Raw genomic sequence first — 106,619 nt, 5'->3', positions numbered from 1 at the left:
CCTCTGGTGGCTAGCCATGCTAATGTCCAGTCATGCTTCATGTGGCTAAGAAGGAAGATATGAAAATGGAAAGACTGTAGTGTATGTTACATTTGGAAATATAAGTCAGATCTTTTCTTTCATAAAAGTACGAAAGGAAAGAGAGGCGTCACCCCAAAGAGGATCCCGCCCAAAGCCAACATGGCCGTTCATGGTGGCAAAGGTCGGCGTGTGTGGCCTGCGGCTGCGTGTCCAGGATGAGAGCGGTCCGTGGAGATATTCCCGTCTCTTCTGCTGGCCTCAGCATTTCAAAGGAAAATTGAAAGGAGGAAATGGAGCACTCTCGCCAATGATGGCGCAGATGAAGGATCGCCGCTGCTGGGACTCTGACACCGAGCCAAGCCCAGGAGAACCACGCTCCCCGGGGAAATTTACCCAAGAGCCAGGGGGGGCGGGGCTGGGGGGAGGCATCGCAGACACTTGTAGTCATGTTCATTCTAGACATTCACCGTGTACCTCCCAAAGCTATCATGCTACATGCTAGCATGCCACACAAAGCTGTTCCCTTGCTAGACGCTGATGTCAATGCAGTGGGAACTAAAGTGGGAACTAACTTTCCTTTTCTTTGGCGCACGGTCGCTTGGGAGACGTAACCTAGTGCAACAAGACAACTCGTATTACATAAGTGAGGCTGGTATCCTTCCACCCAGCATGAGACACGCTCTACATTCTGCTAGCGTATCCTTCCGCCAGAGCGCTGGGACCAGTTCCAGTTCTCCCGTGGAAAAGGACCACTTTCATTCATTTATGGGAGTGGAACCTACGACCACCTGTTCTTACAGGACACGCTCTAATGTGGTGTAGTATGTACACAGGGTCGCTGTGTGTATGTGTGTGTGTTTGTGTGTGCGTGTGTGTTTGTGTGTGTGTGTGCAGGTAGGAGCGGGCCTCCCACACTGCTGGGAAGACTAGGAACAGCTTTCATTCCTGACTGGAATAACAAGGAGCTGAAAAGAATTCAATTAAATAGTCCCCTCTTTGAAACGCTACCGCCCACCTGCCTGCACACACACACACACACACACGCACACACACACACACACACACACACATACACACTCCTCCCACCAAAATGCTTGCCATTGCCCCCCCCCCCCCCCCACACACACACATGATCATTTGTGTGTGAGTTGCCCCTCCCCCTTCCACTCTTCCATCATCCGCTGCAGGTCATGTGATAACCCCACCAAGTGTCCTTACGCTGCTGAGGTCTGCCCCTCCCACCCGGTAGACCCGACACGCGGTGCCGATGTCGCGCATGGCGAGCGTGATGTGAGGATGAGGCGGTGTGTACGCGTAGATTGCTACTTCCTGCTTGATGGTGGAAGCCATGCTGGTCTTCTCCTCGAGTGTGCAGCTTGTGGCAGATGTTGGCGTCGTCTTCTCCAGCCGCCATGTTGTCTTTTAGTGCCAGTGATGGAATGGAGTCATGAGGTGGCCAGCATGTCCACGTCCATCCACGAGTGGAAGCTCTAAGAAGACCCTGAAGAAGTGGGGGCGTGTCCTCCTCGTCTTTCCATGGACACACCAGAGGTCTCCATCAGCACCCCTGACCTTGTCACGGCCAGTCACGCCCCCCCCCCCCAGAAGAATGAAGTCAGCAATTTGTTAGCATGAAGATGCTAAGTGTGTTTACTTCTTCTGCCATGAAAGATCTGGGAATAAGACGGAGAAATGAAAGGAGGGGCTGGCATTGTCGTGTGGAAAACCACAACCAAGAGAAGATGAGAAGGGGGGGGGGGGGGGTTGAGGCCATTTACCCTCCAGGAGGTCATCCTGAGCACACAGGCGGTCTTCCCAGCCTGATGGATTCAGCTCCATGTTGGCGTTCCGGTCGGGATAAGGAAGGAGGAAACATCTCCTGGAGACGGCTGATGGCATATTTGATGATGTTCTTCTCCCCTGGTAGATGAGCAGGCCCGCAGCAGAAGGTGGGAGGCGGTTAGCAGGATGCGTGGGTGCCCTCCTGGCTGGCCTCCATCCTCCGTCCTTTTCCTGGCGCTCTGGGGGCAGCAACCAGGGAGAAGGCGGGAGCTGGCGCTGAGACGCCCGGGGAGAGATTAGCGCTGACAGCACAACAAAGAAGAACCGTGCCAGCGGGCCTCCGAGCTCCTTCTGCAAATTCCCACGTAATGTACGCTTTACGGCGCCAAGGAGGATCAACATAATATCATCCGCCCACTTTACCGCATCACATCCAACAGTCGCATGCGGCCTCATTACCTGCCGTCCTGGCACGCCCCTAATCCCATCAGCTCACGTGGGACACGCCGCAGTCCACCTTCTCCAACCACCGCACCGCCTGCACCCTCATACCCCGTCCTACTGCTAAGGCTAGCATAAAGGTCAGCATGGGAGGTGGAAACTGGAGTGTCCAAGGAGGAGAATAACGCCAATCATCTAAACAGAAGTCTGATTCCACGTGAAGGACAGGTGTCTCCCCAGCTCCCCCCAAGAGGAAAGGAAGTAGAGGTGACCTTGAAAGGAAGGTTGAAGGAGCGCTTCATCACCATGCAAAGATGGCAGGATGTAGAATCCTTCATGCTCCGTAATGGCATGTTCACATGACCCCCCCCACCCCCACTCCAATGTATGTCTTAAATGGACATAGTACACAGTGGTGGTTATGTTTATATACTTATATACACTATATGTCTTAAATGGACATAGTACATAGTGGTGGTTATGTTTATATACTTATATATACTATATGTCTTAAATGGACATAGTACATAGTGGTGGTTATGTTTATATACTATATGTCTTAAATGGACAGTATGTAGTACATAGTACATAGTGGTGGTTATGTTTATATACTATATGTCTTAAATGGACAGTATGTAGTACATAGTGGTGGTTATGTTTATATACTATATGTCTTAAATGGACAGTATGTAGTACATAGTGGTGGTTATGTTTATATACTATATGTCTTAAATGGACAGTATGTAGTACATAGTGGTGGTTATGTTTTATATACTATATGTCTTAAATGGACAGTATGCAGTACATAGTGGTGGTTATGTTTATATACTATATGTCTTAAATGGACAGTATGTAGTACATAGTGGTGGTTATGTTTATATACTATATGTCTTAAATGGACATAGTACATAGTGGTGGTTATGTTTATATACATGTATATATACTATATGTCTTAAATGGACATAGTACATAGTGGTGGTTATGTTTGTATACTATATATGGACATAGTACATAGTGATGGTTATGTTTGTATACTATATATGGACATAGTACATAGTGGTGGTTATGTTTGTATACTATATATGGACATAGTACATAGTGGTGGTTATGTTTGTATACTATATATGGACATAGTACATAGTGGTGGTTGTGTTTGTATACTATATATGGACATAGTACATAGTGGTGGTTATGTTTGTATACTATATATGGACATAGTACATATTGGTGGTTATGTTTATATACTATATATGGACATAGTACATAGTGGTGGTTGTGTTTGTATACTATATATGGACATAGTACATAGTGGTGGTTATGTTTGTATACTATATATGGACAGAGTACGTAGTACATAGGACTGGTGGATGCTTATCCCTTCATGCCAAATGCACTGAAAGGAATCCTTTTGGTTGAAATATATATATTATCCATATTATGGAATGAAATCCGAGGTATCCATGCGTGTCGGCCTGTGATGATTAGGGAGTAGTGGAGCTCTGTCATGTGATCAGCGACAGCTCGCAGGATAATAAACGGAAAGCTAAGTGAAGCTTTCCTTTGCTCAGCACTTTCACCGCCGGGCGCTTCTTAATCAAAGTTGGCACCCTGGCAATTACCTAATTAGACATCAATTAATTGGCAACCTTCAGGTCGGCTGCCGCGTATGACCTGCAGAGTCAGGACTAGACCAGAGATTGATGGGAGGCCAGGCTGCAGAGCGTCTGAAAACCATGAAGAAATATACTAGAGTGCTTTTCATAATTAACAGCTAGCAAAATAATTGATTGAGACAAGGAAGCTTAATCACTGCACTCAATAAGCATCTAGCAGGCCACAGGAGACGCATTCATCAAAGGCAGAAGATACGCGCCTCGCTTCCTGTCATTATGCTGCTGCTTTGATCACGCTCCTATGCCGTACATATGTGCCCAGAGTGAACCCTCTTCCTGCCTGCTTGGAGGCCAGCTAACAATAAAAGCTAACTTTGGTGTTTGGCATTCTCTGACGTCCACAAGAAGCAAAACGTTTGGACGGACTCCACCCGTGGACGATGCTGCAGCGTGTGGAATAAAGCTGCTATTGTGGGAAGGCGCTTGATGGACTCCCTGCGGGGCCCCAGAGGTGCTCGGCCCCCCCACAGCGGCCAGCACAGACGAACACGATGTTGGACAAAGAGAGCAGAAGATGCTTGTGTGCAGGTTTTAATTCAGTCCCAACAACAGACATGGGTTTTTCTCCCCTCCGTGGGGGTCAACACTGAGGGGTGCGGGGGCGGGGTGACGGGAACACAATGTGAACACTGCTCCAGTTAGACCATCCATGTGCAAAACAAAACAAGACTACGAATACTTCCCACCTGAAGCACCAGGTGGCGTCACAGACACGGAAGACCACCACAGCTGAGTCCGGAGCAGCAGCCTTCAGGAGGATCCCGAAGGATCCCGAAGGATTCAGTGACCGGAAACAAAAACCCTCAAATCCACCAAATGGCAACACGGTTCACGTGAAGATGCAAAAACTCATCTCGGTCGCTTGGAAGCGCCCACGCCGCTCCTTTCCTTCCCGGGCTCGCCGGCGTCACGCCCACTTCAGCAAAAAAGCAAAAGGTCTGAGGCGGCCCGGCGTCTACCTGCCGAAGATGCTTTCATACTCCAGCAGGATGAGCTCCACTATCTGGTTCTGGTAGACCATGTGGACCGCTATGTTGCCCGTCTCCGTCTCCGGCCGCAGCAGCGTGGGTCCGAACACGATGGCCACGCTTTGGGTGGTCATGCGGTTCGCTTCTCCGTGTTCGATCACCCTGTGGGGACACATGCAAGGCACGTGCGTCACATGTACTGTACACGCGTCACATGTACGGTACACGCGTCACATGTACGGTACACGCGTCACATGTACTGTACACGCGTCACATGTACTGTACATGCGTCACATACTATAAGGCATGAATGTACATTCTTCCTTCATTGGAGATGACAGGAGAGCAAAAGGCTCCCTTTCACTCTTGGGCTGCGTCTTCCTCCTGGGGGGGAAAGATGAGCGAGGAAATGGGATTCCTCTTGGCTCACCTGCGCAGGTGTTTGAAGAGGACTTGCATGGTGTCCTGGTTGGCCTTTGGCAACTTCTTGATCAAGTCTTTGATGGAAGTCAATCGCTGCTTGTAGTCGCAGCATTCTGAGGCAGAGACACCATTGTCAGGCAAACAGCACCACCTTGTGGACGAATGCTGCACTTGGTTTAGTGGTGACCACTAAGGTGTGTTTCTTACAGTCCACACTCGTCCAATACATAGATATCATGCATGATGATCATCTGGCTGCTCATACAGTACTCTATATGGACTGTAGTGTTACTGGAAATGTACTGTAGTAGTAGTGTATGGCTACTATATATGTACTGTAGTGTTACTGGAAATGTACTTTAGTAGTAGTGAAGTGTTACTGTAAATGTACTGTAGTAGTAGTGTATGGCTACTATATATGTACTGTAGTGTTACTGTAAATGTACTTTAGTAGTAGTGTAGTGTTACTGTAAATGTACTGTAGTAGTAGTGTATGGCTACTATATATGTACTGTAGTGTTACTGTAAATGTACTGTAGTAGTAGTGTATGGCTACTATATATGTACTGTAGTGTTACTGTAAATGTACTTTAGTAGTAGTGAAGTGTTACTGTAAATGTACTGTAGTAGTAGTGTATGGCTATTGTATATGTAGTGTAGTAGTAGTGAAGTGTTACTGTAAATGTACTGTAGTAGTAGTGTATGGCTATTGTATATGTAGTGTAGTAGTAGTGAAGTGTTACTGTAAATGTACTGTAGTAGTAGTGTATGGCTACTATATATGTACTGTAGTGTTACTGTAAATGTACTTTAGTAGTAGTGAAGTGTTACTGTAAATGTACTGTAGTAGTAGCGTATGGCTGCCGTATGAAGGAAGCGTGTACGTAGGCGAGCGGTGTGGTGAAGCGACGTACTGATGGCATGAACAAAGTCGTTGAAGGATCCATAAGTGAAGAGCGGTTCAGGAAGTTCCCGGAAGAACATCTTGAGTGCTCCCGTGGTGACGTGGATGTCCTCCCACTTACTGTCCTCCAGCTGCACCTTCTCGTCTGGCGGACACACAAGAAGTATTTCTAGCTGATAGGGATAGTACTGCAGTATTTCCAAGAAGATTGATGTATTCCACATCATCCAACAGCAACTCTGTCAGCATGGAAGCGTCTGACAGACGCCCTCTGCTTGACGTGGTCGGAATTGCATCCTGATCAGACCCCATGCCAAAGACAATAGATTAGAATAGATTAGGTTAGCCCCTCCCCAACATGGATGCTAAGTGTGCATTCCTCACGCCCCATTTTCATGTTCAATTCCATAACATGCTGGGAGCCTGGCCCCACATGGCCCCCGGGCCGCACTGTGGAGAGCTAATGAAATATGTGCCGACTTATGACAGATGATGTTTTACCGTGATTGACAGCAAAGCGCAGCTTCTGAATCACCGCCAGGTTCCCGCTCACTCGGTACAAGCCGTCGATGCTCAGACCTGCACACAGCGTCAATGTACACGCTGGATCAGAACATATCATAAACACATACACATATCAGCATCAATGTACACACTGGATCAGAACATATCATAAACATATACCCCCTGTCATATGATCATACTGTGCTATCGCTAGGCAAGCTAATAGGCAGGTGATGTCCATCCTACCCGTGTTCTCCACGTGTTCGATACATGTTCTGACAAAGGTGGGCACGGACGTGTTCTCCCGTTGGCACAGGCTGCTCAGTCCGCATCCAAAAACCTGATCTGATCACAAAGCAGAGAGAACCTAATTAGCGAGGGCTGTTTGACGGACACGACGTCGGCGTGGTCTTCCTGCGGCCACCTTTGATGTAGCCTTTGTCTCGCACCGCCTGGTACGTGGGTCGACGGGTCAGAAACTTCTTCAGCTTCATGCGAGTTTTCTTCTGGTCTGACGTGTCCATACTCACGGAGGTCTTCATCACCACTGTAACAAAACAGCAGATGGAGAAGATGGGTGCATGGTTACCGATAACATCTCAGCCCTGATGTCAGCAGCCCGCACCTTGCATGAGACAATAATAGCAGTGGGACGGTGACTATAGGGGTGTTATTTCATGTCTGCAGGGCTCTAATGTTAAAAATCGTACTTAGATGTTCCGTTAGATGGGAATTGGGTAATGTTTGCCGCCATCAAGATGGATGAGGATAGTGCCCACCTCTGTTCTTCTTGGAGTCCCGCTGGTCTTTCTCCTTGTCCTGTTTCTCCGCTCCTGGAGATTCCGGCATGTCCTCCTCCATGGCCTCCTCCCACTCCCACGCCTGGACACACGTACGGTTAGACGCCGACTCAGAGCCACCAGTCCCAGGAAGTCCTCTCACGTGTGCGCTCATGGTCTCAGTCAGGGCCCGGTACCAGTCGCTGATGACGCTGTCAATCTCCGACTGGATCAGCAGCTCCGTCCCCTGGCGCGTCTTCAGCTGAGGAACAAGAGGCCGCAGGTGAGAGGAGCGTGATGCGCGTCTTGGTCCCGACGCCGTCGGTACCTCAATGACGTGCTTCTTGCTGGACTTGTCCTTGGGGGCCCAGTCCACTGATCCACCACGCAGGTCCACGGTGAACTCTGGCTTGGATTGGGTGCTGCCAAACTTCTGAAAGGCAACGATGCAGAATGAGTGGCAAGGTCGCTCGCAGGTCAAGTCGGAAGAGTGACTACATTAAGTAGTCATTAAGTACATTAAGTACATTAAGTACATTAAGTACATTAAGCCGCCACGGCAATAGGACTTGAGGAATGAGGAAAGGAGAAAGTATTGAACAGGAAGAAGGCGTATTCCGACATCCACACGTACCCAGCTGGTGCTGCCGCCTTGACCTTTGGCGAAGAGGAGGGACGACCCCTGCAAGACCGTCCACGAGGACGCCCAGTTCTTCCTGCGGGTCACACCAAAGTGTCATTTGGAATCAAACATCGTCAGAGAGGCAGAGACCGCCCAACATCCAAAACCCCCCACCCCCCCGCCCGTGCACCCCAGCTTCCTACCTGACTTTCTTGCCATTTTCTGTAATTTTGGTGACATTGAGGACCCCGCACTTCTCTGACGGCTGTGGAGGAACACAGCAGCCAATCACAAGCTGGCAGACACTGATGCTATGGCCAGGTCCCACCAGTAGGGGGCGACCTTTCTTTTCACATTCTGGACTGTCGTATTCATCTTAAAAAAACAACTTATGGAGTGAAACATGTCAAATGGAAACAAAGGTACCAATTAGTATATTATACTATTACATTCTTTTCAAAACTACACCTTCTTTTTCAGTTCAGTGGATTCATTTGAATACACTTTCAATTACAGTACCTCACCTGGATGTACAGGTGGTATATTACGTGGATGTACAGGCGGTATATTACGTGGATGTACAGGTGGTATATTATGTGGATGTACAGGCGGTATATTACGTGGATGTACAGGCGGTATATTACGTGGATATACAGGCGGTATATTACGTGGATGTACAGGCGGTATATTACGTGGATGTACAGGTGGTATATTATGTGGATGTACAGGTGGTATATTACTTGGATGGACAGGTGGTATATTACGTGGATGTACAGGCGGTATATTACGTGGATGTACAGGCGGTATATTACGTGGATGTACAGGCGGTATATTACGTGGATGTACAGGCGGTATATTACGTGGATGTACAGGCGGTATATTATGTGGATGTACAGGCGGTATATTACGTGGATGTACAGGCGGTATATTACGTGGATGTACAGGGGGTATATTACGTGGATGTACAGGCGGTATATTATCTGTCCCTGTCGTGTACGTGTGATGATGTATGAGGGACGTGATGCCATGCTTCCTCTTCACGTATGAAGTTATGGTGGTATGGTATGGATGCTACGTTACTGCTGACACGCAGGATTAACACGGCTGACGTCTAAATGTACGATGACGAAGGCCTACATATGATGGTCAACTTTGCCATGCGGATGCTAGGCTAGTGTTAGCACGCACACAGCTCCATGTTTAGCCTCTATGGTTATCGTCATGTGTGCTGACAGGTGGCATGGCATCACGTGTGGACGTCATCCGGAATGACGTCCGGCCAGGGGCCACATGTGCGTTGGCGACACGATGAATGTAGAGGATGTGGTCGGGTGGCGCGGCTAGCCAGAGATGGCGACACGCGGCAGGAGATGAGACTGAAAGAGGATGAGCGGAAAGACGACGGTGATGATGGTGGTGGGGTACTAACAGTTGAGGGGTGCTTAGGAGACGACGGGCAGGAGTCGGAGTCGGGACAGCTGTGCTTGGGGGCCGGAGCACATTCCTAGCGGGAAAAGCAGCACATGATGAGTTCCTACTGTTCCCAAGACGAGCAGAAGTGTGCGGTGGAAGCACAACATGGACTGGCGGAAGAAAATGGTGTGTTAGTCCTGGAAGACGAGGCGGAATAGCCACAGGTGTCCAGTAAGGGAAAAGTGAAAAGCTGGAACATTTCCTTTGACAACAGGGCATACGATCACCCTCTCTGGATAGGAAGTAAAAGTACACCTGTAAAAGTCTACGGCTGAATAGAAATGCTTTCTAAACATCTGCCACCAGGGGTCGCCAAACACCAGGCCGTTGGAGGGCCAAAGTTTAAGGCTCAATGACAAAAAAACATTTAAAAAATGCATTTGGAAATAACGTCAAACATCAAATTAGGAAATACGGGCCATACTTTTATTAAAAAAATCATCTCCAGCCAGAAATGTCATAGTTTTGGTATGTTCATGTCCTTTGTTGCCAGCAAGGACCATTCAACGCACCATTGTGTGCACGCTAACCCCCCCATGAAGAGCAGGGTGAAGCCTATAACGATGGTCATCAATAGCTGCGGTCGCAAACGTCCTACCTTGTCGTTGTGATCGAGGACGTACGTGCTGTGTCTCCACTTGGTGAGGACGATGGGGTCCGGCTGTTTCCTCTCCAAGCTGCGACTCTTGGGGGCCTCGCCGGAGTGGGGGGAGACGTTGTACTGCGTGGAAAGAGGAGTAGAGCTTCAAAGCTTTTCACTCGGCCGAGCTGAGCCTCCCCTTCAGCCCTACCTCTCCTTTGGCTGTCCACAGCAGCATCAGAGAGACGCCCCTCGCCCAGCCCTGCAGCGCCACACCCGTGAGGGGCCTCTAAACGTGTCTGCCTAGCCGCTAATCACTCAGGGAATGCCATGCGCTCCAAAGCCTCCAGATTAGTCATGTCATGAGCTGTTAATAGTGTCTCCTGTCGGCTTGCCAGGCCTTCACCCACTTACATAATCAGGGCTGAAGGGGAGGCCTTCTATTAAAGGTGAGCATCTCAGGTAAATGGCGTGGGAATCCTACCTTTGGTAATTCCCATTCAGACCTGGATCCGTCAGCGTTGTAGTAGTACGGCCGGCCTTGTTCATCCACGTGCTTTATCCACTGAAAACACATGAAATGAACATTCATGCCATTTCTAAGTCAGACTTTTTCATAGTTTGTCTGTCAGTCAGGTGTGCCTTGTCTATCAAAGCTTCTAGTATCTATGGCGTTAGAGTGGGCTGGTTCCTGGTTTTTGGCGACACCTGGTGGTCGCATTAATTCATTGCGTTGGGCTTGTTGTGACGCCATGCTTTGGTTTGGCGGTGAGATGTTTGGAAAAGGAAGGTATGATGTTCAACAGCTTATGTTGTTGATAATAACTGGATGGCACCACATCAAAATAAACAAATATATATGCTTTTTCCTTTTCATTGGATTCAATGACATTGGACGTAGGATTCAATGTTCATAAATGATAGTTGGGCATAGACAATGTGATTTGAACACTATTATAGCCCTGTAAACACGTACTAACATCCCTATAGTCACCTTGACTCAACTACCACAACACATTACTCAACTTGAAACAGCTGCCAGCAAGCAGGTTAGTGAGCTAGCGAGCTAACAAGTTAGCATGCTAACCAGTTAACATTGATTTGATTTCTTCTAAACATAAGAAGCCAAGAACTTAGCACCTCCACGCAGGATGGAGGAGATCTGATTTTCACTCTATGATGAGACATGCGTGGCTGACTTGGGTGACGTCACGTCAGCTAACGTTGCGATGGCTTCATGACTGCCACCTGGTGGCCATGTCGATATATGACTAATAATAATTATTATTTCCTTTCTGAGGAAAACCAGCGATGTAGTGAGGGAGCAATAATGGATGACCGTATTTGCATTCCATCAAATCCCCTTTTCGCTTTCTGGGGTGTTCCAGTGGTTGGGGGTTCAACGCCAGGAACAGACTGCACGTACTGTACCTTCTCTTGGGTGTATTCCGAGACGTAGAGCGTGTGTCCGTGCTCGTCCAGCTCCTCAGACCAGCCTCTAGGGGGCGAGCCGTACTGGCTGTCGGACTGACTGGAGTGGGTGCTGTGGGTGCTGTGGGTGCTGTGGGAGCTGTGGCAGTTTTCTTCTGACGAAAGCAGCTGTTGACACAAGAAGCGAAAGACGCACGTTAAGACTAATATTTCCTCTCCATGTTCAAGTGGAATGTTCAGCCAGTTGGTGAAGGCCAAGCTAGCAGACAAAAGACACCAAATGTCCAGGAACCTTTAGTACCTGGGACTAACGGATACCTGTGGGCCGCTGTGTTGTGGGAACCTAAAAGCCAACTACCAACCCACAGCACCTACCAGGTAGACCAACAGCCCCACAAAGCCATATGGGCCAGCACTCACCTCGCTCTCCGCTGTGCCTTGACTATCTCCTCGGAAGCTGCTGGTGCTGGCGGTGTCGCGGGTGCGTGGCGGCTTCCACGTGCGCTCCCCCGTGGCCCGGTTGTAGTAGAAATGCCTGCCGCTCAGGTCTTTGTGGGTCTCCCAGTCACCGTGGATGTGGAGAGGAGAGCCGGACGGCACGGGCGGCAGGCTGGACTGGGAGATCTTCAGCTCCTGGAGGTTCGTGTAGACCGGCGAGTCCGAGCTGCCCTGGCCTGTCGGCGATGTCGTCTGGGAACGGAAAGAAGCCGACAGAGGCTCAGATTTGATCTTTACTTCAATAAATAAATAAATCAATAAGTAAATGTCAGCCACTTTTAAACTTCAGTGACCATGATCAGACACGACACAAACATCAGAACGTCTGCAAAAATGCTCTCTTTATTCTTGGCAGGCCGCAGATAACCCCCCCCTCTCCGAACATCCATGACTGAGATGGAAAACCTTGTGACCTTTGAAGAACAGGGAAGCTGATTTAAGATGCACCATATGGTAAGACCTTGGTAAGTCCACCTTCCCTGGCAGGTCACTATCTGCTACTTCCTCCAGGTTCACGCTCATTTCACGCTTCCTGGAATTTCATACATGACATGTAAGCTGCTAAAACCAGCACACGTTTACTTACAGATGGATGTGACTTTCAAGAACAATCCAATAACCATGAAAGTCTCTTCTCTCATCCCAGTAGTATCCATGTACATCTTGTAAAACCATAAGAGCCGTGTTCCAATCACTCGTACACTGACTTGCACCAAATAAGCACATTTGCCAAGATTGCATCACTTGGTCTTTTCCCCGCAGGTCACCTTGTATCTGCAGATCCTCACAAACACCCCATCCTCATCCTCAGCAGCTCTGCCATAACCTCTGAACGAGCGCTGCATCGTGACGCCGGGCGGGCGAGGGGGGGCGGGAAACGGCAACTCTTGGGGCCGTCGCGTGCAAGATGGATGCAGCGACAGCGCCGGAAGCGAAGAGGAAGAGGCCCTTTCTATCTCTCCAGCAGCAGTGGCCCAACAGGAAGTGGTGGTGAAACATGAAGATCTTCTCTGTAAGATGAGGTAGGTCTGTACGTTGGCTAATGTCTTAATCGTCACATGTTGCCCTCACACGGGAGGTCCTGGTGGCCATTTAAGGGCGCAGGCTTGGTAGAGCTGGCTGACCGGTGGAGACAGCCAGCCAATGACAGCCAGCCAATGGCAGCGTCAAGAGATGCTTGAGGATGGGATGCGAGGCCCCTGCCAAGCCGATACATCAATCCACTTGGCTCCCTCTCTTCCTTTGTCCTACGTGCCCCCGTCCCCCCTTTCCCAATGCATGGTATGGTCATCCAATGTTGGTCATGTTCTTCGGTGTCCCTTTGCCCCCAGACGACACCCCACTGCCTCCTCTTTCTCCCACTGCTCCAGAAGCCATGGTGCTGCTGCTGACAGCCGTGTCAATATGACCCCATTAACCTACATTTCCACCTCAGCGATCATCAGCCACGTCTGCCCCCCCCCCCAGCACCACCATGAGGGTGAACATTCTGCTCACGTCAAACCAGGCTGCAGCGTGGGCGTCATATGCAGCTGAGGAAGACGTAGACGAGGCGTGAGAACAAGACGCACACAGTGAGTCGCCGTCTTCGCAGTCAGCCTCGCTAGACAAGGCCGGACCGTCGTGCACATTTGACCTTTGGCTCTTGACCCGACAGCAACAAAATGGCAGCTGAGTTAAAGCGTGTGCTGTCGTTGGCAACTTCCCTTGCCAACAGGCAGAGGCTGCTATACTTCTACTATAACACCGATGCATCATGGGTATTAGTTTTTTTTATTAGTTTTTAACTTGTTCACTTATAGCCACCATGCTATCGCTAGCTAAATGAAAAAAGGAAAACAGGTCACTTGTCACTCATTCCTTGCCTCAAATCTTCTTGGCACTTCCTGCCTGAGATGCATCATGGGTGCTCCACAAAGACTCCAGCTTCACGGACTCATGGGTGCTCCACAAAGACTCCAGCTTCACGGACTCATGGGTGCTCCACAAAGACTCCAGCTTCACGGGCTCCCGAGTGTCTGACAAAGATGCGTGTTTCACAGACTCCCGGGTGACTCCAGTAAATCAAATATTCATTACAGTGACTCATACGAAGCGGGGTCGGTAAAAGGAAGGGCCCGAGCACTCGTGTACACTGTAAGCTTGTGGTACTCGGATGCTCGCATCCTGGTACTATACTTTGGACCATCCAAGTAGTGCTTGCTGTAAAAACGATTTGTCTGGTTGGTGGCAGGCATTGCAAAGCCTTAGCAGCCTTAGCAGCGCCCCCCCACCCCTGACAGCTGACAGTTAAGCCTCCAGTTAATGACTAATCCTGACCTAATGCCTCCAGCGTGATTGGTTTGAGCCAATTACACAAGGCCGCCTGTCGACGTGCTGATTGGCCGGCTGGTTCCAAGCAGAGATGGAAGTAGTAGAAAAGTAGCCTTTTGGCAACAAGCAAGAGAATATGACAGCAGCAGGTATTTCTCCAGCTGGTCAGCTCATAGTTTCCCCGTGAGAGGACTTGAAGATGGCCCATGGTCTCCCAGCGTTGGGATCAATCAAGTTGCAACTAGAAAGCAAAGAAATCCCTAAAAGCCAGCAGGATGTGAGGGACAGCATCACTGCTACAGTCGGTACAGCTTCTGGATCAGTGGCATGGAAAAACAAACGCTATAGAAGACCCTTCTGCTAGCTTGATGTTGATGTTCTCCTCTGATGTCCGATTATGGGGGTTTCCAGTTTGCAATGCTAAGATTAGATTGAGCTCCATCTCTCCCCAATGGCCACCGTTCACACCCTCAATATGGAGGATGACGGTGCAAGATGATCCATGAACACATGGACTGGGAGTCACCTTGGAACCTTCAGCCTGGTGTCAGGCTAGAGAAGGAGTTTCCAGGCTGCGGGGGTGCAACAACAAATCATTTGGCAGCAGACGTTGACCTGCATCAATATTGCTTTTGAACGTGGCTTTGCCGCTCAGTCATGACCACAGGATGAACCCGGAGCCACTTCCTGTCAGGAACATTCATTATGTTGGTAGCCTCAGGTTATTTCAGGCTGTGTTGTTGCAACACAACACTTTCACTACTTTCAGCAAGTCCCAGCTGCAAGGGAAGGGACACAACATGGATAGGAATTCTAACAGCAAGGCTTTGCTTGGCTGGCATCGTTTGCTTTGTGCTCCCCTATCTTGCTGCCTAACAGTGAAGAGGAACATCTAGCAAGAGGAGTTCTCTGGCTGTGCTAATGGCTATCACTGCAAAGCACCAGTAGTAACGTCCCTGGGCACGGTCCCAAGACCAAACACCTGGTCTACTTTTTCCTCAGCCAAGCAGCCTAAGCTTGACTAGCATTGGCCGAGCTGGCCGTGGGTCAAGACAGAAATGCTGGCTACTCACGAGGTAGTTGGGGCTCCTCAGGTAGGAAAACATGGTCCAAAACAGCCGGCCCTGCCAGGACTGAGGACATCCAAACAGGTGAGAAAGGACAGGCGGCCTCGCGGCATTCAGACACCCGTCCCGGTGATTAAAGGATCTTAAGAGATCTATCCGGCGCTTAAACGGGAGCGCTCTGGCAGAGAGACACAAAGACTTCAGCGTCAGATGGAGGAGTGGTGCGAGTGGAAAAGGACCAGCGTGGATTGCTTGATGGGCTCGGCCATGCTCAAAGTTCCCAAAAAGCCCAAAGTCGGTCAGACTTTGTGACCCGCAGTCACCAGGCTAAGTGAAATGTGAGCTGGAAGACTTAGACTCAAACCAAAGCCAAAAGATCAGGTCGGTGACTGACAGCAGATAGCCGACTGCTTCCCCTCAGACGAGGTCTTACTGCTTGGCCGTTCCATCCCAAGTACGGCGTGAGTCCGAGATAAGACCTGGTCCAAGATAAGACCAAGACTCCATGGACCCCCCATGCAGATCTTGACTAGTCCAACGCTACACGTACAGTACATGTGACAATATGGTTGCTTGTCAATGCACTGCGGTTATTTCTTCATGGAGGACCAACACTACTTAACACATTACTATTTTCTAGTAACAGGTAATCTCATGAAGTACTATTTCAAACGTCACATTGATTTATTACGGACTGCTATGGAAACCTCTCTGATCCACGAGCCGGCTCGCTCATAGAGATGGGACCTTCCTGAATGAGTCGAGTGTTTTCAACGACTCTTTGAAGTGGCCAATAAGAACCAAGACCAGGAGTCGGCAACCTTTACTATCCGCTGAGGCGACCCCGTAAGGAAAAAGCCAAAAGAAAACAAACAAAGTAGTTGAGATGAGAAAAGATGAGCTGATGGAGTACTCTTGCCTAGTATTGGAGATAAACGTACGTGACAATGACTGTAAACTTACCCGATTTCCCGTGCCGCTGTTTTGAAACCATCTCTCATTTATTTTTTAGAAATGTGCTATAGCTCTAGGAAAGCATGACTTTGCCTCCATGTTTACCTGGAGACCTGAACAGCATCCCGTCTGCTCATCCAGCAAGGACCTCTTCAAGTCGCGGACCCAAGATTGCTGATGGCTGGCGTGATGCTAGCAGCACATGTTGACCCCCCCGAGTCAGGTTGACAACGGAGGGCTTCCATCCAACACGACCAATCAGGTGAAAGCCATGAAAGGTGTTTTGCCTCCACCGGTGTTCTTGTCATTTGATATTTGGAGTCATGCATATGCTAGCAGTCTCTCTTCTCATGTTGCCCATTTCTAATGTTTCATATTCATTCCTCCTCATGCGTGCAGGATGTGACCCACATGGCCGCCACCCTGCCACCCTGCCACCCTCCTCCCCCACGGCAGCACCCACAGGTCCTGGAGCTCAGTCGCTCAGACGCCGGTGAGTCTTTGGCATAGTTGGACATCCAGTATTCAACGTACACGGATACAACACGGATACATCCATTGGGAAGGCACAACACGGACACATCCATTGGGAAGGCACCCAAACGCATCGTAGTCAAACGTTTACGTCCCACTTTAAGCGTGTTGCGTTCAAAGACCCCACATCCTTCAAGTAGAAGTCACATCCTTTCAGTGGATTTGTGGGGCATGGTTCTGACCTTGGCCGCATGGTGCACAAGTGTTTAGCATGCAGGCGATGGGAAGACCTGGGTTGGATTCCCCACTGGGCATCTCTGAGTGGAGTTTGTATGTTCTCCCCATGCGTGGCTTTTCTCCGCTTTCCAGCAGCTGGGGGTGGAAAGCAACCATTGTGGTGGTCCATGCCAGAGAGAAGGCTTAGTGTCTACACCGTCCATCACGTGTTCACGGCATCAGCAGCCCACCCGCCCACCAGTTATCCAATTAGCGCTCGCTATGTCTGGAGCCAGGACTGAGAACGGAAACCACATTTTGGACATGTATTTCTGTGACAGCCAGAGCATATTTTTACGGACGTGTAAAGCAGGCGTGGTCTCCAGACTCATCCACTGTGTTGTCATTGTTTGGTGACAGCGGCCGGTGGAAGGTTCCGAGCCTGAAAACACAGGCTTTGATTGAATGGAACGCTCAGTATAGAGTGGGAAAATAAGTCACGGGTTCACCACCTTACAAAGATACAAACGGCCCATCATCCGTGTGGTGGCATCACAACAAATCTAGAAACATCACTTATACATTGAAGTACTTCATCCCCGAGCAGAACAAAAGTACCCCAAATCTCAACTCATTATGTGGATCCTCTCCACCATCACGGGCAAGACCAAAGAGCTGACATCAGGGCTGTAGACCTGCTTAAGAAAATCCATCACTGGTGGGTGGAGCTGCGTAATGATGTCAAGAGAGTTGGGAGCAAGGTTAGCAAGAAAGGCCCGAGCAACAGACGCCACCGTGACAGCGCCATGCAGCGGCAAGTGAGGCAAAGGCAGCGTGTTGGAGGACATCTGTGAAAACATCCAGCAGCGCTTGCGTACCCGAGCTCCAGCAGCGCTTGCGTACCCGAGCTCCAGCAGCGAGGTCTTGGTCGTCCCTAACGCCGGATGAACTGGCACGGCATAAGAAAAGGTGCCGGCAGCTACTGTCCTCACTATGGATGGGACCAAGCGTGGCGTCCAAGACATCCAGACACCACCCAGGCACCAGGATGTCGGAGCTTGGTGGCAAGGAGGGCAGGAGGAGGAGGATGGGGGCGCTTTGGGAAGATAAATCACTGCTCCCAATGAAAAGCAGAGCAGTGGGCTCTCCTTACCTTCTCAGCACGTTGCATCGCCAGGCGGGCCTGCAGAGATGCACAGTGGCTGACGGGAGAGGCAGGGACCGACCTACATCCACCAGAGGAGGGAGTGATGCTTCCCCAAATCAATGCTTGATGGACAGCATCATCACACATAGCAAGGCCAGGATCAAGATGTCAGGATCAGGAAGTCCACGTGAATATGCATATTCCGTCCTTTAGAAAGGGAGCGCTATGGTTTGGGAGCAGTCCATACACCGTGTGGAACTGGTTGCTGATAAATCAGTGTGTGTGCACGTGTGTGTGTGTGTGTGCACGTGTGTGTGTGCACGTGTGCGTGCACCGAGGCAAGAATGTCAAGTATGCAGTGAAAAACAAGGCCAGACCTCCTTTTCAGCTGCTCCACTGGCACCAGAGTTGACGGCCACGGACCCACACTGGACATTTTTAACCCGCCTTTCGTGTACATCGTTCACATCACTGACAATCAAAGACTGCTAATCTCTTCTACAACATGTCAGACATCTGGCCTGGGGGGTCTGTGAAACCACCACAACGACTAAGTCACTAAAGTTAGTCATGGTTACGGAAGGAAGGGTTAGGAAGGTTAGCTTCTGTAGAGTACGTGTGGATAGCTTCCATTCACCTTCAATCTTCTCCTTGAGAGAAGAACAATAAAGTTCCTCACTATTCATTATCCCATTCACTGCTTCACAATGGCTGCAGTCAATTGTTGTACTAGCAGCAGTAGTAATAGTAGTAGCAGTACCAGTACTCGTGGTAGTGGCTGAGCGAGTGCCCGGCCGAGCGCCCGGCCGAGCGCCCGGCCGAGCGCCCGGCCGAGCGCCCGGCCGAGCGCTGGCTCCACGATGGCCAGCACAGAGCGCCATCACATCTTCCACTTGATGACACGCCATTGAGAGAGCAAGTCGACCGTTTGGTCCCTGGCACGTTACCACGGGGGAACAGTGTGCCCATTCATGATGTCACCACGCTTTGCCAGCACACCATTCAAGTCCCACATCCACCTCGTCTTCTGTGGAAACAAGATCCCGATGCTCAGGAGCTCCACGTGAAGCCACTAAATGGCAAGGAAGGACAAATGGGAAGCACACCTGGAGAGCACGGCCACGTCCAGGACATTTATTTAGCTAACAATTCACCTTGCTAGACTGAGCATCTTAATACTTGCAGCCAGCAAAGGGAAAGACTAAATATCTTTAGTAAGATGATTCCAGCCCTCTAGACATGGGATACACGCCTACTGGCGCCCTATTCCTTAATGGCGGCCCTGGAAATCAGAAACGTAAGACCTATTAGTCATAAGACGTCACATTGCGCCATGCAGCTACTTGTTGTTGACTTCCTGTGTTGTATAGCACAGCTAGTCAAAAAGAAAAACATGTGAGTGCTCTTCTCGCGATTAGACCATCTTTGACGTTGTTTGTCTCACTGTGCAGCACAAGCTAGCGACCAGAAAAGAAGTTTGAAAAGCTCATAAACAAGCTGTGTTTGTTCAAAAACGTTTGGCCTTAGTGAGTATCGATGTGTGAAAAACACTTTAATAGCCATCCAAAATCATCCTGGATTATTATTTTCAATGTGTTTGTAAACTTGATGGTGTTAGCTATCCCGTGTTGTAGCTAGCTTATTAGTATATTTAATGTGTAGCATATTTCATGTACATTTCTAGACAGTAATTGTACTTTCTGTATGTTGCAGTTACCACAGCCATGGATGCACGACAAGGAAGACGCACTGAAGCAAGAAAAGTCAGCCTCGTGAGTTGACTTCCTCAGGCGTTGGAGAGGCCAGTGTTCTCGTCTAAGTGTAACGCTACTGACACCTGGTGAGCACCGTACAGTACTACACCACAACATACTTCAATGAGTCTTCTGAATGTCTTGTAAGATCATTGTTACATTTATTTGACTTCATTTGGCCATTTATACATATGCTTCACTTAGAAAAGTGACATAGCTTCAATACGCATATTTTTCACCCAGAATTCAACCATGAATTATTGCTCCAACTTAATCACAGTGGACCGCCACAAGTAAATGGCAGTATGGGTAACCCTGCACTGACCAATTTCTAATCAGGAGGACCATGTGGTGATGAATAACGAGCTGCTCAGCAAATCAAGCGCTCCCAACATCAACATTAGCCAGTGGTAAGTTCCCCTGAGCGCCCTTGGAAACAAGCATCCGCCTTCCCAGGACGACATTTCACGTTCCGGGTGTACCAAATGCTCAGCAAGGAGGGGAACACTAAAAACATCATCAGCCTCCTGAAACGCAAAAAGTGTCAAATGTTTGCCAAATACCTCCGTGGCGGCACGCCGGCTGCTCAGGGCGTGTGCCCCAGTACAGTGCACCTTGCTGGGCCACCCCCCCCCCCCCATATGGCCATACTACTTCTATGCTCCTCCCGGCAGTAGTGACAAAGTAGTGGCCAACCAACAAATCCTCATTTGTTCCAGTCCTCCTTACCCCCCCCCCCCCCCCCCCCAAAGTGTGCACATACTCCATGTGCATTTCAAACAGTAGACATGATGCTATATTGCTAGCATATCCGCCTTGGGAAGCACAAAGTTAAAAAGGGATGGTGCGGTGTGGTCACATGGCATGGCATTCCCAGTGTTTGACGGGGTGGGGTGACGGGGGCTCCTCCATGTGACCTACTTTCCATTCAAGGCCGGCTGTCTTTGTTGGCGGCACGATGGAGGAGGATCCTGTGCAACAAAGACCCCGCGCTTCAAACAAGCTGACCCCGCCTCCGATACGCCACCCCAAAATTGGGGGGGTTGCCTGCCTCGTTTCCACAAAGACACAGCACATGAAAGCCCCCCCCCCCCCCCCGTCTACCAAGTCAAAGAAAGCAGTACCTCACCTGCATGTGTTCTGTTGAGCTGCTGCTGAGCTCATCCCCCGACTCGCCGTCATTGTGCAGCTTGCCGAGCCCATTTCCTGTCTGCTGGCACTGTGGGGGGGTCTTGTTCCGGTCTGGACTCTGGTTGCGGTCGCCCCCGTCTTTGAGCGGAGGCGAGTCGGCTCGCGTGCGTGGCAAAGTGGAGTTGCTGGCGTGGTGATGGTTGTTGTTGTTGTTGTGAAGCAGCACCAGCTCGGCCACCACCTTGCAGTGATGGGGGCTCCCCAAGTTCTGGTTGGCGTCCTTGACCGGAGCCGGCGGCGTGATGCTGTCTGAAGGCGACGGCGTGGAGGAGGGCGAGGAGCGGCCAAAGCTGGACATCTCCGGCTGAGGCCGGTTGATGTTCTCATTAGATGCCCTGCGGATATCCAGGACGGTGGGCTTGGCCCTCAGGGTGGGCTTCTGGGGGGGCATCAGGGCACGGCGCACCTCCCTGACGTACTGGGCTGGCACGTAGAAGGCCTTGGTGCCCTCCTCCTTCCTCACCTGCCACCAGTCCTCGTTGGTCTTCTTCACCAACATGTAGGACTCCCCCTGCCGGATGCTCACCATTTTGTCCTTGGCCTTGTACTCGTAGTCGTACTCCACCTGGACGTAGACCTGACCCGGGGCCGTGGGGGGTCCATCTCTGTCAGCCATGGCTGCCAGGCAAGCGTCCTTCACTCCGACGTGCGCCGCTCAACCGTCCAGGCCCAGGGGGCTCTTCATGTCCGACCGGGGTGGGCTGGGGGGGGTAAGGCGGAAAAACATCAACAGCTGTGGTATCATAAACGTCAACAAACATCATAACACAGGAACCTGCAGAAACATCAATACGCTGATCCTTCAGCAACGTGGATATGCTGCCTTCATGGACCTAAACAAACGTGAGCAGCAAACGGGTGTCCAAACGTTCCCATCAAGGTTTTCCATCGTGCGTACAGAAATATCCAAAAATGTAGACGTGCTAACGAGTAGTGTATCCATACTAGGGTGGCAGGTATGCTGGAGCCAATATATATGATTAGATATGATATTATATTATTCCATTCCAAAAACATGCTAGGTTAATTGGCCACTCCAAATTGTCCATAGGTATGAATGTGAGTGTGAATGGTTGTTTGTCTATATGTGCCCTGGGATTGGCTGGCCACCAGTCCAGGGTGGGACAGCTGGGATAGGCTCCAGCACCCCCCAACCCTCATGAGGATAAGCGGTATAGAAATAGATGGATGGATGATACAGCATCTTGCATATCTGTTTATCATTTATTTTTGAAATCATGAAATATTTTTCCTCATCTTGTAAAAAACTTTTCCTTTCAATATTGTGACTTTATTCTTCTGTTTCTACTTTACTCTTGTAAAATGATTTTCTTCTTGAATTGTATTTTTATGTGCCGTGGGCCGCCCTGGGCCACACTTTGGACACCCCTGCTTTACAAATCCGAATGAACTTTTTCCACTTTTGTCTTTTTTTATGTTGTAGAACAAAGGAGAAAAGGAGCGCTTGATTTGCTCATGCCAACCCACCTTCTGCGTACCTACGGCACCCCCCAATGAGGGCGGGCGGCTGGTAAGCGATACGGCGGCCTGATAAAGGATCCCCCTGGGTGCAGCACAACCTGACCCCACACAGGCGTTCCCATGACGACAGACACTCTTTGGAGCTGGCATTCCTACATCCTGCATCCCAAATACCGGCCTCATCATTGGGCATGGTGACTCGGGAATGAAAAGTATTTGAGATGATACCCGTGTAAGTCCACTCCGGGACCCCCCCTGCTGAAGGGCAGCCCCCGGGTTCAGATGCTGCTTCCGCCTGCCCAAAATAGCAGCCAGCAAGGATCCTGCAAGAGCAGGAGCTTTTAGCGAGGCGGGAGAAGCTGCTCGCTCTTAGAGGCCCAACCTCCTGCAGCGGCTCAGGCTGACAGCCTGGCACCCAGAATAGATCTACGCTGGGGGAGAAACCTCATTCAGCACCAGGAAGAACATGCGGTGTTACGTCATAAGCAGGCCTTCTTTCAAGGAACGCTGCTGAACAATGACCCGCACAGCGTAACCTCTCCTGGACATCAACACGTCTAGACGCAGGTCACTTCCATGGGCCAGGGGACGCAACTGGAGGCTTTTACCTGAAGGCTCCATCCCAGTCTCCAGTCTCCAGTCTCCAGTCTCCAGCCTCCAGTCTCCAGCCTCCAGCCACGATCACTGAAAAAGTCCTGCATGACGAGTGGTCTTTGTGCTGCTCTATGCGTCTCCACAGTAAAACCCCAACAGGCCAAAGGCCCCCGTAGATTCAAACGTGGAGCAGCGTCCAATTCCCAGTGCAGGGGTGTCACCCAGGCCTGCGTACTGACAATGCAAGGATGCAACCATCGTATGTGTAGAATTCTTTAAAGGGCTAAGGACCGCTTATGTACATGCCTTATGTACATGCCTTATGTACATGCCTCATGCACATGCCTCATGCACATGCCTCATGCACATGCCTCATGTACATGCCTCATGTACATGCCTCATGTACATGCCTCATGTACATGCCTCATGTACATGCCTCATGTACATGCCTCATGTACATGTCAGAACAAAGCTTGGTTTGATTATGAGGGATTAGCAGGGGGGCCAAGGTCTGACCGGATTAAAAGGCTTGAGCGCCAGGGACGATAATTACTAATTGATTGATCATACAAGAAATATAATAAACTATTCTTAAACGACAGAGCCTGCTAGCGGTCTTCATCAGAGTGACGTGACGGCTAAGAAAGACGACGACTTTGGTCTGTTAACAAGACGCCATGAAGGGACAAATGTTGGACCACATGAACTACACAGTCTTTTTTGCACATATTTTGGATGGTCATTTTGTTTTTGTATGCAGGTCCACCCTGGCGGGGGGGGGGCGTGCTGACCAGATGAAGAGGATGTTCTTCAGAAGCAGCAAGAACATGGCCGACTGCAGTGCAGCGTGCAGCCCAGCAACAGGTGAGACCAAGCAAAAGCACCAATCTACGGCAAGTCATAAAGCACGTGTGCCAAGCCACGGTGTGCAAGCCACGGTGTGCCGAGCCACGGTGTACCCCGCCCCTCACTCCCAGTCAGCTGGGGTAGCCCCCTGCCTCAGTCATAGAAAATGCCGTGCATTGTAAGAAAATGATGCCGCATCTATCCCAACACCTGTACCTTTCTTGGTGTGCAGCAAAATAGCCCCAGGCCGGGACCCCCGGTCCCCAGCCCCCAGCCTTTGTCCCTGTCCTTCCTCCCCTGCATGAGCAGCATCCACTGCACTCCTGCATCACTACATCACTCTGCAGGTCTGCGCTGCACCACCATGCTCCCGTTTCCTCCAAAGGAAGTATCCAAGGTTCATACACGGGGGCTAAGGGACGAGGGAATGTCCGAGGGGGGGCATGGGGCGGGGCGGCAATGCCGCACAAAGGCATTTAATTCATGCCTTTTGGTAACAAAAGCCACCCAGAGGACATTCCTGGATAGTCGGAGGCGGCGAGCGATGGCAGCCGAATAAGGAGCACCCCGAGCGGGCTCCAGCAGCCAAGCACGCCGCGGGAAAATCTCCCAAAACACCGGACGTGTTCCGCCAACGCCGCGCTTTCTACCGTGAGGCGTCCGGCATTGGGAGCCTCAGCACGACCACTATGTGGCCATTCCTAACCGGGTATGACGCCCGGACAAAGCACGGCAGGTCGGCTGATCCACAAAGACGCGTTAAGACACACGGACAGCCTTGAATGCAACACAGTAGGCCGCCATGGCGGCACAAAGCTCGAAAAGACAAACACCAACCTTTCAAACTCTTTATGCACCTGAGAGATGTTTCGCCTCCCGACTCAGTATCGGCAGTCTGCAGCTTCCATCGGCATTGTCCTTATGATCCGGAGTGGGCGGGGCGATTCAAACATCGATACGTCGATACCGACGTGATGAGATTTGCTATTTTTACCAGTTCGATCCCATCGGTCGCGGGCTGTCCTGGAGCCTATCCCAGCTGACTTGGGCACCCGCCTGAACGAGTTGTTGTCCATGTTTGGTGTTCCTATGAATATTATAGATTGTTGTATTTGTATCATTGTTGACAAATCCCCATTTGTTTATAAAATAGTTTTTTCTTTGCCTAATATAATTGAGTTGTGTTTTACCGTGATTCTTACCATCAACCAATTTCTAGCAAAATCACTAAACGATTTCAAGTAAAATTGAAGTATTGGTGTCAGTGCTGATATCGGTAATACGGACTCTGTACTTCGATACCATGATTAGCAGTATCGCCCAAACCTAATTAAGAATGCATCGTTAGTGGTTTCATGACTTCCGCTTTGCATGTTGGCCGGAACCCGGAAGTGGTGATGCATCTCACTGGCTAGCTTGACTCCTTGTTGAAATTAAGCCGAATATAAAGTGTTTCCACTGAACATACACAGCCAGTATACTTTTATTCATGGCCTCTTCTACTGCTGCTGATGTTATCTCCTTGTATTATGGTGTTGTTTATATTTTGTTTTTTTACCGTCTTGCCGATTCAGCTTCTTCCAAATGTTGTCAACCTGCCCTCTAGTGGAGGAGTATGTAATTGGATTTGTTGAGCCATAGTCATTTAGTCATTGGGGGCTTTTTATACAGTATATACATTATGTATATTTCTACATAGTATGCTTGAATTGAAACAATACAAAGTCATATGTGGAAGACATTGAATGTGTTGTGGTTTTTTGCAGGATTCCTGAGGGCTTCATGACTCCATGACGATGGTGGAGGAGAGGCACGGCTCACCACAGGAGGTAGGCTTCCTGTGCTTTGTTCCATCACACGAGAGAGAGAGGTGCAGAGAGCCCCATTAGAAATGAACGTTTTATTAGGAATAATTGATGAAGACTACAAAAGAACAGCAGACTATCGTCTTCACACGGTGGTGGGCCACGAGGACACGAGACATTTTGTACAATATAAAACAGCAAGGACGCCGCCTTCACCGTCTTCCTCAGCGTCAGTGTTTGCTCTTCTTGGACTTTTTGTGGGATCTGTGCGGGGATCTGGACTTGGAGCGAGACTTCTTTGCCGACTTCTTGGGCGTCCTGGAGCATGACCGCCTGGACCGTTTGGGTGTGCGAGGTGATGACGGAGACCTGGGAGGTTGGAAGAAGGTGAGGTTAGCCTCGCCAAGCAAAGCGACGCGACGTTGCCGTCTTCCAGTCAGTACCTCTTTGAGGACTTTTTGCTGGCGGAGCGAGGAGAGTCTTTGTGGGACGAACGTGTCGACGTGTCTTTAGAGTACGAGCGCTCAGACCTCTCCGAGCGAGGAGACGACGAGCGTCCTCGTCGGCTGCTGCGTGTCGGGCTGGGGGAGCCGCTGTGACGGCGCTTCCTGTCAAGCGCAGGAGACACATATCTGTCACACAAGACACAAAAGCACGTGAAAGACTGCTGGCGGAAGAAGACCACAACGTCCACATTGACCCACTTGTCTTTTCTGGTTGGCGTGTCTTCCTTCTCCTTCTTCAAGTCTTTTAGGCGAGCCTCGACTTTCTCCTTGTCCTTCTTCTCCCGCTCTTTCTCCCGCTCCAGCTTCTCCTTCTCCTTCTCCTGCGGGATGCCGGCAGCACGTTGAGGAACACAACTTGGGATGAAGGATGCGAATGTGAAGGCCCCGCCTACCTTCTGCAGTAGTTTGTCTCTGTAATGTTCCACTTGCTCCTGAATGCTCTGGCCGGTCTTCTTGGGCCTCTTCCCTGACTCCAGCTCATCCTGGAACTTCATCACCTTAACCTGCATGTTCATGGACAGGCCTGTCTTGTCTTGTCTCAAGTTACCCATCCACCTTCTGCTGCTCACCTCGATCTCCCGTAGCTTGGTCCGCTTCTCTTCGTTCATCTTCAAGTCCATGTCGTCCCTGACCGAATAACCGGGCGTGTCCACCGAGCGGGGGCTCCTCTCGTCGTCGCTGTTGTCCACGTACCTTCAAAGGGCAAGCACACGTTACTTAGCAAGGTGTCCCTGATGCATCACGTCTGTCCAAATGACAACGCTACTTTTTCCTTTCTTCAGGCTGCTCAAAGGCTTCCCACTTGGAGGTGGTCACAGCTGAGGAGCAAACAAGGAGGTGTTTATTGAAGTCAGCCCGGTTTGAAGGACCAGAGATGACAAGATGTCTGACCTTGAGATGCCAGCTCGGACTCATCCACAGCTTCCCACTTGGAGGGCGCCACCTTAAACGTGGCCTCCTTGGACTGGTCGACTTTGGACGACAACACATTCAATCACCGTTCACTTCTTCAGCCTCATCATCTTGTCTGCTTCACTCACAGGGAATGCCATCGATGTCCTCCTCCGTCGGCTTGATGGGAACGCCATCCAGGTCGTCCAAGGGCGCCCCGTCGATTGGGGCGCCGTCAATGGCACCCCCGTCGATGGGGACCCCGTCCACATCTTCCAGTGGAGACCCGTCCACGTAGTCACCTATGGGCGCTCCGTCGATGTCCTCTGTTGGCTCCGCCTACGACGCCACAAACATGGCTGTGTTGGGTGCTTCCCGCACGTTGCACACGCACCATGGCTTACCTCGACCGGCGCCGGAACAGACTCCTTGTCGGCGGCCAAGTTGACGAGACCCAGGAAGATGTTCTGTAGCTTGATGAGGAAAGGGTCGGGATACACGGCCCACTCCTCCCACGCTCGGAAGCACGCCATCACGCGTTGCTGAGGTGAGGAGACCACACAGTTGAATGCCGCCGCCCGCTTGGCCGGGCCACTTTAGTGGTGCTCACCTTAAAGTTCTCGCTCTGAAGGTGACCTTGGATGGTTTTGTAGGTGGCGTTGAGGTCGGAGAAGATCTGACAGAGCTTGTTCTCGAAGCTGCGGACAGGCGAGGACAGAAAGGCTGAGCCGAGTGGCGTGACAACGAGCAGACAGAAGACAGGACGGAACTGACTATTTCCTGTAGTAGGACGCGTTGGCCACTTTGGCAGAGGAGTTGTAGAGCACGTCGGACACCAGATACAGGCGAGCGATCTGAAAGCAGAAGAGCCACACGACCTCAGCAAAGCTATCAGCACGTGGTGGTTCCACGCCATCCGGCTGCTTGCCTTCTTGGGCAGAGGAGTCTTGAGGATGGACAGAGATTCTGCCACACATTCCACGATCTCTTCAGCAGCTTCAGCGTGACTGAGACAAAACAACATGGCCTCCGCCACGTCGCCCCTCCTGGGGCTCAAAGCACGCAGCATCTCCTCCAGCTTGTCCCGCTCGCTGCAGGCAAGCACAGCAGCAGAATCAGACACGAGGGTCTCCAGCAACTCCGTACAACTCCACTCTTACTCTTCTTTCAAGCAGCCTTTCTTGAGGGACTCGTCGTCTTCCTCCTCATCATCATCACCGTCGTCATACGGCCCATGCAGATACGGATTGAGAGGAGGCGGGCGCCACAGGGATCCATTCTTGAACATTCGAAAGTCGTCTGTTCGCCATTTGACTGGCGCTTCACCCTGCAAAAGTCACCTTGGCCAGTTAACACCGAGTAGATGACACAGACCACCCCAACGTACCCTGGACGGCATCTGGGTGGAACTACCATCATTCATAATCCTTATGGGAGACAGCAACGCGTCTTTCTTTGAAATGTGACTTGTAAAGATAGACAAACAGGTAAAAAGAGGCGGGTGATGGATGGGACCACCTACTGGGCCTGGAAGGGTGCCTGCTAACAAGGAGCTTTATATCTTTAGAAGATACAGACCAGAGAAAGAAGTCCCACATAAGGATGGTGGATGATAGGCTAAAATGTTTCCTTTGACTGTGTCCCAGCACTCACCTGCAGGATGGAGTAGAGCTTCCAGCGGTAGTAAACATGTGCTGGACTCTGGTTCTCAAACAGAAACCTTTAAGAAGACCAAAAGACCACGAAGCATCAGCCATGGGCCAGTAAAGCTTGGTGAGGCGTGGAGACGTAGCCCACCTGTACATGGGGTTGTTGATCTCTCGGTTCATGATCATGGCTTCAAACATTGGGCCTTCACGCACCACAAACTCGATCATTCGGTGGATGAGAGAGAGCAAATTCCTACAAGAAAGACACAGTTAAAGCAAACACTTCAGATCTAGCATGCTCAAGTTGACTTGATCACCAATGCTTTCAACTGTTGCGTCTCCAGACAAAAGGACTTCCCCTGGGACAGGAAGTCCACTACATCGAGGATTTTCCCAATTCATCAACAAAGGACATCTTGCCAATTTCCAAGACTAATGGAGGACGCCTCTAAAGCACAGAATGCCACCCCATACAGGGTTTGAAATGTGGAATAAAATCGGACAGCCCTGCTCCGAGGGATCGGCGAATAAAGGATGGACTGTCATCAGAAAGGCAACAGTTAAAAGGGTCACGTGACAAAGCAGCAATGCATGACTCCCCCCGCCCCCGCCCCCAAAGTGTAAGCACTATGGCATGATGTCTGTGTGTGACTATGCTGGTTCTGGTGTGGTGCCATGTTGTGGGTGTGTATTGGAGCTGATCGTACCAATGGCGGGGTACAAGCCCGTATACTTCCCCAATCCATCCCATGACGCCTTTTTGGGGTCCCTCGCTGCCGCAGACAGTTCAACGTGTGCTGCTCACCAAGGCCAGTGTCAAAGGTCGTGGCTAGGCTAATAGTGGCTCGTTTGGTGGGGGCCAGATTGAGTGTGACGCAGGCCAAGCGGGAGGACGGTAGGCGTGAGCAATGGTCTGACGGCGACGCGAGACGTTGAAAGTCAGCGCTAAGCTAACGTGAGGCTACTCTTGTGGCAGTGAGGTGGAATGATGGTCGACAAGTGTGACGTTACTTATGTGATGGAGTCTTCTATCGTACAAGGCGGCCATGATGCTGCGGCCTCGACCATTGCTCACGCACACCGGCCAGCCCGCTGCGGCATGCAGTCATCAGCTGATCAATAAGCTTCATTGTTATTGATATTATTCATCTGATGGGATGCTTTTGTGTTTCTACACCAATTTAGGGAAAAGAGGAAAAAAGCATGTACCTTTCTGTTGGGATAACCACTTTGACTATGGCTTGCGACAGAGTCTGTATATGAAGTCACATCAGATAATAGACATAGAGCGTGAGTATTGTTACAAAGGCAACAGGTGAAATATCAAATATGCAATTGAAAAGTGCAAAAAGACATGACAGCTCTGAGCCCTGACCTATTCAACTGTGACATTCAGTGCAAGGCTACTCTTTACAAAATACAGCTATCACTAACGCTAGGTCATGATAAAGGCTAACATTGAACACAACACAAGGCGGCAATACCTTCTCGAAGTCCTCCTTGTTTTTGGGGAGGGGGAGCAGGGGGGCATTGGGATTCTTTAGCCTCTCGCGGGGCTGTGCGTTGAAGGGGAGGCCTGAGGGAGGCGGTGGGAGGGTGTGCTCCATCATGGAAGGAGGGATGTAGATGGGGTGTGGTGGAATAGGAACACCTTTGCCCCATCCTAGCTTCATCTCAAAGTTCATGATCATCTTTCCTGCAACACAACAACTGTTCAACATATCTGTAGGAGGCTAAGATTTCCACTTGAGGAGGAGGAACATTTGTGTGGGGAAAATAAATGTAAAGGTACAAAACGGAATTTCAAAAAATTTTAATTGGAAAAAAAAAATCAAAGTGATCTCGTAGAGCCTCATCTCTGCTGCAGTTTATGATTTCCAAGCTGACAAGCCTACCATTCAGATTTTTCAGGGCTCTCTCCGCATCCCTCCTGTTCATGAAGGCCACAAAGCCACAGTTCCTCTCCCGTGCCCTCTCCTCGTCTGTCCGGGGCCACATGATCTTCACGCTGGCCAGCGGTCCATAGCGTCCAAACTCTTGACACAGCATCTCCTCGTTCATCTGCAGGATCGGTGAGTACATAGGTCATTTGGCATTGCTAATGCGTTTCCCATACATTCATTTGTGGAGCTAGCTAGTGTTTGAAACATGTGGACCCCATCTCACTGTGTGGCTTGGCACTGCTACTCCGTACAGTAGATGGTATCATGACCACACAGTCAAGGAAGTCAAGGAAGGCACTCTTCAATTCGCCAAACACCGGGTAGTGTGTCATGGCCGATGATACAAATTAGACTACGACGCCATGTGGCTCCACCCCCAATGCGAGTATGTGGAAGTTACCTGCGGATTAATGTTTCCTAGGTACAAGTTAGTGGTGGACGGGTCGCCGACATCATGCGAGCCGGGTGCACAGTCATCCAGAACTGCAGACACAAGACAAGAAGACATTTCCAACTGCCGTCGGAGGAGAAAGACATGTTCTTTGCCAGAAAACACAGCCATTCGTCATTTTGACAGTTAGAGCCACTGGATTTAAAGTCTAAATTACCACTGGACGGACGGTTTCTTCGTGAAGAACCATCCGCTAAAAGAAGCAGAGAGGCAGTGTAAATTTTGTTTCAGGGTTTGGTGGTCTGGAGGTGAATATTGGCGCACTGGTGTGGGTGCGTGCGGCAGGCCGGTTCAGACCACCTTAGTGTAGTGTGTGTCGAGCAGCCGGTTTTGGACACTTACACGAACGTCTTCCCTCTGCGCCACCAAGGGGTTCAAAACGACTAACTCTCCCCTTCAGCTTGTGCCTCTCATCCCTCTCCTCCTGGATCCTGGCATCACGGTCACAGGTCAGACACAAAGACACACCAACACAACACTCCGTGTAACGGCAGCGTACTGTTTCAGCTCCTCTTTGAACAGCTCCAAGTTGCTCTTCTTCTTTTCCTTTTCCGTCCCTTTCTTCACAGGCTGCAATGTGAACAAAACACTGAAAACAACGAGCACCGCACACACGTGTTTGCTTTTGTCGCCACCAGCGTACTCACATGTCGCTTGTCCACCGCTAGGAACTGAGGGGGACTTTGCAAGGGCAAAATGCTTTTGCTTTGGGCCTCAAAGCGGGACTTGGGCTTGTACAGCTTTCCTCTCTTCTCATCTGCTGCCGCTTCCTCTGAGGTCCACACAAACGCACGTATTGTGGAAATGAACGTCTCTTCTATTCATCCTATCCCATGCAAATGGTGAGCCTATTAACGCTGTCTGTACCTTTTGTGGCATTTGCAATTCCACCACGGACAAAAGCTTTGATTTTTCCCTCCCCGCCACCTTCAAAAGCAGCAAGAAACTCCTCGTAGATTTCTGCTGCTGCACGCTCGTCTTCCTGAGCACAGAAATGATACAAACATTAACTCTTCCCAGGTGCAAGGCATATTTTTATTTGGCATCTGCTGACCTTCTTCTTGATCTCATCTTGCTCTTTCTTGCTGAGGGTCCTCTTTGTCACTGACATTTTTCCTATGCTGAACGACTTCAATTTGCTCTCCAGTAGCGCCTGTGGAGGAAATAATATCCTCTTAGAGGCCAAGTTTCATTGTCATTTTTGTTAGGGGGGACGTGTTGACAGCTAGCATGAACTTTACTTGTTATTGTCATAGTACTACCGCATACAACAGGTTAGGGTCACATTTATATCATGCTTAACGTAGAGCTGACAAAGCCCGCCCCCTCCCTATCCATTTTATAGCAACACCTTGGTAAAATGACTAAAGGGCCTACCAACCAGCCCATGCATGCCGCCGTCCCACCGACACTGTTAGGCCGAAATGCTACGTGTTCCTCATAACCTTATTATGCAGGTATGATATTCCCAATATACCAGTGACTGTAATGCTTGATCACCAGTGGCGAAACTGGTCTTTCTGGGGCAGAATTGAATATGACTTTAGGAGGAGAGTACTTAGCTGTGCTAAGCTAAAGTAGCAGACAAGCGAAGGTTGGCTAGTTAGCTTGTTAGCATAGTGGCGTACACACTGTAATCTGCATATACTTATCATTTTCACCGCTGTTTGGGCACATTAATACACACACGATTAGCATCACATAAATAAGATGGATCTAATGGAAGCAGAAAGAGTAGATTCACCTTAGCGCTAGCTTTATGAGAGCCTCCAGGCGTTCGGTCCGCCATTTTTTGTGGAACTCAAACACACTCGATTACCGATAAATAGATGAGAGGGGGGAAGAATGCAAGGCAATATGGCTACATAATCAATCACAGAATCCACGATAGTCACTGTTCTTCATGTTTTAATCCTCAAACACAAATGACAACATTATTCAACAACACACTCTCGTATGTTCTTATTCGCAGTTTGGGAAGGTTTGAAAAAACTGGTGACAGTAGCGAACAATTTCCACAATGAGTACAAATCTAATTTCTGTCGGATAACCCCCACACACGCTGTACATTAAATGTAAATGTTTAAATGCTTGTTACATGAAATGTATTTAATAACGTCGCAGTTAATAAGAAAACAGCTGAGTGGTTATAAATATTGTAGCATATTCCCTCCACCAGGTAGCGCCCACGATAAATTACAGTTGGTCTGTTTTCTAAAGTTACACTTAGCATTTTGGCTACAGAGGTGCGTCCACACCGGAAGTACAGCCAAGTACCCGGATGTTATACTCAACACGTAATTGACAAAAAAATAAAAATTAAAAAAGCGCCATTTTGGCTACCTAGTAAAGGGACGAATGGTTGCAGGTTCTTTTTTCAGTTCTACTTTGTGTGTTTATGCCTTCTTGTTATTGACTAGTTAGGTTGTCCAAGGAGGGCCGAGACACCGCTGGTGTTCTCTCCAACCAGTCCGTCCAGCAGGTGATTTAATGAATGAGTTCCTTCCCTCACCCTCAGCTATCATGAACATCACCTGCTTTAGTGACCGGCTGGGAAGAGAACCTGCAGCGTCTCGGCCCTCCATGGGATGCGAAGACAGTTTAAAAAGGAGACAGAAGTGCATAAATATTAAGAGTGTCATTTCCGGTAAGTAATGACAAGATTTGGGACAGCAGCAAGCTGTCTACCAAGGAACCAAGTACACAGTGTACACCGTTTATATTGACATGATTGGCAGCACAGTGTGTGTGTGTGTGTGTCCATCAGTTGGATGCAGCATTCATCATCTAATCTGAAGAAGAGGAGCTCTTCAACCCAGTGGGTCATTGCTCTTGCAGAAACATGACCAATTCCGATAACACACAATGTTCCCCTCGACCAAGCAGCCCGACTATAAATATAGCAGTCAGGGAAGAGCTGTCAGGTTGTGTCAATCATCTACTGGTCACCAGCCGTGATTGATTGCTAATGAAGGTGGGTCACATTGCAGTAAGTCCTCATGGAGCATCTCTATCTTTCTGCAGGAATCCTCTCAACCCAAAGCTCCTCCCAAGCGTTCCTGGCACCCTGACGTCATCATTGCTGCTCAATCAGGTGAGTCTGAGGGGCGTGGTCATGTATATTAAGAACATATTTTTGTAAAATAACCCCTCTATGGCAATAATATCGTCCTCGTTTTCGTCTGACACTTTGGAATGAATGAAGGAGAGCTGAGGTTCCACAAGACGAGCTTGCTGTTCTTTTCTGTGAACACTAGATGGCGCTGTCAGGCTATCAAGGAGCCTTTTAGGTGCACACAAAAGAAAACAAGTCTCAGTGGTTGTCAGGATCCTCATGGTGGAGTGTTTGTTTCCTTCCCTGACGTTGTGGAGATGTTTCACCACATTTCCACTCGGATAGCTCCAGGCGTGACGTGTATCCATTATCCATGACCTCCGCTTCCATGTCATCCTTGTGCTGTCGGCTGTAATGTGGGAAAACTATGATCTGGGAGTGGCAGCCTGATGGAAGCTGTCGTTAAAGACGGCGCCTCTTCTTGCCTCCATTCTCCAACTCCCTAGAAAGCCTTCCTCCCCCTCCTCCTCTGAGTGGCGGTGGGCGGGGGACGAGGCAGATTTGGACAGGCTGGGTCACGTTGGCATTCTTTGACGTGCAGACACCGGACCCAACCAACCCCGTCGCTTGTTAGCAGGAGTGATTTAAAGTCCTCCTCCCGGGCGGCTGCCTCCATCTCCTCGTCCTTCATGTCGTTACCGTCCCTTCATCACCCTTCAAGATCCAAATCCTGGCCTTCTGTGTCGTCACCATGGCGACAGAGTAACGCTAATAGGCTGAGAGCGTCCCTTCGGGGCTCTGGATGGAGCATTAGGCCCAAGGTGTCATACAGCAGTGCATTGTGGGAGAGCGTTCAGTGGCGTTCATTGTCTGCTGCTGCAAGTCTTTGTTTGGAGGGATTCTGGGAACGCATACAATCGGCCCACTCACGCACACAGGCCCTTTGTCTCCAGACGCCAGGCGTCCTATCTGCTCTTTCGGCAGGAACTGAGAAGCCTGCTTAGATGAGAGCCCAAATGTCTTGGAAGACAATCTGACGAGTCCAGCTGGTGTCCATTCCACGCCCTGAGAATCTAATGTGGGCCGTGTTGGAGTTCAACTGCAGGGTATGCTGAGGGCCAGTAAAACAAGGTGCAAGCAAATGGCCCCCGGGTCGCCCTTTGGACAGCCCTGGCCTACAAGCCTTCATCTTGGGCTGACCAGATCGATGGTGCCCGGCAGCAGTGGGTGATGTCACCTTGTGCTCGTGGCCAATAGGACAGCTTGCAGGCCTTTTCAAGGAAGTACTACAATAGCTTTCACAGGAGTACTTCAAACAGGCGTGGAAATCCTGCTGTTGCAGATTGTTGCTGTGAGCATGAATACGAGCTCTGATATGACGGGGGTGGGCCTCAGGTTGGGCATACAAATGAGAAACAGGAGGAGGGAAAAAACAACAGGAAGGAGGGAAATGTAAAACATGTGACGTGCCAAGACTGTCCAAGCATCCGCAGCCCAGAAGGAAAGCTGCCGAGAAGAATATTCCTGGACCCCCGTCTCTCTCCTAATCAGTCTCCTAATCAGTGCACTGGCTCGTTTGGGCCGAGTAGGCTTCCGTGAGACCCCCGTGGTCCAACGCATGGAACAACTCTTCACGTTAGCGCGTTGCTGTGGTAACTCATGAACACTTATCAACTGTAGCACCGGGGCGCCATGGCAACATAGCCTGCCACCTTCTATGTCCGACTGCCTCTCTGTGCTGCGTGGCATGCGTCGTCTATGTCTGGCTCCGTCTCTTCACATCTCCTGTCCATCCATCTGTACATCCATCCGTCTCTACATCTACCTATCCACCATCTGTACATCCATCCATCCATCTGTACATCCATCTACTTATCCACCATCTCTACATCCATCTGTACATCTACCTATCCACCATCTCTACATCCATCTGTACATCTACCTATCCACCATCTCTACATCCATCTGTACATCTACCTATCCACCATCTCTACATCCATCCATCCATCCATCCATCTGTACATCTACCTATCTACCATCTCTACATCCATCTGTACATCTACCTATCCACCATCTCTACATCCATCTGTACATCTACCTATCTACCATCTGTACATCCATCCATCCATCTGTACATCTACCTATCTACCATCTGTACATCCATCCATCCATCTGTACATCTACCTATCTACCATCTGTACAGCCATCTGCCAAGCTATCATCTATATCTATACATCCATCTATTTATTGTCCATCCATCAACCTGTCCACCTCTCTACCCACCCATCCATCCATCCATCCATCCATCCATCCATCCATGCATCCACGGCATGATGTTTTTAGGAATGCCATAGAGGTCCAGACGGGCTTAGATGGTCAGACATAGGGTATGCCATCCATATGTTTTTGTCCAGCACACAGTGCAGTGTTTGTTCTGGAGAGTCCACGTCCCCGTCACTTGACCGGCCTGTCAGCCTGCCGGTCACCCTGGCCCCCCACACAAAGGCGACCCTTATTAGCCAGCCACGTGGGGTCCTGGCACTGGAATGTTAACAAGCTCCCGGGCGCTGACGTGTCTCCTCCAAAAGCGTCAACCGGGCCCTCGCCGACGTCTTGACATGTTGTCACACCGAGGAGGCCGTTTCCACCACGTGGCTTTCACCTGCTGCCCCCCTCCCCAGTCTTACCCCCTTACAGTGTCCATGAGCAAAGCAGTACATCCCTGTGTGAATTAGAACCATCAAACCGTCACAACGTTGAGCTCATTCAGGACATGGACCCTATCGGCACGTCCCCAAAATGTCTCCATTTTCTAAAACGATGTTCCCATCCAAATAGAATGGACCTGCCACTCATCCTCACTAGGTCATGGGGTATGCTCAGCCCACCATTTTACAAATTCACACTTTCTACTCAAGCAGGCTTTAGTAGGAGCTCTACTAGACGTGCCTACAAGGTGTGACTGCTTATTCCGGTTGGGAGACCAGATCCTCCCTCCTTAGTGACAGCTTGATGGATCTCCCCTCCTCTGCTCCTGCAGGCCACGTGAGAAGTTGGCTCATTGGTCAGGACTTTGCTATCTTCAGGATGAAGTCCTGTCCTGTTCATGGAAGAGAGACACCTCGTCATTGTTGTTGCAGTGGCCTCCACTCGCTCCCTACCTCTTACCCAATCCCACAGCCCTCTTTCATCCTGGGAGGCCTCTTTTCACTCAATTACTTCCATGTGGACCCCCCCCCACCCCACCCCACCCCAACACTGTATTTATAGCTACAGACGTAGCATGACGCCACTCTGGGGCTTCCCAGGAAGTCGTGGACTTAAGGTTAGACAGCCTGGTGATTATGTATGCTATCATTTAGATATTACCCAATACCAGTGCCACATCACGGCTCTCCCTGGTAGTTGGCCAGGGAGAAACATGAATAACCCATAAATGAAAAGAAAGTGCCATGTTTCCCCCCAACAGGCAGGAAGAGGGTTCACTCTGTGCATTGCTTCCAGCACCTTTGGCACATTTGTTCCATAGAACAACAGCATGAATGGACTGAGCCCTTTTGTCAGTCATACGGTCTTTGGCATACACACTTGTACTTTTCTAGTAAAGTTAAAATCCCATTTGGTCGTGTTCCCCAGACTCAGCCTACTAGTTGGTACCAGCTGGTACTAGCTGGTACTAGCTGGTACTAGCTGGTCCTACATGCGGGGGTCGTGTCATCATAGAGCATAGAGAGTTTGTGGAACGACATGCTTGTCTTGTAATGCTGACCTTGATGACCTCCACTATGCCATCATTCTGACCCCCCCCCCCCCCCCCATTTTGATTTTGCTTCTCTAACCAAGCCGCCTGCATCCGGCCATTACTAACAAACAGTAAAGTGCTGCTGCAGCATTCGTGCTCAGAGGTTTTTCCTAACATGAGATCCTGGAGTGTTTCTGGGGGGGGGGGGGTGGGTACACTGTAAACGGCCATCGTTGGCACTTGCATCAAGGATGGTAACATATTGACTCTCGCTGTGAAATCACAATGCTGGCGGCAAGTGTATTTCCAGCGTTAGATGTTGGGTGACGGTGCATCTAAAGAGCAGTCCAAGCGTGTTGGATCGCATCCCGTGTGTGCAGTGGGTGGAAGAGCACGCTGGTGGCCTTTTGCTAACCGAGCCCCTGTCAGGGTGTCTCATGATCCGGGGCTCTGCCGTGGTTCATCTCGTGCCCCCTTTGGAGCGCTCACATCGGGATGTATCGCGTCTCCATGGAGGCGCTCTGTCGTCACCCCGGCGGTCTCTCCACCAACGGGAGTCCAAATGAGCGGCGCCGGTGCCGGCACGCTCCATTAAGCGTAGCTGAAGAGTGCTGACAAGGACGTCAGTGGAGCGAGCGCCGTGCAGGTGCAGGGCGGCCTGCTAGCTAGAAAGAGGCTAGCTGGAGCTGTACAGTCTGGATTGGCCTTGCTCATGGGCACATTGTGACGGCACTGTGTACGTCGAAGCTGAAAGTGGAAGAAGGTGTCTCACCTAAAAACATTCCCAGATCTTCTATTCCTCAACATGTTAGCTTTGCTCAGCTTGTCCTTCTTCCACACGTCCATAAACATGGCGTGCAGGCGCCATGGCCAGTTATGCAAATGAGATGACATTGTCAAATAAAATCCATGTGTTATCCCCGAGACGTAGGATTAGATGTTGCCCTCATAGCAGAAGACAAGCTAAGCTGTGGATGTTTGCTGACCTAGCTTAGCATACTCCACTGGATTGTTTAGCATCTTTCATGTGGAAACTGTATGACGGGCTGTCCATCACTTAGTCTCCCTCCCAGTTGTGTCCTCTTCTACATGGTCTGACCACCCCAGCATCATCTCCCCAGAGCCCAGGTGGACATCCAGTTCTTGGCCGCATGCTTGTTTCCACAGCTGGAAGCGCTTCAGTGGGCGGTGACCGGGTGGGTTGCTGTGACGCAATGTTTCAATAAGTCATGTGGACATCTGGACCGCTTTCAACATCACATTTCTCTCCTCGAGATCACCCCCCCACCCGCCCCACCTTGTGACTCATAAGCTGGAGAAAAAACCCCAACTCCATAGGTAGGTCTGATATTGGCGTTCCAGCCTTTGAAGCTGAATGATGATGATGATGGTTCCCATTCTTCATTTGGCTTTCAGGAGTTCTTTTGGGATGAAAAGTCTGAACTCCTCCTCAATATCAGCTTTTATTTGCTCAACCTCACTGAGCCTCCGTGGTGTAGCGGTTAGCGTTCCGGGTTCCAATCTCCACTTGGTAAGCATCATGGGTGTTCGTCAGGAAGGGCATCCGGAATATCAAGCGCTCCAGCCAAAATCAGTATGCCGATCAAAAGATCTGCTGCGGCGACTCCGAAATCGCTGGCGCACTGATATCACATGACCTGCTGAGCAGCGTGGTGGTCTTCCTCCTCCCAGTAAGCCCGTCTCTCCCTTCCTTGCAACGCCCCTTCCAGTGAGCGTTTCTCATATCAACCCCCCCTCTACATAGCGGGGGGGGGGGGTCCTTTATCTAACATGTTGGATCTTCCACACACGGCATTCCCATTGGCTGGGAGGACCCCCTACATCATACTGTCTGTCACCCTCAGGTCCTTCGTGATACACAAGGCCACACTGTGTGTGTGCGTGTGTGTGTGTGTGTGTGTGTGTGTGTGTGTGTGTGCGCGTGCGTGTGTGTGTGCGTGTGCACGTGTGCACAATGCAGAGAAGCGTGTTCCTTCCCCCCCAGTCCCAACCCCAGCATCAATCAGAGCAAATGCACCTGGTGTTTGATATATGGGGGTGTCGGTCGTCATCGGCTGTCCTCCATTAGCCGTCCTGCTGTCCACTTGTCCAGCGTGTCTTCTCACAGTGGGAGCATCTATTATTCAGCAGTGGCAGCGTGTGGTCAGCCTGGAAGTGTGGACTTTATCTACATCATCTACATCCACGTCTGCAGTGCAGCATCATGTCGTTGGCCAAGGTCGTTTAGAGTTCATCAATCACCTTGTCTGCACGATGGATGGCCACTCCTTTCTTTATCAATAAACTTGGATGTTCTGGTCACTGTGAAATATATTTATTGATTTCGTATTTCTAACGCTTACTCCATGTAGGAAATGGACGCCATACCATACTTTCCTTCTGTTATTGTCTACTTACCTCGCTCTTTCTCTCTTTGGGGGGGGGGGGGTATCTATTATTTTGGGATCAAGTCTGAGACTGCTGAAGATGGGAGGAAAGAATATTTGGTGTGAAGCTCTACGCTGCAGCATCTTGACCCACTTTTCCTCTTACGTCATTCCAAGGTTGGAAAAAGGGGAATAACGATGGGGATATGATACGCAGCTTTTGTACTGCATTCAAGATATATTTGGGAACAATTGTTGTTCCGCTGAGTCGTGAGGACGTGGATGTTTGCTGTGGGCCGGCACCACGTCCACGACGCCGCGTGATTTTGTGTATCCGTGACTACTGCCATCCACGATATACTGCCATCCACGACTACTGCCATCCACGACTACTGCCATCCATGACTACTGCCATCCACGATATACTGCCATCCACGACTACTGCCATCCACGATATACTGCCGTCCACGATCTACTGCCATCCACGATCTACTGCCATCCACGACTACTGCCATCCACGATATACTGCCATCCACGACTACTGCCATCCACGACTACTGCCATCCACGATATACTGCCATCCATGACTACTGCCATCCACGATATACTGCCATCCATGACTACTGCCATCCACGACTGCCGCCATCCACGACTGCCGCCATCCACGACTACTGCCATCCACGACTACTGCCATCCACGACTACTGCCATCCACGACTACTGCCATCCACGATATACTGCCATCCACGACTACTGCCATCCACGACTACTGCCATCCACGACTACTGCCATCTATGACCTACTGCCATCTATGACCTACTGCCATCCATGACCTACTGCCATCCATGACCTACTGCCATCCATGACCTACTGCCATCCATGACCTACTGCCATCCATGACCTACTGCCATCCACGATATACTGCCATCCATGACTGCTGCCATCCATGACTACTGCCATCCACGACTGCTGCCATCCACGACTACTGCCATCCACGACTACTGCCATCCATGACCTACTGCCATCCATGACCTACTGCCATCCACGACCTACTGCCATCCATGACCTACTGCCATCCACGACTACTGCCATCCACGACTACTGCCATCCACGACTACTGCCATCCATGACCTACTGCCATCCATGACCTACTGCCATCCATGACCTACTGCCATCCACGACTACTGCCATCCACGACTACTGCCATCCACGATCTACTGCCATCCATGACCTACTGCCATCCACGATCTACTGCCATCCACGATCTACTGCCATCCACGACCTACTGCCATCCATGACTACTGCCATCCATGACTACTGCCATCCACGATCTACTGCCATCCACGACCTACTGCCATCCATGACTACTGCCATCCACGATATACTGCCATCCACGATATACTGCCATCCACGACTACTGCCATCCACGACTACTGCCGTCCATGACCTACTGCCGTCCATGACCTACTGCCATCCACGATCTACTGCCGTCCATGACTACTGCCATCCACGATATACTGCCGTCCACGACTACTGCCATCCATGACTACTGCCATCCACGATATACTGCCATCCACGACTACTGCCATCCACGACTACTGCCATCCATGACTACTGCCGTCCATGACCTACTGCCATCCACGATCTACTGCCATCCACGACTGCTGCCATCCACGATATACTGCCATCCATGACTACTGCCATCCACGACTACTGCCATCCACGACTACTGCCATCCATGTCTGTGTGACAAACACCTTGGCTTTGCGTTGTCGGCATTAGAGGCTTTTGAAGTGAACACTTGGTGGTTTGTGATGTGACTCGGTGACAAAGTCATCCATTCCCATAAAGTCACTTCCTGAGCTCAGCTTTGAGCGGGGCCCCCCTGGAGAGATCCAAGCCCTGCACAGCGAGCGTCCTCTGACTTTGAACATGGACCAGCTGCATCCTCTCCACGGCCTTCCAGCTCAACCATCCCCACCTTCTTTTCCACAAGCTTGAAATGGCTCTTAGAGCACGTGTGCTTGTCTATGAATAGAAGGGGGTGGGGGGGCGTGGGGTGGGCGGTGGGTGGCCTCGCTCTGCATGAGCAGCAGTCAGAAGGTCTGAGGACGTCATGCCTCGTCTGAGTATTTACGACGGCCGTCCTCCCTCATGTCAGGCCAAGGCCAGCTTCCTCACGTCAGTGGGCCGTGCATGATGGAGAGCCATATCGGGATGTGCCACCGCCCCACGTGGAACCCACCAAGCGTTCCTGCTTGCATCCGTGAGAGGCGAGCTGTCCGCTGTGGGATCTTTGTGCGTTTGTGTGGCACGCCGTTGTCATTTAGCAGGCTACAACAGCTGGAGCGTCTCCGGTGGCCGGCTGCTTTGTTCCCACAGATGGGCGGCTGGGAAAGGGCCTCTGATGTCACTGGCTCTCCTTCATGGCCCACTGACCCCGCACCCCCGGCCCCCACGTTTGAAGCCAACACATCCGTAGGATGCTGACTCATACAGTGGACACACGTCCTCATATAGCATGTACGCTGCTAGCTCCACCTCCCTACCACCAGCTCCACTTGCTCCTCCCCCTCCAGACCCTCCTGCTGGCTTGACGTTGTTGGATCAACATTTGCAATAAAGGTGTCAATATTACTGCTTTGGGTTTTGACCTTCTGGAGAGAATTAGTAAGTCAAATAAAAGTAAGTCAAATAAAAGATGGCCGTCGTTGGAGCTTGACAATGATATGCTGACGAAGGCTGCATCTACTTTACGATGAAATGGCTTCTTTGTTCAGTCTGTCGCTCGCGTGAAAAGCGTGCAATGATGTGTTGCATTGTGGGAGAAGCGCACGTGTCTTATTAATAATGCAGCCTGGCTGGCCCGCGATGGATTGGACTTGGAAGCCATCCTTGCTGTTGTTCTTCCTCTCTCCTCTTTGGCCCCCCCCCCATCCCCCCCCCGCCCCCCCTCCTTGTGCTCCCTCATTTTTCATGGCGTGGCGCTTTGGCCAAGTCGGGTGGTGCAGCCGCACCCGGCCCTGATTAGGTCTCATCAGGCTTCAGGAAGAAGATTGTGATTGGTCCGACTCGGCGTCCACCTGGGCCTCATTTGCATTCTGCTTTTGGGTACTCGGGTTGGAACATTGATGGCGTTGATGACAGCCGCCTCACGTTAGACGGATGCTAGCGCTGATGGATGGCGGCAGCCACGGCAAACGATATGCGGAACTTGATCTCCCCAATGATCTTACTCTTGGTGGCCTCAGACACCAAACGCCATCCCTCAGCTCAGCTATCCTAGTCGTGTGTGTGTGTGTGTGTGTGTGTGTGTGTGTGTGTGTGTAAACGAGTGGCGGCCCTCGTGCACACAGGTCAGTAGGTCTTGGCTGGCAGTAGGTGGATGGTGTGCAGAGAGAGCGGCCATATTGTCAGGTCAGCCAAGGTGAAGACTATCAGGTGGAGATTGGAGGTGTCGTGCTGCAGAGTCCAATAACGACACCCAGAGGCGGAGCCTTAATGGCGGTGGCGTCACTTGGTAGCGTGAAGGGGCGGATGCTAGTATAGCATAGGATAGTGTATGCTAGTATAGCATAGGATAGTGTATGCTAGTATATGCTAGTATAGCATAGGATAGTGTATGCTAGTATATGCTAGTATAGCATAGGATAGTGTATGCTAGTATATGCTAGTATAGCATAGGATAGTGTATGCTAGTATATGCTGGTATATGCTAGTATAGCATAGGATAGTGTATGCTAGTATAGCATAGGATAGTGTATGCTAGTATAGCATAGGATAGTGTATGCTAGTATATGCTAGTATAGCATAGGATAGTATATGCTAGTATAGCATAGGATAGTGTATGCTAGTATATGCTAGTATAGCATAGGATAGTGTATGCTAGTATATGCTAGTATAGCATAGGATAGTGTATGCTAGTATAGCATAGGATAGTGTATGCTAGTATAGCATAGGATAGTGTATGCTAGTATAGCATAGGATAGTGTATGCTAGTGTATGCTAGTATAGCATAGGATAGTGTATGCTAGTGTATGCTAGTATAGCATAGGATAGTGTATGCTAGTATAGCATAGGATAGTATGCTAGTATAGCATAGGATAGTATATGCTAGTATAGCATAGGATAGTATATGCTAGTATAGCATAGGATAGTATATGCTAGTATATGCTAGTATAGCATAGGATTGTGTATGCTAGTATATGCTAGTATAGCATAGGATAGTATATGCTAGTATAGCATAGGATAGTGTATGCTAGTATAGCATAGGATAGCATAGGATAGTGTATGCTAGTATAGCATAGGATAGTGTATGCTAGTATAGCATAGGATAGTGTATGCTAGTATATGCTAGTATAGCATAGGATAGTGTATGCTAGTATATGCTAGTATAGCATAGGATAGTGTATGCTAGTATAGCATAGGATAGTGTATGCTAGTATAGGATAGTGTATGCTAGTATAGGATAGTGTATGCTAGTATATGCTAGTATAGCATAGGATAGTGTATGCTAGCATAGGATAGTGTATGCTAGTATAGCATAGGATAGTGTATGCTAGCATATGCTAGTATAGCATAGGATAGTGTATGCTAGTATAGCATAGGATAGTGTATGCTAGTATATGCTAGTATAGCATAGGATAGTGTATGCTAGTATAGCATAGGATAGTGTATGCTAGTATATGCTAGCATAGGATAGTATATGCTAGTATATGCTAGTATAGCATAGGATAGTGTATGCTAGTATAGCATAGGATAGTGTATGCTAGTATATGCTAGCATAGGATAGTGTATGCTAGTATATGCTAGCATAGGATAGTGTATGCTAGTATATGCTAGCATAGGATAGTGTATGCTAGTATATGCTAGCATAGGATAGTGTATGCTAGTATATGCTAGCATAGGATAGTGTATGCTAGTATATGCTAGCATAGGATAGTGTATGCTAGTATATGCTAGCATAGGATAGTGTATGCTAGTATATGCTAGCATAGGATAGTGTATGCTAGTATATGCTAGTATAGCATAGGATAGTGTATGCTAGTATATGCTAGTATAGCATAGGATAGTGTATGCTAGTATATGCTAGTATAGCATAGGATAGTGTATGCTAGTATAGCATAGGATAGTGTATGCTAGTATATGCTAGTATAGCATAGGATAGTGTATGCTAGTATAGCATAGGATAGTGTATGCTAGTATATGCTAGTATAGCATAGGATAGTGTATGCTAGTATAGCATAGGATAGTGTATGCTAGTATGTGCTAGTATAGCATAGGATAGTGTATGCTAGTATGTGATAGTATAGCATAGGATAGTGTATGCTAGTATATGCTAGTATAGCATAGGATAGTGTATGCTAGTATGTGATAGTATAGCATAGGATAGTGTATGCTAGTATAGCATAGGATAGTGTATGCTAGTATATGCTAGTATAGCATAGGATAGTGTATGCTAGTATAGCATAGGATAGTGTATGCTAGTATAGCATAGGATAGTGTATGCTAGTATAGCATAGGATAGTGTATGCTAGTATATGCTAGTATAGCATAGGATAGTGTATGCATAGCAGCTGCAGCGTGTACTGTAAATACCACACTACAAAAGTAACATGGCGGCACCAACCAAAGTGGACAGAAGCGTGTTGCTTGGTGAAAGTCTATTTTGTACAGAGGTGGTGGTGGGGGCTGGGGGTGGGGGGGGGCTGATATACATTCATCCCCTCCAGCGAGGTGCCAAGAAGCTGCTCTCATAATCCTCCCTGCCTAAATAATTCATCACTTGCCCTCAAAATTTCATCAGCACCTCCACAACGGAGAACAATCTCCTCCTCCTCCAGCGCGTGGAAGCGAAGGGTGATGAAGATGATGACGAGGATGCCCCCGTTTACTGCGGCGTGTGAGCATCCATTGAGATGTGATGGCGGCAGCCCGCTGCCTGCAGGCTGTCATTTCACACCTCCTGTGATTTGTGACACACGGGGGGGGGTACCACCACACATCCCTGAAGATACTGCAGTACCACGCTACTAGTACTCAGGAGTGGATGTAGTACACCTGACAGGCGGTCCTCAGGCCGTGAAGCTAAGCTGCTGTTGGCGTGGCGAACATTTGTAGATGTTGGGCTGTCCCCCCCCTGACAGGGTCCCTCAGCGGCCGTTTGATGTGGTCTACCCGGGGCCATCATGAAGAAGAAATCCAAGCATGGACAAGGATTAGTTCTGGCCCGGATTGACCAACCCTGTCTGGGGGGAGCGTCTTGGCGTTCCATGGCTGCTCTGCTGTCCCACCGAGATGCCCGACGCCAGCCACGTGGTCTCCCATCATGAAGGCCTCAAGTCAGGATGAGGTGTGAAGTCTGGAGTTATTTCTGGTTCTTCTATCTCTGTGTTGGCGTCACGCAGCTGAAATGGCGACACACGGGTTGATGTCCTAACGTGGGTCGGTCTTGGAAGCTCTGCAGACACCATGCTAACTTATGCTAACTTCTCTTCCAGTGCTGCCAATTTTACTTCATAGCAGCTGAAGTGGTAAAATGTAGAACCAAATGACCTAGATCCTGCAGTGGGGGGCTTGTCTTGATATGGCGGCTTGTTGTGTGAGGCTGCAGGAAGACTAATGGAGGCTTGGAGTGGTGCTGCGTTGTTAGCGCTTCTACACACACACACACACACACACACACAAAGCATAGCTCATGCATGACATCCACCAGCACGGACTCGCGTCACGTGCACCTTACTCCACTAATGACTGCAAAGTTGCAGGAGGTGTCACCTCACCTTGGCGAGGCTTTGGTTGACGTTGGCTTCAGGAATGTCGGTAAAAAGAGGAATGGTGCCGCTCACTGCTGGCAGTCTTCCTGACGTGGTGCAGCTTTCTTCTGGTCAGTGCCAAATGTTCTTCCGACACCAGCACCGCCATGCTGGGGAAATTGGCCTCGTTACCAAAACGTTGTGAAACCATCATGTCCGCCGTTCTGTGTAAATAGCCTGCTTCTTGTCTCCTGCTTTTCTTTGCAATGCTCGTCCAACGCTTGACTATTAAGGCAGGTGAGATGTGGAACTATGGTCACCTGGCTTCACTGATGACCTTTGACACTGCATGGACCCTGGTGACTGACCTAGCGGAGCTCGTGGCCAGGAGGGACACGGCATGGCTGAGATCAAATGGAACAAAGGTCCAGTCTGATCTAGAATTCTTGTTCATCTTAAAAATGTCATCAAGTCCACCATGTCTTATTGAGTAAACAGGATGGATGATTGGCGGGTGCTGCCATGCTGCTGGTACCCCCCCCCCCTTACTTAACTCACGACTGGCTCCCCAGCGTGGGGGGGGGGGTAATCACGGCTGTCAGAGCATGGAGCTTGATTGCCACGCTAATCAGAGCGTCTGGCGGCTGACATTTTCTTGGCGTGATATGCGGAGGATGAGGCTGGTTTTGACGCATCAGAGGTCAGATGGTCTGATTGCCAAGCAGATCTGCGGCAGATCCACGTGGCAGGTTGGCGTACGTCATCGGCGCCAGCTGATCTTCCAGGTGATTGGATCCGGTCCACAGCTTGGGCTGGATGCCGCTGCAGATCCGGGTGGCACCCAGCCCTGATTGCGTTTTTACTCCAAAAGCCCAAATTCCCGAGAGAGGCGTTCGCTATTCCGCCGCTCTCCTCCTGCTGGGCCTCCTCCGCAATGCCGCACTGCATCGCTAATGCAGGTGAGGCCTCTTCTCGTTAACAATCTCTGCTGTTTGTGGCGCATTGATTGATTAGCAGGCTGTCAGCGGCAGCCGTTTGATTTAGCCTGAAAGCATCCGCCCATTTGGGCCAGGCCTGGGAGGCCACGCCCACATCGTCAACCATGCCAGCGTTCTCTGCTTTTTCTCTTCTGCTTCTTCTTTATAATATTCCATAGAATCTTCTTTTCTCACTGACATGGAAACAGGAGTTGAGAACATTCAGGGATATCCTATGTCATCCATGGAAGTCAGCCCCCCATAAAGCGTGCCCCCTGCGTGTTCTGGCTCCTGATGAAGCAGCCTGTGTTAGTCGGTGCTGCGTCAGTGCTGGGGGGGATAGGCCGCTTTTTGGGGGGGGGGGGCTTGCAGTGTCATCTTGTCTTTGTGGAGAGACAGAAAGACGAGATTACATTTTTACATTTTGGGCCACTGAGAGCATCAAAAGCATCCTTTTTGTCTCCAATGCTGCTAGACTGATCATGTGATCATCTCCAAAGCCCACAGCTCACCACGTGACCACGTGACCACATGACCACATGACCACATGAAGACGTCTGGCTGCCTCCCGTTGGACGACCATCTTCTTGTTTTAAGATCTGGCCAATGTTCTCAACTCCTGTGTCGGGCCAGAGTCCCGGGTGAGGGTCTGCAAGCTGTGGCACTACCTGATCTCCACTGGAAAGGCAAGCGGTTCTACACACGTACAATACATACATATATGCATATATTTATGCATACATAGTATATGCATACATACATATATATATACATCCAGTCTATTTTTCAAGCGAGCCCACTTGGACCATCCATCCATTTTCTATACTGCTTGTCCTGTCTAGGGTGATGGGGGTAGGCTGGAGCCTATCCCAGCTGACTTGGGCGAGGGGCAGGGTACACCCTGGACTGGCCCATTGGGACCATCCCTCCAGCGACTTCACGACAGGTACGATGATGTGATGTGTTCTTTTACATGTTTGTATTTGTTCATGTACTATATTGTATGTAGTATGTACTATATTGTATGTAGTATGTACTATATAGTACTATGATGTTTATGTCCACACTAGGCGCATTGAAGAACTTTTTACCTCGCTCGGCCTTGGTGAATAAAGGCTATAGGCTACGCATGCTAGCCAAGTCTTGATAAGAAAAGATAAGACAGCCGTATATGAAGTATTGATATGAAGTTATTGATCCTTTCTGGTCGTCCATCGAAGACGCGTGAAGCGCTGTCAGGAACATTTGTCAGAGGAGGAAGTGCAGAACCGACAGCTTTTCCGGTGCGGATGATGTGGTGACGAGCATGACGCCCACAGCTGACTCGTTGCCCCCGCTATCCCTTTCAGGCGGGGGCTGCCACGTCTGGGCGGGGGCTGCCACGTCTGGCCTGGGGCGATTTGCTGCCTGCCGCTTCTTTCTTCCCGGGAAAAAGCTAACATTTCCAGCTTCCTAAAAATACCACAAGTGTTGCTGGAAAGAACCCGGAAAGACCCAAAGCCTCCTCCAGCTTTGCAGCTTTTTTTGGGGGGGGGGGCTCCTCTAGTCACAGACTTCCATCAAAGACAGCAGAAGTTGTTGGCACATATCTGTGGGGGCCACATGTATATAACGTGTATATGTACATACATGTGGATATATAGTTGAAATGTGTCATGTCAACCGGTACTTTTGGTTCCCGCCTGGTCTTCTAGCGGGCGTGTCCAAACCTTCTCCAGCTGGGGTTGCACACGGAAACGTCAAGAAATTTAGGTTGCCATTTAGGTTGTTTAGTCAAAAGTGGATATGTATTTAGGACACTGATTATTATTATTATGATGATTATTATTATTATGATTATTACCATCTCCTACATATTTTGCTCTTTCTTTCCATTACTGCTGTTGTCTTTTGGTTGAGTTCATTTCTAGCGTGTGGCGCGGGCCACAAATGGCCCCCAGGCCAAAGCGCGGCGGCTGCTGATAAACCGCCGGTTGATATGCTTTATAGAAAATAGATTTAAAATCAACTGACCTTCTTGGGGGGAGTTGGGGGGTCTGGGCGCCGCCCCCCCCCCCCCCATACAATATTGGAATATTTGTAACTTGTTAGCATAGCGATAGAAGACTGATCCATTCGATGTGTTTTTTTTCATGTGCGGCCCCCATGGGGACAAGCTGGGACACCCCGCCCCGAAGATGCGATTGGTCAATAATCATCAATCAATCATAACCCATAAACGCTGGTTGTAATAACAAAGCTGTAATGAACATCACACCCCTGCAGAGTCAGAGCAAGTGGACTGGACTCAGTGGACTCAGTGGACTCAGGTGTTCTCCTGCAAAGATCAGCCCGGTGCTAAATGTCACTTAGCGCTCTCTCGGGTCCAAATCAATACCCAGCCGAAGCGTAGTAAACTCATCGCTTGTTTACTCCATGTTTCCGTCACGTGAGCGAGGGGACACACGCTTACATCAACAATGAGGAGGACGTTGTCCACGCCGGATAAAAAACCATCGACTGATTGTCTCTGACTTCATCTTTAGTTAGCATTAGCACTTTCCTTGCGTCCACTGGTTTCACGTTCACAGACAACATGGACACTGAAAAAGATCTTTTAGTTGCGACATTCAAAGGGAAGGAGCGAGACGAACGGCGCAGTAGAAAAAGGTGAAGGTGATACATTCCATGTGGCGTGAGGCGCTCCTCCGACGCTAAAGCTTGCAAGATGGAGTCTTTGGTCTTCACAGTTTGGAGTGCGTCAGCAGCGACTTGCTCAGGTCCTTGGCCTCCCCGGCCGTGCGGACCCGCTCGTAGCCCAGCACGGACATGGAATGATGGCAGTAGTCCTCCACCTGCTTGATCTGCTGGATGCTGAGCACCGTCCTCCACGCGCTGGCGGCCTGGGTGGCGTTCCGGGACGAGACGATGAAGGGCTTGGAGGAGGAGCTGGAGCCGCTGGTCATGTTGAGGGCAAACGACTCGATGTCGTGGTTGGCGGTCAGGTTGGCGAAGCGGTAGACGTTGCGCAGGGTCTTGACCGGGTTGTCCACCAGGTCCTCGTAGCGCACCGCCATGTACTTCCCCTTCAGCCACCCGGGCGGGTTCAAGGCCGTCCTCAGAGTCCTGGAGGTGCGGTCGCAGATGACCTCCATGGCGCCGATGGAGTGGTAGTCCGAGCCGTCCTTCTTGTTGGCTTTGTGCCCGGGGTCCACAAAAGGGATCCGGCGGAGTTTGGGGTCTCTGCTGCGGACCACCTGCAGGTTCTCCCGGATGAGGCCGTGGCGGGACTTGATCCTGGAGTTGGCCACCGCCCGTGGATCTCGCACCAGATGAATCACCTTCAGATCCAAGGACGGGTCCTCCATGAGGGGCGCCAGCACGTTGACGTCCAGAATGCGCACCCCTTTAATGACCACCGTGTGGTACTTGAGGCACTCGTCCTCCAGCAGTCGGAGGCTTTGGGGCGGACACTTTTTGCACACCTTATCGTCCACCATGCCCACCACCTCCTTCCTGTAGGCCGAGCACAGCGGGAAGGAGCACACCACTTTGTTGAGGGTGGCCCCAAACAGCCCCAGCGAGGTGAAATTCTTGCCCCCGGGGCTGTTGTAGAGCTGAAAGACGGACAGGTCGCAGCGGTACAAGGAGCTCAGCATGTCCCTGGCCGCCCCCTGCAGGGACACGGCGTCCCCCGGGTACAGCTTCTGCCAGATGTGCCACATGGGCTCGTAGAGGAAGAACACCTCCGGGTTTTGGTTGAAAAGCTCCCCGAAGAAGGACGAGCCCGACCTCCAGGTGGTCAGGACGTAGATGAGCTGCCTCTTCTTGGCCAGCGAGGGTCTGTAGAGGAAGCGGAGGTCCGACCTGCCCTGGTAGCTGGCGCTCCTCATCTGGTGGCCGCACGGCTGAGGCTCCTTGGTCCACTTGTAGTTGGCCAGGTTGAGCATGGTGAGCACCAGCAGCAGGAAGTAGGCCATGAAGAGCACCATCCTCTTCCTGCGCAGCACCTTCATCACGATGCCGGGCTGCGCTATGATCTTGGTATGGTTCCTGTAGGTCTTGAGCTTCCTCCCGAAGCCGGCATCCTTCTCCCAGGGTGCCGTCAGCTTGAGAGGTGGATGGTACTGCTTGCCTCTCATCTGTGCGCTTACATGGACGGGGGCAATATGTGGGATGACGGGGATGATTGGATTATGTAATTGTTGCCGCTTCAAATTCCAGCCCGGGCTGTGCCGTGGGGCGTCTTCATGGCAACGACGGAGGAGAGCGGAGAGCGGTGCAGGGGAGCCACGGGGATGGAGGCTACATCGTTGTCACAGACGCCCATGTTTGTCCTGCCGGAGCGCCCCCGCCGCGGGACGCAGCCCCCCCCAAAAATGCGCCGTGCTCGTGCATCCCAGACAGTCAAATAGTCCGCCGGTGTGGCGCGGAGGCTCGGAGCTCGCAGCTCGGCTCGCAGCTCGGCTCGCCCGGGGAAGAATCGCATCTGCGGTAAGCGGCGTTTGCTTTGTTGACGCCTCTTTTCTTCGTCTTCCTCTCCTGGCCGCTCTCTCTAAAACACTAGACACATTCAACGCCAAGCTAAGCGCTGGGGCCGCCCACCGAGCCGCGCTATTGGTCCGCTCGGTGACGTCACACCGCAACCAGCCGGGCTATTGGCCGAGCTCGCTGTCTGTTTCCTGCCCGGCTCGTGACTGCCGAATACGCTGTAGTGGTTGATGGTTCTTTATGTCTAGGATAGCTTGTCTTCCTTTGAAGCTACTTCGGGCTTTTGGACAATCAAACGTTTCCCTAATGTACCGGAAAGACTCATAGATTGAAGAGTGGTCCCGGAATAGAGCAGACGTCTTTGCTGGTGCTTCTTCTGTGTCTTACGTCGTGGACTTTTATGGCAAAAGTCAATAATCGATAAGTCCAGATCGATACATTGGACTCCCGAGGTACAATTGCACCCGTCTAATGAAATCCCAGTTCTGCCTTTATCAGGAGAACCGCTGGTGCACCAGTCATTCATATATGGTAAATATTGAAGAATATTACCAGGAGAAATAGCAGTCATCTCTTATTAATCGATTGATGATAATCAACATGGCTCCCCCTGCTGGCGTGAAGGGGAGCAGGAGGCCGTGCAGATGGAAAGCCATGTCGGTTGAGTGGAATAAAGGTCTTCGGGTCTAAATGTCTTGTCCACGGCCACGCTGTCGTTGTTTAGTGGTGTCGTCTTCTGTGGCAAACATTTGATTCCGTCCTTTAGTGGGAGAAGACATGCAGGATGTCGGGTGTTTACTTGGTGTTCACTTGGTGTTTACTTGGTGTTTACTGCCCTCTGCTGGTCGCTGGAGGAAGTGCTCCATGGCATGGACAAGCACTGTCCACGCAGGTACGGTCAACCACCGAGCATTGCATGTCGACACGAGTGGACACAAACACCCCATCTGGCCCCCACTGGACACTTTATTAGGAACACCTGCACCCTGCTGTACCTAATGTTGTGGCTGGTTGCCCGCGCTCGACCTCCCCTTTTTATGTGCTAAAAAGCTGCAGTGGAGACCAGCAGTTACGTAATGACGAGCTCGAGAAGCAGACATGCGCAGTGGGATCCTCGCCATCATCAGCATCAGGACCGCACAGATCTCCACTGACGGTCGAGTCGTGGTCTTCCTCGAGCGGATCAGCAGCTTTCGCAGCAGGTTTCGTGTTCCCCGGGTGAGCGAGCACACCAAATAGATGATCTTTGTCTGACATTGCGACGGCGCCGCCACACGACAAAAGGCTGCCGTGCGCGGCGGGCTTTCTCCGGTGATGCTGGGATGCACCTCAGTGTTTGGCCCTGCTCGCTCTCCGTCGTCATGGCCGCGCTCTACCAGGGCACCGACGCCTCCTCCCCGGATAAATTCCTGGCCCTGAAGGACGTGAGGGAGGTGAAGGAGGAGACCACCCTGGACGAGAAGCTCTTCCTGCTGGCCTGCGAGAAAGGTGGGTTCTGGTTCCGTGCTGGACTTCACACATCCTTACCACTTCCCCAGTCCATCAAGAGTCGTCTTTCAGGAACCATGCGTGGATGAGTTTGGTGTGGAAGAACATGTCCGCCCTTTGAGGGGACATGTTGGCCTCAGGGGTCCGCCCCCGCTTCTTAGAGGCTGCTTCACAGATTCCTCCATCACCTTCTCTCTTCTTGATGCCATCCGTGGTGCCATCAAGTGCACCGGTTCCTCCTGCAGCAGAACATCCCTGTTCTTCAGCGCTGGGGTGCTCCTCTCACATTGACGTGTTGACTCTTCTCCTTGAGGATCTCTGTCATGTGGCCTTTGGATGCACTCTCCATCCTCACAAGATCTTTGCTTCATTTCACGTGAAAATAGGTTCTTCTCTGGGACGCGGAGCCCCTCCCCTTCCTGAGCGAGCGGCACCTTCACGATGCCGCCAAGGATGAAGCAGTCGTGTGGAGCTCCACCTTCTTCTCCTGATGTCTTGGACTCGCGTTTGCAGTGTGGCCTTCAACGACAACTAGATAGCCAATCAGAAGGTTCCAAAGCCTTGTCGTCACCATGTGGTCTTTCCCAAGGCGGTCCTTGTTAGGAATGGAATATTATAAATATTCCATAAATATTCCTACCGTCATCTTGGTCACCATGGCAACATTTAGCTCATAGAAATCAAATGTCGTAAAACAGGAGACGTTTAGTCTGCTTCACCTCAAAGTGGGGGGGGCAAAGTACGGCTGGCAGTCTGCTTGAAACATCTTCATCTCAGCAAGACAAGCTGGGAGCTTCATGCTTGGATGAGCTTGGTGTGGAAGTCCTTCCTGCAGCTGTGATAATCTGCTGTCCCGATACTTTTGTCACGTTCCTGTGGCCGAGGTATGAGGAGGAGGAGGAGGAGCAGGAGGAGGCTTGCTGAAGAAGTAGGCCACGGTGACCATATAAAGTCCTGTGAGGGAGACGTTCCTGTAAACGTTCCCCCCGTGTTGTCAGGCGACTACTACATGGTGAAGAAGCTGCTGGACGAGAACCGACACGGCGAGCTCAACGTCAACAGCGTGGACGTGCTGGGCCGAGACGCCATCACCATCGCCATCGAGAACGAGAACCTGGACATCCTGCAGCTCCTGCTGGAGCACGGCTGCCAGGTGAGGAAGATGCCTTCAGGCCGACTGCTTGCTTGACTTTGCGTTTGCGTGCAGGCCACCGACGCCTTGCTGGTGGCCATCGACTCGGAGGTGGTGGGGGCCGTGGACATCCTCCTCAACCACAGACCCAAGCGCTCGTCCAAGCCCTCCATGGCCGTAGGTCTCCGCTCACGTGCTCACGTCTTCCATGAAAGCGTGTCCTCATCCTCGGTCTCCTCCTCGCAGAAGCTCATGCAGCGCATCCAGAACCCGGAGTACTCCACCACCATGGACGTGGCCCCCGTCATCCTGGCGGCGCACAGGAACAACTACGAGATCCTCACCATGCTCCTCAAGCAGGACATCTCCCTCCCCAGGCCGCACGCCGTCGGCTGCGAGTGCACGCTCTGCAACGCCAAGAACAAGAAGGACAGCCTGCGACATTCCCGGTAGGACGGCGACATCATCTATTACATCATCTATTACATCATCTATTACATCATCTATACATCATCTATACATCATCTATTACATCATCTAGACATCATCTATGACATCATCTATACATCATCTATACATCATCTATACATCATCTATTACATCATCTATTACATCATCTATTCATCATCTATACATCTATTACATCATCTATTACATCATCTATACATCATCTATACATCATCTATTACATCATCTATTACATCATCTATACATCTATTACATCATCTATTACATCATCTATACATCATCTATTACATCATCTATACATCATCTATTACATCATCTATACATCTATTACATCATCTATTACATCATCTATACATCATCTATTACATCATCTATACATCTATTACATCATCTATTACATCATCTATACATCATCTATACATCATCTATTACATCATCTATTACATCATCTATTACATCATCTATACATCTATTACATCATCTATTACATCATCTATACATCATCTATACATCATCTATTACATCATCTATACATCATCTATACATCATCTATTACATCATCTATACATCATCTATTACATCATCTATTACATCATCTATTACATCATCTATACATCATCTATTACATCATCTATTACATCATCTATTACATCATCTATACATCTATTACATCATCTATTACATCATCTATACATCATCTATACATCATCTATTACATCATCTATACATCATCTATACATCATCTATTACATCATCTTACATCATCTATTACATCATCTATTACATCATCTATTACATCATCTATACATCATCTATACATCATCTATACATCATCTATACATCATCTATTACATCATCTATTACATCATCTATACATCATCTATCACATCATCTATCACATCATCTATCACATCATCTATACATCATCTATACATCATCTATACATCATCTATACATCTATTACATCATCTATTACATCATCTATTACATTATGTATGATATTGTCTAAATATGTACTCTATAAAGTATGAGTACTGCCAAATAGTATCGGTACTAGACACTACCATGTGTCCTGGTCATCCCAGGTATGCTCCCAGCGTCCATGGATGACTTGCAGAGCGACGGGCGTCCCATCCGGCCTCACGTCTTCTTCTTCTGCGTTCAGGTTCCGCCTGGACATCTACCGCTGCCTGGCCAGCCCGTCGCTCATCATGCTGACGGAGGAGGACCCCATCCTCAGGGCCTTCGAGCTGAGCACAGACCTGAAGGAGCTGAGCCTGGTGGAGGTGGAGTTCAGGTGCCGCCGCGCGTTTCCCCGCCCCCGTTGTCCGAGCTGGGCCGGCGTCCTAAACGGCGTTGTGGCGTGTGCAGGAACGACTACGAGGAGCTGGCAAAGCAGTGCAAGATGTTCGCCAAGGACCTGCTGGCCCAGGCTCGTAACTCCCGAGAGCTGGAGGTCATCCTCAACCACACGTCCAGCGAGGACCTGGTGGACAAGCGGGGGCTCCTGGAGGAGCGCATGAACCTCAGCCGCCTCAAGCTGGCCATCAAGTACAACCAGAAGGAGGTGAGTGGTGCCCCGAAGGTCCTGCATGATGCAGCAGCAAGGTGGAATGAATCCCCAGCGCTGCCAAAGCTGCCTTGCATGAGGGCGAGTCCAGAGATGCTGAGGAGCATCAAAGAGCGTTCCTCGTTGCCTTTCAGTTCGTGGCCCAGTCCAACTGCCAGCAGTTCCTCAACACGGTGTGGTTCGGCGAGACGGCCAGCTACCGGCGCAAGCACACGTGCCTGAAGATCTCCACCGTGCTGAGCGTGGCGGCGCTGTGGCCGCTGCTGTCGGCGTGCTACCTGCTGGTGCCGCGCTCACGCGTGGGCCAGATCATCCACACGCCCTTCGTCAAGTTCATCATCCACAGCGCCTCCTACTTCACCTTCCTGCTGCTGCTCAACCTCTACTCGCTGGTCTACAACGAGGGCAAGAAGAACACCATGGGCCCCGCGCTGGAGATGATCGATTACCTGCTCATCCTCTGGATCGTAGGTGGGTGGAACGTGGCCCTCGGGGTACTCCCTTTACGTATACTCGACGTACGGTAAATACGCCATTTGGTAGTACGGTCTAGTACGTCCTGGTACATCCTGTCATGGTCACCATGTCTGAAGATCTGCACCAGGACGCAAGATCATCAACTTTGGTCCTCTTTGGGGGGTTGACCTTTAGAGGTCGTTTAGTTGCCATGATCGTTGTAGAGAATCATCAATAACACTCGTGTATTATTTCTATATATAACTATAACTATAACTATAATAGTAGCATACAAATACAATAACTATGATCAATAATACTAGTAGAGAATCATAAATAACACTCGTGTATTATTTCTATATATAACTATAACTATAACTATAATAGTAGCATACAAATACAATAACTATGATCAATAATACTAGTAGAGAATCATAAATAACACTCGTGTATTATTTCTATAAACTATAATAGTAGCATACAAATACAATAACTATGATCAATAATACTACTAGAGAATAATAAATATTATAATTCTATAAACTATAATAGTAGCATACAAATACAATAACTATGATCAATAATACTAGTAGAGAATAATAAATATTATAATTCTATAAACTATAATAGTAGCATACAAATACAACAACTATGATCAATAATACTAGTAGAGAATAATAAATATTATAATTCTATAAACTATAATAGTAGCATACAAATACAATAACTATGATCAATAATACTAGTAGAGAATAATAAATATTATAATTCTATAAAGGATAATAGTAGCATACAAATACAATACTCATGTATACTTTGGTATACTTATGTATACTTTAGGAAACCTATGTTGACTTATAGTACTTTATAGTACTTCAGTATTCCAGCCTGTGAGCGTTGGATACGTTGGTGTGTACTGCAGGAATGGTTTGGTCGGACGTGAAGCGTCTGTGGTACGAAGGTCTGGAGGACTTCCTGGACGAGTCCAGGAACCAGCTGAGCTTCGTGATGAATTCCCTTTACCTGGCGACCTTTGCCCTCAAGATCGTGGCCCACAGCAAGGTATCGGCACCTGGCCGGCATCCCGACCTGGGATGAAGATGAAGATGAAGGTGAAGGTGAGCACTGGCCTTTCTTCACGTACCCTCAATGTGGTCTTTGCAGTTCAAGAACGTGGAGGACACGGAGAGGAAGAACTGGGACGCCTTCCATCCCATCCTGGTGGCCGAGGGCCTGTTTGCCTTCGCCAACGTGCTGAGCTATCTGCGTCTGTTCTTCATGTACACCACCAGCTCCATCCTGGGCCCGCTGCAGGTAGGACACCAGGCCACGGCGCGTGGGAGGAGGACAAAGCTGGAGAAGAACAGCTCCACCGAGCGTTACGCAATCCTCATCAACACCTTTCATATGACACCTTTTAGGAAGCCCACGCCGACGTCTCTTCTTCTCATCTTCTCTTTACTCTTTACTGCTTTACTTCATCCATCTGGTGCCTCGGTTAACATCCGCCCCGGTTAGCCTGCTTTTTGGTTAACATCCTAAGTTCACACAAGGCATTGTGGGCCGCGGGCGCCATTTTAGGACCACAGCCGTTGTTTCCGTCAGAGTCGTCGAGCGCCACAGCGTCTAACAAACATGAGAAAGGTCACGGACCGTGAACCTGATGGGAGGGGCTATGGGAGGGGCTCCGTCATGGCCGCTTCTCTGCTTCCCGCCTAACAGTTGGCATCCATCTTGAAATCCCGGCTTGTCCTTCACGCCGAAAATAGCATCTCCTTTTTCATGTTTTCCCTCAGGGAGGCAGAGGCAGCGGGGGGGGGGCGTGGGGGGGCTAAGAAGATGGGGGCCATTTTGGCAGACGGCCCTCTGCGTACTGTAAATATAAAACATCATCGCTTATCAAGGAGATCCAGCCGTGTTCCCCACAGGACTGTGATCTATGTGTGGTGGCCTTCATGCCAAGATATGTATAGATATAGATATAGATATAGTAGATATAGATATATATCATATTTATGCATGCCAATAGCGGTCAAGGAGGAGTGGACGGAGGTCCTTGCTGCTGAGATGGAACGCAGGGGGGTTGCTTGGCCCCATGGCAGGCCATGTAAGTGGCAGGAAGTACGTGGCAGGAAGTAGACAAAGCGAGGCTAAAAGGAAGAAAATGACAGGAAACCAAAGCCAGGTTGACTGGACGGCGTAGCTTCGGCTGCTAGCTTAGCGTGTTTAGCATAGCGACCGGGTTGTTGACTGTGATGAACTCGTCGGCAGATCTCCATGGGTCAGATGCTGCAGGAGTTTGGGAAGTTCTTGGGCCTCTTCCTGCTGGTCCTCTTCTCCTTCACCATCGGACTGACCCAGCTCTACGGAAAGGACCGGAAAGACCCGGAAAAGAACCCGCCCAGCGACTGCCAGGGCATCTTCTGCCAGCAGCAGAGCAACGACGCCTTCCACAGGTACGTCTGAGGACCGCCGTGATCTTCACCCACGTCTTCACCCACGTCCTTCTCCACAGCTTCATGGGCACCTGCTACGCCCTCTTCTGGTACATCTTCTCGCTGGCCCACGTGGCGCTCTTCGTCACGCGCATCAGCTACACGGAAGAGCTGCGCTCCTTCGTGGGCGCCATGATCATCGGGACCTACAACATCGTGGTGGTGATCGTTCTCACCAAGCTGCTGGTGGCCATGCTGCACAAAAGCTTCAGACAGATCGCCGTAAGTGGACCTTCTCACCTTCTCACCTCCTCAACGTTCTTGAGTCCCGCTCCTCTTTGGCGGCAGAATCACGAGGACAAGGAGTGGAAGTTCGCCCGAGCCAAGCTGTGGCTGAGCTACTTCGACGACAAGTGCACGCTCCCGCCGCCCTTCAACATCCTGCCCTCCCCCAAGACCGTGTGCTACCTGCTGACCAGCATGAGCAAGTGGATCTGCTCGCACACGTCCAAGGGCCGGGTCAAGAGGCAGAACAGCCTGAAGGTGAGCGCTTCCCCTGCATGCGTGCCACAGATAGATGGCGGTCCTTTGTGGCCTTCTGTCCCCGCAGGAGTGGAAGAACCTCAAGCAGAAGCGGGACGAGAACTACCAGAAGATCATGTGCTGCCTGGTCCACCGCTACCTGACGTCCACGCGCCAGAAGATGCAGAGCACCGACCAGGCCACCGTGGAGAACCTCAACGACCTGCGACAGGACCTCTCCAAGTTCCGCAACGAGATGAGGGACCTGCTGGGCTTCCGCACCTCCAAATATGCCATGTTCTACCCGAGGAGCTAAACCCGCCCCCCTGGTCCCCCCCCCCGCCCGCGTCTGCATTTATTCTCATGTTGGTGCCCCCCCCTTCCGCCCCCCCCCCCAGCTTTTCTAAAGATATTCTTTTCAACACTAATATCGTCAATAAATACTTCTGCAAACATTTCAGCATTCTGACCCGTTTATTATTTTATTAAATACTCTCAAATAATACCAAATAATACCTCATACTCCTGGTAAATACTCCATTAAATACTCTCTTAGCCACACGGCCAAATAATACCTCATACTCCTGGTAAATACTCTATGAAATACTCTCTTAGCCACACGGCCAAGTAATACCTCATACTCCTGGTAAATACTCTATGAAATACTCTCTTAGCCACACGGCCAAGTAATACCTCATATTGGTGGTAAATACTCTATGAAATACTCTCTTAGCCACATGGCCAAATAATACCTCATACTCCTGGTAAATACTCTATGAAATACTCTCTTAGCCACATGGCCAAGTAATACCTCATATTGGTGGTAAATACTCTATGAAATACTCTCTTAGCCACACGGCCAAGTAATACCTCATATTGGTGGTAAATACTGTGTGTATGACGTGTGATCTTCTGGTTTGGAGCCTGCAGGGAAGAGAGGGAGGAGAGGGAGGAGAGGGAGGCCAGCACCAGTTGAGCCCCAAAGTGACGTGACGTCAGATGAAGATGGAAGGCCAGAAGATGCCAAGATGGAGCGTTACTTACTAATGAGGCAGGTGGGCAGATGTTCCTAATCTAAAGACCGTGGTCATCTCAGCAGCGTTTGTTCTTCAGGACGCCGAGCACCTTCTGGTTCTTGCTCTTGAAGGCCAGCACCAGGTGCTGGGGGCCCACCGTCCCACGGCCCTCCTGGTCCACGTGGCCCATGAAGACGTAGTTCAAGCCTGGTGAGGTCACACACAGAGAGCCTGAATACGGCGGACACGTTCAGGTTGGTCGAGGTCGCCCATCATTCACGTCTTCAAACATCTGCTGCTCTTCTTCTTCTACCGCCGCTTCCGCGCTTTGAGTCGGCCCATCTTTGTGGGAACCATCCGGCACCCCCAAAGGAGCCAAACTCAGAGGGCGGGACAAGCAGGCAACACGTCGGCGCTTTGGCAAAGTGGGAGCGCAGCAGCTTGAGAAAAAGCAAGAAAAGCCGCCGGCCCCGCTTTGATCGGCCGTGGGCGCTCACCTCGTCTGACGAAGGGACACTTCCTACACAGGATCAGGATCTTGGTGCTCATGGTCTTTCCCGCCTGCTGGATGGCCAGGCTGCCCTCCTTGTACACGTTCAAGATGGACACCGTGGCCCACGCGCTGCCTCCTCTCGCCGCCGCCGAGATCACCGTGCCCGTGATCGCTGTTGGACGCACACGCCACGCTCAGTGCACGCAAACATGGACCGTGTCACGTGTCACGTGTCACGCCGTGTGTCTCACGTGGACGACACTCTTCCTCAACGTCCCTTTCCTCTTCCCACTGCCGCTCGCTCCGCCCACACGTGCACAAGTCCCGCCCCCGAGTGCTGACAAACTCAGGCGTTTATCAGCACCTTAGTGTGTGACACTTGAGTCTTCATCGTGTCCCGCTAGTCACTAAAACTAGGTTGAGTGTGGGAATCCTGTGGGAATCCCGTGGGAATCCTGTGGGAATCCCACGGAGCGTTGCAAAGCCCGGCTGGAGGCCCACGCTCGGTCCACTGCCGGAATTCCATCCTGCCTATTTTTGGCCAGGAGGCGGACCTGAGCCGCCCTTGGCTTTCTGCTCCACGCCAGCGAAACGCCAACGCCAGTCATGTGGTCGGCGGCTCAGGGAGGCAAACATCAGAGCGTGAATCGGCGTCATTGATGGGGGAGGGGCACAGCGGCGTGACTGTACTTCCAACTTCCTGTCCAACAGGCGTCACATCGCAGCCTCAGCCAGCAGACCATCCTTTCATCGGGCAGGAAGAGATGATCTTTGCTGGGATGCCACCATGACCTCTGACCCCCACACCCTTCCGTGGCGCTCCTTCACGAATTCATGCCAGCAAATTATACTTCTTCTTGGCCTAAATGAAGTATTAATGAGCTACCTCAAAGTACTACAATACAAATACAGAATACAGTACAGAAGCAGCACTGTCATTGTGAATGTAGTACTGGATCCTACATTGGCCACTAGGTGTCGCTAGGGTACTGGACGGGGGCTAGACCCTAGACCCAGCACTCATGGACGTCTTACATGGCGTATGTACTCTGATTCTGTGTACTACATTGGCTGATACCAGTGTAATACCATGTCCAGCCTCAAGGACGTCTTACATGGCGTATGTACTCTGATTGTGTGTACTGCATTGGCTGATACCAGTGTACTACCATGTCCAGCCTCATGGACGTCTTACATGGTGTATGTACTCTGATTCTGTGTACTGCATTGGCTGATACCAGTGTAATACCATGTCCAGCCTCAAGGACGTCCACTGACGTGTCAGTCTTTCGTCTTACATGTCTTATTTTCTCCGGTTGTAAATGTGAAGGTGACTATAGGGGTGTTACGTCATGTGTTGAGGGCTCTAGCAATGTTAACCGGGTTGTTAACGAGGAGAATCTTAACTGGGGCAGTGATACTTGGACACTACACACGACACAAACACTGTAGTTGATAGAACTCGAGTCAGTAAGATGAATTAGAAAGTCCTTACCAAAGTTGCTGGAGCAGAAGTTGCTCTCCAACGTTCCTCGTCTTTTGCATTTCTGACGACACAAAGCCATGGAGTACTTGAGAGCTGCACACACACACACACACACACACACACACACACAGCGTCAGCGTGGAGGCCCACCAGGGGGTCCGGATGCAGGACGGAAGCTGCTACCTACGTATGGGCCTGCTGGTGGGGGGCGGCGTGGTGGTGGGCGGCGGCGTGGTGGCGACGGAGAACTTCTTGGGTCGGAACTTGTAGTGGCCGATGAAGCCGTCCGCCGTCAGGCTGAGGTCAGACAGGAAGTGGATGAGCAGCTGGTTGCCCTCAGACAAGACGGGCCTAGACGGGACCAGGCGGGGTGAAACGGGGCGCGTGACGGACATCAGAGGATGGGGTGGCCAAGCTGTGGCGACCGTCACCTACGCTGGGGGGCTGTCGCCGCAGTATTTCCCGATCTTCTTGGCATCGTTGATTTCGGGCCCGTTAAAAATGGAGACGTGGTCGTAGCGGCAGTAGTTGTCTCTCTCCACGTCGAACTTCTCAAACTTCACTTCGATGATCTGCAGCGGAGGGCACAAAGTTCACCACCGCGCTTTTATTTTGACATGTCGGCTCCTCGGAAAGACCTACCTGGTTCTTCGGTGCCACGATGTGCCACGAGCACGTGACACCAGCCGGGTAGTCCCTGTCAGGCCAGTTGGGGGTTTTGAAGGTCCCAGAAGGTCTGTCCAGCCTGCCCCCGCAGTACTGCTCCCCTGTGGAGCAACGAGTGGCCTTCAGCTTGGTCACCAGGAGCATGGCTGCCATCATGCCCGCTCCTCCTCACGTACACGCCGGCGTGTGGGGCCCGCCGAGGGCCACATACAGGAAAACTAAGACACATGTCCTACATGGAAGATACCAAAAGCAACGCAGTGGAGGTGAATCTATGCCGCTGGAAGCTAGCCAGGGATGCTATCCTTGCCGTCCCGTGTTTATGGAGGTTCATGTCCACAAAGTAGGTTTCCTTATTTGTAAAATGGGATCTTTTAGTGGCTTTATGACCTTCTAAATGTGGTTTTACCATTGGTGGACGCCTGTGGCCTAAAATAGAAATCCAGCAGTAGAAGCATAGCAACGGTGGCCACTAGGTGTCAGTGTTTGGCCACAGGCAAGCTGAGTGGAAAGGGAGGGGCCAGCTGATTGACGCAGACGTTCCGCTACGAGGAACCCGCTATTAAAATTCCTCTCGGAGAAGTTGCGCCCCCGCAGAGAGGAAAAGCCTGTCTGGCCGTGTGTCCTCTTGTGGGGGGGGGGGGGGGGGGGGGGGGGGGGGTCTACAGAAATGCCAAGGAAATGTCCCATGCTAGCGAGAGGAGATGCTGCTGCTGTCCAAACAAAGCAGCCTGAAGGCCAAATCCTGGTCCTCTTGGCCTCCTGGGGCGGCTCAGCTGGTCTAGCTTGGCCGTGAGTGGACAACTTTGGCACCAGACTCCCGTCTAAGGCTTCCTGGGGAACGCCTTTACTGTGATCCACGTCTTATTGACTCTGATTTCATCCACTCAGGTTTTCATCTAAAGCTGCCAGGAAGTACGCTGCCCAGAAAAACCTACAAGGAACTGCTCACGTGCGAGTCCGTAAATTTCCTCTGATTACATCTACTATATCAGGTAATACTAATGGAAAGTTGACTATAGGGGTGTTATTTCATGTCCCGAGGGCTCTAATATTGTGTATCTAGAAGACCATAAACAGGTTTGCTATGCTCTATGAAAATATGAATTTGTGATTTATGGATTATTGGCTGTGACGTTGGACGTGGACTGCAGCGGCGTGGAGGAGTCGGTCCACAGACACGATCGTAAGCCACGCCTACCTCTCTCGTGCGGCTGCGCGGCAGAGAAGACGGACAGGAAGCCGCTCCCGGCCGTGTTGGCGTCCGACACCATCTGCAGCGTCATCTTGTTGCCCGTGGAGACCAGCGCCCCCGGCTTGGAGGTGCCACAGAAGCGGCCCAGCCGTTGGCCGTTGGCGTGGCCGCTGTACACGTCCACGTAGTCGTAGCGACACAGGCTGTCGTTCTCCAGGTCCAGGAAGCGGAAGGACAGCACCACCACCTTTCCCTCCGGGACCTGCAGGGGGCGTGGCGCCCACAGTACCGCTGTTACAACACAGTTGTCCTAACGTCTGCCACGGGGCCACATGTTGACAATTGAAAGGTTCGGGTGGTCCACCATGACACTGAAGGCTGAAAAGAGAGTTCTCTTCCAAAACACCAGGGGGCGGCGTCTTCCTGAGATTGAGCTGCTCCAACTCGTGTTGGCTAGCTATTTAGCTTCCTGGACGGTGTCACCACTGAAGCCACATCCAGACGGTTGCCAGCCGTACAATACATTAGAAACGGTTATGAATTCGATTGTCCTGACTGGAAAACAATATTTGAATGGCAGCCTAATTATTACATAAGCATCATATTTCTTTCCTGGCTTTCATGATTGCTATGAGAGATGCACTGGCTACTAAGTAACGTGTAGGAATCATGAAAAGGAACTTACTGTGATCCTCCACACGCATTTGGTGTTGGGGGGGTAAACTCCCGGGTATCCTTGGCTCCCGATGATCCCCGACTCTCCGGTGAGGTTCCCCCCGCACGTAAAAGACGGTCTAGGAGAGGACAAAGTGTGAAACGTGGCCAAGAAGCCGGGACCAAAGCCTGCTGTACCTGGGCTGGGGCTGCCCACAGACCCCAGTGAGGAGGAAGGCGAGCTGCAGGCCGCATGCACACCAAGCCGTGCACACTCTCCTCATTGTCGGCCGGACTGCTTTGCTAGCGTCTGCAGGCGGGGGGAGCAGTCTGCAGGCCATGAATGCAGCGTTTGTTCTTGGAGGAGGGACGCGGCAGCCTGGGAGGGCACAGCCGTGTGCTTGAAAACTGCTCTTGTCATCCTTAATGACTGTGATTAAGGAAAATTGCTATTCCCGATTTAAAAAAATCCACACTTGCCTTGAGCACATTCTTTCCGCATTGTGATAAGAGTGCCTATTTTGTTTACCTGAGGGTGTTGGTCCCACACCTCTAAAGTCTGATGTTGGGTACATTTGGAAGTGTTTGTACAGTGATGGCGTCCAGACGAGGCTAGCGGCTAGCCATTAGCTACTGCTGCCACCAATCACCAGACATCCTTCTCATGTATACATTTATATTTACACTCTTGGCGTGGGGTCCACTGGGCTGTACTGGTTACATACAAAGCTTCAAATATTCTCTCTTGTCTTTTAAAAACAGTTTTCTTCATAGTGTCGGTGACATTACTTTGTGCTGCTTTCAAGTCCTACAGTAAAAAAACAACAGTTACACACGAGTGGACATCATCACATTTATAGAAGCACATTGATTGTTTACTATAAAATATAAATTCACTTATAATTTTCGATCATTCTCCTGAATGATCATGTCCGGTTCATGTCCACATTCTATTCGGGGCAAAAATGGTCAAAATGAACCTTTAATCTTGAATGTACAACAAGGCGCTCGCTTTGTTTCTCTCTGAAAAGCTCTGGCACCCTCTCGTGGTGGCAGTGTGACATTACAACAACACGCTCTTCACCGTAAGCGATAATTACAGTCATTGCGTTTGTAATTATTGTTTAAGAAGGATAATGAGTAGCATTATCTTTAGGACATTCACACACAAGTCAAACGGACTACAAGGACGAGTTCGAAGATGAACTAAATTGGCTTTATAATATGAAGTTATTGTATAACTATATAAGTGTCAAACTTGCAAACTCGTGCCATCGAGGGGCGAGACCCCCCAGCTTTTCCTTCCAGTGGGGGGGGTCAACAACACCTCTTTCAGTTTGAGGGAAGTGAAAGAGGAATGAAAGCAGCTTCTGGAGAAACGAAGGTCCGAATAATATGCTCCGGGCAGCATCTGTGACGTCACAGTGACATCTAAAGATAACGTTTGGCTGCATGAGCAGTCAAAGCGGACAGAAGGCTCCAACTCCCCGGGACCAACGAGCAGAGGTGGGCATAATTTCAGTATTATTCCGGTCAGCTGAACTCATCTGAATCTGTATTATGTTCATGATCTGTATAATATGTTATAATATAGTTTATGATCTGTATAATCAACATCCGATGTAGAGATAGCGGCCCGCTGCTAGCTTTGTGTTATACTGGCTGTGTAGAATGACGGAAACGCCATTTAGTTTGTCGGTTATGTATTTCTCCTGCTTCCTCGGATTGTCAGTCAACCGATTTTGCAAGCGGTGCCTTGAACATCTCCTTCCCACGAGCTTCTATCGGGGAATAGCGAGACGTCCGAGGCGTCATGAAGGCACCCCAATCGCATTCACCTGCTTCCTGTTCCTTCTACGTTGGCGCGTCAGTCTCACAGGTGTCCCCGATTGTTGTGGGCCGGACGGAACGCTCTAGAAAGAACAATAGGACAACAAGCGGGGCTTTTTGTTCAAGCTCGTTTTGTGCACATTCACGTCGGTCGGAGCTCGGCAGGTGAACCGCGGCTTCGGGATCATTCTTGGCCTCGTCCTACGAAGACCATTCTCTCCGTCTCAGGGACGGCCAGGCTCGGTCCGGGACAAGACAGCTCCGGCAAGTAACCGCCATTAAAGTGAGTAAGCTTTAAAGCTTAAGGACGTCACAGGAGGGGATTACTGTGTTGCTAACTGGCTAGCTAGGGACGAACCGGCGGAAACACCTCCACTTCCTGTCCAGAGATTTACAAAATCAAAGTCCTGTTAGTTTACTTATCATAGCAGATGTCGTGACTTTGTTGGCAAGCAGGTCCAAGTAGTTGCCGTGTACTGGGAGTTTGGGAACACATTAGGGTGTCTTTAGTGGAAAGGGATTGAAGTGGCTCCCTATCTGACCCCCACCTGTCTTCAAACAGCTGACCCGTGTGGGTGCCCACCTTCTGCCTTCTGCCAGCACCACCAGCATGGCATCCAGCCACCCGCACCAGTCCAACGTCCTGCTGGAGGAGCTCACCTGCCCCGTGTGCTTGGACGTCTACCACGACCCCCACCTGCTTCCGTGCGGCCACAACTTTTGCAAGACGTGCCTGGATCGGCTGCGGCATGAAGCGGACCGCGGCCGCTTCCGCTGCCCGGAGTGCCGCATCAGCCACCGCTGCAGCATCAGCTTCCAGAGGAACTTCAAGCTCGCCAACATCGCTGACGACTTCCGCTCTCGCCGCAGAGCGAGCTCCGCCGCTGCCGACTCAGCAGATCGGATTGCAAAAGCTTCTTTCCCGTGCGACTACTGCCTGCCGCCCAGCGCCGCCGCCTCCGATGACGCCTCTGGCTCTGCGGGCGACACGCCGCAGGGGGCCGGCGCCTCCGTCATGGCGGTGAGGATGTGCCTCAAGTGTGAGGTGTGCATGTGCCAGGAGCACGTCAAGCCTCACCTGGAGCTGCCGGCGTTTCGAGAGCATCCTCTGACGGAACCCACCAGCGACCTGTGGAAGAGGAAGTGCCGGGACCACGATGAGCTGTTCAAGTGCGTGCTGGGATAGCCCCGCCCCCCTGCACGGCGCCCGCATCCTCTCATGACTTTGTTTGCCTCCAGGTACTACTGCCTGGACGACAAGGTGTGCGTGTGCAACGCCTGCACCGTGGAAGGACGACACCTGGGCCACACCATGAAGACCCTGAAGAACACCATGAAAGACCTGAAGGTGCACCACTGCTCTTGTCATGCCCGTGCTCATGTATGGGGGGGGGGGGGGCCTTTTGTCTCGCTGCATTGTTGCCTTGGGACAAAGCCGCCAGGCTGGAACCAAGGCTGCGGCGGTTAGCTCTTTCTGTAGGCACACTTCCTGTTTCTTCCTGTGCTTCAGCTGGTACGCCCACATGGGCCTGCCAGTGTTTGCCATACATCCAGTGGATTTGGATCTACCCGTTGGGCCCCGCCCATAAACACATGATGACGGGACCGTCTGTGAGCGTCTGTAGCATCACCGAATGACCAACAGGCTGACATCAGACGTGTGTCATGCCACGGTGTAGCTAGCACACACTCGGCTAGCGAGCAGTGCACTGGCTTGTGCTCAGCGCCCCGCCTCTCCCCACTGGCACAAAGAGAGGAAATTACCTCGTTCTCCTCGTTCATTCACGGGAGAGACTGGTTGGCCTCCTCCTCCTGGTCAGACGTTCCCCAAACACCTCCCGCTGGAGGCGTCCTGACCATATACTCCAGCCGCCACCTCCTCTGGTTCCTCCCAGTGCGGAGGAGCCGCCCTTTTACTCCCGACTTTCTCCTGATGACAGCGCTGCTCGCCTTCTGTCTGAGGGAGAGCCCAGCCCCCCTACAGAGAACCCGCCGTCCGCCATCTTGTCCTTCCCGTCTTCCACTTTGCACAATACTATGTTTGGTTGTTGGCGTCGTTTGGCTATGATGACGTGTCACATGACAAGATCCCTCAGGTTGGATGAGCATCTCATCCCTCTTGTTGTTGTCCTTGTTGCAACCGTGCACGTGCACGTGCCTGCCAGCAGATGGTGCTAGACAAGAAGATGCGCCGGGTCGGGAAGGAGGACAGCCTGGCCAAGCAGAAGCTCCGGGAGCAGAAGCAGAAGGAGAATCAGAACAAGGTGAGGTGGTCTGTGTCACATGACGTCGCCGTCGCCGTGACGACGGAGCATCTGCTCTTTCGCCAGAAGTTAATCGAGGACTCCGAGGAGTGCCTGGCCAGGCTGCGTCAGGAGCTGGAGGGCAAAGTGGACGGCTTTGTGGGCCGGCTGCTGGAGTGCTCGCGCGGCCGATGCGAGACCAGCGGCCCCGCCATCCGCAAGAACATCTCCCGCATTTGCCAGGACATGGAGCGCCTCCGTGAGGTGCGCTGCGGCATCGCCGGCCTCCAGCAGGAGAACGACCCCCTCTGCTTCCTCGAGGTGAGCCTCCTTCGAATGTTTGCTCCGCTTTGCCTCGGTTTGGAATAACTGGCGTGTGCCCCCCCCCCCCCCTTCTCCCACCAGGCCTGCAAGACCACAGGAAGACGGTGAGCTCCTCCTGGTCCGCCTCCATGAGCAAGAACGTCCTTGCTGAGGCATGTGTTCCTCCCTCTAGATGCTCCAGGCTGCTGAGGAAGGACATGTTCTACCCGGAATACGTGGACATGGAGCTGGAGCTCCTGGGCGTCATGATGGAGGAGGAAATGCGCAAGTTTCTTGACGAGGAAATTCCGTGTTACATCGTGGCCGCCATCAACTCCATCTGTAAGCGTCTTCCATCTGAGGTAAAGAAAGCCAAGCAGCCTGGATGACCTGCTCACCCCCCCCCACCCCCCCCCCCCCCCACCAGGTCGACTCACCAACGTGGAAGAGGCGGACCGGCGCAGCCACACCCAGGAAGCCACCAGGGACACTGATGACGAGGACGACGAGGAGGACGACTATGATGATGTCCTCGATGACAGCAGCGAGGGCGAGATGAGGAGCGAGGAGGAAGAGGAGGATGAAGTGCGTGACCCGAGCGAGCTGGCTGAAGATCTTTACATCCCTGAGGAGGTGGAGGAGGAGGAGGAGGAGGACGACGGGGAGGAGGGGGACCAGGAGGAGGAGGACCTGGAGGAGGAGGCAGACCAGGAAGAGGAGGAGGAGGACCAGGAAGAAGAAGAGGAGGAGGAGGAGGAGGAGGACTATGAAGATGATGAGGATGTGGAGGAAAGAAGGGGTTAACTGTAGGAGGGGCTGGTGATGTGCACCAGGAGCTACACGCCCACACACGAAGCTGAATGTAGAATGTTTGCTTCTCCCAAGTTCCTCGTGCCACGACAAGAAAGTATGGGAAGCGTGGAATGAAACTTAGTATTCCTGTTTCCTGTAGCGTGAAGAAATGGACGGACCTTCTAAGCGCAGCGTTTCCCAGACGCTCGGCGTTGCCACATTTGGCCTATGCAAATGAGACGATGACGTGACGGCGTGGGACAGACCTTCTCCACTCCCTTAAAGCGTCCGTGCAGGGAGCCCATGAATATGGAACGGGGCGGCGGCTAGCGCTGTGATGCTAACACCAGCTTTTGTGTTCTGGATTCCCTCCAACGTGTCCAACGGTTCTATGCACACTTGGATGTTGTTTCAAAGCCACGTTGGGGCAATGTGAGAGTTTGCACTTTAATACTCAGATGCTATGCTAATATGCTAATATTATTTGAATGTAAAAGAATACATTTTGGTATGTGATTGCTAATAAAAGATGAAATGTACAGCATGGCGGTCTGGTCATTGGACGTGGTTAGTACTTCCTCTTTAAAATAAAATCCTCATTTCAACGTCAACTGTTGGTGAGATCAGTGACCTTTGACCTCAGGACAGCTTGTTGACCTGCATCTTTTGTGCTGCTTTCAGGACTCTTGGTTTCTTTGGCTTTTTCATGATTGTGGAGTCGACACAGCAGGTCGTTTTTTTGTTTATCCGTATAGTGATTCCCTTTATTTTATTTAATTTTATTCTATTTATTTTATGAATTGAAGTCCAGAACGGTAACCACTACTTGGCCGGAAAGAGTGTGGTGATGCATGATCGCCACCAGATGGCAGTAAATGCACACTAAAACGCTAGCCTTCCCGTTGCTGTACATCCTGTTTACCCACGCCACTGTCAGTATGGACATATTGATAGATATATATACTTTATTTACCTCGAAAGAGAGGTTCACAGTGGGTGGAAGGGGTTTTAGTCATTTGGCTAGTGTGAATTCTACGTGGCATTGGCGTTGGTTGTGTTGAGAATAACGTGGATATTATGGGGGTTCAATTAGGTAAATATGTGTTTCTCCATTACGCAAATGTATACTACATGCTATCTGTTAGTTTCAAAATATAATGTCTAATTATGCTGCCTTCAAAGCCAGCGTTTAGGACACATAACTCGATTTATTTACTCACTCTATTGACATAAAAAACTCGTCTCGAAAAAAACCTTCCATTAGTATTTTTATTTTTCCATGCAAATAGAGCAGGCAAGTGTAGGCGGAACAGCCATTTTTGGGCAAAGTTTGCACTCGGAGGCGGAGCCTTGGGGGCGGAGAATGGAACGTTGAGAGGGTCGCCTGGTAACGCGAACGTAAACCGACGGTGTGTGTCGTAAAGGGTCTGCGTTGGAACAGCGAGTAAAGAGCTCCATTGTGCTTGAAGACCAGAGCGGACAAGAAGAGCCGAACAAGAACACCTCCTGAACCCGAAAGACACCGATGATACGCCGGCACACATGGACGCCAATGCGACACGCTAGTGCGGCTGTATTTTGCGGGGCGGACGGCGTGCTCCCGGCGGAAGGAGCCGGAACAGGAAGAGTTAAGACTCGACATCAGAACTGTTTATTTGTGCGGCTAGCAGGCTAGCTGGCTACATGCTCCGGAGCTGCTGTCGTGTCTTTGCTTGATGGAAACCTCCATCTGTGCGTCCTCCAGCAAGCTGCTCTTTTCTCGCCGTTCGTGGTCCTGACCGTCCAGACGCAACTTTGAAGGTATTTGTCCACTTCCGAGAAGAAGCCGAGAGGGCTGGAGAAGTCACACCAGGTTTGTTGCCTTTGCTTGAACTTCCCAAGCGAGCTTCTCGACTCCTTAATGTTCCCGTTGAAGCCCGCAAGTGTCACATTTCTTACTGTGTTCTTTTTTTGAAACGGGAGCAGATAAGAATGTCTTTTCTTATCAGATGCCCTCATTGGCAACCGAAGCTGCAGCTTTTCACTTCTCATTGCTCAATGTGGTAGATATGGTAGATGTGGTAGATGTACACATTGCAATACTACACTACTGCAGCTACTACTGGCTGGATGCTATTTGGGATTGGCTCAATGCAAATATACTGACTGCACTAACCTTTTAGTATTTGCTTTTCCTCCACCCAACCCACAGCAGGCTTCCATTGCTAACTGGATTCACATTGATTTGCCTTGCATTTGCATGATTTCTAACCAATAGTACACATAATAATACACATAATAATACACATTTGCAGTGATGGCAGATGCATGTTTGCATGCAATGGGAGATGCAGACAAAGCGTGTTGGTCCCCAAACAGTGGGCTTGGCTAAAGAGGTGCCAAATGGGTACATTTCAATCGGTGCCCCAGCAGGGTTCTTTAAGAATGCCAAACATAGAAGTTCAATGCTTGTGTATAATAGAATAGTCATTGGTATACTTCAGTAATGTTAATGCAGTAGTAAGTACGGACATTCACTGATATGAAATAAAACGGCCAACAAATATTCCAGCCAAAGCGGGGAGCGGCGTGTACGCCACATAGTCGATGTTGGCTAGCTACATGAACGTATTCCTGGAGAAACATGGACTAGCGTCACGACATGCTTGTGTTGTCATGCTCATGTTGGTGATGTGGCCGTGTAAGATATGCCGTTATTCGTCCCTCAGTGGGGAAATTTGTGTATGTGGACAATGAGGAAGAGTGTGATGGTGCGTTCAGGGGGCTGGCTTTGGTGTTGTGGTTGGCTTCCTTACCTAAAAGCAGAACCTTTTGGCTGAAAATGGGCCGTTCCTTGGATTTGCTGTCCCGCTTAGGTTTGAATTCCCATTGAACGTCAGGTTTACCAGATGAATTCCACTCTGTCGCCAGGGGAATGGCAACAAAACAAAGACGACTGTCATTTACAAACCTTGGCGGCGGACTAAAGGATTCCATGCGGTTTGTTTTAAACACCCGTCTCATTTTCCATAAATGAGCTTTGAACGTCTGTTTTAAGTCTCCAACAGGTGAGGCCGCGATGCCACAGAGAGCCTCCAAAACGTTTATCCCTCTCCGTTTGAAATAGATCTCAGAATTAGTAATGTTCCTGGGGAGGGGGGGGGGGTGTTAATTGGTGCTGATGTTTGAAAAGACCCGTTCCTCCAGGAACGTTAAGCTTTAGTCATCCATGCATTGCTTCCTCCACTGAGGTTTTTTCTGATCAAACATTATTGACCCCCCCCAGTCGATAACCTTGGCAACTGGAGCCACGGATCGCCGTGGCGGCGAGGTTGGGAAAGCGAGAGCCTGGTCTGATCTTCTGTTTGTTCCTGTTCGTGGCAGATGAGATGAAGTTGTACTCGGCGTTCACGCTCTCCGCTCACGTCCTGTCCGTGTGTTTTGATTGTCATGTACGGTACTACTTTGGCATAGGAGGGGCCCGACTAACCGGTACTTTTCACATTTTGACATCGCCGATGATTTAGGCATTGACCTGCCAATGGTCAATGGGATGACCGTGGCTGAAGTCCAGTGTTGTGCTAGCGTTAGCCATTTAGCATGGAACTACCACAATTAGCACTCAAAGTCATCACATCTTACCTTGATGCATTCCCACATAGTATCAGCATTCGGGAGCTAGTATGAAGTGAAAGACAAAGGGGGGAAATATATCCAAATACAGCCCTCGGCATGGTAGAACGGTGGGTGCTGCGTTCAATGACCACATCATGAATAAACAAATCTTATTTTGAGATGACACAAATAAACAAAACATGTTTGTCAGCGTGAGAGGTCTCACTCGCTCACATTTTGTATCCGCTGAACGTTTGTGGGTGAGTTTAAGAGTTAATAATAATAATAATAAGTAGTAATACAAAAATATGCTTGATGACAATATTGTTTTAAATAATGGATATAATAAAATTTGATGTAATTATCGTTGTAGGTGCACGTGGAATCGTTTACCACAAAGGGATTTCCTCTACTTATTATAGATAACGTATTTGTGTATTTGTGACATTAAATGGTAATAATAGCAATCAAACATTTTAATCTTTTTTTTTTTACATGATATTGATATTTTGTTTTGAATGAAATCAAATCCTCCCATTTCTTGGCGACACCCCCAGTACACTGGAAGCATCAGTAAACGATGACCGTTATTGCTGGATGTGCTCCAAATGTTTAAAAGTATCCACACGCAGGTTTTATGAAATAAAGTTTGGGTGGTCAGCAGCAGGTGAGCAGGTAGTGCTGGCTCTGTAAATAAGTACACCGGTAAATAAACGGTGATCATAAATCACGAGAAAGCAGATTTGTGGTTGATGAATGTTGACGAATAAGACGTGATTTCCTTCCTGGGTCCTCGCAGCCTGCACCTTCAACACTCCCGACGCTCTGGAAACGCTGCTATTGTTCCCACTTGGGGGCTTTAAAGTTCAACATGGCCTGCCGATCCCTCTTATATCTTAATCTGAATCTGGTTTGACTGGAGGAACAAACGGCGCAGATTATCCCTGGAGGAAATTCCCTTCCTTATCTGGCTTAGCCCGTGAAAGCCACGGCTCAATAAGAGCTGAAATGTGGGAATATGACGATGTCACAGCCTTTGTCATTCTCTTTTAAGGCCCAGCTCCTCGTCTGTGCCGCTAATGAGGCGTTTTGCGCTTCTTAACATCTGCCCCATCTCCAAAGTTGCATTTTGCATGCGGGACTCATTCCCTATGCATGAGGAGTCGGCCACCCTTTGATTTGCCCGCTTTCCTGTCCTCTCCTTGGTGCTCGCCGCCGTACTTTTGTGGAGTGAGCCTGTTGGAAAAGTTTCTTCCCCCGCTTTGGCTGCGTAGGACGAGCGGTAATTTGGTGCTTATTCCAAACAGTATTGTGGAGCCCGGAGAGCCGAGGCGTCGGTGGGGAGCGACGGCGGTCTCATTTAACACCTTTTCATTGAGCGAAGGAGAACAAGGCCTGAACGCTCACTGCTGCCGAACACACAGCCCTGGCTGGAAGAGAAGGTTTGAAGTCGTCTTTGTCGTCTTCCCCTGTCGGGAAGCTACAGCGCCACGGTGGCACACGGGAAAAGAGCGGGAAATGAGCAAGCAGCGTTCCGGACTGGTCATTACCAGGGAGTAACTGGTAATCCACATTATGGATCTCCGTTTGCAGCCTTGTTTGGTTTCCCTGCATCATGCCGGTTTCATGTAAAACCAAGTAAGACGGCTGGGTTGTACGTCTCTTAGGAAGTATTTCCACCTCTGGTGGTCTCGTTAGCAGAAGCAAAGCGAGCGTGTGCATGCTATCCTCCAGCGAGGTCATTAGCACGGTCATTGGCGTAATCCAGGTAACGCTCCGTAGGTAATTGAAGTCTAACACTTGTTCTCAGGAGGGAGCGCTACATGTTAGCTTGTTAGCCGCCCGCCCGCTCGTGTCATCGCTCCGCCGTGTCCGCTTGGTACTCGGTTTGCCCTTGGAGGCCGCCGTCTTCCCGCTCGGTTGAGGTTACGTTTCGACCCCCCCCACGAGCCCTTTGCTGATCCCAGTTTAAGCTGCTATCTACTCCGCCGATCGGGCCGCCACATCGGTGCCCTAACCGCCCGTGTCAGAAGCTAAATGGCTTTTGATTGCATATCTTCCAGCGTGGGGATATTCAAGCTATCCGCTCCCCCGCTCCCCCGCTCCCCCGCTCCCGCGCTCCCGCGGTGCTACGTATCGACATTTTACTGTTGGCTGACTTGTTGTTCTTATTTTCTCTCCGCCAATTCATCTTCCTTTCCCAGTTGAATAAGATTATCTTGGAGAAATAGATTTTTTGGACCCTATCAAATGATTGTGTTGGCTTTTTAGCACAGTCTGAGCGTCCGCTGCTCCTGAGAGGTTATACGCTTTATTGTTCATTTATCACACCGGAGACATTTTGTGGAAGTCAGCGTGATGCACAACTACTTCTTTTTTATTTTTTAGCTTGCTCAGTGTTTTCAGGCTAAAGAGCGTGAAGGATTTCCTTGTACTTTTCCATCTCTGACATACCTCCAAAGTGGAACACAATGTGGAGGAAGCCGTTATGAAACGTACAGGAAATGTTTGTGCACAATGATGTGACGCGTAGGCCGTTGGACTGTGGAGGTTCGACACGGTATCTGATGATGATATCACGCGGCTGTGACGTTAGCATAGCATAGCTTCATCATAGAGTCTTCATCCCAAACCTTTCGCAGTCCTTCAGACATGTGACCTGAAGCCATGTACTTCCTTCTCCTGCTCACTTAAGACCTCAGCCAGTGTCCGGAAGCCTGCAATGGAAGTACCCGGGAGGCCCCATCACCTTTTTATCAAGCACAGCCAGCCGGGCGCCGTGCACCGGGCGCCGTGCACGTGCCGCCGGCCTCCCATCACATCAGCCTTTGGTCTGCTGGTGCCAGTCGGGGCCTTAAACTGTATTTGTTATGGTCTTGGATGGTCGTCTTATATTTGACCCTGTTTGTTCATAGAAGGAACACAACGTTGATATGGTTTGATGTCGTCGTATGGTGATACATCCCAAAGATATGCTAAGATGTGCTAATGTCCATATCACCCTACACGTTTACCACCAACTGACTCTTTGGCGCACCAGTCCAGGCACACTCTTTTTACTTTGACACTTGGCGCACCCCTGGGGGGGGGGGTTTCCTCCCCGCTTTGGGAACCCAGGTTTGACATTAGTCCAATGCTGATTGCTGATTCTTTGCGATGTAGTCAATGGCGTACGTTCAGGCTGTCCATCATATTGATATATTTAGGATCCATTATAAGGGTTTTACGGCGCGACTAGAAAGGCAGCGGGAATAAATCTTGTTTCCTCTGTTGAAAAACATGCAGTGCAGCAGTCTGTACTTCCTCTTAATTGGATTCGCTCTATTTTTAGTGATCTTGGCCGAGGTAGGCTCAGGCGGAGGTGGCGACACTTTCTGCTTATCTGACGCCCCACAGCTCTAAAAGTCGCCGCCGCCGCCATCGCTCACTTTGCCGCCTCTGCTGCCATTCCACATTTGTGCCGCTCAGCTCCAAGGCCAAACACGAGGAATCCATCAGCACACGCAGACGCACGCCGCTCTAATCTCCCCGCTCGTTAGCCGCGCCCTCCCGAGTCAGCTGTCCTAATAGGCATGTCCTAATGAGCGCTAATTGAAGAGGGCTCATTGGCGAGGCCGGCTTCATTGTCTTTCTTCAAGCATCTTAATGCTCTTTGCTAGGAAGCTGATTGGGAGTCTAACGGGATTTGTTCTCGGACGGACTGTCCCTAATCCCAGATTGTTGTCTTTGTTCCACACGCTCGGTTCTTGACACGCCTGCTTATGTCTGACGGAGATCCTCATCATTCTTTCTTTTCCTTCGTGTCAGCTCCAAAAAGCCAAAGCAGGGCCACTGTGATGAAAGATGCAACTTTCCTCTTTGCAAAACAAAAGCTGGATTGTTGTGTTGGTAAAGGAAGCCAGGGACGTGTCACTACCCCCGCGTAGGAGGCAGTGCAGCCCTTTTTTACTGTTGGTACGAGGGCAAATGTTTTCCTCTTCATTTGATGGCTGCTACTTTATCCCCCCACCAACGCCTTGCTTTTAGTTATTTTCTATTGGTAGTATACATAATGGCTTCCTGGAGAGACCGGCTTTATTGCACTGGCTGTGAACTGTCTCATTTCTCTGCAGAAATGAGAGAAACTCTTGGATGAGCCAATTTGTTGGACAATATCTGCCAAGAAGGTTGTTTCCCTCCAGGTATGATGCCTTCAATAGCCGGCTGTTCCGGTCCCGGTCGGGAGCAGATTAGCCCAGAAGTCGTTGACTTCATTATGGAGCCACCCGTGATGGTGCCTGCTGCTCGTCGAGGAGAGCAACATCTGCTTTCATGTCGCAGGCTACAATTGTCCCAAGAAGTCCTGAGATTGGTCACTTTTTGACAACGGAGTCGCGATGCAGATCATCCTTTTTCCAACTGATACTGATAACTGTCTGATTCTCAAGACCGACGTGTTACCCGTAATGTTTATGTACTTTTAAAATTTAGATTTAAGTGTAGTTTATGCACACCTGGAGGTAAGAAGGACGGGAAGAAAGCTTTTTTTTTGGTTATGGCACCATCTTCACCATCTGTTACCAGGTTTATCGGTATGACATCACTCGCATCAGTTCAATAAGTATGGTCCACTCGTGGTAGGATGCCATTTACTGTGCAGAGTCGGGAGGACAAGCCACATTCTCAGACAGTCCCGTTATAATGTGGATTTATGATATATAAATATATACGTATATATATATATATATATATAGGTTTATGAGTGTCTGTTGGCAGGCCACGCTGCCAAACACGGCTGTGTCGTGATGTCTTGACGGGCCCTGACCAGCGTCTCCGTTTTCCGTTTGCTCTTCTCTTCCAGGCTTGCGAGCTGACGGTGGGCCACCAACAGGAAGCTGGGTTGAACATGACTCACCAGCCACTGCCACCAAGTCGTACCCAGCTCGTGGCTGTGGAGGCCCGGCCGACGCCCCTCGAGGGAGAGGCATTGAGGTCAACTCGCTGACGATCATCTCAATACCTCTCCTCCGCCGGATCTTCGCAGACCATCCCCCCTCCCCCGTCCTCTCCGCACCATGCTGCGCTTCCTTCCGCTCAAGCTGGGCCGCCTGTACCGCTGTCTCAAGCTGCTGTTTGTGCTGGGATTGTTTGTCATCTTGCTGATGAACACCCACAACCTGTTTGCCTCATTCCAGAAGAACGAACTCACCGACCGACGCTTCATCAACCTCAACAAGTGTCCCGCCTGCTTCGGCACCAGCTGGTGCCGCAAGTTCATGAACGGTCAGGTGTCCTTTGAAACCTGGGGGCGCCTTCGCTTCCTCGACATCTTCAACGTCAAGAATGTTTACTTCGCTCAGTACGGGGAGCCCCGGGAGGGCACCCGGCGCATCGTACTGAAACGGCTGGGCTCCAACCAGGAGCTGGCCGAGATCGACCAGAAGATCTGCAAGAGGGCCACGGGCAGGCCCCGCTGCGATCTGATCCAGGCCATGTACAAGACCGAATTCGCAAGGATCAACGGCGATGTTCGCCTCCTCACTCCAGAGGTGGTGGAGGGCTGGTCAGACCTGGTGCACTGCCCCTCTCAGAGGCTGCTGGACCGCGTGGTCCGACGCTACGCCGAGACCAAAGACTCTGGCAGTTTCCTGCTCAAGAACCTCAAGGACACGGAGAGAATGCAGCTGCTCATGACCTTGGCATTCAACCCGGAACCGCTCGTCCTGCAGGTATGGTTGGTTATTGTTGGGTCAAAGAAAGACATGTTCTGTGAAAGTGTCATGCTTCCTGGATGACCTTTGGACCAGGTCACCAGCACAAAGCCAGGCTGGCCTCTAGTCAATACAGGGTAGGGACGTGCCTTACCATTGGCTGGCGACCAGTCCAGGGTGTACCCCGCCTCTCCCCAAAGACCAGTGGGATAGGTTCCAGCATACACGCCACCCTAGTGAGTATTAACGACATAGTAAATGGACGGATGATTGTCCTCCTGCTTCCACATGTAGATGCAGGAACTGTTGCTTCCTCCCGAACTCTTGGCACTGCTAGCAGAGCACCTCCATTCCTCTGCTCAGAAGTTGGTTGGAGGGCTGTGGCCTCCCCAAAGATGAGAGCTTTTTGCTGGCGGCAGTACTGCATATTTAACACTATATGTAGGGCACATTTAAATTATGCAAGAACGCATCTGTAAATGGTCCAAGTTGTTTTTAATTTTAATACATGTCTCTGTCCGGTGGGCCGCCATCCGTGGGAGACGGCGCTTGGAGGGATATCGCCCCTGCCAAGAGTTGTCTAGATCTTTCATTGCTACCTTTATAATTAGAAGGTTATGTGGCTTATTGGCGGTGTTTTGACCCAGACTTGAAATATTCTGCCTTAAACCCGAAGCAGGGCATGTGGGGATGCTCCAATCGATCTGCCACCGATCAGTATCGGACGGTTTCGGTAAAGAAGCATGTGATTGCAGCCTGTAGCGATCCCTGCGTGCACGTGTGGCGTCCTTGTCGTTGTAGCACGTTGTAGCACGTTGTAGCACGTTGTAGCACGTTGTAGCACGTTGTAGCACGTTGTAGCACGTTGTAGCACGTTGTAGCACGTTGTAGCACGTTGTAGCACGTTGTAGCACGTTGTAGCACGTTGTAGCACGTTGTAGCACGTTGTAGCACGTTGTAGCACGTTGTAGCACGTTGTAGCACGTTGTAGCACGTTGTAGCACGTTGTAGCTTTCATTTAATATGCATTTGAAGACCAGGCTCAACTCAGTGGCGCCCCCTTCCCCAGAAGTGATCGGGGTTGTCTTGCGCAACGCTCCCTGTTACGATCCGGATCTCTCCGCTATCGTCCTGATCTTCAGAGAGGTCACCTGACACAACCCCCCCGCTTCCGCCTCCCTCAGTGATTTACAAGCGTCCAATCAATTTCAATTTCAATCTGCCATTGACCGCGTCTCGTGAGGGGACAAAACAACAATGGTCGCGGCCCGTGTAGACATTCAATAAGTCAGGGTGACCTACAACCCTCGCCCCCTTTTCCTCATCCAGGCAGACGCCTCCAGGCCTTCAGCGGGACAAAAAGCGAGATCAGCTTTTATGTCCAGGAGATGTATGACGCCTGATTAGCCTTGTGTGAGCACTCCTGCTTCCTCTCTCTAGCGCTTCTTCTCCTCTCCGCCATGTTTGTGTCAGCGTATTAATGCATGGTCCGCCAACTCGGGCCGGATAATTCCATCAGCATGGCCTGTTGCCATCACACCCCCGGTCAAAGGCTGTGACTCAGACCCACAAACAGAATGCGGGACGTCACACGCATGCCTCTGCCCTTCATCACGCCTTGCGACCTCTCCTTGTGCGTCGCTCATCTCGCCCGCGAGAAGAAGCAAGCGCTTTGGGGTCACGTGCCCTCGCAGGGCCGAGGTAGCAGATGGTTGGCATCGATAACATGCGGCCAATCTGCCAGGAGATTGACAAAGTCTGATGGTGTGTCAGCTTCACTGGTCAAAAAATGAGAAGATTTGCTGAAAGCCGGGGCCAGCCTATGCACGGGGCGTGCAGCAGTGGAGCATAAAGAATTAATGGGCCCTATAGAGATTGAACACGCTGTAGTACAACACCTTGATGTCTGTTTTTTGCCAGAGGTTACAGTCACCGCGTGGAGACGGATTTTGCAGAAGATAAAAGAGAATTTAATGAAATCTTCTTCCTACGGCTTCAATTTGCCTCGATGCAATCTTCAGTAAGTTTTGGAGGCCTTCATCCCTGGATAGGATTCTCAGATTGACTATCTTTAGTGTAAGTGATTTCCTGCTGTCATTGTTTAGCACTGCCTCTCTTTCCTCTGGCTTTATTCACTTGAATAATGCGCCTAACATTTCTACTGTCTGCTCAGTGAGCCAAGCGCCGTCTCTCCCTCGCTATCTCTCACAAGGGCTTCTGTTTTTGGTCTTTTGAAGCCACCGGCAGTAAATCGGCCCTGTTTCGCTGTGAGAAAGCAGACCTCCTTTGTCAGTGGGAAACAATCTGCTGTGCTGTGTTGGCTCAGGCCAACAATGCCCTGTTGTTGTGTGTTGTGCTGCGGCACATGAGGCATGCACAAACGCAGCCCCCACCCCCCTGTTTTGGCCAGGGGGAGTAAATATTTTTGGAAATGACCGCAGATACAAATCCACATACAAAGGGCCACGTGCTTTGCTTTGCTCTCAGTGCTGCGCCGTACTTCTAGAAATGGGACAGCAAGAGTATGCTTGTGTCGAGGAAGCTGAGATCACGTTCTACCATCTACTAGGACCGTCAACGGCTTCCGAAAGGCTGGGCCGAAGATGTTAGCTCAAGCTAAATAGATCATAACAAATAGCAACAACGAAAGAGAGAGAGGCTGACAAAGTGTAGGACGGAATTATGGGTTGTTTCACTGTGATGCTTGTCGGGACGACGACGGCAATCAATGACTTTCCTGGTAGGCTACTGTTTAACTAGCCCTCTTACACTCACCGCTCGGCACTGTTTAACTAGCCCTCTTACACTCACTGCTCGGCACTGTTTAACTAGCCCTCTTACACTCACCGCTCGGCACTGTTTAACTAGCCATCTTACACTCACCGCTCGGCACTGTTTAACTAGCCCTCTTACACTCACCGCTCGGCACTGTTTAACTAGCCCTCTTACACTCACCGCTCGGCACTGTTTAACTAGCCCTCTTACACTCACCGCTCGGCACTGTTTAACTAGCCCTCTTACACTCACCACTCGGCACTGTTTAACTAGCCCTCTTACACTCACTGCTCGGCACTGTTTAACTAGCCCTCTTACACTCACTGCTCGGCACTGTTTAACTAGCCCTCTTACACTCACCGCTCGGCACTGTTTAACTAGCCCTCTTACATATGTTCTTACATATGTTCCACTGTATCATCGGAAATCTTTGCTCATTGTACTCCTCCCCGGCCTGTTGAGGCGCCCCCCCCCCCAACATGGGGGTTCACTGAGCATTCCACCGCATTAGTGAAATGCTAAAAATGACTTGCGCCCTGATGAGCGCCTCTGGAGTGGAGACGCGGGTCTGGGTGAAATGCAGAAATGTGCTACGCCCCAGTGCTCATTGTAATTATCCAAGCAGAGTGTAGCAAACATGCAGGTAGCAGCCTGACCGCCTCGTGCAAATGACGGTCCAAATGACTTGCCGGGAGCGCCTCATATCGGTTGATGCTAATTCGGCTCAATTCGCAGGGTTGCGTGATGGCGGGCCAAATTTTGGCATCATTTGGTGTTAAATTGCACCCGAGAGCTGTTCTTGTTTTTGGAGGAAGCGCTTCGCCTCATACCGTGCTGAATTGAAGATGGATCGTAGAGGTCAAATAGGTGTTGAAAGGACGCGGTGCGTATCTCTGCCACGTTGCTTGGGTGGCAATACAAAGAGAGAACAAACATCCAGCCCAGCTCCTTTTTAGATGGAACATGCCCGGGGATGTATGGATTGAGAAGCGCAGATCTGTCTTCTCTCATCCACCCTCCGCCATAAAACCTCTTCCTATTTGCAGTTAATTTGCCATTCTTGGCGCTTCTCCTCTGGCTAAATGACTCACTGATTCATCAGGTGACGCCCACCTTGATGGCGTACAGTACGTCTGGCCCAATCAGAAATGACTTTCATTTCTGCGGATCTTCTGTTCCGAAGCATTAAACCCTGCGAGTTGGCCGCTACCATGTGACTGCGCTCGCACCCTTTTGGTCCTTGGCTCTGCTTTGCTTAGTGAGGCTGAGAATAGGAAGTGACAGGCTGTGGGCTTCACTCAGCCAGCGGCACTCTCATCGCCTCCAGACTCAAATATGGGCCCTTTTCCCTCCCTTTGTGTTGCCACCTTCCCGAGAACCACCTCTTCACTTAACACTCCGTCCTCGGCTGACACGGACGCTAGGCAGTACGCTACGCAGCTCTCGCATAGCGCCATCTGCTTGTCCCGCACATCGTCTGACGAGGATGCTGCCTTGGAGAAGTACGATTAGATGGATGACCTTCTCTCCTGTCTGCTAAGATTTTGGAGAGCAGGATCTTCATTGAAATGTCAAAGTGAGCACTGAAAGCTAACTCAAACAAACACTGTTTTCTTGGTTTTTGCCCTTTTGGTTTGTTGTTGAGTTAATGAGGTTCTGCATAATCAATCCCGATCCTCACCTTCGGGAACTAAAGCCTAAGCAAACATCACAAGGTGACCCCTGTAGGTGGATTTAGTTGTTTGCAAGAAAGGGGCATTAAGTGACCAGGAAGTATCCATCTACCTTTGCTTTGGTAGTCCACACTTGACAAGAACTGTTGACAGATTGAAAGGAAAGTGCACTTTTTTTGTAAACAATTTGCCCGTCATCCATGATTTTATGTGAGACATCATCTTTTCTGTGCGTTCCAAAGATATAAAAACAGGTAAAAAGAGGCAGGTAATGAATGCACTAAATGGGACCCACCTACACAGGCGGCCATTAAAACCACCCCCAAAAAGCTCCAACAAGGTTTTCTATCCACGCTGTGAGCATGTAGTACCAGGTACATTCATGCTAACATGTCATACATGGAGTATTGTAGTATAACGTCCTTCCTGGGTGCATTGATATCACATAGCGACTTAGAAAGGAAGGCTACACCTAGCGTCCCAAACATAAACACAGCTCCAATATGTAGCGTTACTTTGGCTAGTGGCGTGAGGCGTTGGGAGCCAGTGTGTTCTCAAGCTAGTCGCTAGCCGGCTATGCTAGCCAGGTGTGCCAGGTGTCACTGCGCCAGTAACGTAGTTCTCGGCTGTTTGCTCTTTAGAACACACGAAAAGAGAGAGCCTCACACAAGGATTGTCGATGATGGGCGATATTCCCATGTTGAATGTTGATGTAAATGACGAATACGATCAAAGCCTGATGGACTTTTCCAAGATAATTTCTTCCTTTTGACACGACGACAGACACGGCATGCAGTCCTGGTGTCAGTGTTGAATCCCTTCAGGCCATTTCAGCGGCTGAGGACCACCAGTAAATAGTCTTTAGTGATTTAATACCTTATTTTGTTTCTGGCTCTGGGAGATCGTGACACTTCTTAGCGCTTAAGAGAGAGGTTGTTTACGCCGCTTAACCCTGCTTCCAGTGGGCCAATCCTCCTTTCTTTATTCTTCTCGGCCTTTGTGCACACACTGATCCTGTTAGGAAAGGGAGTGATCTGGGCCCAACTCCCCTCTTTTGGATGCCCTCGCTGGATGGCGTCCCTGCTTGGAGGAGGAGGAGGAGGAGGGAAGGTTTGGGCCTTGTGCTCTTGTCTCTCATTGGAACGAGCCGGTCTGCTTGTGTTACCATAATCCTTTCCCTTTCTCCCACTCTTTACAAACACGCGCATGACAGCTGTGTTTGGTTAGGTGTAAATGCCTGCGGTGGAGCCCCCTCCGATGCATCCTCTGCCCACCCAGCAGCTCCCCTTCCCCCCCAGCCCAACCCAAGCCCGTTAACCCAAGCCGTGTACGTCCACCAGCCTTGTTCCGAGGACGCAGTACTTCCATGCTGCAGCGTCCAACCCAATTTGGAGGTCCCCCCGGGCCCTTGAACACCACCACAAGCAATATAGATTAGTAGAAGCGTCTCTTTGACAGCCCGTTGCTGAATGTAGAGCAAGAACATGCCTTGTAGGACATCTTCCTGCTCTTGGTTGTTTGCCTCAGAAAGAATGAAGTCAGAGAAAGTATGCAAGATCATAGTGCAGTATTTTTAAATAAGTCTGTTAAGTAGACCCCGGACCCTCTTTGGAAACGTTTGCCTGATTGAAGCCTTGCGTCCAATGGCAGATGGCCGTCTCTGCAGCAAGGTTAGAGCACAGGGGCCGTCACCGCAGCCCCTGCCGCTCATTGGGCCACGGGGGTCATTGCAGCGCGTCCAACCCTGCAGGCCCAGCTTCACCCTCAGTGGGCGGGGCGCCACTACCACCCAGACTCGACCAACACAAGCCGCCTTGGACTTTATGCATTCCTGGGCTCCCAGTAAAGGGGATTTACGAGGTCTGTGCTGACAGTGGCTCGGGTTCAGGTCAGCACACAGTTATCAGTTCTTCCCCACTTCACGTTCACGTAGAATCTAGCTAAGCCACCACGTCTTTCACAGAAACAGAAGTAATACACCTAATGGCCGATGGAATTCAACCATGATAACATCTCCACGCCAATTTGACTCTTTATGTGACGGCAAGGGCAAATACCAGCGTTCAAACGCTGACTGACTGAAAAGCCCCATCTAAATAGGAGGAGCCACAAACTAGCATCCATCCAGCCATCCTCTCTGGGGTCAACAAAGTATGCTAGAGCCTATCCCAGCCGACATTGGGAGAACGGCAGGTACACAAAGTAATATGGAAAAGATGTTTGAACGCTGACATTAAGCCTCAGATAATTGATATGCTTTGATAATAATTATAGTATAATTTGATAATAATTTAGTCAATCATTTATGAATTATTTTTGGAACAAAAAGCCCAGTCAACGTGCAGCCTTCATTGGGCCTGATGAGGAAGACTGCGGATGAGGTGAATCTCCATCTAATGTACCTTCCAAACTGTGGTATGACGCGTGGAACATATGATGTAACAGTGCTTGATAGTCAAATGTACTTGTTTGCTATTTGGTGGTTTTTATGTAACCCCCCCCCCCCCCCCCCCCCCCCATGTGAATGCTGCAGGCTCCACACAGGGTGACTTTGCTGTCTGTGAGCAGCGTCCATGGTAATGAAGCCGGCTGAGGCCATTGGAAAGCAAGACACACGCTCCTCCACTCTTTGTCTTTCTACTCTTTGATTCTCTGCTCAGCCTGGTGTGCTGACTAGGAATTTGCAGCCGGCAAAGCGGCCAACAGAATGCAGGTTTTCAGGATGGAACGCTAATGCTGCTTCCCTACCGAGGCCTGAGTGCTCGCTGTGGGCGGTCCCACTGGATTTGAGACTTAAGTTGCCCCCGTAAAGCCAGAAGGGTCTCGGTGCACACCCTCCATGCACGCAAGGTCAATAGGAGACGTGCGCCCCCCTCCTCCTGACTTCAGCAAGGCAGTCCGGAATCACACTCCTGCTCCAAGACCAGGCTCTTTGGGACACGGAATGAGTGACGGCTGCAAGTTTGTTGTTGTGTCTGACTGAACGCGTCACCACACTTCCTCAACCGTGCCATTTGATCTACGTGACTCCCCCCCCCCCCCCCCCCCCCGAGTCCTGCCCCGACGTGCGTGTCATAAAAAGCTCGTGGTCTGTGGGGGACAGAAAATGTGGAGAATTTAAACCACACCCTCAAGCGCTCCTGTGGCTAGCTACTAATTTCCTCTAAGTAGTTACTGTTGTGAGATGAAGCCTTTTTGGAAGCTTTCATGTATAAATGCGGCTCTGTGCCTCAGCATTTGCTCGCTTGTGTTTGTTTACGTGTGCGTTTGATGGGCCAGTGTTCTTGCAGGCTAGCCAAGGCGATATCTTGGGAGCCGCTGATGTTTACTCGGCCCCTGAATAGAGGTTGTTATCAGTCCCGGTCACGTTGCATTTTCTCATTCATATGCCGGGATACAGTTTCACATAGACACACAAGCACACGCGCCCACAAAGAGCCTCTCACCAAGGCCCGTGCACACGCCCGTGCCCTCCCCCAAGTTGTCCGGTAGAAGGGCGCGTCTTTGTCAGCAGATGTCGGGACGCAGGTGTGTGTTCCTGTGCCGCTCGCTCCATTCGTTTCATCCTAGTCTCCGGAGGCGGACCATTTGTCTGTGGCCCCGTTTCATTTCAGCCCCCCACCCTCCCCACCAACCCTCCAGGAGGACGCCGGCGTGTCTGTTGTATTAAAGGGAGGAGAGCGGAAAGCACACACATCCCGCTCAATGCTGCTCTTGTGCTTGGGCTCCACCTTTTACATGAGATTAGTTGAGATGGACCTGCAAGTCACGGCGAGGTCGCCTACAATGACAACGCTCTACTGTGTGTACCCCCCCCCATAGTATAGTATATACAGGACGGCCGTCACGAGATCTTGCCAAAAAGGTGCCAAGATTTCCTGGTGGGCAAAAAATCTATAATCACAATCAGTGGAAGGAAGTGGATCATCAATATCATATATAAGTCTGTTTTCCTCACCTCTGGCCTCCAAACAGGCAGAGAGAGGGTTCACTCTGGGCATTGCTTCAGCACCTTGGTGTGTTTGTTCCAATGTGAACAATGTGGAGTGAAGAGTGTAACGTAGTACAAATTATAGTCGTAGATTTGAATAAATTGTCATAAGTTTAGTAGTTTTTCATTGTGCTTTTCGTTTACGCAGTACACAGTGTTCTTATGGAAGTGTACTGACGGTAGTATTCAGTAGGTAGCAGCCAATAGAGTCCACAGACTTCCGCATTAGTGTTCACAGTCAACAGTTTGAGAGACCCGAAGCAGTTAAATGGAAGGACACCAACGGGAATGTCGTTTGTCACGACTGTTAGCGTCGGCTTTCCACGGCAGGCGTTAATGCTGGGGTTTCAATTTGAGAATGAACATTTCCAGAAACGTGTCCAGTCTTTTCCCGGCTCGAGGAGCCCGTCATCCCCTGGCAAGGACGGCGTCTGGCCTTTGAAAAGCCATTCAAGTTGCCGGAACGTGTCATTTGCAGTATTTCAGTCTCAGCGTTTTTTAGACAGCATTCTCATCTCGGGGAGACAAATGGTCAAATTTACCACCTGTGCGGTCCACACGCTCTGAAAGAGAACTTCCCACTTGTGGCCAGAGATAGCATAGTAAATGTAATATCAGACCGGGCTTTCCAATTCATTTTGTCACCCCCCCTCATCGCCTCATTGCGGACGTTAATGGCTTCTGCAGTGTAACCGTTTAAAGAGCGCTGAGGGAGAATGATTGGTGGGACACGCGGCGTATTTATCAAGCTCAGCAATAGGAAGGTTGAATCTCAGCTGCCCGCTTTCATGTGCTATTGCTTCTCAGGCGTAAATATAGGCCGCTCATTGAAAATGGCACCCAGATTTGAGTTGTGATGTGCGGTAATTGACGACGCGCACCGAGAGCCGTCAGCGCGTTGAATGAGCCGCATCTATGTTAAGAACTGCAGATGCGGGGCCCGACAGACATGAAGGCCTTCTCATAACAGCCGCTGACAGAAAGTCTGAAAGTAGCCTCGGGGTATTCATCCTCCCGCCCCCCCACCACTCCCCCTGCCCCCTCCCCCCGGCTGCCGGCGCTCTACTTTTGCACCCGTTCAGGCTGCAACCTGACAACAAAAGAGAGAAATGTGTTTAAGCGGGCTGGTCTGTGGCGCTTCACTCCTTTGGCTGCTGAGCCGGGAAGCCAAGGCCGGCTTTCACTTCCTCCATCTTCTCCCTCATTTCCACGCCATGCTGCAGGGGCCGGCGGGAGGACGCTGTTACAAAGCCGCTTTAGCCGTTACATTGGACCGGCTAAGTTTTGTCAACAAGGCCGAGAGCTGCTTACATTTCCAGCAACATGAAGCCATCCGAGCTCTTCAATTTGGGTCAAAGGGAAGCGGGCCTAATAGGGATGTACCAGCAAATGATCCAGCTTCATCTTAATCTTTGCATATCCACTTTGTACATTTAGAAAGCCATTTTACATATTTAGCCTCATCGCTCTCCTGTAGCATCTCCAAATTGTCTCTTCTCCAGCCATGACTCCTTTCTCCCGTTTCCCCTCACTGTCAATTTGACTGCAGGAGAAAGTGTGAAGGGAGACTATTCATCCAAAAGTAAGGCTGGAATTTGGACCGAGTCCTTGCCAAGATAGAGGGAGGCTGTCCCGGCTAAGTGACAGGCAGCTTGGAGTCCTTTGTGCCTGCCTGTCGTTCGATTGATTGGGATACCTCAGGGTAGTGATTCACCCAAGGCTACACAGCCTGCAACTTATCCCTGCCCCCCCCCGTGTGGTCCGAGATCTATTTTGGTGGTGCTAACCGGAACGGCATCGTGGCCTGTGGTGTACGTTTACACCACTCAAACCAAGCTGAAGTACTTCTATACCATGTATTTCTGTGTGGAATGGTACTTCTTTTAGGCTTGTACTTCTTCCTTCCTCGGGGACGTGTTTGACTTGTTGCATTGTCGTCTTTGGCACAGACTCAAAGCGTGCGTTTTTCCTTCGTTCGCTTTGCAAATGATCGTTATCAAGAAAGTCGGCCTTTGAGTTGCAGCCTTGAACGTTTGTGCCTCCTGGGGCTTCTGTGAAGCGTTGAACAGCACACGTTAGGTTAACAGTTAGCAGTGGCTAGGTGCCGACACGGTGCACCGCGCTAATTACTTCTCCAGGAAGCACGCTCTCGCCTCCATTCAACCGACGCAACGCTTTTTCTTTGCCGTATATAAACCCGGGCTGGGTCCGATTCTTTCTACGGTCTGTGTCTAGCTAGCCCTGAGAGTGAATGCGTCCTTTTCAATCATTTGTATTTCATGAAGAATGGAGGGAAGGTTAGTCTTGCATGTGGAAACGCCTCCTTGCACACACAAGCCAGCAAAGCGATGAGCGTGCCACACCGGTCAGGAGTTGTTCACACCTCGCTTGCCGCGACGCGTCTTGTTCCCTGACATTTTACCCTCGGGATTGGGTTTCAAGACTCGGAAAACTCGAGTTCTCTTGCACTTCCTGGTTTGTGTGCTTGGCGGCTGCCAGCCAGGTTCTGACTCCTTGTGTGGGATTGGTTGCACAGGAAGTCGAGGCCGGTCGTACATTCCACACCCAGACCACGTACCAGTCGTTGGCAGAAACGGGACTTATTGTTGCAGTTGCTTGCGAAACCGAGATGAATCTTCTGAAGACACGTGTGAATGTTAACTGTAAAAGCGGGGTTGTGCTTCTGCGTCAAGGTAAAAGTGACATAACACTTAAGTTGCTTTCAGCTCCCATCACACTCTCTCTTCAATTCTCTTTAATCGCCATTGTTCACCGGCGACGGATCAAGCTAACGGGCTAACTCACTGGAGAACACCGCCCCTAGCGTTGCAGTGGAATATTGCTGGAATAAAACTACCTCAAGTGTAGCAGGTTTAATACGATGCGGTGGTGGCGACCAGAAGCATGATCCAGGATCAACTCCTGTGTAAATACACTGGAAGCTGGCTTGATATTTGTTCTCAAATGTCAGATGAAATTGGAAATGATGTCAATCCAATACACACAAGAATATTAACAAAAAAGACTTTTATTGAGAATACACGCAGAAAACATCCATCCTTTTTCTATGCCACTTAGGCTGCAGCCTGTCCCAGCTAACTTTGGGCGAGGGGCGAGGGGCGAGGGGCGGGGTATGGCAAACTCATTCACATTCATACCTATGGACAATTTCGAGGTACGGAGAACACCCAAGCATGCAGGGGGGTTCTATGTGCAGCATTTCTACTAAATCCTCGACCAAAAGTGTTGTGATGGTCCAGGAAGTCATTAGCTGTGCTAACCAGCGCTGACGGCGTGCGAGGGGATTAGGAGCCAAATGCTCCCAGTGCTGCGTTGACAAATGCTCATTTTTACGGCTGCATTTGATGCAACTGCACATGATGCACGCTTGCCAGTTCTTTTTCCAGTCTTCTGGCTAAATTGGAGTGAAATTGTGGGGGGCACCACACCCTGCCGGCGGTTCTTCCTTGTAATTATTTATCACCCTGCTCACCCTGTAATCGGCCATGATGTCTTGTTCGCCTGCCCGAGCTGCATTAACGTCGCCAGCCGACATCACGCAGCGTTCGGAACACAACAGGCTTTCCTGAACGTTCCGCCTACCGCAAATCACCTCCTATATGCTCCACGGAACGTCAGGCGGGTCATATCAGCTGGTTGCTTTAGGGCAGGGGTCGGGAACCTAAACGGTTAAGAGCCATGAAAGCCACATATTGTAAAAGTTATTTTCATGTTTTTTTAATATGGAATGCCACTAAATGTGTCTTTTTAAGCAAGACTGACAATTTTAGAATATTATAATCTGTTTTCTATGCTGCTTATCCTCACTAGGGTGGCTGGAGCCTATCCCAGCATAGACCCTGGGCTGCTCGCCAGCCAATGGCAGCGCATATATGGAAGATATCTACTAATAAATACAACACTAGTTACCCTAAAGGCAAGCCCTGGTGCTGCATGATTTGCTGCACGAGTTAGCTAATGTTAATGTCAGAGGCCACACGATCTGAGCCTTGGGTTCCCTGCCCGTCTTCTTCTGGCTTCTTCTGGCCTTCATGCGTCGTAGCTGAGGCTGGCTTGGTTTCATGCGTTCCTTTGGCAAATTTTCAACTCTTGTGCTTACCCCAACGTAGCAAATGTTACCCAAGGCTGTGCAGCCACTTTGGGTTTAACGTCTTAGATGTTCCTACCTTCTCTGCCAAAGAGAGAAGCGTTTATTTGCACGTGAAACGATGAGAAAGTCCTATGTTAACCTGCTTGGCACGTGTGCTAGTCCCTGCTTCCAGGTCTCCTCGCACAGCCCAGGTCTTTTTCATGTGTGCTTTAACTCCGCTTTGTTTCCTGCTCCGATTTGTCCTTCCCAGAGCTTTCCGTCAGACGAAGGCTGGCCGTTCGCCAAGTACCTGGGAGCGTGTGGGCGCGTGGTGGCTGTCAACTACGTGGGCGAGGAGCTGTGGAGCTACTACAACGCGCCCTGGGAGAAGAGAGTAGACCTGGCGCGGCAGCTGATGGACATCGCCGAGCAGCTGACCAACAACGACTTTGAGTTCGCGCTCTACTTGCTGGACGTCAGCTTCGACAACTTTGCGGTCGGCCCGCGCGACGGAAAGGTCATCGTCGTGGACGCCGAGAACGTTCTGGTGGCAGACAAGCGACTGATCAAGCAGAGTGAGTGGCAGCTCCCCTCATTACCTGAGCACCTTATGGCTGTCTGGTCCTCCAGTTGCCATGGCGACGCTTCCTTCCAGCACACGTGCTACACGGCTTTGGCTACGTGTACAATTAACTAGTCACACTGGGACACCCTGCTGGGGGGCCACGCAGGAGTCCAGCTCGCAATGCGGCCGTGCTTCCTGTCTTCACCCAAATTCACCGGTAGGGCCGGGCACAGCTATTGGCCGTTTGTGGCCACACCCAAATTTAGCTCATGGCCTGCCAACGACGCATCCTGCTACTTTAAACAAACACCCCCCATCTGTCATTGCAGCTGAACCAATTACCCGTCCCTGGTTTTTAGCGGTTCATCGGTTCCAGACCAGACTGCCATGGATGCATTTCTGCTATTTAGGATTCAGCCTTCAGAAATGGAATATGTACATGATATTCATATGAACATTATTTTAATGCTCTAGACATGAAATAACACCCCCATAGTCACCTTTACGCTCCTATCGTTTACGCCACATGGAGCCGCTCTTATGCGTCCACGAACTACCAAGCTAGGCAATTAGCCTTCCAAACCTAAGACGCCCAAAGCTTACCACTTCCACACAGAATGGGAGGAGAGCTGTTTCCACTCTATGACGTGGACATGGCTGACTTCATGCAGTGTTCAGGTCATGTGACACTGCGTCTCCTTTCTGCTCCTTGCGTCATGAGGCGTTCAGGCACACTTGGAATTATTTTTAGTCACGTACCCTGGGTGACAATCGGTGTACCCCTCTGGGTACACGTGCCACACTTTGGAAGCACCCCCCCCCGCCGTCATTGATGCCCCCTAGAAAGCCAGGGCTTGGAGGCTCTAAGAATATCCTCATGGCTCCTCCCCTTCAAAGGCGAGATGGTCCCGATAACGAGCCCCCCCCCCCCCAATTGTTGAAATAAAGCTCATAACGAGGACGGCACCATACATCACACGCACGTGTGACAGCTCCCTACCCCTCAGTGCTCCTTCACGGGGGGGGGGGGGGACCACCCAGTCCCTTTTTTTGATTTGTGCCTTTCTACAGAAATCCTATTAAAGTGATGGACCGTTGTGTCGCAAGATGCTGAGCCCCCCCGGCCCCCCCCTGACAGATATGAAGTGTTGTCTGCCTTGTGGCTGTGTGATTGTGTTATTTATTCTTTTAGAGATAAACGTGATGCAGTTATCCTGACCCCCCCCCCCCCCCCCCCGTGTGTTTGTGTTAGCCTGTGTAGCAGCTAGCTGTCACAGTGCGTCTTCACTGGCCCTGACAGTCTATGACACGCTGCTCCTACGCCTGGCGGACGCCACCAGAGCTTGGCGATGCTTCCCCGGGCCGCCGCGCCCACCGTGCTTACGGCCTTTAGGCTAAGCGTGCAAGAAGAAGGAGCGAGCGACTGCAGCGGTCGTGAGCATGGCGAGGTCACGGGCGCGTGTCGGGCAGCCATAGGACGTAGACGCTAGCCTCCCTGAGCTGGAAATCCAATCCCGACAATTAGAGCTCCAGACTGGAAGCGACTCAAGTTGGGATGAAGGATCGCTTTAAAGTCGGCCCATTGATTGCAAATCAAACACGCCTTATTAGCATTCCTTAATGCTAATACAATAATCATGCTAATACACTTAAACACTTATAAATATGACACGGGTCATGTCATGGACATGGGTTGGCTTCAAATATGTCAAATATGTCAGCATGTGGCCCTCGCTGGAAAAACGCTGGTCCCCCATGTGATAAAAGGATGTCATTGGTAAATGTAGATATCTACTGGCTCCTCCCCTTTATGGCTGCACCGGCGCCATTGTGGTGGCGAGTTTGGGCGCTCATCCCGAGCTAGGAGTCCATTTCCGTCCCTGGGGGGTACAATCCAGCCTAATGTACGCCAGCGACTCGGAGGCAGCCTTTCTTCTCATTCAAGGACCAAAATCTGCACTTTCCTGCTCGCCTGTGGAAGTGGTGACGAGACATTATCATAACCCAAAAGCGGCCATGACGGGACAAGGTGACCCATTTTGCACGTTCCTCATCTTCTCCAATCCATTTCCACTGAAAATGACGAGTACGTTTATTCACACTCGGCTTTGCAATGTCGGCCCAGCAAAGGAACGTGATGAGGTCCCACCGGCACATTATTATTATTATTATTATTATTATTATTATTGTTATTGTTATTATTGTTATTATTATTATTATTATTATTATTATTATTATTATTATTATTATTATTATTATTATTATTATTATTATTATTATTATTAAAATGTAGAGGAAGAACGGAACATCACAGCAGACATGTAAGGAACATGTGTCCAAATAAGAAGAGGAAGAGGAGTAGAAGCTTTGGAGGTTATGGTAATCCAAATATTGTCACTTCACAGCCAAGATGGTCTTTGTAGTTGGAATATTCGGAGACGGCGAGCACATTGAAACATCAAAACGAGGTCGGTGGGAAGAGAATAAAGTAGAACATATCCAAACATGACTTCTTTCATAGAAACAAAAACAGCAGGAAGAATGCTTAAAAAAGTAGAACTACAAATATCAGCCATCTTGACTAAATGAAAGTGGCAAGGTTGCATCCTCTCATGTTTCACCGTGTGGCCCCCGCTGGAAAACCTTGGGACTTCCTTCCATACTTCCTGTATGGAAATGGAGCCAAGGTTTGGTGAAAGTGTTCAGTGATGGGGAAGTAGTGAGGGCGCACGTCTGCCTGCTGTAAGTGTTTGCACGGCCAGCAAGATGTCTGTCAATCAAGTCAGGTGCAGAAAGAGGAAGGACTGTGGCCGCACGTGCACGTGCACGAGTATGAGAGGATGCTGACGGCCCCCACGGCCCCCACGGCTCAGCAGATCTATCTTCATCAAGCCGGCTGATTGATGCTGATGCGTCCCTCCTCCTCCACGCCCGCGCTTTGCTAGCTGGGCAGCGCTTGATGCTTGATTGAGTTGCTGGGACGCGGGGGAGGTGGAAGAGGAGGGAGCGGGGGGGGGGGGTGCATTCACTGGAAACCCCTGAGTTTGTCTTTGCATCATCTGGGCACCCCCAACCCTTCTGTTCATGTTGTTGCCCCCCCCCCCCCCTCAGCACCGCCCCTTCAGAGAAAAGCACCAGGAAATAAGCTGGAGAAGGAAGACTATTTGCTTGATAAATCTGGGGGGGTCAGAGGGGGGGGGCTCATTTGTGGCAAATGAAAAGCAAAGATGGCTTGTTTGGCCGCCGGGATGAAATAGTGTTTGTTCCTTGTGGAATCTCCGGCACCCCGTCCTTCCCCGGATTCTTTTGTCTTCTTCCTGGTTGAAAGAGGATCTGAGTGGAGGACGGCATCGAACACAAAGAGCCAAAATGTCAGGCCGATGGCAGTCTCCTTAGACGACAGCTAGCATGGCGTCCGGGACGTTCTGGCTTCTTTTAGAACGACCGTTGATAGCTTCAATATAGAAGTGGACATTATTCCTGATTTGGGAAATAAAGCTCCATAATTAGGATCCTTCTTGATTGAAAATCCATCCGGTTTGGTGGTGGTGATGTACTGTGTACTATGTACTATGTACTGTGTACTATGTACTGTGTACTAATATGTAGTCATGGATTGTGTCATGTTTACATTTGTGTAGAGCCAATGGAGACACACTCATATACTCATATAGTACATAACTGGATGTTACCCAGCATGCCTTGTGGTGTAGCTTGTCTAGCATATACAGCAGCCTGTCCCTCTATGGCCGCATACCCAAAAATCTAAAGGTGCAAAGCAGGAACCACTTGTACATGATTATGTATTTTATGTATATATGGGCAGTACTGGTCAAAGTAGTAATTGCAGTATTTTGTAAGTATTTCAGCCTTCAACTTGTCCCGACTTCGGGTACCCCTGGTACAAGCGTTGTTTTTGCTGGTGGAGGTGTTTTCCTCGTCCACACTGAAGCATTGAGTGTGTATTGGTGTTGGTCGCCATAGCAACGTGTAACGCTCTACCGTGTCCCCCTGCAGACAAGCCGGAGAACTACGACGTTTGGTACGAGAGCCGCTTTGAGGAGTGCGACCGGGAGGCCTGCCTGTCCTTCTCCAAGGACTCGCTGTGCTCCCGGGTCACCGTGGACCACAACTACTACGCCGTGTGCCAGAACCTCCTGTCCCGCTACGCCACGTGGCGGGGCACCACCGGGGGCCTCCTCCACGACCCCCCCGCCCACATAGCCAAAGACGGACAGCTGGAGGCCCTGCTGGACGAGTGCACCAAACCCAAGAAGCGCTACGGCCGCTTCCAGGCCGCCAAGGAACTGCGCGAGTTCCTCACGCGGCTGTCGGCCGACTCCTCCCCCGCCAGGTAATGGACGGGGTCGGCGTTGGCCCGAAGGAACTGCCGGGGTCCTCGTGCACGATGTCATTCGCGCTCCTCTGCACAGGAGCGGGAGGAACCTGCTAAGACCTTGCTGCTGCCCGACCAGTCAGCTGCGAAGATTCTGTCGCGAAACGGGACAGGCAGCGGCCATCTTTACAGGAAGGGGGCGGGCTCTGATGGATACTGACCCCTCACACGTCACCGTGGTTTCATGAAGGCATTGAGTTTAGCGCCCCTCTTTTTGGCTTTTGTTTTTCCTCTTCAGTTCAGGGTGCTTTGCGTGGAGGAGTTTTCACCTTTTATTTCCCATGTAGCACGGCGGCAGGGAAGGCAGGGGTGGCGCTCGTGCTCCTGGGGGACGGGGGCAGCTAACTGGGGTGCACGATATAAGGGAGTCCTCACATGACACCCGTAAATCCCATAGCATTACAAATACCTCCCATAATCCATCATTTCACATGGGTGAGGTGAGGTTACCTGTACTGTGCAGGTGAGCAAATGAAGCGCTCCTTTTCTCTCCTGCCCGTCACGTGAATGGCCAGTCATGAGGGGGAAACCCATGGAGCACACAAAAACCTTATCAGCCTCCTGAGACCTCAGTGGCAGCACACCGGCCGCTCGGAGCGTGTGCCCCAATACGGCGCACCTTGCTGGGCCACGGCAGGTGGCTCCTCCCCCTGTCCTCTGCCTCTCCTGGTAGCGACGTGCTAGTAGCCATGTTTGTTTGGTTAGGACTCATCAGCCGATCCTCATTTCTTCCTGTCCTCCGTAGCGCCAGGTGTGCATGAACGCCACTTCTGTCTACGTTTGAAAAGAGTCGATAGAAAACGCTCATCATGGGCATCAGATACGGGCACCCCCCCCCCATCAATCAGTGTTGTTGTGGCAATCACCATCTTCCTCCTTCCTCCTGGTGAGTGAACAGGAAGCAGGGAGAAGAAGGGCGGGCCCGCCGCGATGACGCAGACGTAGCAAACGGGCTGAGGGGAACGTCAAGACGCTGCTGGATGTCATGACTTGACTATCGCCGGATCGATCCCCCCCACCATGAGAGAACATTTTTGGCGTGGCCCCGTCCCGTGTAGCACGCTCGGCGCCTCCCGTGAGCCGGCGAGGCTTTGGAAAAGCAATAGTTTGAAAAGGAGGAGGAGCTTGAACTCCGTTCCCCGTTTTGTCGTCATCCGTTCCTCTTGGACCCCTCGAGGCGTTCCACGTGCGTGACCAACTGTCCACTTTTGTACTGTCCTTTCCTTTGGAGTGTCCTATCAGCGTTGTCTGATTCTTCCTGTGCCTTTCATTCGAAAGTTGGATTTGCAACTTTTTAGTGGGTTTAATGATTCCAATAAAAGAAGATCTATATCTATATATATATCTATATATAGACAAATCTACACTTGTGTGTCTCATGACTTGACTCATGACTCTTCTTGTGGAGGAGGGCCCCCCCGATGCTGAGATGCTAGCTAGTGAGCTAACCAGTTAGCTTCAAATGTATTTCTTCTAAACCTACACAGCCTGAAACTAACCACTTCCACACAGAATGTGAGGACAACTTATTTTCACTGACTTGAGGACTTCATGCGGTGTTAGGCTAATGTCAGGTAAGCTAATGTCTCATTACTACCATCTGGTGAGCACAATACTACATAGTATGACTTGTACTTACATGCAGTATGTTAGTAGTAATAACAGACCCCATACTGCCACCACACAGCGACCATGTACTCTTTCATCCGTAGCTGAAAACCACGATACGGCGAGGGAGCGATACTCCAACCGCGGCACGGCCAGGAACACAGGTATTTCTTTCCTTCATAGCAACATGGCTACTCTAAGCGAGAACATTGGCGTTCCTTTTTACGCTCCACGTAAGAACATCGGCCTCCGTGGTCCTCCTTCCCGCGCCTCCTGTTATCCTCGCCATCCTGGTGGTGCAGGAGGAGGAGGCCTGCGTCTTTAAGTCACACTGTTTGTTTTCCAGCCGAGGTCCAAATGATACTGATCTGCAGCCTGGCTTCTCCCGGCATGGAAGTCATCCAGCAGGAAATGACTTGGCTTAAATGTGACTCCTTCCTTCCTTTCTTCCTTCCTTGCTTCCTTCCCTCCTTCCTTCCTTCCTTCCTTCCTTCCTTCCTTCCCTCCTTCCTGTAATCGCTGCTCGTGGACACGCCCTCTGGTTTGTGGCGAGCTGATGGCGTCACTGCGTGGTGAACGCCATGTAACCCCCACCCCCCCACCCCGCTTCTGGAAGGCTCCTGGCATGCAGACCCCCCCCCCCCCCCTCCCCCCAGCTTTAAATAAACACTAGGCCATTTCTAGACGCGGCCACGGGGGATTTGAAACATTAAGACTCCGGAGAGGAGAAAGCTCGGAAAAAACCCAAACGTCACGAGACCAAAAGTTTGCTGAGCTGTGGAACGCAAATAGCTGCTCAAACCTCCTCCTTTGGTCTCCAAGCTGCAGGCTGCGGACCTGGGATGGAACAGCTACGCTACGTACGCTTCATGCCCTCGCACCGCATGTTGGCTCTCCCTGGCACGCTGGCTTTAGCACCTCCTTTGGTTCTCCTCATTGCTGTTACACTACACTAGCACCTCCTTTGGTTCTCCTCATTAGAGTTACACTACACTAGCACCTCCTTTGGTTCTTCTCATTGCTGTTACACTACACTAGCACCTCCTTTGGTTCTCCTCATTGCTGTTACACTACACTAGCACCTCCTTTGGTTCTCCTCATTGCTGTTACACTACACTAGCACCTCCTTTGGTTCTTCTCATTCGTGTTACACTATTGGTATCTACTAGCACCTCCTTTGGTTCTTCTCATTGCTGTTACACTACACTAGCACCTCCTTTGGTTCTCCTCATTGCTGTTACACTACACTAGCACCTCCTTTGGTTCTCCTCATTGCTGTTACACTACACTAACACCTCCTTTTGGTTCTCCTCATTGCTGTTACACTACACTAACACCTCCTTTTGGTTCTTCTCATTACTGTTACACTACACTAGCACCTCCTTTGGTTCTCCTCATTACTGTTACACTATTGGTATCTACTAGCACCTCCTTTGGGTCTCCTCATTCGTGTTACACTATTGGTATCTACTAGCACCTCCTTTGGGTCTCCTCATTCGTGTTACCAATAGTGTATCTACTAGCACCTCCTTTGGGTCTCCTCATTCGTGTTACACTATTGGTATCTACTAGCACCTCCTTTGGTTCTCCTCATTCGTGTTACACTATTGGTATCTACTAGCACCTCCTTTGGGTCTCCTCATTCGTGTTACACTATTGGTATCTACTAGCACCTCCTTTGGTTCTCCTCATTGCTGTTACACTATTGGTATCTACTAGCACCTCCTTTGGGTCTCCTCATTCGTGTTACACTATTGGTATCTACTAGCACCTCCTGATTGTCATGTGCTTCCAGCATCCATGAGGTGGAGGGACTCGAACATGGAACCCATGGAGCTTTGCTGCGAGAGCGGACTTGGGCGCGTGAGGCGTTGCTATGGAAACGCCATCACGGATCCGCGCGTGACGACAGGCGTGCAGCAGGATGGGGAGCGCTGATGTCTCACTCGGGGGAGAGGGGGGGCGGGGCTTGGGGCGCCACGGCGGGATGAAAAATGGGCGACAAGAAGAAGCAAAGTTTCTTGGTGAGCTGTAAAGTCTATTTCATGCTCTGGCAGGCCTCGGGCCCACGGAGCCATTTTTAGTCCTGCACTGACCTACATTTGTTTTTTTAACACTCCAGGGGACGTTACGTTTGGACACTGTCGCTGCGTGTGCGTGTGCGTGTGCGTGTGCCCCCCAGGCTGTTGTTTTTGGGTGCTTTTCCGGGCTTGGCGGAGGCCCCGGAGACCCGATCCAGGAACAGGCAGCCTTCCGCTAAGTCGTGACGAATGCAGACAGGGGCGCTGCTAGCCGCCTTCCGGGCAGGCAGCGTGATGATGATGATGATGATGTCACGCGTGTCCGAGCCCCCTTCCGGTAAGCCATGGAACACGCTACGCTACAAGTTCCAACTTTGAAGCTCCAACGGGCCTGACGGGCGCTGAGGAGTAAAGTGGAGTTCGACATTTAAGAGTTAGAGTCCCAAATAAGCTTCCGGAGCTTTTATTTTGTGTGCTGTGCTTCCTGCCGGGTGTGGCATGCAGCGGCTTGACCCGAGTGGATCCGTGAGCGGCTGTTAGCGATTGCAATTAGTCAGCTTCACGAAGGTCGGTTAGCTTGTTCTCCTCAACTCCTGTTGGTTGGTTTGTCCTCCTTAGCTTTTTATCCTCTCTCCCCAAAACACTTATTGACTTATTTACTGGCTGGGGGGGTGGGGGGGGGGGGGGGGGGGGGGGGTCAAGCTTGGACCGTCCTCCATCATATGATTCCATCATATCTTTTTCCAGGCTTTGACTTACTGCCTCAACCAGTGCAGGGTGTGGCCCAAAGTCAGCTGGGATAGGCTCCAGCACCCCGCCATGATCATCATCACTCGCAGACTCGCAGCCTCTTCATGAAGATCATTGATTCCCAAGACTCCATCACGTGGAGAAGCGGCGTGAAGCCCACCCTCCATCCTCCATGGTCCACCCTCCATCGTCCATGGTCCATCCTCCATCACCCATGGTCCATCCTCCTTCCTCCATCACCCATGGTCCATCCTCCTTCCTCCATGGTCCATCCTCCATCACCCATGGTCCATCCTCCTTCCTCCATGGTCCATCCTCCATCACCCATGGTCCATCCCAGAACACCCATCTGACCAAGTAAGTGGCTTGCTGTGGTTGACACATATCTCATAGATGTATATTCATATCATAGACGTATATTCATATCATAGACGTATATATTCATATCATAGACGTATATTCATATCATAGACGTATATTCATATCATAGACGTATATTCATATCATAGACGTGTATTCATATCATAGACGTATATTCATATCATAGACGTATATATTCATATCATAGACGTGTATTCATATCATAGACGTGTATTCATATCATAGACGTATATATTCATATCATAGACGTATATATTCATATCATAGACGTATATATTCATATCATAGACGTGTATTCATATCATAGACGTATATTCATATCATAGACGTATATATTCATATCATAGACGTGTATTCATATCATAGACGTATATTCATATCATAGACGTATATTCATATCATAGACGTGTATTCATATCATAGACGTGTATTCATATCATAGACGTGTATTCATATCATAGACGTATATTCATATCATAGACGTATATATTCATATCATAGACGTATATATTCATATCATAGACGTGTATTCATATCATAGACGTATATTCATATCATAGACGTATATATTCATATCATAGACGTGTATTCATATCATAGACGTATATTCATATCATAGACGTATATTCATATCATAGACGTGTATTCATATCATAGACGTGTATTCATATCATAGACGTGTATTCATATCATAGACGTATATTCATATCATAGACGTATATTCATATCATAGACGTATATTCATATCATAGATGTACGTATATTCATATTGGAATATTTGGCCTTCATACTTTCTTTGGGTTCCTGCTTCAATGATTGGAGAAGTACTGGTGTAGAATGGAGAAGTACTGGTGTAGAATGGAGAAGTACTGGTGTAGAATGGAGAAGTACTGGTGTAGAATATGTGATGGTGACGCAGACCTGCTGACTGCAAGAACATATGATGATGATGATGATGATGATGATGACATTTCCACTGATGAATGAATACATGAATCTTTTAACTCACTCATCATGTGACTGGACTTCACACTTTGATGGAAAATACTTATGTTCTTGGGAATGGTATTGGGAATGGTGTTGGGAATGGTAATGGGAATGGGAATGGTAATGGTAATGGTAATGGTAATGGTTTGAATTCAACATGTGCACTCAGTCTGAAGGTTGAAGGTCACGGAATGGGGGGGCTGTGACCTTGTGCTGAGGGTCAAGCGTCGGAAGATAAGCGTTGGATTAAGATGCTTGCTAACCTGGCTGCATTCAAGCTAGCACGTTTAGTGCTATTTACTGGGGGTGTGCTGGAGCCTATCCCAGCTGACCTGGGGAGAGAGGCGGGGTCCACCCTGTGTAAACAGGAAGTCCAGTAGAGTCCTATGATTTCAAGTTCAATTCCCTCACCTTCAGCAGGTTTCTGCAAGAGCAGGCGCCATTCGATGTCGGCCCGCACGTCTGGACCGCCTGGTCCCGCAGTCGGGGGGGGGGGGGGGGGGGGGGTGATAAGGCCTGAGATGATATCCCGGCTCTAATGACTCGGACGCGGCCCGTGCAGCAACGCAGGAAGTCTGAAAGGCCCGAAGGCGCGATAGCAGGTCTTGGCGGGGGCCGCTTGTTAGCGTGATGGGATCAGCCAGGAAGTCTGTGACCTACATCTCCTCGGGACACATCTGCTCCCTGGAATTCCAGGAAACGCACCCGCGTAGCAAACAGGCTTTGTGTCGGCCACCTCAATCAGAGGTTGCCATCTGCGAGCCGGAGGATAATTCCATAATTCCGGGACCAGGATTGGAGATGATGACGCTGATTTGTGGCGTCTAAATAAGATTGCTTTGTGACAAAGAGGATTAGAACCTTTGAGGAGAAGTAGATTAAACGCCGCTACGCCCACAACCTTCCATCATCATCATCATCATCATCATCATCATCACTATACCTCAGCCTGCACTGTGTGTGTGTGTGTGTGTGTGTGTGTGTGTGTGTGTGGTCATGCAATCAATGGTTATAAATAGACGTTTGTCATTGATGGCAAAAAGTATTAATATCATCAATAGATGTGATGACAACCTTTGAATCACAGAAGTGGGAAGATGATGATGAGGATGATGATGAGGAGGATGATGATGATGTCATGCAATCAGTGAGGTCATCACGCCACGTCCTGGACCGGGGTGTCCTAACTTTTTCCCAAGCAGGGAAGAATGAAAGGAAGGGATTTAGCCATGGATGGGTGGATGATGGATGGATGGGTGGATGATGGTTGGGTGGATGGATGGATGGATGGATGGGTGGATGATGGATGGATGGATAGAGGGATGGATGGATGGATGGGTGGATGGATGGATGGATAGATGGGTGGATGATGGTTGGGTGGATGGATGGATGGGTGGATGATGGATGGATGGATAGAGGGATGGATGGGTGGATGGATGGATGGGTGGATGATGGATGGATGGGTGGATGATGGATGGGTGGATGATGGATGGATGGTTGGGTGGATGGGTGTATGATGGATAGAGGGATGGATGGGTGGATGATGGATGGATGGATGGGTGGATGATGGATGGATGGATGGTTGGGTGGATGGATGATGGATGGATGGATGATGGATGGATGGGTGTTGATGGATAGATGGATAGAGGGATGGATGGGTGGATGATGGTTGGGTGGATGGATGGGTGGATGATGGATGGATGGATGGGTGGATGATGGGTGGATGGGTGGATGGATGGATGGATGGATGATGGATGGGTGGATGGATGATGGATGGATGGATGGATGGGTGGATGATGGATGGTTGGGTGGATGGATGGATGGGTGGATGATGGGTGGATGAATGGATGGGTGGATGGATGGATGGCTGGGTGGATGGGTGGATGGATGGATGGATGGATGGATGATGGATGGATGGATGGATGTATAATTGTGTCTGTTTTATTCAGTAACAAAATGTCCTTTAAAAAAGTCCGTCTTCAGATGTTTTGCGTCCAGCGAAGTGGAAGCGTTCCAAGTTTGGTGCGTGCATGATTCAGCATCGCTGACCATGGGATGTCTGCTGTCCCGTCTCCGTGCCCCCCCCCCCCCCCCCCCCCCCCCCGACAGACGCTTGCTTTGCATTTGGCACAGCAAACTGAAAAGGACGTGATGCTTTTTCTTGTCTGGTCCGGCGATGACGAAAGGGTCGTGTGGGTTTCCATGGACGGGCGGATGGCGGAGGTGGACGCCTTCAAGGGGGAAAAGAATCCTTTTCATGTACTGGTAGTGTCAACAATGATCATGCTTGGCAAGTTGAAGGTGTTCTTACACGTGTGTAGTGTTGTGTAGTGTTGTGTAGTGTTGTGTAGTGTTGTGTAGAGTGCAGCAGTTTGATATGCAAGCAGCGAGTCTTCATCTTATTAGACTTTCAGTGGTTGACATGAGCAGATTGGCAGTGCAGTCAGGAAGTGGTTCTGCTCCACAGCCGATTCAATTGCTGTGTGTGTGTGTGTGTGTGTGTGTGTGTGCATACGTGTGTGTGTGTCAAGTAAGGGGTTTAATTTTCCGTGGAGTGTGTATTCTCATACTGATAAGTCCAA

General features: G+C 50.3%; 7 protein-coding genes across 23 annotated transcripts; 3 read left to right on the top strand and 4 right to left on the bottom strand.

Moving 5' to 3' along the window:
• Positions 1–4,432: 4,432 nt before the first annotated feature.
• Positions 4,433–25,082, bottom strand: arhgap12b (Rho GTPase activating protein 12b). Of its 4 annotated transcripts, none has more exons than XM_058060069.1 (18): positions 24,975–25,082; positions 21,154–21,916; positions 12,022–12,291; positions 11,602–11,769; positions 10,655–10,735; positions 10,189–10,311; positions 9,547–9,621; positions 8,321–8,382; positions 8,130–8,211; positions 7,824–7,928; positions 7,659–7,757; positions 7,496–7,598; positions 7,141–7,263; positions 6,963–7,061; positions 6,714–6,791; positions 6,223–6,357; positions 5,316–5,421; positions 4,433–5,047 (listed from the first exon to the last, which is right to left on the bottom strand). In XM_058060069.1, exons 2-18 carry the CDS (start codon positions 21,829–21,831, stop codon positions 4,873–4,875), a joined length of 2,562 nt encoding a protein of 853 aa, XP_057916052.1. In that variant the 5' UTR covers positions 21,832–21,916; positions 24,975–25,082; the 3' UTR covers positions 4,433–4,872. The 4 variants fall into 4 exon arrangements, with proteins under 4 accessions (XP_057916052.1, XP_057916053.1, XP_057916054.1 ...); XM_058060070.1 differs by having other exon boundaries at positions 7,824–7,925; XM_058060071.1 differs by lacking the exon at positions 9,547–9,621.
• A 936-nt stretch (positions 25,083–26,018) lies between these two features.
• Positions 26,019–33,281, bottom strand: u2surp (U2 snRNP-associated SURP domain containing). 3 transcript variants are annotated; one of them, XM_058060058.1, is made up of 26 exons: positions 33,127–33,281; positions 32,437–32,535; positions 32,250–32,364; positions 32,030–32,154; positions 31,882–31,952; positions 31,725–31,813; positions 31,540–31,575; positions 31,332–31,414; positions 30,884–31,049; positions 30,473–30,684; positions 30,198–30,241; positions 29,137–29,241; positions 28,993–29,059; positions 28,500–28,666; positions 28,268–28,430; positions 28,114–28,193; positions 27,950–28,037; positions 27,744–27,881; positions 27,489–27,678; positions 27,340–27,420; positions 27,215–27,266; positions 27,018–27,141; positions 26,841–26,951; positions 26,647–26,768; positions 26,386–26,574; positions 26,019–26,311 (listed from the first exon to the last, which is right to left on the bottom strand). In XM_058060058.1, the coding sequence occupies exons 1-26, from the start codon at positions 33,169–33,171 to the stop codon at positions 26,173–26,175; spliced, it is 2,901 nt and encodes a 966-aa protein (XP_057916041.1). In that variant the 5' UTR covers positions 33,172–33,281; the 3' UTR covers positions 26,019–26,172. The 3 variants fall into 3 exon arrangements, with proteins under 3 accessions (XP_057916041.1, XP_057916042.1, XP_057916043.1); XM_058060059.1 differs by having other exon boundaries at positions 26,386–26,550; XM_058060060.1 differs by lacking the exon at positions 31,540–31,575.
• On the top strand, positions 32,281–61,761 carry trpc1 (transient receptor potential cation channel, subfamily C, member 1). Of its 7 annotated transcripts, none has more exons than XM_058060064.1 (15): positions 32,281–32,839; positions 34,407–34,476; positions 48,798–48,983; positions 49,140–49,243; positions 55,254–55,408; positions 55,463–55,564; positions 55,634–55,836; positions 57,021–57,152; positions 57,227–57,422; positions 57,560–57,896; positions 58,804–58,943; positions 59,046–59,195; positions 60,153–60,337; positions 60,397–60,598; positions 60,665–61,761. In XM_058060064.1, the coding sequence occupies exons 4-15, from the start codon at positions 49,144–49,146 to the stop codon at positions 61,325–61,327; spliced, it is 2,565 nt and encodes an 854-aa protein (XP_057916047.1). In that variant the 5' UTR covers positions 32,281–32,839; positions 34,407–34,476; positions 48,798–48,983; positions 49,140–49,143; the 3' UTR covers positions 61,328–61,761. The 7 variants fall into 7 exon arrangements, with proteins under 7 accessions (XP_057916047.1, XP_057916046.1, XP_057916050.1 ...); XM_058060063.1 differs by lacking the exon at positions 32,281–32,839 and adding an exon at positions 33,718–34,029; XM_058060068.1 differs by lacking the exons at positions 32,281–32,839; positions 34,407–34,476; positions 48,798–48,983; positions 49,140–49,243 and adding an exon at positions 52,646–54,255 and having other exon boundaries at positions 60,665–60,859; positions 60,927–61,300.
• chst2b (carbohydrate (N-acetylglucosamine-6-O) sulfotransferase 2b) lies at positions 49,739–53,517 on the bottom strand. The gene has a single exon (XM_058060082.1). It carries the CDS (start codon positions 52,416–52,418, stop codon positions 51,021–51,023), a length of 1,398 nt encoding a protein of 465 aa, XP_057916065.1. The 5' UTR covers positions 52,419–53,517; the 3' UTR covers positions 49,739–51,020.
• On the bottom strand, positions 61,276–68,554 carry pcolce2b (procollagen C-endopeptidase enhancer 2b). Of its 3 annotated transcripts, XM_058060079.1 has the most exons (12): positions 68,187–68,554; positions 66,878–67,156; positions 66,547–66,727; positions 66,380–66,488; positions 65,701–65,956; positions 64,476–64,600; positions 64,269–64,405; positions 64,021–64,184; positions 63,843–63,926; positions 62,352–62,519; positions 61,883–62,061; positions 61,276–61,762 (listed from the first exon to the last, which is right to left on the bottom strand). In XM_058060079.1, exons 2-11 carry the CDS (start codon positions 66,921–66,923, stop codon positions 61,931–61,933), a joined length of 1,401 nt encoding a protein of 466 aa, XP_057916062.1. In that variant the 5' UTR covers positions 66,924–67,156; positions 68,187–68,554; the 3' UTR covers positions 61,276–61,762; positions 61,883–61,930. The 3 variants fall into 3 exon arrangements, with proteins under 3 accessions (XP_057916062.1, XP_057916063.1, XP_057916064.1); XM_058060080.1 differs by lacking the exon at positions 66,878–67,156; XM_058060081.1 differs by lacking the exon at positions 61,276–61,762 and having other exon boundaries at positions 61,917–62,061; positions 64,017–64,184; positions 66,878–68,554.
• zgc:92594 (uncharacterized protein LOC436996 homolog) lies at positions 67,686–72,050 on the top strand. 3 transcript variants are annotated; one of them, XM_058060077.1, is made up of 8 exons: positions 67,686–67,854; positions 68,741–69,348; positions 69,418–69,526; positions 70,347–70,442; positions 70,512–70,742; positions 70,827–70,849; positions 70,918–71,066; positions 71,152–72,050. In XM_058060077.1, the coding sequence occupies exons 1-8, from the start codon at positions 67,801–67,803 to the stop codon at positions 71,526–71,528; spliced, it is 1,647 nt and encodes a 548-aa protein (XP_057916060.1). In that variant the 5' UTR covers positions 67,686–67,800; the 3' UTR covers positions 71,529–72,050. The 3 variants fall into 3 exon arrangements, with proteins under 3 accessions (XP_057916060.1, XP_057916059.1, XP_057916061.1); XM_058060076.1 differs by having other exon boundaries at positions 67,687–67,854; positions 70,509–70,742; XM_058060078.1 differs by lacking the exon at positions 67,686–67,854 and adding an exon at positions 67,923–68,461 and having other exon boundaries at positions 70,509–70,742.
• Positions 72,051–72,841: 791 nt separating this feature from the next.
• On the top strand, positions 72,842–102,575 carry dipk2ab (divergent protein kinase domain 2Ab). 2 transcript variants are annotated; one of them, XM_058060222.1, is made up of 5 exons: positions 72,842–73,143; positions 73,261–73,368; positions 79,951–80,818; positions 93,601–93,904; positions 97,912–102,575. In XM_058060222.1, the coding sequence occupies exons 3-5, from the start codon at positions 80,165–80,167 to the stop codon at positions 98,250–98,252; spliced, it is 1,299 nt and encodes a 432-aa protein (XP_057916205.1). In that variant the 5' UTR covers positions 72,842–73,143; positions 73,261–73,368; positions 79,951–80,164; the 3' UTR covers positions 98,253–102,575. The 2 variants fall into 2 exon arrangements, with proteins under 2 accessions (XP_057916205.1, XP_057916206.1); XM_058060223.1 differs by having other exon boundaries at positions 72,842–73,316.
• The last annotated feature ends 4,044 nt before the right edge of the window (positions 102,576–106,619 follow it).

Source organism: Doryrhamphus excisus, chromosome 21 (genome assembly GCF_030265055.1).
Source record: "Doryrhamphus excisus isolate RoL2022-K1 chromosome 21, RoL_Dexc_1.0, whole genome shotgun sequence".
Taxonomy (NCBI): Eukaryota; Metazoa; Chordata; class Actinopteri; order Syngnathiformes; family Syngnathidae; genus Doryrhamphus; species Doryrhamphus excisus.
This window is presented reverse-complemented; position numbering and strand designations above follow the sequence as displayed.

Bases quoted from the DNA above. Each gene is read 5' to 3' on its own strand.
- arhgap12b (XM_058060069.1), bottom strand. From the start codon at position 21,831: ATGGCTGACAGAGATGGACCCCCCACGGCCCCGGGTCAGGTCTACGTC. The intron at 10,736-11,601 runs GTACAGTACGTG...ATGTGTTTTCAG, and splicing joins CGGAATACACCCAAGAGAAG to TGGATAAAGCACGTGGATGA. The intron at 5,048-5,315 runs GTGAGCCAAGAG...GTGTCCCCACAG, and splicing joins CTCTTCAAACACCTGCGCAG to GGTGATCGAACACGGAGAAG.
- u2surp (XM_058060058.1), bottom strand. From the start codon at position 33,171: ATGGCGGACCGAACGCCTGGAGGCTCTCATAAAGCTAGCGCTAAG. The intron at 31,415-31,539 runs GTAATTTAGACT...TTGTGTCTGCAG, and splicing joins AAGAAACCGTCCGTCCAGTG to TTCTGGATGACTGTGCACCC. The intron at 29,060-29,136 runs GTGGGCTACGTC...GTCTTCTTAAAG, and splicing joins ATCAACAACCCCATGTACAG to GTTTCTGTTTGAGAACCAGA.
- chst2b (XM_058060082.1), bottom strand. From the start codon at position 52,418: ATGAGAGGCAAGCAGTACCATCCACCTCTCAAGCTGACGGCACCCTGG.
- trpc1 (XM_058060062.1), top strand. From the start codon at position 54,090: ATGCACCTCAGTGTTTGGCCCTGCTCGCTCTCCGTCGTCATGGCCGCG. The intron at 57,153-57,226 runs GTGCCGCCGCGC...TGGCGTGTGCAG, and splicing joins CTGGTGGAGGTGGAGTTCAG to GAACGACTACGAGGAGCTGG. The intron at 57,897-58,803 runs GTGGGTGGAACG...TGTGTACTGCAG, and splicing joins GCTCATCCTCTGGATCGTAG to GAATGGTTTGGTCGGACGTG.
- pcolce2b (XM_058060079.1), bottom strand. From the start codon at position 66,923: ATGTACCCAACATCAGACTTTAGAGGTGTGGGACCAACACCCTCAG. The intron at 66,489-66,546 runs GTACAGCAGGCT...GTCCTCTCCTAG, and splicing joins TGTGGGCAGCCCCAGCCCAG to ACCGTCTTTTACGTGCGGGG. The intron at 62,062-62,351 runs GTGAGCGCCCAC...TGACCTCACCAG, and splicing joins GTGTCCCTTCGTCAGACGAG to GCTTGAACTACGTCTTCATG.
- zgc:92594 (XM_058060076.1), top strand. From the start codon at position 67,801: ATGAGCAGTCAAAGCGGACAGAAGGCTCCAACTCCCCGGGACCAACGA. The intron at 69,349-69,417 runs GTGCGTGCTGGG...GTTTGCCTCCAG, and splicing joins GACCACGATGAGCTGTTCAA to GTACTACTGCCTGGACGACA. The intron at 70,850-70,917 runs GTGAGCTCCTCC...TCCTCCCTCTAG, and splicing joins TGCAAGACCACAGGAAGACG to ATGCTCCAGGCTGCTGAGGA.
- dipk2ab (XM_058060222.1), top strand. From the start codon at position 80,165: ATGCTGCGCTTCCTTCCGCTCAAGCTGGGCCGCCTGTACCGCTGTCTC. The intron at 80,819-93,600 runs GTATGGTTGGTT...TGTCCTTCCCAG, and splicing joins CGGAACCGCTCGTCCTGCAG to AGCTTTCCGTCAGACGAAGG. The intron at 93,905-97,911 runs GTGAGTGGCAGC...GTCCCCCTGCAG, and splicing joins CAAGCGACTGATCAAGCAGA to ACAAGCCGGAGAACTACGAC.